Raw genomic sequence first — 144179 nt, 5'->3', positions numbered from 1 at the left:
ACCTAAGTCAACAATCTCATAATATTACTCAAGTTGGTCAAATAGTCAAACATAGGTCAAACTTAAGTTATCCATTTTTACTTGGAAAAAAAAATATTTACATATATGTATTTTTAGGTATTTTGAAGCTGATTCCGGGTCCCACCATATTCGATATAATACCTTAGGTCATGATCATTGGAAAGTATATCATCCCACCTTTCTATAGACAGTTTATTTGACAAAAACGGAGTTATGGTTTTAAAGTTGTGACCTCACGAAAACAGCCTCCCGAAACATAAAATGCTGATAAAATGATGTTCGTGTTCAAAATCAGCAACAATTGCCCATTTTCTCGCTTGTTTTAAACCTATTTAGACTCAACAAAATCATACATATAATATATATTTTTAAAGCTTGTCGTAAATACTTTCAATAAAAAATAATAGTTTTTATCCAAACTTAACTTATTTCAACTTACGAGTCCGCAAAGTAGACCCAAGAGTCATTTTTGACACTTTACCAAAACTAAAAGTCAGCCATAACATCCTGTTTCCATGCTTGTTTTAAACCAGTTTAGACTCGACAAAATCATAGATATAGTATATGGTTTTAAAGCTTGTCATAAAGACTTTCAATACCAATTAATAATTGTTATTCAAACTTAACTGATTTTAAATTACGAGTCCGCAAAGTAGCCCCAAGAGTCATTTTTGACATTTTACCAAAACTAATAATATTTTGTGTTGACGACTCTAAATTCCATCCGAAAGGCCTGGATGTTTCATTAACATACCACAAGTTTAAAATGACATTATTGATGTGTTTGTAACTTCGAATTCCTGAAATTATGGGTATGGGTCAAAATAGGCCATTATGACCCAAAAGGGTCATAAACACCCACTTTCACCAAAACATGCCAAAACTTATTTTTAAAATACTACAACCTTTATACTTACTTAAATTGATATATCGGACGTGTCCAAGTTACCCGTTACTCATTTTGATACTTTTTGGCTTAAATGGGTCAAGTGTCCAAACGGGCGGTTTAAATTACATGGTTTATACTTATACAAAATTATCACTTTAGAACACCTCACACTATATGAAATAGTTAATATAAGTGTATTAAGTTCGTATAAAAAGTCTCAAGTCTCTAGCACTGGTCATTATTTTTATAACCCGAAACATTTGCAAAAACACAAGTTTAAAATCGTATTTATAGCAGCAAATTCTGTGATTTTTAGAAAAATCATCGTAACTCCAAATCAGTCACCGCCAATTGGAGATGTGGCGTTTTTAAGTGGAGAATCTACCCAATTTTTCATATAGTCTCATTCGACCCAGAATGGCCCCAGAAACAGCAAACGTACTCGCTTGTCGAATCAGTTTTTAACAGCACTTTTAATAAAATGTACAAAACTTTGAACGAGTGTATAGGGTTCAAGAAAAATTGAAATGACCCGATTCTTGAGTCTAAATTCAATAGCTTTTCGATGTCTACAATCCTATCAGCTCAAGTTTTTAATTACACCTCGTTAATCATGTCAAAAATGTACTTTTTCAGCCTATCCCAAAAGGTATCTTATTTTAATCCTATCTTTTGACTCACAAATCAAATTCGCGCGATATCTAAATGAAAACTTAACAACTTTTCAAGCTCTTTTCAAATATCATCATGTCAAGAACAGATTGTAAACTCAATTTTTCCAGAATCACAATTTCAAATACGAATTTTTAAACTGAAATCAGTTAATCATAACTTTTGATCTAGAAATCGAATTCATGCAATATCTATATGAAAAATTAACTATTTTTCAAGAGCTATTCAATTATATAACTTTTATATACATATTATAACATATTCATATCAGTATCATACAATTAAAATTCGGGATTTACATAATATCCCTCAACCGAGCAATTTAACGACTAAAATCAAGTATACAAACAAGGACTTGAGCACTAGACACTATATCTACCCTAATATATAACAAAAACATGAAAAACCGAAAATTAGAGTTTTTAAAACTTACCCTAATCATGAAATTGTTGGTATGGATGTGTAGAGCTCTTCGAGAGGAATCCGAATATGTAAACAATTTTATGATCAAGCGATTTCTTGAAGGTGTTCTTGAGGATTGAAGATCGATGTTGGTGGGTGTTCTTTGAGAGAGAGAGGAAGGAGAAAGAAAATGTGTGTTTGATAAAATGAATTTGGAGAGGGTAATAATATAGATAGATTAGATAAGGTCATGGGTGTTTTACGGGTTAATCACGGGTATAGATATAACACGGTGTAATAATTAAATAAACTCGGGTATTAAATGTGTAGTCACGGGTATAGATATATCACGGGTGTAATAATTATATATATATATATATATATATATATATATATATATATATATATATATATATATATATATATATATATATATATATATATATATATATATATATATATATATATATTGTTCGAAACCTTTTAAATTCTTGACATCATACCTAGTTGGTGTGTTTCATAAAATACTTATTTATTATATTTTTAAATTAAATAATATATGTCTTTTACTGAAAATATGAGTCTTTAAACTAATTTTTATCGGGTTTAATTTAAGAATATCCTAAATAATTAAATAATTTTATAACTCAATTATTATAAAATATAATGTTTATAATAAGTACTCATACATTTCGTTGTCTTAAAATATATATATATATATATATATATATATATATATATATATATATATATATATATATATATATATATATATATATATCTGGTTCATTAACCGTAGTGTTTTATTTAACACCTATAAAACTTGTGTAATAATATTTTTTTTTAAAATAAATTTGGCGTGGAAAAACATTGAATTTAACAAATGGTAATTAAGTATTTAATGGAAAAAGTCGGGTTATTACACATAAGGAATCCAATCAGAATTGAGCTTTTTGAGAAACTTCATGTTAATCTCAGCATTCACCTTTATAATTTTGCACTTTTTCAACTCATTCATAACACCATTGAAACGTCTGTAGTTATCATTGAGTAATTCATCAGGTTCCTGCTTGAAATCTTCATAAAGTCCTAGGGCATTATTCAGCTTAGTGACATTGGTCATGTCATATCCTTCTTGTTGTCTCCTTATTTCATCCCATATGTCCTTAGCAGATGTATTGCTATCAACATTCTCAAATAGTTCATACGAAATAGCTTGCATGATGATATTCTTAGCTTCCATATCACCCTTAGCACGCTCACGTCTCTCACCAGTAAGTTCATAGACTGGAATTGGTAGACCGGTTTCTGGATGAAATTCAGCATTTGGTCCATCTCTTAAAGAGCCCAAATGTGTTTTGCCTTCTCACCCTTATAGTCTATGTACTGAGTGATACGATGCAGCCATTGGTAATACTTGCCATCAAACAAGACAGGAGGTCTAGTATCTGATCTGATAATCAAAGTATCTTGAGTAGACATTTTGATTAAAAAAACCGAGGTAGATTCGGTAAGAATTCGGTAAGTTACAAAAACCAAGATTCTGAGTCAAAAATCTAACAAAATGTCAGATTCGGTTTCGGTACTGTAGCAGATTCGGTATCTGGTTCAGTACTGTAGCAGATTCGGTATCTGACTCGGTATATCAGATTTTGTATCAGAAACTGATAAATGTAACAAGTATTTCACACAGATTCGGTAAGTACAGAACTTGAAGCCTTAGAACACTTAAACCCCAAAATATATCAAGTATATTTGAGATTCGGTTTTGGTATCTGGTTCGGTAACCAGATTCTGTAAACTTTGAACACAAATGAATCCAATCCAAGGGTTAACACTTTGAATTCGATTCGGTAAACTTGCTGCACAAGGAAACAAGTTAGTAACAGATAAAATATCAAGTATACCAAATGTGATTATACCGAATGTCAACTGTAGCAGCTGACAAACCGAGTCTAAGTGTGAAACTTAGAAAATCGAACGAATAACTGCTAGAACCACTTTAATTAGCTGCGTTTGATCAAATCGAAGGTGATTGAATCACAAACACTCCACAATCTACAACACTTTAAAAGAATTTCTAACTTGAAGCAGACTCGGTATGGTAGTTGAGATACCGAATGAGGATCAAATCACCAAAAATTGATGAATTGATGAAATTAAACCATCAAATTATTGCAAATCACCTCACGAACTTAACTGAATCCACAAACCTTCACTTGAACATAGAAATAAGCTTGAACTGATCAATATATAGAGTTTTAGCCACGAACTCTAAAAATATAGCTTGATTCTTCATAATGGTTGTTGTAAAGCTGTAATGATGATCGAAACTCTTTCCAATACACCTAATAAACCTTCGCTGAACTTATCACATGAATCTGAACGTCAGATTATCACTTTTGATGATATCGAATGTGATTCAGTCTAACTGAATTTGCTCAGATTCTGTATTCTTCAATCTCTGGATCGATATAGTGATGTAATATCACTCCCTGGACGCTCTGACAACAAATGATAGGTCAGATCATAGTGAGAATTGAAGATGTGATAGACTGAATGAGACTCGGTAAGGAGAAGAATAGATTCGGTATTAGAGAGTTTAGGTAAAATTTCATTCCACAACTTCTTAAACCCAGTTACAATACAATGGCTATCTAATTAGGACTACTAAGGTTCCTTCTATAGACCTCTTATAAGGAACCATATAATAAGCTTGTTTCACATTAACACTATACACATTTCGGGGTCCTAACACTAAGACTAAGACTAAGACCAAGACTATAAGAATAAGACTAAGAGATTAAGACAAAGACTAAGAGTAAGAGTAAGACTAAGACTATGACTAAGACTAAGACTAAGAGACTAAGATTAAGACTAAGACTAAGACTAAGATTAAGACTAAGAATAAGAGACTAAGAGACTAAGACTAGAAAACTAAGAGACTAGGACTAAAACTATGAATAAGACTAAGACTAAGACTAAGACCAAGACTAACAGACTAATACATGGAGATTAAGATTAAAACTATGACTAAGAACCTAAGACTAAGAGACTAAGACTAAAGCTAAGACTAAGAGTAAGATTAAGAATAAGAATAAGACCAAGACTATAAGACTAAGACTAAGAGACTAAGATTAAGATTAAGCTAAGAGACTTAGACTAATACTAAGAATAAACTAAGACTAAGAGACTATGACTAAGAGACTAGGACTAAGACTAGGACTTTATTAAACTAAGACTAAGAGACTAAGACTAACTACTTAGTTATGAAGGATTTTTTAAATTTGTAGATCATAGAGTTGTCGCTAATATGTACAAAAATATTATATATAGTAAGTAGTGAGTAATTATTAATTTCAAGGTGGTAGTTGTATTTAGTTATAAAATACATTTTTTAGTGTTATTGATAGTCAAGGCTCTGTTCCAGAGTTACTAAATTAAAAAGTTTTAATGTTCTCAAGTTTTGACGAGGAGATAATGGAAATGAATTGGAATGATTATTGTAGTGACCCGAACTTTTCCATGTTTATATATATTAATTGAGATTGATATTTACATGACTAAATGTTTCCAACGTATTAAGCAATCAAACTTGTTAAGACTTGATTAAATAAAATAAGTTTCATATAGGCAATTGATCACCCAAGTTGACCGGCGATTCACGAACGTTACAAAATTGTGAAAACTACATGTTGTGGTATATATAGACATATATATATGGTTGATATGAGATTATGATGAGTAAGTATCTCACTAATTATATTAACAATGTGTGATATACATAAGAAATGAGTTTACTAAGTTAAGAAACTCGAAATGATATATATAACGATTATCGTCATGATAACGTCTATTAAATACATATGTATCATATTAAGATATTGATACACTATATTTAACATGATAAAATGATATTTAAATATATCATTAAGTGTGTTAACAATGAACTACATATGTAAAAACAAGACTACTAACTCAAGAATTACGAAACGAGACTTATATGTAACGATTATCGTTGTAACGATATTTTAATGTATGTATCATATTAAGAGATATTCATACAACATAATATCATGATAATATAATAATTTAACATCTTATTTGATATAATAAACATTGGGTTAACAACATTAATTAAGATCGTTAACTTAAAGGTTTCAAAACAACACTTACATGTAATGACTAACGAAGACTTAACGACTCCATTAGAATGTATATACATGTTGTGTTTTGATATGTATTCTTACACTTTTGAAAGACTTCAAGACACATATCAAAGTACTTCTACTTAACAAAAATGCTTACAATTACATCCTCGTTCAGTTTCATCAACAATTCTACTCGTATGCACCCGTATTCGTACTCGTACAATACACAGCTTTTAGATGTATGTACTATTGGTATATACACTCCAATGATTAGATCTTAGCAGCCCATGTGAGTCACCTAACACATGTGGGAACCATCATTTGGTAACTAGCATGAAATATCTCATAAAATTACAAAAATATTAGTAATCATTCATGACTTATTTACATGAAAACAAAATTACATATCCTTTATATCTAATCCATATACCAATGACCAAAAACACCTACAAACACTTTCATTCTTCAATTTTCTTCATTTAATTGATCTCTCTCAAGTTCCATCTTCAAGTTCTAAGTGTTCTTCATAAATTCCATAAGTATAGTTTCATAAAAATCAAGAATACTTCCAAGTTTGCAAGTCTACTTCAAAGCTTTCTAATCCATTCCAAGTAATCATATAAGATAAAGGAACCTTTGTTATTTATAGTAGGTTATCTTTCTAATTCAAGTTAATATTCATATTCAAACTTTGATTCAATTTCTACAACTATAACAATCTTATTTCGAGTAAAAATCTTACTTGAACTATTTTCGTGTCATGATTCTGCTTCAAAAACTTTCTAGCCATCCAAGGATCCTTTGAAGCTAGATCTATTTTTCTCATTTCCAGTAGTTTTATCCAGAAAACTTGAGGTAGTAATGATGTTCATAACATCATTCAATTCATACATATAAAGCTATCTTATTCGAAGGTTTAAACTTGTAATCACTAGAACATAGTTTAGTTAATTTTAAACTTGTTCGCAAACAAAAGTTAATCCTTCTAACTTGACTTTTAAAATTAACTAAACACATGTTCTATATCTATATGATATGCTAACTTAATGATTTAAAACCTGGAAACATGATGAACACCATAAAATCGGATATACGCCGTCGTAGTGAAACCGGGGGCTGTTTTGGTTTGGATAATTAAAAACTATGATAAACTTTGATTTAAAAGTTGTTCTCCTAGAAAAATGATTTTTCATATGAACATGAAACTATATCCAAAAATCTTGGTTAAACTCAAAGTGAAAGTATGTTTTTCAAAATGGTCATCAAGATGTCATTCTTTCGACGGAAATGACTACCTCTTTATTAATTGACATGTAAATTAAATTTCTGACTATAAACCTATACTTTTTCTGTTTGGATTCTTAAATTATAGTTCAATATGAAACCATAGCAATTTAATTCACTCAAAACGGATTTAAAATGAAGAAGTTATGGGTAAAACAAGATTGGATATTTTTGATCTTTTTAGCTACGGGAAATGTTTAACAAATCTATACAAATCATATCCTAGCTAACTTATAGTGTATTATACATGTATTCTAATATATTATGTAATCTTGGGATACCATAGACACGTATGCAAATGTTTTAACATATCATATCGACCCATGTATATATATTATTTGGAACAACCATAGACACTCTATATGCAGTAATGTTGGAGTTAGCTATATAGGGTTGAGGTTGATTCCAAAAATATATATACTTTGAGTTGTGATCTAGCCTGAGACGTGTATACACTGGGTCGTAGATTGATTCAAGATAATATATATCGAATTATGTCTGTACATCTAACTGTGGACAGCTAGATGTAGGTTACTAACGAGGACAGCTGACTTAATACACTCAAATCTTAAAAACATAATAAAAATGGTTGTAATTATATTTTGATCATACTTTGATATATATATGTACAAATTTGTATAGGTTCGTGAATTGATCCGTGGCAAAGTCTTATTTCCGAGGAAGGAAATATCTGTGCAAGTGAGTTATAGTCCCACTTTTAAAATCTAATATTTTTGGGATGAGAATACATGCAGGTTTTATAAATGATTTACAAAATAGACACAAGTACGTGAAACTACATTCTATGGTTGAATTATCGAAATCGAATATGCCTCTTTTTATTAAGTCTGGTAATCTAAGAATTAGGGAGCAGACACCCTAATTGACGCGAATCCTAAAGATAGATCTATTGGGCCTAACAAACCCCATCCAAAGTACCGGATGCTTTAGTACTTCGAAATTTATATCATATCCGAAGGGTGTCCCGGAATGATGGGGATATTCTTATATATGCATCTTGTTAATGTCGGTTACCAGGTGTTCACCATATGAATGATTTTTATCTCTATGTATGGGATGTGTATTGAAATATGAAATCTTGTGGTCTATTGTTACGATTTGATATATATAGGTTAAACCTATAACTCACCAACATTTTTATTGACGTTTAAAGCATGTTTATTCTCAGGTGAATACTAAGAGCTTCCGCTGTTGCATACTAAAATAAGGACAAGATTTGGAGTCCATGTTTGTATGATATTGTGTAAAAACTGCATTCAAAAAACATATGTCGATGTAATATATTTCTATTGTAAACCATTATGTAATGGTCATGTGTAAACAGTATATTTTAGATTATCATTATTTGATAATCTACGTAATATTTTTAAAACCTTTATTGATAAAATAAAGGTTATTGTTGTTTTAAAAATGAATGCAGTCTTTGAAAAACATCTCATATAGAGGTCAAAACCTCGCAACGAAATCAATTAATATGGAACGTTTATAATCAATATGAACGGGATATTTCAGTTGGTATCCGAGCGTTGGTCTTAGAGAACCAGAAAATTTGCATTAGTGTGTCTTATCGAGTTTGTTAGGATGCATTAGTGAGTCTGGACTTCGACCGTGTTTTCTTTAAAAATGATTGCTTAACATTTTTGTTGGAAACTATATATTATTAACATGTAAATATTATGTGATATATTAATCTCTTAACATGTTTGATATTGTATGATAGATGTCTACCTCTAGCACAAATCCCATTGACTCACCTAATAATAACGAAGAGTCGAATATATATTGGCAAGATTCACAAGTTCCCGAAGAACCGGAAGAAGAGGAAACGTAACCGGAAGAAGAGGAACTGGAAGAAAAGGAACCAGAAGAAGAGGAACCGGAAGAAGAAGAAGAGGTTCCGGAGGGGGGAATAGTAGGAACCACAGAAAACCGGTCAAATAAAAGAAAATTTTCAACCAATGGACCAAATTTAATAATGGTCAATGGTGTTTCCGCTAAGGAAGCAAAATATTGGGAAAATTACCAATTTTCCGATGAATCGGATCCTGATGAGGATTCCGATGATGTTATAGAAATTACCCCGACCCAATTTAATGATGCAAAAGAAAATAATAAGGGAAAAGGCATTAAAATAGAGAAATCTGATTCCGACCCCGATGAACTTTATATGTACCGTCAACACCCGTATTTTCAATATCGTGACAATAACACGGGAACCTCTAAACCACCAGGTTTTTCTAAACCAATGTGGAAAACGATGACTCGTATTAAAGGAACATCATATATGCCTAGAAGATTAGAAAAAAGAACCAAGTCCAAAGAAGAAGAAACCAGTGATTCAGATTAGAGGGGTGTGGGCATGTTGTGTAATAAATGTATTGTAGTGTGCTTGTACTTTTATGTTCTATGTAAAAATTGCTTGTATTGTTTGTTATTACGAATCTAATCCTTGTCTATTTTACAGTATAAAAACAAAATGGACGTTAAGGGTAGACAACCGAATATTTTAGAAGACCTACCAGAGGATATGATTGAGGAAATCTTGTCTAGAGTCGGTCAGAATTCATCAGCACATTTAGTTATGGCGAAATTAACTTGTCAAACATTTGAAAGACTTTCCAGAAATTCCTTAGTTTATAAAAGGCTTTCCTTTGATAGGTGGGGTATATCACATTGGGGAGACCGTAAGTTACGACGTGTTTTCTTTAAAGCATTAAATGCGGGGAACCCAAATGCAATTTTACGCTACGGGTTAAGAACCTATTTTGACTCAACATATCCCAACATAGGATTTCGTGAATTAGAAAGAGCTTCTAACATGCAACATAAAGAAGAATGTTATGCTTACGGGTTAGTGATGTTCGCTTCTTACCAAAGTGAGAAAAAGAACATCGGATTGCAGCTTTTAAATAAAACTTTCCCACAAGTGAAGGATTTAGTAGTTGGGGTGAGAAATAAGGTTTTTAGATTATTACGGGGCTGTTGGACATTACGAAACCCTCGTCCTTTTGACGACATTACAACATGCTGCCTAGCCAATGGTCATAACGGTTATTTTCCACAAGACCAAGGATGGAAAGTCTTCTTAGTAAAACCAGAATGCATGACTTGTTTCTGGACTTATGAATTACGTGTCTTTATTTCCTTTACTGAACAACTTGCGTATTAACTAGATTTATCTTCAAAACTATCCTGTATCATAGTGTACTATATTTTATGTTATATATAATTTAGCGAAGTTGTAAGTTTAAAGAATATTTGTATGTGATATATTATTATAATCAGTTTTTCATATGGAATTGTAGTAGTTTAATTGTATATTAGCTACTAAGTATGAACTTAACGGGTAGGTAGTACCCGAATTTAAACTTATAAAACGCTAATATGAAGAAAAAGCTTTTATAAATGAGTTCATATTATGCTACGAGATACTATTGACTACTCTTAATATTCTGTATGATTAACATGTTTCATTTGACTATTTTGAAGGAAATGGCACCGACTACTCGACACACCTTGAATATGAGCGAAGAGGAATTTCGTGCCTTTCTTGCTTCAAACATAGCCGCAGTACAGGCCGCGCTACATGTAGTGACCCGAACTTTTCCATGTTTATATATATATTAAATGAAATTGTTATTTACATGATTAAGTGTTTCTAACATGTTAAGTAATCAAACTTGTTAAGACTTGATTAATTGAAATAGGTTTCATATAGACAATTGACCACCGAAGTTGACCGGTGATTCACGAACGTTAAAATGATGACATATATATATATATATATATGTATATATATATATATATATATATATATATATATATATATATATATATATATATGTATATATATATATATATATATGTATATATATATGTATATATATATATATGTATATATATATATATATAGTATACATGATATTATGATAAGTAAACATATCATTAAGTATATTAACAATGAACTACATATGTAAAAGCAAGACTACTAACTTAATGATTTTGAAACGAGACATATATGTAACGATTATCGTTGTAAAGAAATTTAATGTATATATATCATATAAAGAGATATTCATACATCATATTATCATGATAATATAATAATTTAAAATCTCATTTGATATTATAAACATTGGGTTAACAACATTTAACAAGATCGTTAACCTAAAGGTTTCAAAACAACACTTACAAGTAACGACTAACGATGACTTAACGACTCAGTTAAAATGTATATACATGTAGTCTTTTAATATGTATTCATACACTTTTGAAAGACTTCAAGACACTTATCAAAATACTTCTACTTAACAAAAATTCTTACAATTACATCCTCGTTCAGTTTCATCAACAATTCTACTCGTATGCACCCGTATTCGTACTCGTACAATACACAGCTTTTAGATGTATGTACTATTGGTATATACACTCCAATGATCAGCTTTTAGCAGCCCATGTGAGTCACCTAACACATGTGGAAACCATCATTTGGCAACTAGCATGAAATATCTCATAAAATTACAAAAATATGAGTAATCATTCATGACTTATTTACATGAAAACAAAATTACATATCCTTTATATCTAATCCATACACCAATGACCAAAAACACCTAAAAACACTTTCATTCTTCAATTTTCTTCATCTAATTGATCTCTCTCAAGTTCTATCTTCAAGTTCTAAGTGTTCTTCATAAATTCTACAAGTTCTAGTTTCATAAAATCAAGAATACTTCCAAGTTTGCTAGCTTACTTCCAATCTTGTAGGGTGATCATCCAACCTCAAGAAATATTTCTTATTTACAGTAAGATATCTTTCTAATAAAAGGTAATACTCATATTCAAACTTTGATTCAATTTCTATAACTATAACAATCTTATTTCGAGTGGAAATCTTACTTGAACTTGTTTTTCGTGTCATGATTCTGCTTCAAGAACTTTCAAGCCATCCAAGGATCCTTTGAAGCTAGATCTATTTTTCTCATTTCCAGTAGTTTATCCAGAAAACTTGAGGTAGTAATGATGTTCATAACATCATTCGATTCATACATATAAAGCTATCTTATTCGAAGGTTTAAACTTGTAATCACTAGAACATAGTTTAGTTAATTCTAAACTTGTTCGCAAACAAAAGTTAATCCTTCTAACTTGACTTTTAAAATCAACTAAACACATGCTCTATATCTATATGATATGCTAACTTACTAATTTAAAACCAGGAAACACGAAGAACACTGTAAAACCGGACATACACCGTCGTAGTAACACCGCGGGCTGTTTTGGGTTAGTTAATTAAAAACTATGATAAACTTTGATTTAAAAGTTTTTCTTCTGGGAAAATGATTTTTCTTATGAACATGAAACTATATCCAAAAATCATGGTTAAACTCAAAGTGGAAGTATATTTTCTAAAATGGTCATCTAGACGTCGTTCTTTCGACTGAAATGACTACCTTTACAAAAACAACTTGTAACTTATATTTCCGACTATAAACCTATACTTTTTCTGTTTAGATTCATAAAATAGAGTTCAATATGAAACCATAGCAATTTGATTCACTTAAAGCGGATTTAAAATGAAGAAGTTATGGGTAAAACAAGATTGGATAATTTTTCTTGTTGTAGCAACGTGAAAATTGGTAACAAATCTATATTAATCATATCCTAGCTAACTTATATTGTATTATACATGTATTTTAATATATTATGTAATCTTGGGATACCATAGACACATATGCAAATGTTTATACATATCATATCGACCCATGTGTATATATTATTTGGAACAACCATAGACATTCTATATGCAGTAATGAGGGAGTTAGCTATACAGGATTGAGGTTGATTCCAAAAATATATATACTTTGAGTTGTGATCTAGCCTGAGACGTGTATACACTGGGTCGTGGATTGATTCAAGATAATATACATCAATTTTTTTTTCTGTACATCTAACGTTGGACAACTAGTTGTAGGTTACTAACGAGGACAGCTGACTTAATAAACTTAAAACATCAAAATGTATTAAAAGTGTTGTAAATATATTTTGAATATACTTTGATATATATGTGCATATTTGTTATAGGTTCGTGAATCGACCAGTGGCCAAGTCTTACTTCCCGACGAAGTAAAAATCTTTGAAAGTGAGTTATAGTCCCACTTTTAAAATCTAATATTTTTGGGATGAGAATACATGCAGGTTTTATAAATGATTTACAAAATAGACACAAGTACGTGAAACTACATTCTATGGTTGAATTATCAAAATTGAATATGCCCCTTTTTATTAAGTCTGGTAATCTAAGAATTAGGGAACAGACACCCTAATTGACGCGAATCCTAAAGATAGATCTATTAGGCCTAACAAACCCCATCCAAAGTACCGAATGCTTTAGTACTTCGAAATTTATATCATATCCGAAGGGTGTCCCGGATTGATGGGGATATTCTTATATACGCATCTTGTTAATGTCGGTTACCAGGTGTTCACCATATGAATGATTTTTATCTCTATGTATGGGATGCGTATTGAAATATGAAATCTTGTGGTCTATTGTTACGATTATATATATATATATATATATATATATATATATATATATATATATATATATATATATATATATATATATATATATATATATATATATATATATATATATATATATATTATATATATATATATATATATATATATATATATATATATATATATATATATATATATATATATAGGTTAAACCTATAACTCACCAACATTTTTGTTGACGTTTAAAGCATGTTTATTCTCAGGTGAATACTAAGAGCTTCTGCTGTTGCATACTAAAATAAGGACAAGATTTGGAGTCCATTTTTATATGATATTGTGTAAAAACTGCATTCAAGAAACATATGTCGATGTAATATATTTCTATTGTAAACCATTATGTAATGGTCGTGTGTAAACAGTATATTTTAGATTATCAATATTTGATAATCTACGTAATGTTTTTGAAACCTTTATTGATAAAATAAAGGTTATGGTTGTTTTAAAAATGAATGCAGTCTTTGAAAAACTTCTCATATAGAGGTCAAAACCTCGCAACGAAATCAATTAATATGAAACGTTTATAATCAATATGAACGGGACATTTCAGTTGGTATCCGAGCGTTGGTCTTAGAGAACCAGAATTTTGCATTAGTGTGTCTTATTGAGTTTGTTAGGATGCATTAGTGAGTCTGGACTTCGACCGTGTTTACTTGAAAAATGATTGCTTAACAAATTTTGTTGGAAACTATATATTTTTAACATGTGAATATTATGTGATATATTAATCTCTTAACGTGTTTGATATTATGTGATAGATGTCTACCTCTAGAAGAAGTCCCATTGACTCACCTAATAATAATGAAGAGTCAAATGTAAATTGGAATGATTCGTGGACTGATTCACAAGTTCCCGAAGAGGAACCGGAAGAAGAGTCGGAACCGGAAGAAGAATCGGAACCGGAAGAAGAATCGGAACCGGAAAAAGAAATAGAACCAGTGGGGGGAAATAATAAAACGGTTAAGTAGAAGAAAATCCTCAACCAACCGACCAAAGTTAATTATGGTCAATGGTGTTTCCGCCAAGGAAGCAAAGTATTGGGAGGATTACCAATTCTCCGATGAATCGGATCCCGACAAGGATTCCGATGATGTTATAGAAATTACCCCAACACAATTTAATAAGGCAAAAGAGAACAATAAGGGAAAGGGCATAAAAATAGAGAAATTTGATTCCAAACCCGATGAACTTTATATGTATCGTCAACACCCGTATTTCTTAAGTTGTGACAATAACCCGGGAACCTCTAAACCACCAGGTTTTTCTAAACCAATGTGGAAAACGATGGCTCGTATTAGGGGAACATCATATATCCCTAGAAACTTGGCAAAACGAACTAAAACCGAAGAAGAAGAAACGAGCGAGTCGGAATAAGATAGTTGTATTCGTGTGGTGTAATATATGTAATATAGTGTGCTTATGCTTTATGATATATGTAAAAATTGCTTGTATTAATAAGTATTTTTTTTATGAATCTAACTCTTGTCTATTTTACAGTATAAAAATACAAAATGAATAGACAACCCAATATTTTAAGAGACCTACCCGGAGACATGATTGATGAAATCTTGTCTAGAGTCGGTCAGAATTTCTCGGCACAACTATTTAAGGCGAGATCAGTTTGTAAGACATTCGAAGAACGTTCCAAGAATGCCTTGGTTTATAAAAGGCTTTCGTTTGAAAGATGGGGGATATCACATTGGGAAATCCATAAGTTACGATGTGTTTACTTTGACGCATATATTGCGGGGAACCCAAATGATATTTTACGCAACGGGTTAAGAAATTATTTTGACTCAATATATCTGAATATAGGACTTTGTGATTTAGAAAAAGCAGCTAACATGCAACATAAAGAAGCATGTTATGCTTACGGGTTAGTAATGTTCGCTTCTCACCAAAGTGAGAACAAGAACATCGGGCTACAACTATTAAACAAAACGTTCCCACAAGTAACGGACTCAGTAGTTGGGGTGAGAAACAAGGTTTTTAGATTGTTACGGGACTGTTGGACATTACGTAACCGTCGTCCCTTTGACGGCGTTACAACACGCTGTCTTATCAACGGCCATAACGGTTATGTTCCACAAGACCAAGGATGGGAAGTAGTCCTAGTAAAACCAGAATGCATGACTTGTTTCTGGACGTATGAATTACGTGTCTTTATTGCCTTTGCTGAACGACTTGTGTACTAGCTAGAATTATCTTCACAACTATCTTGTATCAAAGTTATTGTGTGTTATATTTCATGTTATATGTAAAATAAGCGGTATTGTAAGTTTGTAAAATATTGTGAAAAAGTTTGAACGCGAAATATTATTATAATCAGTTTTTCATATAGAATTGTAGTAGTTGAATTGTATATTAGCTACTAAGTATGAACTTAACGGGTAGGTACTACCCGAATTTAAACTTATAAAACACTAATATGAAGAAAAAACATTTATAAATGAGTTCATATTATGCTACGAGATACTATTGACTACTCTTAATATTCTGTATGATTAACTTGTTTCATTTGACTATTTGAAGGAAATGGCACCGACTACTCGACAAACCATGAATATGAGCGAAGAGGAATTTCGTACCTTTCTTGCTGCAAACATAGCCGCAGTACAGGCTGCGCTACATACCAACAATAACTCCGAATCTAGCAATGCAGCTAACGGCGCAAGAAATCGTGTAGGATGCACCTACAAAGAATTCACTGCCTGCAAACCTTTGGAATTTTATGGAACCGAAGGACCGATCGGATTGAAACGGTGGACCGAGAAGGTCGAATCGGTGTGTGCCATAAGTAAGTGTACTGAAGAGGACAAAGTGAAGTATGCTATGCATACCTTCACAGGTACTGCGTTAACATGGTGGAATATCTATCTAGAGCAAGTGGGACAAGATGATGCTTACGCACTACCGTGGTCAGCATTCAAGCACTTGATGAATAAGAAGTACCGTCCCAGAACCGAGGTCAATAAGCTCAAGACAGAACTTAGAGGGTTATGAACCCAAGGATTTGATATTACCACGTACGAAAGACGATTCACAGAATTGTGCCTATTGTGTCCGAGAGCATTCGAAGATGAGAAAGAGAAGATCGACGCGTTTGTGAAAGGATTACCGGAAAGAAACCAATAAGATATAAGTTCACACGAGCCCACCTCCATACAACAGGCATGTAGAATGGCTCATAAACTAGTGAACTAGATTGAGGAAAGAATTAAAGAACAGGCGGCTGAAGAGGCCAATGTGAAGCAAGTCAAAAGAAAGTGGGAGGAAAACGGTGATAAGAATCACCAATACAACAACAACAGCAATTACAACAATAATCGCAACAACTATCCCAACAATCGCAACATCAATCGCAACTACAACAAACGGCCTAACAACAACAATAACAACAATAACAACAACAACAACAACAACAACAACAACAATAACTACAACAATCATCCCAACAACAATAACAACCGCAACAACAACAACAATCAGAAGCAGCTATGCCAAAGGTGTGAAAAGTATCACTCGGGGTTCTGCACCAAATTTTGCAGCAAGTGTAAAAGAAATGGTCATAGCGCGGCGATGTGTGAGGTCTACGGACTAGGGGTTAACAGAACGAAAGGAACAACTGGTGTCGAAACGAGTAATGGCGGAGCAAGTAGTGTCGGAGCAAGTTATGCCAATGTAGTTTGTTATAAATGTGGAAAACCGGGCCACATTATTAGAAATTTCCCGAACCAGGAGAACACGAATGGACAAGGCCGCGGAAGAGTTTTCAATATTAATGCGGCAGAGGCACAGGAAGACCCGGAGCTTGTTACGGGTATGTTCCTTATTGACAATAAATCTGCTTACGTTTTATTTGATTCGGGTGCGAATAGAAGCTATATGAGTATAGATTTTTGTGCTAAATTAAGTTGTCCATTGACGCTGTTAGATAGTAAATTTTTACTCGAATTAGCAAACGGTAAATTAATTTCAGCAGATTATATATGCCGGAATCGAGAAATTAAACTGGGTAGCGAAATATTTAAGATTGATTTGATACCAGTAGAGTTAGGGAGTTTTGATGTAATAGTTGGCATGGACTGGCTGAAGAAGGTGAAAGCAGAGATCGTATGTTATAAAAATGCAATTCGCATTGTACGAGAAGAAGGAGAACCCTTAATGGTGTACGGAGAAAAAGGGCAACACGAAGCTACATCTTATTAGTAATTTGAAGGTACAAAAACTAATAAGAAAAGGTTGCTATGCTGTTCTAGCACACGTCGAGAAAGTACAAACTGAATAAAAGAGCATCAATGATGTTCCCGTCGCAAAAGAATTTCCCGATGTATTTCCGAAAGAATTACCGGGACTACCTCCACATCGATCTGTTGAATTTCAAATAGATCTTGTACCAGGAGCTGCACCAATAGCTCGTGCTCCTTATAGACTCGCACCCAGCGAGATGAAAGAACTGCAAAGCCAGCTGCAAGAACTATTAGAACGTGGTTTCATTCGACCAAGCACATCACCATGGGGAGCTCCTGTTTTGTTTGTCAAGAAGAAGGATGGTACATTTAGGTTGTGTATTGACTACAGAGAGTTGAACAAACTTACCATCAAAAACCGTTATTCACTGCCGAGAATTGACGACTTATTTGATCAACTACAAGGCTCGTCGGTTTATTCGAAGATTGATTTACGTTCTGGATATCATCAAATGCGAGTAAAGGAGGATGATATTCCAAAAACTGCTTTTAGGACGCGTTATGGTCATTACGAGTTTATGGTTATGCCGTTTGGATTGACTAACGCACCAGCTGTGTTCATGGACCTTATGAACCGAGTGTGTGCGCCATATCTTGACAAATTTGTCATTGTTTTCATCGATGACATACTTATTTACTCAAAGAATGATCAAGAGCATGAAGAACATTTGAGAAAAGTGCTAGAAGTATTGAGGAAAGAAAAATTGTACGCTAAATTTTCAAAGTGTGCATTTTGGTTGGAAGAAGTTCAATTCCTCGGTCACATAGTGAACAAAGAAGGTATCCAGGTGGACTCGACAAAGATCAAAACCGTTGAAAAGTGAGAAACCCCAAAAACTCAGAAGCATATACGTCAATTTTTAGGATTGGGTGGTTACTACAGAAGATTCATCCAAGATTTCTCCAAAATAGCAAAACCCTTGACTGCATTAACGCATAAAGGGAAGAAATTTGAATGGAAGGATGAACAAGAGAAGGCGTTTCAATTATTGAAGAAAAATCTAACTACGGCACCTATATTGTCATTGCCTGAAGGGAATGATGATTTTGTGATTTATTGTGACGCATCAAAGCAAGGTCTCGGTTGTGTATTAATGCAACGAACGAAGGTGATTGCTTATGCGTCTAGACAATTGAAGATTCACGAGCAAAATTATACGACGCATGATTTGAAATAAGGCGCGGTTGTTTTTGCATTAAAGACTTGGAGGCACTACTTATATGGGGTCAAAAGTATTATATATACCGACCACAAAAGTCTTCAACATATATTTAATCAAAAACAACTGAATATGAGGCAGCGTAGGTGGATTGAATTGTTGAATGATTACGACTTTGAGATTCGTTACCACCCGGGGAAGGCAAATGTGGTAGCCGACGCCTTGAGCAGAAAGGACAGAGAACCCATTCGAATAAAATCTATGAATACAATGATTCACACTAACCTTACTACTCAAATAAAGGAGGCGCAACAAGGAGTTTTAAAAGAGGGAAATTTAAAGGATGAAATACCCAAAGGATCGGAGAAGCATCTTAATATTCAGGAAGACGGAACCCGGTATAGGGCTAAAAGAATTTGGGTACCAAAATTTGGAGATATGAGAGAAATGGTACTTAGAGAAGCTCATAAAACCAGATACTCAATACATCCTGGAACGGGGAAGATGTACAAGGATCTTAAGAAACATTTTTGGTGGCCAGGTATGAAAGCCGATATTGCTAAATATGTAGGAGAATGTTTGACGTGTTCTAAGGTCAAATCTGAACATCAGAAACCATCAGGTCTACTACAACAACCTAAAATCCCAGAATGGAAATGGGAAAACATTATCATGGATTTCATTACTAAATTGCCAAGGACTGCAAGTGGTTATGATACTATTTGGGTAATAGTTGATCGTCTCACCAAGTCAGCACACTTCCTGCCAATAAGAGAAGATGACAAGATGGAGAAGTTAGCACGACTGTATTTGAAGGAAGTCGTCTCCAGACATAAAATACCAATCTCTATTATCTCTGATAGGGATGACAGATTTATTTCAAGATTCTGGAAGACATTACAGCAAGCATTAGGAACTCGTCCAGACATGAGTACTGCCTATCATCCACAAACTGATGGGCAGAGTGAAAGGACGATACAAACGCTTGAAGACATGCTACGAGCATGTGTTATTGATTTCGGAAACAGTTGGGATCGACATCTACCATTAGCAGAATTTTCCTACAACAACAGCTATCATTCAAACATTGAGATGGCGCCGTTTGAAGCACTTTATGGTAGAAAGTGTAGGTCTCCGATTTATTGGAGTGAAGCGGGGGATAGACAGATTACGGGTCCATAGATAATACAAGAAACTACCGAGAAGATCATCCAAATTCAACAACGGTTGAAAACCGCCCAAAGTCGACAAAAGAGCTACGCCGACATTAAAAGAAAAGACATAGAATTTGAAATTGGAGAGATGGTTATGCTTAAGGTTTCACCTTGGAAAGGTGTTGTTCGATTTGGTAAACGAGGGAAATTAAATTCAAGGTATATTGGACCATTCAAGATTATTGATCGTGTCGGACCAGTAGCTTACCGACTTGAGTTACCTCAACAACTTTTGAATGTACATAACACTTTTCACGTCTCGAATTTGAAAAAATGTTTTGCTAAAGAAGATCTCACTATTCTGTTGGACAAAATCCAAATCAATGAAAAACTTCAATTCATTGAAGAACCCGTCGAAATAATGGATCGTGAGGTTAAGAGACTTAAACAAAACAAGATACCGATTGTTAAGGTTCGATGGAATGCTCGTAGAGGACCCGAGTTCACCTGGGAGCGTGAAGATCAGATGAAGAAGAAATACCCGTATTTATTTCCAAAAGATACGTCAACACCTCCAACTGCTTAAAATTTCGGGACGAAATTTATTTAACGGGTAGGTACTGTAGTGACCCGAACTTTTTCATGTTTATATATATATATATATATATATATATATATATATATATATATATATATATATATATATATATATATATATATTAAATGAAATTTTTATTTACATGATTAAGTGTTTCCAACATGTTAAGAAATCAAACTTGTTAAGACTTGATTAATTGAAATAGGTTTCATATAGACAATTGACCACCCAAGTTGACCGGTGATTCACGAACGTTAAAACTTGTAAAAACTATATGATGACATATATATGGATATATATATATATAGTTAACATTATATTATGATATGTAAACATATCATTAAGTATATTAACAATGAACTACATATGTAAAAGCAAGACTACTAACTTAATGATTTTGAAACGAGACATATATGTAACGATTATCGTTGTAACGAAATTTAATGTATATATATCATATAAAGAGATATTCATACATCATATTATCATGATAATATAATAATTTAAAATCTCATTTGATATTATAAACATTGGGTTAACAACATTTAACAAGATCGTTAACCTAAAGGTTTCAAAACTATACTTACATGTAACGACTAACGATGACTTAACAACTCAGTTAAAATGTATATACATGTCGTGTTTTAATATGTATTCATACACTTTTGAAAGACTTCAAGACACTTATCAAAATACTTCTACTTAACAAAAATGCTTACAATTACATCCTCGTTCAGTTTCATCAACAATTCTACTCGTATGCACCCGTATTCGTACTCGTACAATACACAGCTTTTAGATGTATGTACTATTGGTATATACACTCCAATGATCAGCTCTTAGCAGCCCATGTGAGTCACCTAACACATGCTGGAACCATCATTTGGCAACTAGCATGAAATATCTCATAAAATTATAAAAATATGAGTAATCATTCATGACTTATTTACATGAAAACAAAATTACATATCCTTTATATCTAATCCATACACCAACGACCAAAAACACCTACAAATACTTTCATTCTTCAATTTTCTTCATCTAATTGATCTCTCTCAAGTTCTATCTTCAAGTTCTAAGTGTTCTTCATAAATTCTACAAGTTTTAGTTTCATAAAATCAAGAATACTTCCAAGTTTGCTAGCTTACTTCCAATCTTGTAGGGTGATCATCCAACCTCAAGAAATCTTTCTTATTTACAGTAAGATATCTTTATAATACAAGGTAATACTCATATTCAAACTTTGATTCAATTTCTATAACTATAACAATCTTATTTCGAGTGGAAATCTTACTTGAACTTGTTTTTCGTGTCATGATTCTGCTTCAAGAACTTTCATGCCATCCAAGGATCCTTTGAAGCTAGATCCATTTTTCTCATTTCTAGTAGCTTTATCCAGAAAACTTGAGGTATTAATGATGTTCATAACATCATTCGATTCATAAATATAAAGCTATCTTATTCGAAGGTTTAAACTTGTAATCACTAGAACATAGTTTAGTTAATTCTAAACTTGTTCGCAAACAAAAGTTAATCCTTCTAACTTGACTTTTAAAATCAACTAAACACATGTTCTATATCTATATGATATGCTAACTTAATGATTTAAAAACCTGGAAACACGAAGAACACTGTAAAACCGGACATACGCCGTCGTAGTAACACCGCGGGTTGTTTTGGGTTAGTTAATTAAAAACTATGATAAACTTTGATTTAAAAGTTTTTCTTCTGTGAAAATGATTTTTCTTATGAACATGAAAATATATCCAAAAATCATGGTTAAACTCAAAGTGGAAGTATGTTTTCTAAAATGGTCATCTAGACGTCGTTCTTTCGACTGAAATGACTACCTTTACAAAAACGACTTGTAACTTATATTTCCGACTATAAACCTATACTTTTTCTGATTATATTCATAAAATAGAGTTCAATATCAAACCATAGCAATTTGATTCACTTAAAACGGATTTAAAACGAAGAAGTTATGGGTAAAACAAGATTGGATAATTTTTCTTGTTGTAGCAACGTGAAAATTGGTAACAAATCTATATTAATCATATCCTAGCTAACTTATATTGTATTATACATGTATTCGAATATATTATGTAATCTTGGGATACCATAGACACGTATGCAAATGTTTTGACATATCATATCGACCCATGTGTATATATTATTTGGAACAACCATAGACACTCTATATGCAGTAATGAGGGAGTTAGCTATACAGGGTTGAGGTTGATTCCAAAAATATATATACTTTGGGTTGTGATCTAGCCTGAGACGTGTATACAGTAGGTCGTGGATTGATTCAAGATAATATATATCAATTTTTTTTCTGTACATCTAACGTTGGACAACTAGTTGTAGGTTACTAACGAGGACAGCTGACTTAATAAACTTAAAACATCAAAATGTATTAAAAGTGTTGTAAATATATTTTGAATATACTTTGATATATATGTACATATTTGTTATAGGTTCATGAATCGACCGGTGGCCAAGTCTTACTTCCCGACGAAGTAAAAATCTGTGAAAGTGAGTTATAGTCCCACTTTTAAAATCTAATATTTTTGGGATGAGAATACATGCAGGTTTTATAAATGATTTACAAAATAGACACAAGTACGTGAAACTACATTCTATGGTTGAATTATTGAAATCGAATATGCCCCTTTTTATTAAGTCTGGTAATCTAAGAATTAGGGAACAGACACCCTAATTGACGCGAATCCTAAAGATAGATCTATTGGGCCTAACAAACCCCATCCAAAGTACCGGATGCTTTAGTACTTCGAAATTTATATCATATCCGAAGGGTGTCCTGGAATGATGGGGATATTCTTATATATGCATCTTGTTAATGTCGGTTACCAGGTGTTCACCATATGAATGATTTTTATCTCTATGTATGGGATGCGTATTGAAATATGAAATCTTGTGGTCTATTGTTACGAATTGATATATATATATATATATATATATATATATATATATATATATATATATATATATATATATATATATATAGGTTAAACCTATAACTCACCAATATTTTTGTTGACGTTTAAAGCATGTTTATTCTCTGGTGAATACTAACAGCTTCCGCTGTTGCATACTAAAATAAGGACAAGATTTGAAGTCCATGTTTGTATGATATTGTGTAAAAACTGCATTCAAGAAACATATATCGATGTAATATATTTCTATTGTAAACCATTATGTAATGGTCGTGTATAAACAGTATATTTTAGATTATCAATATTTGATAATCTACGTAATGCTTTTGAAACCTTTATTGATAAAATAAAGGTTATGGTTGTTTTAAAAATGAATGTAGTCTTTGAAAAACGTCTCATATAGAGGTCAAAACCTCGCAACGAAATCAATTAATATGAAACGTTTATAATCAATATGAACGGGATATTTCACTACATACCAACAATAACTCTGAATCTAGCAATACAGCTAACGGCGCAAGAAATCGTGTAGGATGCTCCTACAAGGAATTCACTCCCTACAAACCTTCATAATTTGATGGGACTGAAGGACCAATCGGATTGAAACGGTGGATCGATAAAGTTGAATTGGTGTTTGCCATAAGTAAGTGTGCTGAAGGAGACAAAGTGAAGTACGCTACGCATACCTTCACAGGTATTGCGTTAACATGGTGGAATACCTATCTAGAGCAAGTGGGACAAGATGCTGCTTACGCTCTACCGTGGTCAGCATTCAAGCACTTGATGAATGAGAAGTACCGTCCCAGAACCGAGGTCAGTGAGCTCAAGTCAGAACTTAGAGGGTTACGAACACAGGGATTTGATATTACTTCGTACGAAAGACGATTCACAGATTTGTACCTATTGTGTCCGAGAGCGTTCGAAGATGAGGAAGAGAAGATCGACGCATTTGTGAAAGGGTTACCGGAGAGAATCCAAGAAGATATAAGTTCACACGATCCTGCCTCCATACAAAAGGCATGTAGAATGGCTAACAAACTAGTGAACCAGATTGAGGGAAGAATTAAAGAACAGGCGGTCGAAGAGGCCAACGTGAAGCTAGTCAAAAGAAAGTGGGAGGAAAATGGTGATAAGAGTCACCAAAACAACAACAACTATCCCAGCAATCGCAACATCAATCGCAACTACAACAAACGGCACAACAACAACAACAACAATAACTACAACAATCATCCCAACAATAATAACAACCACAACAACAACAACAACAATCAGAAGCAGCTATGCCAAAGGTGTGAAAAGTATCACTCGGGGTTCTGCACCAAATTTTGCAACAAGTATAAAAGAAATGGTCATAGCGTGGCGAAGTGTGAGGTCTACAGACCAGGGGTTAACAGAACGAAAGGAACAAATGGTGTCGGAATGAGTACTGGCGGAGCAAGTAGTGTCGGAGCAAGTTATGCCAATGTAGTTTGTTATAAATGTGGAAAACCGGGCCACATTATTAGAAATTTCCCAAACCAGGAGAACACGAATGGACAAGGCCGCGGAAGAGTTTTCAATATTAATGCGGCAGAGGCACAGGAAGACCCGGAGCTTGTTACGGGTAGGTTTCTTATTGACAATAAATCTGGTTACGTTTTATTTGATTCGGGTGCGGATAGAAGCTATATAAGTAGAGATTTTTGTGCTAAATTAAGTTGTCCATTGACGCCATTGGATAGTAAATTTTTACTCGAATTAGCAAACGGTAAATTAATTTCAGCAGATTATATATGCCGGAATCGAGAAATTAAACTGGGTAGCGAAAGATTTAAGATTGATTTGATACCAGTAGAGTTAGGGAGTTTTGATGTAATAGTTGGCATGGACTAGCTGAAGGAGATGAAAGCAGAGATCGTATGTTACAAAAATGCAATTCGCATTGTACAAGAAGAAGGAGAACCCTTAATGGTGTACGAAGAAAAGGGCAACACGAAGCTACATCCTATTAGTAATTTAAGGCACAAAAACTAATAAGAAAAGGTTTCTATGCTGTTCTAGCACACATCGAGAAAGTACAAATGGAAGAAAAGAGCATCAATGATGTTCCCGTCGCAAAAGAATTTCCCGATGTATTTTCGAAAGAATTACCGGGACTACCTCCACATCAATCTGTTGAATTTCAAATAGATCTTGTATCAGGAGATGCACCAATAGCTCGTGCTCCTTACAGACTTGCACTCAGCGAGATGAAACAACTGCAAAGCCAACTGCAAGAACTATTAGAATGTGGTTTCATTCGACCAAGCACATCACCATGGGGAGCTCCTGTTTTGTTTGTCAAGAAGAAGGATGGTACATTTAGGTTGTGTATTGACTACAGAGAGTTGAATAAACTTACCATCAAAAACCGTTATCCACTGCCGAGAATTGACGACTTATTTGATCAACTACAAGGCTCGTCGGTTTATTCGAAAATTGATTTACGTTCTGGATATCATCAAATGCGAGTAAAGGAGGATGATATTCCAAAAACTGCTTTTAGGACGCGTTATGGTCATTACGAGTTTATGGTTATGTCGTTTGGATTGACTAACGCACCAGCCGTGTTCATGGACCTTATGAACCGAGTGTGTGGGCCATATCTTGACAAGTTTGTCATTGTTTTCATCGTTGACATACTTATTTACTCAAAGAATGATCAAGAGCACGAAGAACATTTGAGAAAAGTGCTAGAAGTATTGAGGAAATAAAAAATGTACACTAAGTTTTCAAAGTGTGCATTTTGGTTGGAAGAAGTTCAATTCCTCGGTCACATAGTGAACAAAGAAGGTATCCAGGTAGACCCGGCAAAGATCGAAACCGTTGAAAAGTGGGAAACCCCAAAAACTGCGAAGCATATACGTCAATTTTTAGGATTGGCTGGTTACTACAGAAGATTCATCCAAGATTTCTCCAAAATAGCAAAACCCTTGACTGCATTAACGCATAAAGGGAAGAAATTTGAATGGAAGGATGAACAAGAGAAGGCGTTTCAGTTATTGAAGAAAAAGCTAACTACGACACCTATATTGTCATTGCCTGAAGGGAATGATGATTTTGTGATTTATTGTGACGCATCAAAGCAAGGTCTCGGTTGTGTATTAATGCAACGAACGAAGGTGATTGCTTATGCGTCTAGACAATTGAAGATTCACGAGCAAAATTATACAACTCACGATTTGGAATTGGGTGCTATTGTTTTTGCATTAAAGACTTGGAGGCATTATTTATATGGGGTCAAAAGTATTATATATACCGACCACAAAAGTCTCCAACATATATTTAATCAGAAGCAACTGAATATGAGACAACGCAGGTGGATTAAACTGTTGAATGATTATGATTTTGAGATTCGATACCACCCGGGGAAGGCGAATGTGGTAGCCGACGCTTTGAGTAGAAAGGACAGAGAACCTATACGGGTAAAAGCTATGAATATAATTATTCGTACTAACCTTACTACTCAAATAAAGGAGGCGCAACAGGGGGTTGTAAAAGAAGGAAAGTTGAAGAATGAGATACCCAAAGGATCAGAGAAACATCTTAATATTCAGGAAGACGGAACCCAATATAGGGCTGATAGAATTTGGGTACCAATGTTTAGAGATGTGAGAGAAATGGTACTTAAAGAAGCACATAAAACCAGATATTCAATACATCCCGGAGCGGGGAAGATGTATAAAGATCTCAAGAAACACTTTTGGTGGCCGGGTATGAAAGCTGATATTGCTATATATGTAGGAGAATGTTTAACGTGTTCTAAGGTCAAAGCTGAACATCAGAAACCATCAGGTCTACTACAACAACCTGAAATCCCGGAATGGAAATGGGAAAACATTACCATGGAATTCATTACTAAATTGCCAAGGACTGCAAGTGGTTATGATACTATTTGGGTAATAGTTGATCGTCTCACCAAGTCAGCACAATTCCTGCCAATGAGAGAAGATGAAAAAATGGAGAAGTTGGCGCGATTGTATTTGAAGGAGGTTGTCTCCAGACATGGAATACCCGTCTCTATTATCTCTGATAGGGATGGTAGATTTGTTTCAAGGTTCTGGCAGACGTTGCAACAAGCATTGGGGACTCATCTAGACATGAGTACTGCTTATCATCCACAAACTTATGGGCAGAGCGAAAGGACGATACAAATGCTTGAAGACATGCTACGAGCATGTGTTATTGATTTCGGAAACAGTTGGGATCGACACCTACCGTTAGCAGAATTTTCCTACAACAACAGTTATCATTCTAGTATTGAGATGGCGCCGTTTGAGGCACTTTATGGTAGAAAGTGTAGGTCTCCGATTTGTTAGAATAAAGTGGGGGATAGACAGATTACGGGTCCGGAGATAATACAAGAAACTACCGAGAAAATCATCCAAATTCAACAACGATTGAAAACCGCCCAGAGTCGACAAAAGAGCTACGCTGACAGTAAAAGAAAAGATATAGAGTTTGAAATTGGAGAAATGGTCATGCTTAAGGTTTCACCTTGGAAAGGCGTTGTTCGATTTGGTAAACGGGGAAAACTAAATCCAAGGTACATTGGACCATTCAAGATTATAGATCGTGTCGGACCAGTAGCTTACCAACTGGAGCTACCTCAACAACTCGCGGCTGTACATAACACTTTCCACGTCTCGAATTTGAAGAAATGTTTTGCTAAAGAAGATCTCACTATTCCGTTGGACGAAATCCAAATCAATGAAAAACTTCAATTCATTGAAGAACCCGTCGAAATAATGGATCGTGGGGTTAAGAGACTTAAGCAAAACAAGATACCGATTGTTAAAGTTCGATGGAATGCTCGTAGAGGACCCGAGTTCACCTGGGAGCATGAAGATCAGATGAAGCATAAATACCCACATCTATTTCCAGAATATTCGTCAACACCTTCAACAGCTTAAAATTTCGGGACGAAATTTATTTAACGGGTAGGTACTGTAGTGACCCGAACTTTTCCATGTTTATATATATTAATTGAGATTGATATTTACATGACTAAATGTTTCCAACGTGTTAAGCAATCAAACTTGTTAAGACTTGATTAAATGAAATAAGTTTCATATAGGCAATTGATCACCCAAGTTGACCGGCGATTCACGAACGTTACAAAATTGTGAAAACTACATGTTGTGGTATATATAGACATATATATATGGTTGATATGAGATTATGATGAGTAAGTATCTCACTAAGTATATTAATAATGTGTGATATACATAAGAAATGAGTTTACTAAGTTAAGAAACTCGAAATGATATATATAACGATTATCGTTATGATAACGTCTACTAAATACATATGTATCATATTAAGATATTGATACACTATATTTAACATGATAAAATGATATTTAAATATATCATTAAGTGTGTTAACAGTGAACTACATATGTAAAAACAAGACTACTAACTCAAGAATTACGAAACGAGACTTATATGTAACGATATTTTAATGTATGTATTATATTAAGACATATTCATACATCATAATATCATGATAATATAATAATTTAACATCTCATTTGATATAATAAACATTGGGTTAACAACATTAATTGAGATCGTTAACTTAAAGGTTTCAAAACAACACTTACATGTAACGACTAACGAAGACTTAACGACTCCATTAGAATGTATATACATGTTGTGTTTTGATATGTATTCTTACACTTTTGAAAGACTTTAAGACACATATCAAAGTACTTCTACTTAACAAAAATGCTTACAATTACATCCTCGTTCAGTTTCATCAACAATTCTACTCGTATGCACCCGTATTCGTACTCGTACAATACACAGCTTTTAGATGTATGTACTATTGGTATATACACTCCAATGATAAGCTCTTAGCAGCCCATGTGAGTCACCTAACACATGTGGGAACCATCATTTGGCAACTAGCATGAAATATCACATAAAATTACAAAAATATTAGTAATCATTCATGACTTATTTACATGAAAACAAAATTACATATCCTTTATATCTAATCCATATACCAATGACCAAAAACACCTACAAACACTTTAATTCTTCAATTTTCTTCATCTAATTGATCTCTCTCAAGTTCCATCTTCAAGTTCTAAGTGTTCTTCATAAATTTCATAAGTATAGTTTCATAAAAATCAAGAATACTTCCAAGTTTGCAAGTCTACTTCCAAGCTTTCTAATCCATTCCAAGTAATCATCTAAGATCAAGGAACCTTTGTTATTTACAGTAGGTTATCTTTCTAATTCAAGGTAATATTCATATTCAAACTTTGATTCAATTTCTACAATTATAACAATCTTATTTCGAGTGAAAATCTTACTTGAACTGTTTTCGTGTCATGATTCTGCTTCAAAAACTTTCAAGCCATCCAAGGATCCTTTGAAGCTAGATCCATTTTTCTCATTTCCAGTAGTTTTATCCAGAAAACTTGAGGTAGTAATGATGTTCATAACATCATTCGATTCATACATATAAAGCTATCTTATTCGAAGGTTTAAACTTGTAATCACTAGAACATAGTTTAGTTAATTCTAAACTTGTTCGCAAACAAAAGTTAATCCTTCTAACTTGATTTTTAAAATCAACTAAACACATGTTCTATATCTATATGATATGCTAACTTAATGATTTAAAACCTGGAAACACGATGAACACCATAAAATCGGATATACGCCGTCGTAGTGAAACCGGAGGCTGTTTTGGTTTGGATAATTAAAAACTATGATAAACTTTGATTTAAAAGTTGTTCTTCTGAGAAAATGATTTTTCATATGAACATGAAACTATATCCAAAAATCTTGGTTAAACTCTAAGTGAAAGTATGTTTTTCAAAATGGTCATCAAGATGTCGTTCTTTCGACGGAAATGACTACCTCTTTAGTAATTGACATGTAACTTAAATTTCCGACTATAAACCTATACTTTTTCTGTTTGGATTCTTAAATTAGAGTTCAATATGAAACCATAGCAATTTGATTCACTCAAAACGGATTTAAAATGAAGAAGTTATGGGTAAAACAAGATTGGATATTTTTGATCTTTTTAGCTACGAGAAATGTTTAACAAATCTATACAAATCATATCCTAGCTAACTTATATTGTATTATACATGTATTCTAATATATTATGTAATCTTGGGATACCATAGACACGTATGCAAATGTTTTGACATATCATATCGACCCATGTATATATATTATTTGGAACAACCATAGACACTCTATATGCAGTAATGTTGGAGTTAGATATACAGGGTTGAGGTTGATTTCAAAAATATATACACTTTGAGTTGTGATCTAGCCTGAGACGTGTATACACTGGGTCGTGGATTGATTCAAGATAATATATATATCGATTTATTTCTGTACATCTAACTGTGGACAACTAGTTGTAGGTTACTAACGAGGACAGCTGACTTAATACACTCAAATCTTTAAAACATAATAAAAATGGTTGTAATTATATTTTGATCATACTTTGATATATATGTACATATTTGTATAGGTTCGTGAATGGATCCGTGGCCAAGTCTTATTTCCGAGGAAGGAAATATCTGTGAAAGTGAGTTATAGTCCCACTTTTAAAATCTAATATTTTTGGGATGAGAATACATGCAGGTTTTATAAATGATTTACAAAATAGACACAAGTACGTGAAACTACATTCTATGGTTGAATTATCGAAATCGAATATGCCCCTTTTTATTAAGTCTGGTAATCTAAGAATTAGGGAACAGACACCCTAATTGACGCGAATCCTAAAGATAGATCTATTGGGCCTAACAAACCCCATCCAAAGTACCGGATGCTTTAGAACTTCGAAATTTATATCATATCTGAAGGGTGTCCCGGAATGATGGGGATATTCTTATATATGCATCTTGTTAATGTCGGTTACCAGGTGTTCACCATATGAATGATTTTTATCTCTATGTATGGGATGTGTATTGAAATATGAAATCTTGTGGTCTATTGTTACGATTTGATATATATAGGTTAAACCTATAACTCACCAACATTTTTGTTGACGTTTATAGCATGTTTATTCTCAGGTGAATATTAAGAGCTTCCGCTGTTGCATACTAAAATAAGGACAAGATTTGGAGTCCATGTTTGTATGATATTATGTAAAAACTGCATTCAAGAAACATATGTCGATGTAATATATTTCTATTGTAAACCATTATGTAATGGTCGTGTGTAAACAGTATATTTTAGATTATCATTATTTGATAATCTACGTAATGTTTTTAAAAGCTTTATTGATAAAATAAAGGTTATTGTTGTTTTAAAAATGAAGGCAGTATTTGAAAAACGTCTCATATAGAGGTCAAAACCTCGCAACGAAATCAATTAATATGGAACGTTTATAATCAATATGAACGGGACATTTCAATTATCACTCCTATTATCGGTTTAATATTCAATAAAAAATACCGATAACTAGTGACGAAGCCACCTTATATATACCGGGGTCATTTGACCCCACTAAAATAGCTTGCAACATGTTGATTTAATTAGGTCTTATATTGTCAAGTAGTAATATTTACTACTATAAGTCAAATGACCCCATTATAGTAATTAAATTTGTATGGACTTTTTTGCTTCGTTGATCACTGTATTATACTCCATATTGTTAACAGCGTCTCTTGGAGTTTTATTTTTGCCTTTAGAATCCTTTCTTTTTAAAAAATTTGCAATCAGTATCCTTCCGTCTAAATTCCGTTAAAAAGGTCCGTTGACCCTAAACATGTACCTTGCATATGAGGGTAAATTCATCTTTTTAACCTTCTTCTTCATCTGAATCTAAAACATTGCTCTTGCTCAACATGTTATTCCTCAAAATTGCAAACCCTGATTTAAAAAAAAAAAAAAAAAAAGTCATAATCTTCCTTCTAGTACAAATTACATAACCTCGGTTAATTCAAAAACTCAAATATCATTACAAAAGATTCCTTTCATTCTTATGAAATCAAACTCACACCAAACACCATACAAGAAGAAGGGAAGCAAGCACACAATAGCGAGCTTCTATATACCAAACTCCACAGAAACAATTCTAATATTAATTACATACATCAATTGTTTTCTAAACCCCAAACTATAATGATATTAGATACACACTGCTAACCAACAGAAGTTTGTGGCTTTTCATTAAATATAATTTCAACAGACATAACGTTGGTATTTTCAGCACTGAAGAACTCCATAAGGTCTTTTGATCTTGCTTTATACGACAAATTTGCAACAAATAAGTTATGTACAGGATCTACGTTCTGTTGTGCACGAGCAGATGGTTTCTTTTCCTTCTTTGGCTTTTCCCAAGTGAGATTTAAAGACCTACCCATAAATTCCTAAATCTCACGAAAATATATATGTTTAAGTTTTATTTAACGAAAAGGGAAAGAAATTCAAATTGATCTCCAATTTCTGTTGAATTTCACAATTAAACTCAAGTACTACATTCAAATTTATCCATGAGATAGTGAAAAGATTTTATCTGTGTAATTGACTTTCATAGTCAAATATTCCTTCATTTCATTATATAGAGAATTAATTTTGATGTCACAAGAAAGTGATGAATCTGACTTTAGTAGTGACACACGTCAAGAACGATCATGAACTTCCATTTTTAAGCCAAAACCGGTAAGTTATTTATGTTTGTAAATCAATTTCGTGTGTAATAATGGCAAAAGCTTTCGGTGGTTTGGGGGGTTTTTGAAACTTTTGGTGGTTCTTCCGTTAATGTGCACGTCATAACACAAATCTATACTACTGCTTATATACAAGCATATGAGGTCACACACTTTAGCATTTAGACACCAATTATTATATATTGATGATATATAATTATAACCTATAGTTTAAAGAGTATAGTTTAATTAAATATGATTTAATTATATATATATATATATATATATATATATATATATGAGTTGTAATCACTTGCATCCATAAATTTGCTTGAAAACAAAGGGACCAATGAGAACGCGACATGTGGCGCGAAAATCACATGTGATTGAAAAAAAAAAAAATTCGAAAAATTTTTTTTAGAAATTTTTTTTTCAAATTTTTTTTTCCGAAAACTTTTTTTTCGAATTTTTTTTTTTCAAAAATCATATGTGATTATGCATGTCAATCACATGTGATTGTAAACCCAATCACATGTGATTATGCATGGCAAATCCAATCACATGTGATTGTACAATTCAATCACATGTGATTGTGCAGGTAAATCACATGTGATTGTAAAAAAAAAAAATTAAAAAAAAAATTTTTTTAAAAATTTCGAAAAAAAGTTAAAAAAAAAATTTCAAAAAAAAATTTTTGAATTTTTTTTCAATCACATGTGATTTTCGCGACACGTGTCGCGCTCTCATTGGTCCCTTGAATCTCAACTTAATTTATGGACTCAAATGAATATTCCTCATATATATATATATATATATATATATATATATATATATATATATATATATATATATATATATATATATATATATATATATATATCAATGAGCCGTTTGATCACTGAATATTGAATAGGCTTATTGTGAATGAGCTTATTTAATATTTCGATTAATAAAATTATCTATATAATTTATTTATACTTTTTGGAGTAGTTGAACAAACCACACATCATATATGTAGTCAACTAGAACACTCCAAAAACATAAAATAAAAAATAAAAATAAAAACATAAATAGATTCTTTCAATAATCCTCCCGTGATATATGTTTGAAAAACATGTCATCACAATTATTATAAAAGCAAACTCTATCATTGCCTTCTTTTCAAACAACTCACTTTGGATTTACAATTTCAAGTTGATCATGATTTCATATTCAGTAAGGAAGAGAACCAAGTTGTGTTTTTGGAGTTTTACAAACTATCGATTAAAAGGAATAAAACACAAGTTGTTTTAATTTCTTGATCATCAAAATAACAAAAGGGTTGTTGTCCTTTTTCTTTACGTTATTTGCGGCCGAAGAACAAAAGAAAACATCGTGTTTTCTTATTTGTTTTTAGCATTCTATTAATTAATCGAATTGTTTGATTAATTATTATTTTCGGGTTATATACAGACTAGCATCCGATTGGTGTTGTTCGAGGTGCTGTGTGGATCAACCATAGAGATATTCATACACTTTGAATATATGTTTCAACCTAGACGTGGATAGTTGATTCTATCGCTCTTGCATCGCTCGTTAAAGATATATCTAAACTCCTATTTGTGAATTTATTAGTTGACAATTATTAGTGGTGTAATTGGATCTTATTGGGAACCGTTAATCGTGTGAAAGTTTATAATTAAATAAATGATGTTTATTTTAATGATAATAAAAATAAAAGATGTTTATTTATATGTTTCGCTGCGTTTATAAAATTTAAAAGTACACACGGTTTTCCATCATCTTCTAATTTCATAATTTCATGGTGGTTTTTGAGACTGTTACTATTTTGAAGTAATCGTTACTACCATAATTTCATGGTTGTATTTATGTTAAGTTTTAATTTGAATTTGAATTTGTGGAAACTTGGTTGTTGAAGAAAGATAAAGAAGAACATGAAAGAAAAGTTAGGTTGCAGGTGCTCAAATACCCTCACATGTTTAGATACTTGTACTATGTGCATTAGAAAAAAATACCCTTTGATAGAAAAAGATAAGTCAAATAAAAAGAAAAGAAAAATACTAAAATATCCTCACATGTTTGGCACATGCTTCAAGTTAACGGAAGAAATTGACGGTGATGAGACGGAGGGATGCTGATTACAAATTTTTGAAAAACAAAGGATTCTAAAGGCAAAAGAAACTCGAGACACGCTATTAGCAATATATGGGATAATTCATGAACTAACGGAGCAAAAAATCATTTGCATGCTTAAAAAGTAACATTTAACCAATTTAGTTTACTTCTTTTCTAAAATCTAATATTCATTTTCATCCACAATTTCCTTCACATGATATCATATTATAATCCATAGTTAATAATAAGCAATAAAAAATTACTTTATTTGTGAGCTTTATTATTTTGTTAATGATGTTTAATGTTTAATGTTTATAGTTTTAAAACATGCGTAGATCAGTAGTAACACTTAAAATCCTATAACTTTTTTAGAAATCCACTAAACTCAATCCGTAATCGAATGCATATATAAAAAGCTCCACCGAATACTCCCATGTGGCAGGATCAAGTATAATCCCACTATATGAAGGGTCGTAAATCTTTACCAAGAGTGCGACTTGAACCCAGACCCATTTTGACAAAGGCTTTTTACATGGTGGACCACAGCATCTAAGACAACGTATCACTAAGCTATTAGCTCATTGGTATGTTTATATCAGTGATTGTAGGGAAAAAATTCATTGTTAGTCTGGGAGATCACTGACAAAAGTTCTGGCTTCGCCCATCAAAATATATTTATTAACTAAATCCCACTGTTACTGTTCTAATTTCATCTTATTTCATCCGGGTAATTTTTCTTCACAACTATGAACATGAGAGAGAGAATGTGAACATGAGAGAGAATGTGTGAGAGAGAAAAAAGAGAGAGAGGGAGAGAGACTTGAGAGGGTAGGAATGGCTAAGGCAAAGGATGGATACAACGGTGACTATCAGCATGATTCCAAGTGGTCAAGCAAAAATCATCTTACTTCATTCATGTTCTTCAATTTCCCGGAAGATTGGAAGGTGGATGATTTGTGAAAAGCATTCAAATCATATGGGGTGGTGCGTGACGTTTACATTGCAATTAAGAGACTTCGTGATGGTAACTGATTCGCCTTCATTAGGTTTGCAGAGGTGTGAGACGCAAACATGATGTTGAGATCGTTAGAAACCATCAAATTCAATGGAAGCTTAATCAAAGTTTTCATGGCAACTAAAAGAAACCCTAAAATACAAACTACCATGGGAAACAATATATCGCAGTTTGGGCCTCCTCCCAAACCATATTGGGATGGAACAAAGCGTAACCAGTTTCATGATGATAGAAGATTCAGTGAGGTGGTAGGTAATGTAACAGTCGACTTGAAAGAAAAACTAAAAAACAAGAGAGCCAAGGAAAACACCCCAAAAGAAGATGTAGAGCATGAAGAGGAAAAATTTGCTGTCATTGATGACAATAACTCAAACTGTGAAGTTCTACAAAGGGCTATTGTATGTGAAACTCTTACTTTGGACATTCTTCGCAACCTAGAGTTAATCCTTAAAGAAGAAGGCTTTCATGATACCCAAGTCCAATACCTTGGTGGTTTAAATGTCATGATGATATTCGATTCAATTAAGACGTCTGATGATGTGATTAGACAAACATCTCATCTATTGAAGAGATGGATTATCAAAGTTACAAGATGGGACGAGGCATCTTCGCCTTACGGTAGAATGACTTGGCTCAAGATATTAGGCATTCCACCTCACTGCTGGACAGAAAAAACTTTTATGTCCATATCAAAATGGATGGTGGGTGTTGTTTATGATCTTGAGAACTGCTCACTAAGTGGGAATCAAAGGTTGACTTACGAAAGGATTTACGTCAAGTTGTTTAATCCGGATGTGGTTAAAAATTGGCTAAAACTCAAACATAAGTTCAACAGCTACTTTGTCAATATAAGAGAACAGGAGAAAGAATATCTAGATGGGGATGTAGAAACTGATGAAAGTTCCAGGTGTAATACTAGTTCGAAAAATAGTTACTCATCCGATGATGGGTATTACTCCAATGATGATGATATTTTAAAGGATGAGGATAGTGGTTTTCTAAAGGATGAGGATGTTTACAGTGAACCAGAAGTTGGTACATTTTCAAAAGTAATCAGAAGTCTGGTGGTTGCAATGACATAAATTTCGGTAACGTTGTCGGATCCCTAAACCGGAAGCGTGAAGAAGAAGAAGAAGACCAACAATCGGGTTGTTTTGGGGTTGATATGGCCAAAATGGACGGTTTTATTTGTGCGGTGTCGTTAGGTCACAACACGTCAGAATTCAGCTACCAAAAGAGAGTAATGGTTTTATTATTTATATTTAGCTGGGGTTCCTAGCTATAACTCACCTACTTGTCTTCCTTTTAACGAGTAAGTGGTAAATATAACTCGGGTTTGTATTTTTGTATGTTTGCTCAGTAATGTGGGACAAAAGTGTCTATATAGTTAACCCTAATGACAAGAGGTGATAGATTAAGTTTAACTAAGTAGAATAGTAATTTAACTATAAAAGTAAAGATAGATAGGTATGAAGAATAGTATTCTGAAGGGGAATTATCGCAAGGGTTCAACTTCCTAAGATAAACACTAAACCTCAATCAACTGGGCTATGATCCTAACTGATTTGTCACTAAGAGTTTAGGCCTTGAAGATTCTGGCTAAGACGGATATCCCTACTCCCAACGTTAACCTAAAAGGTTTGAACGACCTTATGGAATGGATCCTAGGTACATGAACAAAGTGGTATACCCATAAAGGAAAGTCTCAGCTTTTCTTAATCCTAGTTGGTCTAACTAAAGCAATATCCTACCACTCGATCACTATACTATGCCTTAACATTAACAGATGTGCGATCTTAGATATTCTAAGGTACTGCTAACTGGGATAGAAGTCTCTCCTTTTGCGATCACTTATTCAACCCCGGATCATCTTACAATATCTCAAGAACTTTGCTTTTGACGCGAATCATGCTTCTGAGTAATCTAGTGTACAATGAACTCTCTATTGCTAACTCTAATCACAACCTAAATGGGCAGCTCTTCTATGACGAACAAGTGATTATTCATACGTAGGTACTATATCCCTATTGTGACGTTAAGCACACATAACTACCTACCTTGTATCCTAGGGTTGATCAGGTCCTAATACTAGGTTATAGCCACGTGAATAAGCGAAAAGGGTGATCCGTAAATTAAACTTCTAGACCGTCAAGGTTTCAGCATAACAATATGATAAGTTTCAGATAACATATTCAACACATGATAAACAATTGTCACAGATAGATAATCGTGCAAAGTGAAAGCAACTCAAGATAATAACTTTATTAAATTAAGGAAAGCGTTCACCGTTTACAGACGAGATCTGGACCATTACAAGTGCCGACATCTTCTAAACCACTCCTAGTACAATCTTCGGCATTCGCCTCCGGGTACTTAATTTCCCGCTCGGAGGTGAGAAGGCCTTGAAAGCTCTAGTGGGAGAAAGTGTATTGTAGTGAGAGAATGAAGAGAGGTGTGTGGAAAATGGATGACAAAGACCCTTTAAATAGACTAGAAATTTTCCAAAATACGGCTGGCAGGCCGTTTGGCAGGCTGTTTGGTGGCCCGTATTTGGCAGGCCGTTTGCCTGGCAGCCTGTTTGGCAGGCCGCTTGGTGAGCCGTATTTGGCAGGCCGTTTCCATACTGGCAGGCCGTATGGCAGGCCGTTTTTGGTCTGGTCAGCCTTGATTCATTGGATCGTAACTTGATTTCTTGTCTTTCACCGTTTTCGCTCTAGAATCTTTGTTTTAGCTCCGTTTCTCTTGATTCTTTTTGCATCATCTTCGTAATTACTTTACCTACAAATTTAACCGAAAAGCGATTATTTCGAAAAGCGATTATTTTGCTGACAAATTTCTGAACTTCATGCTTTTTGGGACTCAATATCGGGGGTAAAAACGTGACTTTTTAGCCGATATCAGGGGTTGACACTCTTTGGAGAAAATGAGGAGTTTGTGGCTGAAACAAGAAGCAGTCATTACGTCAGTCCACTTTCCCATAATGTTGCAGAAAAAGCATGTAACAAGAACACGGTGAGTGTGGATTACATCATCAAAATGTAATGATGAAAATCTGAATAAGAATGTGGAATATTGTGAAGCCCAAAGTGATTTGGGCCTATGAGTCTAGTTGTAAAAAAGACCAAAAACTATAAGAAAAATAAATATAACAATGGGCTTCACGGATCAAAGGATTCAGAACAACACAATGGACCTATCCAAAAAGAGAATGTTGGGCTAAACAAGTCCCTATGGAAGCTCAATTGCGTCAAAATCTCCAGAACGTGATAAGAGTAAAAATTCCAATGGACCATATGGATCAAATGGTCCTAACTCAAAAAATAATTGTGATGGATCTTATAGTTTCGGTCATACCTGTGAACATGTGAGGGCAAATAAGACTGAAGAAAAAGAAGAAGAAATAGAGCAAATCCCTCAACTCCTTAAAATGGAGTAGAAAAACAGTAGAAGTCTCCTTCTGCGATGGGTGCTACTGGCACGATATGGGGAATTGGAAGGCCTCTTCTAGAATTAGGCGTTTTACAGATATTGCGAGGCATGGAATAAACTTTGATGAGGGAATTAAATAAATATGTAAATCTTGTGGGTGGAGATCAAAACCAAGAAATTGCTCATCCAAGGCTAAGTCACATGGAGATGGTGTATCGACGGGCAATTCAGTGAACAACATTGAAGTGGGAGAATTTGGAGAACATATTGGATTGAGGTGGCCCGACCTCAATCCTCAGTAAGTCTTTGTTCTTGTTTACTCGTTTATCATATTTAATTATGAAGATTCTATAATTAAATGTAAGGGGTTTTGTGGTTGAGGGTAAGTTTGGGTAGGTTAAAGGAATTTGTATTAGTGAGAGACCAAGTGTAGCAGCCTTTCAAGAGACGAAGTGTATGAATTTAAGTGATCAGTGGCTACAATCTTTATGGGGTTAAAATGAGTTTGGTTTTGTGAAAATGGATGATGTATGTAACTCTGGGGGTCTATTACTTTTCTGGGATACTAGTAAATTTAGTGTAAGTGATGCAGCTGGAAATAATTATTTTCTAGCTATTAGAGGTAAGTGGTTTGGATCGGGGATGGAATCGATAATTATGAATGTCTGTGGGCCTCATAGTGACATGGGTAAAAAGGAATTGTGGAAATCGTTAGATGACATTGTTAATGGTGTTGATACGGCATGGCTTCTATGTGGTGATTTCAATGAGGTTAGAATTCAATCGGATAGACTTAATTGCGTTTTCAATAAAACTCGTGCCACAAGGTTCAACGAATTTATCATACGAAATAATTTAATTGAGATTCCAATTAATGGTAGGAGATTCACTCGTATTAGTGACGATGGCATGAAATTTAGCAAAACTCGATCGGTTTCTTGCCAATGACAAATTTATGAGTTTTTGAGAAGATCTTTTGATTATTGCTCTAGATAGAAGAGAATCAGATCATTGTCATATTTGCAAAAGTGTGCAGTGCTTAATTTGCCTTTTCAAACTTTTTAAATTTATCTAACCTTTTAATTCACTTTTAACACCCTAACGAGCAACAAGACCCGGTCAGATATAGTATTTTAGGTTATCGTCCCAAGAGAGCGTGGAAGCAGATAAGAGTTGTTGTTTTATTCTTTAGTCTAATTCTTATTAAAGAATTAGAAATATATATTATGTTTGTTGTTGTTTAAGTTTGAATGATTATCTCTTAGGAAAGAGATAATCGAAGGTACGTTCTTAATGAATTAAATAATAAAATATTAAGCAAGAAATAAAGATTTAAGGTAAACAATTATAAATAAAAGTAGTTACATGAACGAATAACTTGTACATGAAACATATTAGACAAGTTTCATGACTTGTATTAATATAAATCAAGATAATAATCACAGACCAACTATTATCCCTAAAATAGGCTAAGACAAGTTGTTGCATATCATTCAATAGGTAGGACTTAAAGCATATGCTAGACATATGATGTTCATGGCTAACATCTCAATTCTTAGTATTTAATTCAATTACATGATACATATCAATTTAATCTTATGATGAGGATTAATTAATATGCAAATAGATTGACAAATTATATAAACTATTAAACATCAAGTAGATCAACTCAAGTTACTAGCTGAAAGTTAATTTGTACTCGGTTCTCATGCAATCATTAATCAAACACATCCAAACAGAGGGTCTTCGACTAAGCCTAACAATATTAAACTCTATTGTATAAGTGTAATTCAAATTCAACAAGTTTATCACTACTAATGTTGTTTAACTTAATTGCATGCAATTCAATTTAACAAGTTTGATTGACTAGATCTAAACAAGTAGCATGAATCGAATAATAGATCATTGGATTAAGTGCTAATTAATCCTAAAATCTAACATTTAATCATTAAGCATGGCAAACAAGCATATTGAAACAAAGCAGATTCAAAACAGTTTAAACAATCATTACAGAAACTCAATCTATACAGATCTGGAAAACCAGAAACTGCATAGAATGAAGCACGAAGCCGGCGGCTTGGACTGAGGAAGCCAGCGGCTTCATCTGATTCCCAGACAAAGTTAATTTCCGTCCAAGTAACCGCTACGAACGTTTAGTTCATAGTGGTAGACGAACAAAAGCAATTAAACATAAATAAAGACATAAAATAAAAAGACAATAAAAAAAGACATAAAAAGACAATAAATAAAAGAAAGGATATAAAGAAATAATTAAATTAAAATGAGAAACACTTACAAAATAGAAAGAAAACGTTCGGGCAGAACCTCGACGCCAAAGCATAAAATATTAAACTAGTGTACACCTTAACTCCATAAACCTCATATGAGGAGGAGGATTCAATTCTCAAAAGAGAGAAAAGAATACAAAAGGGTACATGAAAATCTAAAGGGTGGAGGCATCCTTTTATAGGTGAAGGAGAGGCCTTGTACATTTATTTTCTACCAATGTGGGACAAGAAACAAGTAAAAAACATAAAATTCCCGTATTTGAATTTCAGCACCCATATATTGTCTTCTAGCTTCCGAACCGGGCCGAATTAAACAAAACTTATAAAACAAAAGTTGTAGAGCTATGTCATACGGACGTCTGGAAACCTGTAACGCCTTAATCAGAGATCGTATGTCATACGAACGTTGATAATGCTAAAAACGAACATATATTTCATAGCATTATTCCTCAAGAAAGACAAGCTTTTAGTTGCAATTGTTCTATTTACAAGTGATATTCGTTTAAATATTAAAAGGTAAAGACAAAAGACAGATTCGACGAATTGAAGACGCAAACGACCAAAAAGCTCAAAAGTACAAAATACAATCAAAGAGGTTCCAATTATTGATAAGAAACGTCTCGAAATTACAAGAGTACAAGATTCAAAACGCAAAGTACAAGATATTAAATTGTACGCAAGGACGTTCGAAAATCTGGAACCGGGACCAGAGTCAACTCTCAACGCTCGACGCAACGGACTAAAAATTACAAGTCAACTATGCACATGAATATAATATAATATATAAATAATTCTTAAAAATTATTTATATATTATATTAATATTTAAAATCGTTGGCAAACAAAGAGCCAAGGATGAATGAGCTGTAAAAACGAACTCCGCGACTTGCGAAGTTCGAAGGCCAAATGTACCGCGAGTCGCGGAGATTACCTGGACGAAAATTCCTATAATAGCAAACGAATTCTGATCATTTTCATAATCCATAATCTATCTCTCTCTCAATATATACGTAAATATATATATATATAATTTATATTTTAATTTTAATTTTAATTTTAAATCCTAATAATAAGGGTATGTTAGCAAATGTTGTAAGGGTGTAAGTCGAAATTCTGTCCGTGTAACACTACGCTATTTTTAATCATTGTAAGTTATGTTCAACCTTTTTAATTTAATGTCTCGTAGCTAAGTTATTACTATGCTTATTTAATCCGAAGTAATCATGATGTTGGGCTAATTACTAAAATTGGGTAATTGAGCTTTGTACCATAATTGGAGTTTGGACAAAAGAACGACACTTGTGGAAATTAGACTATGGGCTATTAATGGGCTTTATATTTGTTTAACTAAATGATAGTTTGTTAATGTTAATATAAAGATTTACAATTGGGCATCCCTATAAATTACCATATACACTCGATCGGACACGATGGGCGGGGTATTTATATGTACGAATAATCGTTCATTTTACCGGACACGGGAATGGATTAATAGCCACTAGAATAATTAAAACAGGGGTGAAATTATGTACAAGGACACTTGGTATAATTGATAACAAAATATTAAAACCTTGGGTTACACTCAGTCGACATCCTGGTGTAATTATTAAACAAAGTATTAAAATCTTGTTACAGTTTAAGTCCCCAATTAGTTGAAATATTTAACTTCGGGTATAAGAATAATTTAACGAGGACACTCGCACTTTATATTTATGACTGATGGACTGTTATGGACAAAAACCAGACGGACATATTAAATAATCCAGGACAAAGGACAATTAACCCATGGGCATAAAACTAAAATCAACACGTCAAACATCATGATTACGGAAGTTTAAATAAGCATAATTCTTTTATTTCATATTTAATTTCCTTTATTTTATATTTAATTGCACTTCTAATTATCGCATTTTATTTATTGTTATTGTATTTAATTGCAATTTAATTTTCGTACTTTTTAATTATCGCAAGTTTATTTTATCGCACTTTTATTTATCGCAATTTCATTATCGTTATTTATTTACGCTTTAATTTAAGTCTTGTATTTATTTTTAATATTTTACATTTGGTTTTAACTGCGACTAAAGTTTTAAAATCGACAAACCGGTCATTAAATGGTAAAAATCCCCCTTTATAATAATAATATTACTTATATATATTTGTATTTTTATAAAAGTAAACTAATATAGCGTTAAGCTTTGTTTAAAGATTTTCCCTGTGGAACGAACCGGACTTACTAAAAACTACACTACTGTACGATTAGGTACACTGCCTATAAGTGTTGTAGCAAGGTTTAAGTATATCCATTCTATAAATAAATAAATATCTTGTGTAAAATTGTATCGTATTTAATAGTATTTTCTGCTAAAAATTAATAGTATTTTATACCCCTTAGCTTTAACTATCAAGTATTTTTGGCGCCGCTGCCGGGGAAGCTTAAACGCCGAAAGCGCAACGCTAAATATATATAAAAAAAAGATTTTTATTTTTAGTTTACTTTTATTAAAATTCACTTTTGTAAAAATACGTTTTAAATATTCGAAAATATAAAAAGAAAAAAAACAAAAATTTATATATTTTTAAGATTTTGTTAAATATTTAAGTTTTATAAAGTTTCTTTATTTTTATTTTATAAAAATATAAGTTTTATTTAAGTATTTAGTTTTTATTTAAAACATAAAAACAAAAACCGAAAAAAAAAACGCGTCGAATTTTAAACTGTACCTGAGTTGAAATTTGGAACCCCGCGACTCGCGGAGTTTGCTGCTTTGAATACCGCAACTCGCAGAGTTCTCTCTGACGCGCCTGACAGAACCCTAATTAGCATTTATTACGGAGCAATTATTATTATTAATTTTTAATTAAAACCCTAATTAGGTTTATAGTTTTTAATTAGTTTTTAGTTTTTATTATTATTTTGTATATTTAGTTTATTTAGTTAATTAAATTGTAAAATTAATAGTTTTATAAAATAATTAATATAAAAAAAATATTTTTATAAAAATTGTAATTTTTACAACTTTTTGTATATTTTTATATTTTGTCCCTTTTTAATTGTTTTAGCGTAACTTTTGTATTTTTCGCTCGTATTTAGTTTTAATTCATAGTTTTTGCCATAGTTATTTTTACTTCTAGATTTTTAGGTTTTGCCATAGAATTCCTTAATTGCTTTTTCTTTAGACTAAGATTTAGGTGCTTTAGAATTTTGCGACGCCTTTTTAAGTTTTAGTTTCTTTTTAAGTTATTTCCATTTGGGATTTAGTTTTTCCTGTAAGCTTTAATATTTTTAGAAACCTTTTACCTATGTATCAATTATCATTCCAATTAGTAATCTCAATTTGCGATTACAATTTTAAGTTAGTGGTAGTAATAAGGTTGGGTTAGGCAAGTGTTTTAAAGTTTTATAAGTCACTCTTTTTTATTTCTTATTTTTCGACGCCTTTTATTTTTCAACCATTTTTCTTTTTCGACCTTTTTTGAAGAACTCTTTTTCTTTCTTATTTCTCGCTATTCTAGTTTTTAGGACATAGATTTTTATTCTACTTCTTATCTAAATTTCTTAAAATTACGAAAATTTATTTTAAGTGGTTAAATTGATAGACATCAAAATTTTCTGGTTCGTAGTAGTAGTTGGATTTGTACGTGGACCGGGTTATTGGAGCCAAACAGTCCTCAATTATATTGAGACCAAACGAATCCTGCCCCTCTGCTGCATCTTTTGGCTATTCGAAACGTGGGCAAAATCAGAAAAGTCTATTAATTGGATAACTTATTATAATTTTTCTTTCCTTTTAAAAACTAATAGGATATTCAGTGAATGCACCGAGCAAGACGTTCATCACCTTTTGTACATTCACCACCTGTAACTAGATCAAGACATCTAACTAATATTGTCGCCGTTGATAATCCATTTTTTGAACCCGACCTCACAATTGAGAATCCGGAGAATATTCAGGGACGATTCATAGATCCTGAACCACTAAACTTTCCTCCGGAACCACCAATCATTCAAACAGAGATTGTTGAGGAACGAACCATTAAATCAGAATCCTCTAGTGATTCTGATTCAACAAATTCAATTATGGAAGTAACAGAACCATTAAGTATGGAAGACCGAATGAGAGCTAAACGCACTGGCCAAGGTCACGCAATTACTCATCCAGACATTAATGCGCCAGATTATGAAATCAAAGGACAAATTCTACACATGGTGACTAATCAATGCCAATTTAGTGGTACGCCGAAGGAAGATCCAAATGAACATCTACGTACCTTTAACAGGATCTGCACACTATTTAAAATCCGAGAAGTAGAGGATGAACAGATATATCTCATGTTATTTCCCTGGACTTTAAAGGGAGAAGCCAAAGATTGGTTGGAATCGTTACCTGAAGGGGCGATTGATACATGGGACGTTTTAGTTGAAAAATTTCTTAAACAATTCTTTCCTGCATCTAAAGCCGTAAGACTTCAAGGAGAAATTGTTACATTCACACAGAAGCCGAATGAAACTCTATATGAGGCATGGACAAGATTTGGAAAGTTATTAAGAGGATGTCCGCAACATGGTTTAGACACCTGTCAAATAGTACAAATATTCTACCAAGGATGCGACATCACTACAAGGAAAGATATAGATATAGCAGCTGGTGGTTCTATTATGAAGAAAACCGAAACTGATGCTTACAAAATTATTGATAACACTGCTTCCCACTCACATGAGTGGCACCAAGAAAAAGATATCGTTAGATCATCTAAAGCAGCTAGAGCCGATTCTAGCCATGACTTAGATTCCATTTCCGCAAAGATAGATGCTGTTGAGAGACGAATGGAAAAGATGACTAAAGATATTCACTCAATACGAATTAGTTGTGAGCAGTGTGGAGGACCACATTTGACAAAAGATTGTCTCAGTATTGAATTAACAATGGAACAAAGAGAGAATATTTCATACATAAACCAAAGGCCTGGAAATAATTATCAGAATAATTATCAACCGCCAAGACCTATTTACAATCAAAATCAGAACTATAACCGAAATATTCCATACAACAACCAACAAGGTCCTAGCAATCAACAAGTATCCAATAATAATTACAATCAGAGAAGTCCTAATTTTCAAAACAAACCACCACAACAAACCGATGATAAAAAGCCGAATTTAGAAGATATGATGACGAAGCTAGTTGAAACTCAAACGCAGTTTTTCACATCTCAGAAACAAACTAATGAACAAAATGCTCAAGCATTTAGAAATCAACAAGCTTCTATTCAAAATCTGGAACAAGAAGTAAGTAACCTAGCAAGGTTAATAGGTGAAAGAAAACCGGGAAGTTTACCTAGTGATACAAATGCTAATCCCCGAAATGAAACAGCTAAAGTTATTACCACAAGAAGTGGTACAACACTTAAACCACCTGAAATACCTGTAACTTCTGATGAAACTATTCCTACTGCACAAGAACCACAACCTGATCAAGATAAGGAAAAAGAACTGGTAGTTGAAAAGGTTAATGAAGATAACACAGTTAAGGCTAAACCTTATGTTAAACCATACCAACCACCACTTCCTTACCCGAGTAAAATGAAGAAAGAGAAACTTGAAGCCGAGCAATCCAAATTCTTGGATATGTTTAAACAGATAAATGTAAATCTTCCTTTCATTGATGTGATTTCAGGAATGCCTAGATATGCTAAATTCTTGAAAGATCTAATCACAAATAGAAAGAAAATGGAAGAACTCTCGGCTGTTACCATGAATGCTAATTGTTCAGCAGTGCTGTTGAATAAGATACCAGAAAAACTATCTGATCCAGGAAGTTTCACAATTCCATGTTTTCTGGGTAGTCTTAGTTCAATAGAAGCATTGGCAGACTTAGGTGCTAGTATAAATCTAATGCCATATTCACTATACACTAAACTAGACCTTGGAGAATTAAAACCAACCAGAATAAGCATACAACTAGCCGATAGATCAATAAAATATCCTAGAGGGATAATGGAGAACATGCTAGTTAAAGTTGGTACTTTAGTATTTCCAGTAGATTTTGTTGTTCTGGACATGGAAGAAGATTCTCAAGTTCCTCTCATAATAGGAAGACCATTCTTAAACACAGCTAAAGCAATGATAGACGTGTTCGGTAAGAAATTGACCCTAAGTATAGAGGATGAGAGTGTTACCTTTTCAGTTAATAGAGCAATGCAACAACCACAATCTCCAGATGATACATGTTATTATATTCAAACTATAGATGCACATGCAGAATTATTAGAAGAATTTCCAGAATTACAAGGAACAGGAGAATGTTCTTTAGGAGAAGGTAATGAACCAATTGATGAAGTTGAAATGTTAGCTACACTTATAGCTAATGGATATGAACCAACAACAGAAGAAATTCAAATGCTAAAAGAAGAAGACAGATATCGATATAAATCATCGATAGAAGAACCACCGAAATTAGAGTTAAAGCCACTTCCAAACCATTTGGAATACGCTTATTTACATGGTGAATCTGAATTACCTGTAATAATATCGTCTTCTCTTACTGAAAATGAGAAGTCACAACTCATTTCTGTGTTGAAAGCTCATAAACCAGCCATTGCATGAAAGATTCATGATATTAAAGGAATAAGTCCTTCGTATTGCACACATAAAATCCTTATGGAAGAAGGTCATAAAACGTATGTGCAACGCCAATGAAGACTAAATCCTAATATGCAAGATGTAGTTAAGAAAGAGATTATTAAACTGCTAGATGCAGGTTTAATTTATCCAATTTCTGATAGTCCATGGGTAAGCCCAGTTCAATGCGTACCTAAGAAGGGTGGCATGACTGTCATTACAAATGAGAAAAATGAGCTTATTCCTACTAGTACTGTAACAGGATGGCGTGTATGTATTGATTATAGAAAATTAAATGACGCCACCAGAAAAGATCACTTTCCCTTACCTTTCATTGATCAAATGTTGGAAAGATTAGTCGGAAATAGTTACTATTGTTTTCTAGATGGATTTTCCGGATATTTTCAAATTCCAATAGCACCCGAAGATCAAGAGAAAACCACATTCACGTGCCCTTATGGTACTTTTGCTTACAAACGCATGCCATTTGGACTTTGCAATGCCCCTGCAACCTTTCAAAGGTGTATAATGGTGATTTTTCATGACATGATAGAAGAATGCATGGAAGTTTTCATGGATGACTTTTCAGTCTTCGGTGATACATTTGAAACATGTCTAGCTAATCTTGAACGAATGCTTATTAGATGCGAACAATCAAATCTAGTACTTAATTGGGAGAAATGCCATTTCATGGTTAAAGAGGGCATCGTTCTTGGACATAAAATTTCAAAAGAAGGAATTGAAGTGGATAGAGCTAAAGTAGATGTAATTACTAAACTTCCACATCCCACCAATGTTAGAGGAGTTAGGAGTTTTCTAGGGCATGCCGGTTTTTACAGACGTTTCATAAAAGATTTTTCTAAAATTGCCACTCCTATGAATAAACTCCTAGAAAAGGATGCTCCGTTCATCTTTTCAGATGAGTATATCAAATCTTTTAATATTCTTAAAGAGAAACTCACTAATGCGCCGATCATGATAACACCAAATTGGAATCTACCATTTGAACTAATGTGCGATGCAAGTGATTTTGCAATGGGAGCCGTTTTAGGACAAAGGATTGAAAAACGATTTCAACCTATATATTATGCTAGTAAGACGTTACAAGGAGCACAAACGAACTATACAACTACTGAAAAAGAACTCCTTGCTATTGTCTTTGCTTTTGACAAATTTCGATCATATCTCGTTCTAGCAAAAACGGTGGTTTATACTGACCATTCTGCTCTTAGATACCTATTTTCAAAACAAGATGCAAAACCAAGATTAATCCGTTGGATCTTACTCTTACAAGAGTTTGATATTGAAATCCGAGATAAAAGAGGAGCAGAAAATCTCGCCGCTGATCATCTTTCTCGTCTTGAAAATCCCGAATTAGAAGTTCTAAATGAATCGGCCATACAAGACAACTTTCCTGATGAATATCTATTGAAGATAGATTATAAAGAAATTTCATGGTTTGCAGACTATGCAAACTACTTAGTTTGTGGATTCCTTGAAAAAGGATTATCGTACCAAAAACGAAAGAAATTCTTCAGTGATATAAAACACTATTTTTGGGAAGATCCACATCTGTTTAAAAGTTGTCCCGATGGAATAATACGCCGATATGTATTTGGAGATGAAGCTAGTAAAATTTTAAACCATTGTCACACAGGACCAACAGGAGGGCATTATGGGCCTCAACTAACAGCAAGAAAAGTTTATGATGTTGGATTCTATTGGCCTATACAAAGACGCACACCTTCTTTGCAAATCCTGTGATGCTTGTCAAAGGGCCGAAAAAATAAGTCAACGTGATGAAATGCCACAAAATGTCATCCAAGTATGTGAAGTATTTGACATTTGGGGTATTGACTTTATGGGTCCATTTCCAAAATCTCATAATAATCTATATATACTCGTAGCCATTGATTATGTATGTAAATGGGCGGAAGCACAAGCTCTCCCAACTAACGATGCACGAGTTGTAGTCAACTTTTTAAAACGTCTTTTTGCAAGGTTTGGAACACCGAAAGCTTTAATAAGTGATCGGGGTACTCATTTATGTAATAATCAACTTGAGAAAGTTCTTAAAAGATATGGAGTAACTCATAAAATCTCCACCGCATATCATCCACAAACAAGTGGACAAGTTGAAAATACCAACCGAGCTTTAAAACGTATTCTAGAGAAAACCGTAGGATCAAATCCGAAGGAATGGTCCATTAAATTGGAGGATGCACTCTGGGCTTTTAGAACAGCCTACAAAACTCCAATTGGAACCACACCTTTTAGACTTGTTTATGGAAAAGCATGTCATCTTCCAGTAGAAATTGAACACAAAGCATTTTGAGCTTTGAAGACACGTAATCTTGATTTACATGAAGCCGGACGTCTACGATTAAGTCAACTAAACGAATTAGAAGAATTAAGACATGAAGCATACGAAAATTCATTAATCTATAAAGAAAGAACGAAGAAATGGCATGATAAAAGAATCATAAGTTTAAAAGAATTTAAAGAAGGAGACAGAGTTCTTCTTTTCAATTCACGATTCAAGCTATTTTCTGGAAAATTGAAATCAAGATGGTCTGGACCATTCATAGTCAAAAGAGTTTTCCCTTACGGAACGATAGAATTAATAAATTCAAATGGAATTGAATTTAAAGTTAATGGTCACAGAGTTAAACATTACATACATGGTCCGATGGAAGAAGACAATGAAGTTAATCACAATTTCGATACCACAGCTAACTAAGTATAGGGGGTTTATGTATTTCTGTTAGAGTTAGATTGTCTGTTTTTGTGTAGTTCTCGAAAATGGAACCCGAATGGTCTTTCCCTAGCAGACCCTAAAGAACTAGTCTTCTCCCCCCATTCTGAATTTTTATTTTTTTTTAGGAAATGAAGACTGCCTGTGAACTAAACCATGGTCTAATGCTACACGCTTTGATCACTAAATGTAATAATGACACACTTCCGAGTGAAATAGTATCAGTAATCAGAGAAAGATTGGACGGAGTTAGAAAAGAATCCAGATGCGAAGATAATAAGTTACAATTTGGTAAAGGAAAATCAAAATCCGCAGCAAAAAGAAGAGCACGACACCTAGAAAGATGTCACAAATGCGGAAAATGGTCACATGGAGGTAAATGTTCAAATAATCAAACCTATTCAAACACCGAATTTGTTACTTTATGCAGAGACGGACCGTTCATATGTTTAGAAGAAAAAACACTGAATGCTCGAGGTTACGCCTATGTAGCCATGGAAAATCAATTAAACCGACTATCTTATGAATGGGATAGATCATATAACTAAGAAATCTATTTCACATGTATGTTTGTACAGTTTTTATTTTTTATTTTTATTTTTAACCTTTTGATAATAAACGCTAATTTGTTCGCTATAAAGTATTAAATTGGTATTAAATAAAATTAGGTTTGGCGACCGAAATTATTGATATCATTCAAAAATTTATTACATCAATGCGAAATTTAACGTTTATTCTTAAGGTATAAATATCTTTAATCAATCAACCCAAAATATTTCAAAAATTCGTCATGAGTTAAATTAGGTCATGGAACCGAAATTACTTTACCGAAAAGAGGGGCGCATATTTTTGATAATATTTGATTGATTAAAGTGGGATAAAAAGCCAAAAAGATTTTTAATTTTATTTTTACCATATTTTTAAAATTAATATATAAATCTTAAATTAATATTGTAAACTTTGTAAAAACAATATATTTAAAATTGTAAATATTTGAAAAATATAATATAAATTTGGTGTGAATTTTTAATTTTTAAAATATGAATTTTATTTTTATGCATTTAAATTGTAAGTTTGGTGTAATTTTTTAATATTAATTTTGAATTTTATATTTAAGTTGTGTGAATTTAAAAACAAAAATTTACTTTATCTCATTAAGTTAAAAATATGATTTTTAAAATTCGTCGTAAGTTGAAGACTAGGTCGTTGAACCGAAATTGCTTTACCCGAGGGAGGGACGAAAACTTTTATTATCATTATTTTTAATCTTATTGAATTAAAGTATGCCAAAAACATTAAAAAAAAAAAAAAAAAAACCAAAAATATTAGCTTTTAAAACAATCGCTACAAAAAGACAAATTTTAAAATTTTGTCGAGGGACGGACTAGGACATCGATCCGAAACGACCTCGTCCTAAATAACAAGGGAAACAAAATTTTAAAATTAATTACTTAATTGTTTTAATTAGTATAAGATGTTAAAAAAAAAAAAAACAAAAACAAACTCCGCGACTCGCGGAGTTTGAAGGTTCTAACACCGCGACTCGCGGAGGGACCAAAACTCAGAAAAAAAATAAAAACGCAAAAACTGATCAGTTGAACATCCCCACACCACAAATACTGCGAAACACAGCCGAAAAAACCCAAAAAAACACTCCCAAAATCACAATTTTTAACCGTTAATCATCAAATCTTTTACTAAAATCATGTTAAGAAGGATGCTATCAAGGAATTACTCAAGAAAAACGGTAAATTTCTACAACTAAACACCATTTAATCCAAAAATTAGTGTTCTTGAGCAATTTTATACCCAATTCGATTTTGATGCTTTTTAGTGTAATTATGCTTAAATTGTTTATGTATTATGCTTGTATAACCTAGATTGATGCTATTTAACATGATTAGAAGCCTTAAACTTCAAATTTTGAGTAATCTAGGGTTTGTGTTCTTGAGCAAATTTGGGGCTTTTTGATATAAACAGGTTATGGCCGATTTTTGTCATGAATTGTTGCTAAATTAAGTAGTGTAACATGTTTAGGTAGTTAAATGATCCAAACTTTGAGCCTAAACATGATTTTGAGAATTAAAGTGGACTTTTTCATGTCTAAAATTCATGAACTTGATTTTTGAGAGATAATGCCATTTGAAACTTGTTTAATTGCTAGTAATGATTATTTTGACATGTTATTTGAGTTGAATGCTTATGAACTTGGCGAACATTTTCGTATATGCTTATTTGAAAAAGTGTAGATTTGATGAAAATATGAAAATGAGCTTAAGTTTGATATAAATTGATCATGTCATTGTAATTATTTTGATTGATGATTTTGCTGACACTAATGCATATTTGGATGCACAAAAATTGTGTTTGATGTGTTTTGCAGACTGAAAGGGGTGAATCTTCATCCCAAGCTCGCAATGCTCCTGCTGAGAATGCGGAACAACAGGAGGTGGATAACTACTACAAACAAGATATACCTCATCCAGTCATGACATTTTCTGATATGCACTTGGAAGATTTGCACCTGAACCTGAGATTTGACAGACTTTGGATAGATTATCCAAAATACCAAAGGGGTTTGCATACTTTTCATTCTAAAGTTGTTGAGGTACCTAGGGTCATAGAATGGGGACCATTAGAAGCTGTAGAATTGGCCGGGCCAATTAGGGAATTACTTACACAGAGGTATGGTAATTCTACTTTTAACGACTGGGTACGTTTATTCACCATGCGTAGACCTGTATATAAAGTATGGTGTGAAGAATTGTTGTGTAGTATAGAATTAAATGATCGGGTAGCTAGTTTAACCGATCGATCTTTTATTAGATTTTTGTTAGGAGGTTCGATGCGCCACATGTCTTTACTAGACATGGCTCAGGCTTTACGTATATATACGCCTGAGGAGTTAGCATCTGCCGATTGTAGAGGGTTGATACTAAATGGTAGAAAGATAGATGAAAATTTTGATACACATAGTGTATGGAGTAAAATGACAAGCCATCACCGATTCAAAGGGGGAAATTACTCTTATTTGGATATAGATAGAGCTGAATTAAGAGTAATTCATAGGTTTTTAGCTAATTCGATTACACAAAGAGGTAAGAACAAGGAAAAGGTAAATGAACAGGATTTGTTTTACCATATGTGTATTCGAGACCCACAAAGCGCTGTAAGTATACCTTATTGTGTGGGTTATTATTTATCAGCTATGGTTAGGGGGATGAGACCGCATAGCATAATAGGAGGTGGTATATTTATTACTTTGATTGCTGAATATCTCGGTGTGGATATAAGTCGGGGGGATTATTAGTCGAAGAACCAGAACCCCGCGATACAATAGGTTTAAATGTATACCATGGTGCGAAAGTTTTGAAGAGGCGAAATAACTCCGCAGTACAATACCATGGTAGACATCCACAGGTTGAGAGAAACCAACAGCAATGTAATGTAGGAGGGGAAATGAAATGCAAGAAATGCAAAGGTTTATAGCTTCACAGGAGTACGAAAATGCTAGACATAGAGCATTTGAAGATTGGCAAGTTCATCAAAACCAAATCATAGCTTATTACCAACATATAGGTAGAAACTATATTCCTACTCCATCGCCCATATTCCCTCCCTGGTCTATAGAGATTCAACCACCGTATCCTACGTATAACCCAGCCGAAACATTTTATAGCACCTATGGTTATGCATGGAACCCCTATTGGTATCAGTATCATCCCTAGTCTACTTAGTTTTATTTATTTTGTAATTTGTAATGTTGATACGTTTAATACTTATGTTAATATTGTAATAGTTGTTATAATTTTCTAACTTTTATTCTTAGATTTTAATAATTTTTGAATGTGGGGTAATATACCAAACTTCAAAAATATGTATATATGTTTGCAGTTTATCTTATGTACACAACAGGGTAAAACAACGCATTTTCAAAGACTGACATTAAGTTCAGCAAAAGCAACTAATTTTGACGACAAGATGCAAAATATATGTGAAATAACAACAAGACGGAATGAACAAATGATGTGCACCATTTATCATTCAGCAAACAAACGCCAATATATTTGGAAACTTTGGTAAAATTTAATCATTTTCACACAAATCACCCGCAATAATTTAAATTGTTACTGATTTCTTGCAAATGAGGGCATTGCAAGATCTTAAGTGTGGGAAGGGGTTAAATTCTTTCGGATTTTTAAAAATTTTTATCATAAACACTTGGTTACCATTAAAAATACTAGTAAAGCAGTAGTTGTATTAGAATCTAGTGCTCTCTGATAATAAAGAACAGTCCTAGTCTTATATACTGACTACCCAATTCTAGTAAAAATTTTCAAAATTTTCAATTAAATGAACTCAAAATCATGTTTATACATATTTATGAACGATAAAACTAGGTTTTAACACCGAAATTATTGTTACCTCGAAAAGGACATAAATTGAGAAACAAACCAAAATGTTAAAATTCATTTAAAATGGAATAGAGGACAATAAAAAGGAAAATAAAAGCCAAGTGTGGGAAAATTCTCCAAGTTATTCAAAACATATGTCACATATTTTTGTACAAATAACTGAAAATACTTTTGCTTTGGACTAAACTAAAATTTTTTTACCTGATTTACTGTAAGAAAGATGGATCTACACGATGAATCAATTCCATCATTAAAAGGAAGTAAAGTCTTCTGAAAAAGACACGCGCTTCTTGATTTAGGTCAAGAAGTTGTCGTCCAGACCAGCTGTAGGTTGACGAAAAATCTAGAAAAGTCATCACTAAAATTAGCAGGAAATCCACGGACCTCAGCATTAAACAGGGTCGCCAAGTGGTCAGATTTATCCTAACCATGAGAAGGATTTATCTCGTACAATGGGGGGCACCGTGCAAATTAGCTGGATAAGACTAATGAATCAGATCTCCAGAAAGGATAATCTCCTTAAAGATTAAAAATCAGCTTTTAAGCCTGATATTACTCAATCCTAGAGATTGACCTTAAAGATTGAGAATTCAAACTCATGGAATTCAATGATATCTAAACTCGAGCTTGAACGAGAAAATATTTTGATAAAATTACAAACTGATTTGTTTTCTAAAAACCCATTTTCAATGCGTTCATTACCATTGAACGTAAAATCCTAGGAATTCACCTGGAATTCATTAGGTCACCTGAACCAAATCGGGTGTCAACCGTAAGAACGGTGGTTGCATAGCATGGTCAAGGACAGGACCTTGTGCCAGACCGAAAAATTATAAGGGTGAGCTTTACTATTGCTCCTACCAAGGATAGTAATTGCGTCCGACACGTTATAGACCATAATTAAAAGCATGTCAGGGGACATTGCCTTAACAGTTGCTTGTTCAACGCTTTCCTTTACAACCGGACGGTAGTTTACCGAAAGGTAATATACGGGACAAGTAAACTGGACGTGTTGCTTTCCAAATACAAGGTCAGCAAGTGGGTGACACAAAATCATAAGTTTTGAGCTAAAATTTTCAAATCTGAAACCCACCAAACCCACAAAAATATTTTGCAAACACCGGTGAAGGGTTATTCCGGAAAACTTATCTAGGGTAAAAGCTAGATTTAATTTTCAAAAGATTAAATGTTTTCATAAAGATCCAATTTCCTTAATGGATCTAAATTTTTATAGTCATGTGGGACTGTAAACCATATCGTTACTACCATTGTTTATACCGCCGTATAGAAATCACTGATGTACAAACTGTGAAGAATAAAGAAGTGATTCTAGTATTTCAAGACTATATTGCTTGAGGACAAGCAACGCTCAAGTGTGGGAATATTTGATAATTCTAAAAACGAACATATATTTCATAGCATTATTCCTCAAGAAAGACAAGCTTTTAGTTGCAATTGTTCTATTTATAAGTGATATTCGTTTAAATATTAAAAGGTAAAGACAAAAGACAGATTCGACGAATTGAAGACGCAAACGACCAAAAAGCTCAAAAGTACAAAATACAATCAAAGAGGTTCCAATTATTGATAAGAAACGTCTCGAAATTACAAGAGTACAAGATTCAAAACGCAAAGTACAAGATATTAAATTGTACGCAAGGACGTTCGAAAATCCGGAACCGGGACCAGAGTCAACTCTCAACGCTCGACGCAACGGACTAAAAATTACAAGTCAACTATGCACATGAATATAATATAATATATAAATAATTCTTAAAAATTATATATATATTATATTAATATTTAAAATCGTCGGCAAACAAAGAGCCAAGGATGAATGAGCTGTAAAAACGAACTCCGCGACTTGCGGAGTTCGAAGGCCAAAGGTACCGCGAGTCGCGGAGATTACCTGGACGAAAATTCCTATAAAAGCAAACGAATTCTGATCATTTTCATAATCCATAATCTATCTCTCTCTCAATATATACGTAAATATATATATATATATATATATAATTTATATTTTAATTTTAATTTTAATTTTAAATCCTAATAATAAGGGTATGTTAGCAAATGTTGTAAGGGTGTAAGTCGAAATTCTGTCCGTGTAACGCTACGCTATTTTTAATCATTGTAAGTTATGTTCAACCTTTTTAATTTAATGTCTCGTAGCTAAGTTATTATTATGCTTATTTAATCCGAAGTAATCATGATGTTGGGCTAATTACTAAAATTTGGTAATTGGACTTTGTACCATAATTGGGGTTTGAACAAAAGAACGACACTTGTGGAAATTAGACTATGGGCTATTAATGGGCTTTATATTTGTTTAACTAAATGATAGTTTGTTAATGTTAATATAAAGATTTACAATTGGGCGTCCCTATAAATTACCATATACACTCGATCGGACACGATGGGCGGGGTATTTATATGTACGAATAATCGTTCATTTTACCGGACACGGGAATGGATTAATAGCCACTAGAATAATTAAAACAGGGGGAAATTATGTACAAGGACACTTGGTATAATTGATAACAAAATATTAAAACCTTGGGTTACACTCAGTCGACATCCTGGTGTAATTATTAAACAAAGTATTAAAATCTTGTTACAGTTTAAGTCCCCAATTAATTAGAATATTTAACTTCGGGTATAAGAATAATTTAACGAGGACACTCGCACTTTATATTTATGACTGATGGACTATTATGGACAAAAACCAGACGGATATATTAAATAATCCAGGACAAAGGACAATTAACCCATGGGCATAAAACTAAAATCAACACGTCAAACATCATGATTACGGAAGTTTAAATAAGCATAATTCTTTTATTTCATATTTAATTTCCTTTATTTTATATTTAATTGCACTTCTAATTATCGCATTTTATTTATTGTTATTGTATTTAATTGCAATTTAATTTTCGTACTTTTTAATTAGCGCAAGTTTATTTTATCGCACTTTTATTTATCGCAATTTCATTATCGTTATTTACTTTACGCTTTAATTTAAGTCTTGTATTTATTTTTAATATTTTACATTTGGTTTTAACTGCGACTAAAGTTTTAAAATCGACAAACCGGTCATTAAATGGTAAAAATCCCCCTTTATAATAATAATATTACTTATATATATATATATATATATATATATATATATATATATATATATATATATATATATATATATATATATATATATATATATATATATATATTTTTGTATTTTTATAAAAGTAAACTAATATAGCGTTAAGCTTTGTTTAAAGATTTTCCCTGTGGAACGAACCGGACTTACTAAAAACTACACTACTGTACGATTAGGTACACTGCCTATAAGTGTTGTAGCAAGGTTTAAGTATATCCATTCTATAAATAAATATATATCTTGTGTAAAATTGTATCGTATTTAATAGTATTTTCTGCTAAAAATTAATAGTATTTTATACCCCTTAGCTTTAACTATCAAACATCCGCGGCTTTATACAAATTACTTGGTCGCCAAGTTGCTTCCAAAAATGGCTCCATAGTCGGCGGCTTAGGATGGGATAGTCGGCGGCTTAAGTTGATATAGCCGGCGGCTTCATTTCATCAGCCGGCGGCTTCTGTTGCTTTTACTTGTTCTCAAAGTTCTTCGATTTTTGGCTCTCTTATAGAATATTCTTGACTTTTGTACTTTAGCCGGCGGCTTCCTTGTATCCAGCAGGCGGCTTCGATCAACTTTTCTGCTTTTACCCGTTTTTTGATCTTGTTTAATACATAACTCAAACAAAACATTAGAAATATCTTTTTCCCCATTTTTACCCATTTTGGTATGTTTAAGTATTCAATTTGTCTTTAAAATACCAAGATAACTCCTTAAAATGTGTCTAAAAATATGTATAATTTTGGAGTTATCATGTCCACTAATTCTTAGAGACAAAATCGTTGACTTTGGACCGAAACCTATTAAAGTTTTCGGCGAATGGTTTAAGAAAGAAGGTGTTGATAAGGTGGTGCAAGAAGCGTGGGATAAATCAATTCGTGGATTTAGAAAAGATTGTATATTCAGAGATAGACTTAAGTGTGTGAAAAATGAATTAAGAATATGGAGAAAAGGTGAATTTGGTACGTTAGATGATGAAATTAAAAAAACTCAAAGAATCTGCATCAGAATTTGAATTAAAGGCTGAGAATGGGAACTTGAGTTACTTGGAAAGATTATGTTGGTTGGAGACTCGAAAAAATTGGATTGTAAAGGAGAGATCGAAAGCAACCATGTTGAAACAAAAGGCTCGTATTCGTGGGATTTTGGAAGGTGATGAAAACACGAAATATTTTCATTCCTCTATTCGTAGAAAGTATAACAAGCGTAATATTCGCGAATTAACTATAAATGGAGCTTGGATCGAAGAACCAACCATAGTTATAGACGCTATTATGAAACACTTCATGGGAATTTTTTCAAAAAAATGCAATAACATGCCACAACGGTTCGGCCAGGCGAAAGGGCCTGATTTGTCGAAACTGTGTGTTATCGAAGCCAGTGACTTAGAAGGCCCATTCTGTGAAGCTGAAATTTGGAATGCAATTCAAGAATGTGGAATTTCAAAGGCTTCAGGGCCCGACGGGTTCAAATTTGGTTTCTTTAAAAAATGTTGGTACATCATCAAGAACGACCTCATGGCGGCTATTCATACATTTTGGGACAAGGGTGAAATTTCGAGTGGTTGTAACGCATCTTTTATCACTCTTGTTCCGAAAATATTGGATCTCATGATATTGAATGACTACTGACCAATTAGTATAATCGGTAGTTATTATAAAATCATTGCGAAATTACTTTCTAATCGTCTTAGGAAAGTAATTCTCAATCTTATTGGATTTGAACAAAGTGTGTTTATAAAAGGTCGAAACATATTGGATGGTGCGTTAATTGCTAATGAGACACTTGAGTTTTTAAAACATTAAGAACTTAAAAGTCTTATATTTAAAGTTGATTTTGAGAAGACGTTTGATAGTCTAAATTGGGAATTTCTTATGGAAATCATGGAAATTATGGGGTTTGGAATTAAATGGAGAAAATTGATACATTCATGTCTCATATTGGCCTCTATCTCAGTACTTGTAAATGGATCACCAACGAAGGAGTTTAGTTTAGAGCGGGGGTGAGGCAAGGGGACCCACTTCTCTCTTTCTCTTCATCCTTGTCGCTGAGGGATTGAATGTGTTAACCAAGATGGCGGTTAGAAATAACATGTTTTCGGGGTGGAAATTGGTAATGACCGTATTCAAATTTCGCACCTCCAATATGCAGACAACACGATTTTTTCGGTACTTGGAGTGAAAGCAATATAAGGAACCTTATGAAGCTCCTTAAATGTTTTGAATTAACGTCGGGTCTTAAAGTTAATTATCATAAAAGTAGCTTGTTCGGGATGGGTGTAGAAAAGTTGGAAATTGAGAATATGGCAAGCTTATTTAAATGTAATGTGGGTTCGTTTCCTTTCATTTACATTGGACTTCCAGTAAGCGGTAAGATGAAAAAATATGATACATGGGAACCGGTTATAAGTAAATTTGAGAAACGTCTTTCGGATTGGAGGGCAAGATCGATGTCATTTGGTGGACGCTTGACACTTGTTAAATCGGTGCTTAATAGTCTTCCGTTGTATTACTTCTCGCTCTTCCGTGCCCCGCCATATGTGTTAAAAAAAACTTGAGTGTGTGAGACGTTCTTTCTTTTGAGGCAGGTCGGGTAACAAATCAAAAATTGTGTGGGTTAAATGGGAAGAAACTATTCTACCTTATAGGGAGGGTGGGTTAAACTTGGGTTCATTTAAAAACAAAAAATTGGCTTTAGTTGGCAAGTGGTGGTGGAGGTTTAAAATCGAAACCGACTCCTTGTGGGTTAAAGTCATCTCGAGTATTTATGGTCCGACGGCTGGTCTCATTCACCCGTAACTTACATAAATCTTTGTGGTGTAGTATTATTTACACAGGGAAGTATATTGATTCACTTGGAGTTTCCTTCACAAGATCCTTTGTCAAAGTCATTGGAGAAGGAGCTGCTACTTCGTTTTAGGGAGATTTTATGGGTGGGGAACGTGGAACTCAAAAACAGATTCAGGCGGCTTGCTCGTCTTGATGTGGATACAAATGCAACGGTCAAATACAGAATCATATGGGATGGGGTCAAATGCGTTGGAAGGTGGTGTTGGTTACGAGCACCCATGGGTCGAGCTAAAGGCGAATTAGATGAAGTAATGGAGATATTAAAAACAGTTTCTATTCAACCTGATATGCCAGATTCGTAGAGATGGGTGGGGTGCAATAAAGGTAAATTCACTAAATCACTTGCGGTTTTGATCAACTTGAAGACAATGAATACAAGTCCGAACATACATGATACACTTCAAAATATATATGTTCAAAATGCCGATGTGTTTGTTTGGAGAGTAATGAAGAAGTGGTTGCCGGTACTAGTGGAACTGGATAAACGAGGGATTGATCTCCACTCGGTGTGGTGTCCGATTTGTGACGACGACATTGAGTCGGTTGATCACTCTCTTGGTACTTTCAAAGAGGTGAACGAGGTGTGGCGTAAAGTGTTCGATTGGTGGGGTATGAGTGGAGTTTCATTCGTCAATATTGTCGAGCTTCTTAAGGGTAACGTGGTACAATCCAATTCGGAAGTGGGAAAAAATATTTGGCAAGCGACGACATGGACATGTGCATATATAATTTGGAAAAATCGTAATCCAAAGGTGTTTAAAAACAAGTGATAGAACGTCTCGGTTGCTTTAAGTGAGATTCAAGTTAAGAGTTTCGAATCGCGGAGAGGTATAAAGATAAAACCATCGATTGACATTGTTGGCTTCACAACCCGCATAGCCTATTCTCGTGAAAATTTAGTCTAGAAAATGTCTTGATGCCGCTACCTTGGCATCATCACTGTTTTGTTTCATATCTAAACGTTTGTGTGTAGCAAAGATGTCGTGTATGTATGTTCTCATGAGCTACTGATAACTTGTGTTTTTTCATATATTAACATATGATGCCTTTCAAAAAAAAAAAAAATTTCTTCACATTTACTCCCTTTCGTAACCTCTATAAAAACACTTCTCAAATCTATATATATTCATATAAAGTTATAAAATATGATGTTATCATGTCACTAATTACCTTTAAAAATTTTGATAATGATGAGGTCATTATTTTATATTAATTTAATTAAAAAAATAATACAATATCTTTTATAAAAGGAAATACTAATTTCTCCTAAATAACTAATAAACTTTCATCAGTTATAATTTATTCTTCTGCCCATTTTATTGCTCAACAACCATGTTTTTCTTCTTTACAATTAATTTACTTCTACCTACATTCAAGCCTTGCAAATACGATTACTCGATTCAACCCGGTTTGTTGTTAAATGGTCATTCGACTAACTTTTACATTCATTGTGGTGACATATTTACGGTCATTCGACTAGTATCAACCAAAATTTGTAATAGGTCGTCTTCAATCTCCAATCACGAATTGCACGCATCGTAAACTCTACACTTTTATAATAGTTTTATACGCAATATATTTTACTCCGTATTTATTATATCTTCAACGTCTGTGATCTGATCTCTATTTTACTTCGGCACAACAATCACTTGTTTTTAAATTTTTAATCAATTTCATCCACAATCGCGCTCATGTTTGACCAATTGACCTACGGTACATGATTCGATCGTGTTTCAACTTTATTAACTTGTAATTCATGGTCTGTTGGTTACATTTGCGCCAGATTGTTATTTCTAAGGCTTTTTTGTTGGTTAATGTCTGGTAGATTCATACGTTTTGCTTCAGTTTCACGTTACTGATTGTATAATGTGAATTATGCAGGTAAACGTAGACGCTAATTATCTACAGGATTCTGCGAATCGAGTTACGAAATTGTAAGTTTTCGTGATTTTTGTTTATATTTCACGTAATACTTTTGGATTTCTTATAGCTCTAGTGATATTAGTATTTTGAATATATATTTATGATAAATAAATTGACTGATTCAATAGATTGTTAAATAAGGATTTAGGTGTATGCTATTGCTAGCAGATTAATTAAATTATGAAAATAGGCTCTGTTATTTTCATGTCGAAAGATATATGCGTCTGATTGATTGAACTATTTACAGCCTTAGGTTGCTTTAGTGACTGTTGTAACTTCCCCTATGAGCCTGGCTGTTTCAACATTTCAACAATCAGAGTTTGCATCAGTTGAGCCCCCAATGGATGCTATGTATGATCCATCTGACAATTCAAATTTGGAGGTTGATGAGAATGGAATAGATTTACTATCAGTGTACTGGAACCAGGATTATAGTTGTTTTGCTGCTGGTACAAACCATGGTTTTCGTATATACAATTGTGATCCTTTTCAAGAAACCTTTAGGCGTGATCTCAAAAGTGGAGGATTTGGCATAATTGAGATGCTTTTCAAAAGCAACATTATAGCACTTGTTGGTGGCAAAGATAATACACAGTATCCTCCAAATAAAGTAATAATCTGGGATGATCATCAAAGCCGGTGCATTGGTGAATTTTCATTTAGGTCTGATGTTAGGGCGGTAAAATTAAGACGTGACCGTATTGTTGTTGTTCTTGAACACAAGATATATGTTTATAATTTTGTTGAACTGAGGCTTTTACATCAGATTGAGACCCTTTCAAATCCTAGAGGACTTTGTTGTTTATCTCACCAGGTGAATACTTCTGTATTGGCGTGCCCAGGTCTACGACGAGGACAGGTCAGGGTTGAACATTTTGGACTAAATATGACCAAGTTGATAAATGCTCATGATTCTCGGATAGCATGTTTGACCATGACAATGGACGGGCTTCTTCTCGCTACTGCCAGCACTAAGGGCACGTTGATAAGGATTTTTAACACAATGGATGGAACTCAGTTACAAGAGGTATTCTGCGTTTTGTTCCTTTAACCCATTATTAATTATTCTAAATTACAGATGAAGGTAAAAATAAAAAAAGAGGCAAAATGCTGAACTCTTTCATGTCATTAAGTAACTATATGTCTGTGTAGGTGCGCAGAGGAGTGGATAGGGCTGATATATATGGTATATCCCTATCTCCAAATGTACAATGGCTGGCTGTGTCAAGCGACAAAGGTACCGTACATATATTTAGTCTGAGAGTGCGTGTGGTCAGTGAGGATCGATTGGCTCAGTCTACGGTTAGCCATTTTCCAGCACTATTGCACCAGAGTTCTTCATCTTCTCTTGATGCCCTCATTCCACCAAGTGCTGCTGGTGCCAATCCTGGATCTTCACTATCTTTCATGAAAGGTAATATTGAAAAAATCTTAATTTTGTATATCTTTATAATATTGAGAATGTAAATATAAATTCTCTCTCTTTTTTGGATTTGAAGTATGTTTTTGGGCTGAAAAGTGCTCCATTTAAAACAGGGAATTCAAAACTATGACTTTGTAGTATGTACCATCTTTGTATCAAGAAAAAATAAAAACCAAGAACCCTCAATATTTGTTTACACTGATGATCTTTTTTCAGATGCTCATGTTTTTGTGATATATGTGTGTAGGGGTTTTGCCAAGATATTTTAGCTCAGAATGGTCATTTGCTCGGTTTCACTTGCCAGAATGCACCAATTACATGTCAGCATTTGGATCACAGAACACAATCATTATTGTTGGCATGGATGGAAGGTATGTCACTAGTTGAATCAAGTTCCACATTATTTTGTAGATGCATCTGTCCATGAGGTGGCAATATCGACCCATTTGTTTGTACACGGGTAAAACTGTATAATCAAAGAAATTTATTTGAAGAAACGGAGTCGAGTGAGCTGATAGCTTTTGAAAGTGTACTGATAATGCACACCACATGCTAAACTGCCATATAAAAAAAAACATCATTATTGTAGTGATATATTATTTCTATATATGTTTACAAAATGTTCTGATACTGATGAGTTGTGATATAATCAGTTTCTACAGGTGCATATTTGATCCTGTGAATGGAGGGGAGATGGTGCAGCATGAGTATGTACGTTTTCTGAAAACCAAACTGAAGCCTAGAAACAACGTTCTTCCTTAAAAATCTGGACTCGGTTAACATGTGAATATTGCTCACTTGCCTTGTAAATAAGTATTTCAGGTTCCAACCTGTTATCTGACGGAATTAGTTTGCGGTATATCTTTAAAAAAATAGTATCACTGATAACTATTAAAAGCCAAAGGCAGTGGGTCAAACATTTTTTTTTTTCTTATGTGATGGAATTGGGTTATTGCTATGCAGCCGGCAGCAAGTTATTATTTGTGAATTGTGAATAATCGCGTAACTGTGCTAACATACAAGAAAACAATCATTTTGCTGCATATTTTGATTCATGATAATCTTTTTGTATCATATATAAGTCACATGTACATGATACATGTTATGAGCTCTTTTTTATGGCCGAGGATGTCGAACTTGTGAGTATACACATATTGTAATTTAAAAAAGAAAAGAAAGATTACTTTTAGATCATTTATCGTCTCGATGATGTCTTATATCCTTATTGATTAGGGTTGTTAAAGAATGGAGTCGAATCGAGTATCTTGAAATCAGAGCTCGAGTCGTTTAATACTCTTTCGACTTGAGTTTGACTTGAATTCTATCATGATTTCAAAAAAGTGTTCGAGTTCAAACTCGAAAATCTATTTATTGTCAGAGTTGTGGTTCAATGCTCATTTAAATTTGAACTAATCTTGGCACAAAGCTAGTTTTTAAGCTTTAATATGTTTGTTAAAAGCTTTTGCTCAATTTGTTCATTTATTAGAAGGAATTTCAAATTTGTTTTAAAATTATCTGAAATCAAAATGTTTTACTATTTGGGTATTAAAAGTCAAGTCTCCTCCCGGGATTGGTTAAAGGATCGGGTTCCTGTAATGCGATTCGGGTTTCCTCCCGAACGCTTGTGTGTGCAAATGATGAGTGTCGTTAAAATAAATGATACACTGATTTAAAGCTTGCCGTTCAAAAAAAAAAAAAGTCAAGTCTCAATCAACGCTTATAAAATAAAATTTCAAATTATTTTTAAAATTATTTGAAATCAATATCAATATGTTACTGTTTGGGTATTAAAAGTCAAGTCTCAATAAACGCATTGTTAAATCTTATACCATGTAAGTTTTTTCATACAATCAATGTGGTCGTTTATTATTCCAGCACGTTGTTAATATAATGATTTGTATTACTCGTGAGTCGTGTGACTTGGCCAAGCGATTAGTTTGGTAATCAGCATTCTGAATTCATTTAATAGAAACAAAAGAAGTTAAAAGGCATATCTGCAAATTGTGTCCAAAGCTGTTAACGTGGAGTAGTAATTACAATCCAAGTACAAGCCAGTTTCGTATGATGATCATCTCAAAGGACATTCACATTATGTGGCTACTTTGAGGCTAGGATAAACAGTAACAAAAACAACATATAATTTAATACAATCAGTCTCTCAATGTAACTACAAATACAATACTTTTGTTTAGGCTAGAATTTGTAGTAATGTTGCAGTGATTGGCATTGTCTTTACACTTCGATAACTAATTCAAATCGTTAGACAGCCTAAAAGTTGCAGTTATAGGATCATCAAAGGTAATCATTACCTTCCCAATTACTTTTCGGTCTCTGATATCCAGAAATGCAAGATTGGCCTGCCAACAACGTTTACCATATGAACGTCACAGTAACCAAACTCTAATAATCCGTAATCACTCTGTTATATTAGATCAGCTTGCATTACTTTGATGTTAACTTGTATATAGATTCGCCGTGATTATTGAAATTTGTTGGTGATATCAATTTCGATGTCCGAGAATCCACAATTCTCTTTAACGACATTTGAGACAATAACTAGTGTCAAAAATTTCCGTATATGGTTTACTTATGTTGAATGTGACGATTGTTACTTAACCTCGAGATTTAAATCTTCATACTTCTTGGATTTGGTATGAAAGAAAAATTAGAATTGTAAGTACGCATCTTTAGTGAATTTTAGGATCGCAACTTCATGTGCAGTCCGTGCCAGTAGTGATATCCTAATTCGGCTACCTCACCCACTCATCGAGGCACAACATTAGAAAGGTAAACTATTGCCAGTAAACTTGTATTGCGCAAACATACAATGCACAAAAATTTTTGATTTATTACAAGTAGTGTAGATATATTGTGTTGTATTTGTATTTAAAAAGTGTTGCATGTTAACATGTGTTTATCTAAATGCATGCTACACTTACAAAATGTGTTGCATATTCTTACAAAAATATCGCCCTAACTAAGGAGATATTGACTATGACAACATTTAATAAATTGTTGTATTGTCCATAAAACAACACTTTTATAAGGCCTAAACTAACACTTCATCAATGTTGCATTAGGTTCATTCTGCAGTATTTGTTAAAATATAAGTATAGTCCAACCCAATTGTTCTAACAGTATTTTTTTTTCTTTTCTTTTTTTAAGCGAGGAAACCCTCCTATGAACGAGCACATTGACTACCCCATAGAAGGTAAAACCTCGGGTAATCAAGTCCCCCCGAGCGCGAGACCTAGTACCGGGTGAATTGCGCATTGTGTGCACCCTCTAGTCACACTCCCTTTTTGAACAATTTGGCATAGCCAAGAATTGAACTCGGGTGGTGTGCTTTATTGGGCAACTCGGTAGCCACTCAGGCAAGCCTGAATGGTTAGTATTGTCCACAATGATTTGAAAGGGGGAAAATGCACAAGACCCGCCTAGAAAATTTAGGCAATCTAGGTTGTTAGACTGTGTTTGGTTCGTATAATTCTATAAAATTATTCTGTGAACAAAATGCAGCGTAAAACATAGACGCTTGTTGTCAGGCGAAACATAATGCTAACAAGGACATGCGTCAATTTAAGTAAGTAACCTAAAAAAAGAACTCTTCATACCTCTTTGAGTTTGTATGTACGATAAATGTTGATTGTAAATAAGCCTTTTAATAACCAGGATAACAGCTTCTTAAGAGATTCTCCCCGTGTATCTTGTGTTATATCATTACAATTCCTCCGGTAGACACCATGAATAGTCCAATTCTGAACACACACAAAATAAAAATTATATGGCTTGTTAGTCTAGTAGGTTAATATACAAATGATGATTAATTAAATTGACAACAATTTCTATACAAAATCATAAATAAATTTTACTCTCTTCATCCCAAAATCATAAGAAAAGTACAAAGAGATTCCACTGTTAAGCAATCAAATTCATTTTAACCTGTTTAAACTATTTTTGTTGGTTTAAATTGAAAGTGAACATTTATTAAGGTACATAACACAGCCAGTCAATTTGGGAACGAAGGAGTAACACTTTGCACACAAATAGCCTCGAAAATCTTAAGGACGGCCAAAGATACTAAATAATGTGGTAAACATGTACAATATATGCTGCAGTAATTGTAAATTGTATATTAAGATCCTCCTAAAAGTTGTGATTTCATATTGAGATATATATATATATATATATATATATATATATATATATATATATATATATATATATATATATATATATATATATATATATATATAATAATAATAATAATAATAATAATAATAATAATACTAATTGTGAAGATTTTTTGTTCATTTAACGCGTTATTGATCGTCGTTTTACGGGTAAACGACATCGTTTATTTTTAGTTTTTTAAATTTACAAATATAATTTCTTTAGTTACTTTTTATTTAATAAATTGTACCGATTTTCGATTTGTATTGTAATTCTAAACTACCAAAAAATGTTTAATGTATATGGCGGAAACATGCATTTCTGCAAACGATTTCCTGCATCAATGCGCGAGTCATTCTATCACTGAACAATATTTAAGTTATCGAGCTAAATTGTTAGAAAATAGGGTTGTAATTGATAATCCCGGATTGATTCTTGAATCGTGAAACACTTTTCTAATTAAGTATTTCGACCCTACTTGCCTCGGGTTACACGAAATCTTAATTGGGATAAGACAAGAACGCAATTTGTCTCTAGGCAAGAAGAGATCAAATTATAGTATTAGTGAGAATGTAATTTTTCTTGTTTGTATAATGAAAGCAAAGTCCCATATATATAGAAAATGGAAAGGTGCAATGAAAAGGACACAATCTTTCAATGAAAGTGTGCAACTCTTCATTGACACCTTTTAGAAAATAACATCACTTTTCATGAAATGATGTAATCATTCATGGTTATCTTTTTATCAAATGATGTAATTTTCAAGACCTTATCGAATTAACCCGAACGAGCGTGCACTTCGCACTCTCCAAACTCGTCATTGAGCTTAATGCGATAAGCATTTGCTTTCTAGTAAATCTCAATTAACTAAAATGATTGTTGATAACACTAAAATCACCAACAATTCCCCCCCATTTTAGTGTAATCCTTAATTTACTAAAACTTGAACAAACAAAACAAACCAATGCATAAATGAAAATGTTTCAGAAATTAAATTTTCATCTTAGTATATTACATCATCCAGAATTCGAGAATCGGGGTGTTTCAGAAATTAAACCCTTCAACCCATATGAAAACGAGAGAGTAATACACACATCAGTTTCTTACATTCGTCTAATACTAACTTGACACTATTATAAGCCATGTGTCCCAATTCTTCAGTGAACATATCGGCAGCGAAAGTCCAAAGCTCCTTGAAGCGGTAAAACTTCATGTTCACATAGGTAGTTCTTTTACATCTTGCACCCGCATTTGCAATTTTTCAAAAGAACTATTAAGAAGTTAAACTTCAACCTATCTCAACTTACGGGTCTAAACACATACTTTAGGATCAGAAATTTTTTGTGTTTCAATCTTCAGAAAGTAAGCTTTCCACATTGAAATTCAGCTTCTAGCGTTTTACTAGAAGGGAATTGGGTGTCTCACTTTGGAAGATTTCGGTGGACTTCAATCCCACTCTAATAGCCGACTTGTGCACTAAGTCTTAGGCTAACCATTTTGTCAAGTGATTCGCAAAATTTTGTTGTAACCCAACAAATCCATAGATATCACTTCATTCGTGATCAACTCACGAAACATAGTATTTCTAAGGCATAAGTATCTAGATTTTCCCTTGTACATTTGACTATATGCCTTAGCCAACGAATATCCCATAATTAGGAATCTAAATAGACATTACTCTCATCCCTTTCGACTTCAATCAATTTTCTTAAATAGTAAACCTTTTATCAAAAGATTTAATGTATTCTTATCCTATCATAAGAACCGCGCGCGTACTCAAGGTTATTGATTGATCAGTCATTGCACATGTCCATTTTCCACAACTCACCAATGTAAACTTATAATTGGTACACCCTTGATAATGTATTTCCATTATCCTTATGCACACAATCATTACCATTACAATGGATAGTGAGATTATAGTTATAAACAATCTTAGTCAAACCTCTTCTAAGACCAAGAAGAAATGACGACAAGTTTATAGTGTCAATAATCTCAACATCATTCTTTTGATCCAAGATACCTCATCTATACCAAGTGTTAAAAACCAACAACTTGTAGACTAATAATCCTCTTGATCAATAGTAAACTCAATACAATTTCAATATGTCCTAGGATCACCATTGTGAACTAAACTATAATCCATGGTTGACTTCTACAAGTATTAAAATACTTAAGCCCCATTACAATGAATTTCACTAGACCATGTTTAATCTTTTTAACATCATGCTAAATTGGTTACTTGATGTAGTCACATACATCCTACCACCAATTTTCAAAGCATATCGGTATTTAGAAACAATTAAGCAACATCTATTCCTCCTTTCCATATTAAACTATATTTGTTTTTATTAATTTGTACCATCTTGATTCATCAAGTGATTTGTGGACAATAACCACCAATGAGTTGTTAGTTAATAGTGTAAAACCAACAATTGAATAATACATCACATAATCCATGCTCTTTCACAGATGGCATACATGCAACAATGTAATTTTTTCAACAAACAATCAGCATAGCCACTTTACCATACACATACAATGCATGCGTATGCCTATTCTTTATCTATATGATACTGTACAACTTAACCATCGTGTATTATCCAAATTAGATTATTAACACCAAGAACAAATAAACTTCTTATTATTTCTAAAGAAATTATGTTTTCAACCAAACATAAAACAGACTAGTGTTTACCCCCCGTGGATTCTTTTCCCATTCAAGGACAAAGGCCATCATGTACATATTTGATTTTAATATTACGATCGGTCGACACACACAATGAATTTGATTAACCAAACTTATGAAGTAGAGAATCCCCTCTAATTTTATTTAATGACTTCATTGCAATAACTGCAAACATTTGACGGTTAACAGTTATTTTAGTTTTAGTAATTGCAACCTTAAATTACCAACATGCATCGTGAACAACAAGGGATCCTTTTAATTGGATTATTTACATCCATGTATTATGATCATAATTATCCATCATAATTATCCATTCATATGAGTAATTCGATGATTATACGTTATCACGATTGTCCATAACAGTTTAATTAGATCATAACTTATGATCATAATTATCCAATCGACACCCAAAGGAATTGATTAATCAATTCATGTACACATACAATTATGATCATAATTCTTCAATCTTTATATCCCTTGTCATTCTTTGATCACCGCCAATACCAAAATTTAGTTGTAGTTGCAACACAATATTACAACTAAAATATTACAGTTACATTTGTGTTATAGTTGCAACACAAAATTCCAAAGGCTATATAATCAAACAAGGGATTTCTTTCATGCAAGTCTCACGTGCATCCATTTTATTTGGTTGATCAAATATTAAAAACATATATTATCATGTACTACGTGCCGATCTGTCAAGCAATCTTGCAATTCATATATACACATATATGTATCACGTATCTGTTAGGATATACTTCGTATCAAAATATATGTATCATTATTTATAATATACTTCGTATCAAAATATAATATAGAATAGGAATAAGAAGTACGTATCTGTTAGGATGAGATCAAGAATATCCTCCCTTCCCCTTAATCTTCTTTTATCCAAATCCTTAATAATAAATACCATCATGTTGTTTCATTGACACGAAGACTCCATATCAAATCCCATATTGTTTCAGCGATTCAAATACGTATTATCACGAAATACTTAATTAGTTTGTTAGAAAATAGGGTTGTAATTGATAATCCCGGATTGATTCTTGAATTGTGAAACACTTTTCTAATTAAGTATTTCGACCCTACTTGCCTCGGGTTACACGAAATCTTAATTGGGATAAGACAAGAACGCAATTTGTCTCTAGGCAAGAAGAGATCAAATTATAGTATTAGTGAGAATGTAATTTTTCTTGTTTGTATAATGAAAGCAAAGTCCCATATATATAGAAAATGGAAAGGTGCAATGAAAGGACACAATCTTTCAATGAAAGTGTGCAACTCTTCATTGACACCTTTTAGAAAATAACATCACTTTTCATGAAATGATGTAATCATTCATGGTTATCTTTTTATCAAATGATGTAATTTTCAAGACCTTATCGAATTAACCCGAACGAGCGTGCACTTCGCACTTTTCAAACTCGTCATTGAGCTTAATGCGATAAGCATTTGCTTTCTAGTAAATTCCAATTAACTAAAATGATTGTTGATAACACTAAAATCACCAACAGAAATTATATCACGCAGCAACGCACGGGCTATTTCTCCACTAATTATATTGTAAATGTACCTTAACAAGAGCAACATTAGCAGGAATAACAGGGAAATCACCACTAGCAAACCCTACAATCAAAATTTGTGCTCCCCAGTTCAACAGCTTCATGCTTTCTTTGGTAAGCTTGCCTCCAACAGGATCATACAGAACATCAGCCCCTTTAAGGTTTCTTGTTTTCAGAAACGCCTTCACGCTTTCGATAATGTCTTCTTTACTTAAATCAACAACGTGATCGACACCTTCTGACTTTAAGTACTCCACTTTCTCAGTTCCTCTAAGATTTTAAATGTGTACATTAATTCGCAAATGGCCAAAATAATAGGCAACAGCCGATATATCCTGAGTTTTAATGTTTGTGATGCCCATGGCCCACAGTCCCCCATTGAAAATTTTTAAGTGTGTTACAAACAATTTAACAGTTAAATAGTCAAATATGCCGACCCGACCCAACCCGGTTCTGACCCCGACTCATTCAACCCAATTTGTAAGTTGACCTGGTCGGCCAGATGGAGAACTCGAATTTCGGAGAGATCTCGTTTGGACATTTTTGGGTAGATCTCGTTATCTCGGGAATTTCTCGGGAGATCTCGGACGTTGACTTTTCAGTTTTTTAATATAAAATATAAATATATCTATAAATATTTGTATATTTATATATACTTTTACGAGATTTTACAAAAAAAATCCAAAAAATGAGTGAGAAAACCCGAGAAATTACTTGATTTTATGAGAAAATCCAAGAAATGGCCGAGAAAATCCGATAAATTGTGGCTTTAATCAAGTTTAACCCCGTTGACTGAGAAATCTCGAGAGATGGACATCTCGTCTTGGCTGCCTTACAAAAACGAGATCTCGGGGAAATCTCGGGGAGAAATAAAGAGATTTATAACACTGCCCATTTCCCTTCAACCGTGACTCAACCCGACCCGTTTACCAGGTATAATTTAACCCATAACATCACAAGAGTTTAAAGACTTTCATTTCATTAATTTTCATAGGATTTTTATTTTTGTTATCTTCATTAATTCTAACCTTTTTTTTTCTGAAAAATTAGGGGCCTATTTGTAGAAAAGCACACACCTAGCTACAGCAATAACAGTGGCACCACAAATCTTTCCAATTTGAACAGCTGCAAGACCAACACCTCCAGCTGCACCAAGAACTAGTAACACCTGCAGTTTTTAGGATAAAATCGAGCGCAGTTCAAGCTTTTAAATTAAGGGCTTAGAGTGAATTTTAGAATGAGGTCTTTTCAGTTGTTAAGGTGCATGTTTAATTTCTAATTACATATCAAATTACAATACCGCTCCCAAACGTAATTTTTTGTCTTCCATCTGTTTTACGTCATGCAAGAAACTTTTGAAATCCCACTATATCGTTTATGATTGGATAAACTTTACAAGTCGGCGTATCCTCACAATTTTGAACATTCTTTTCCGAATAATACTTGTCTTTAATCATGATGTACGGAGTAGTATTTTGTGTTGGCAAATAAAAGTAATTGTGATTGTGATAACATGAACGGTAAATGATTTTTTTTTTTTTTTAATAAAAAAATATGTATTTTATAATGATACCTGACGAGGTGTTATATTGGCTTTATGAACCAATGCATGATGAGATGTTCCATAAGAAACTGGAATTGCAGCAGCAGCTACCAGATCACATTCATCAGGAACTCGATGCCTTAAGCAGAAATGAGAAAAAAAAAAAAAAAAAAAAAAAAAGTCAATGCAAATTTTGTAGGATAATAAAATAATATTGATTGTTATTACATAAATTGGAAAATTGGATTTGGGCCATAGAAATTATCTAATAAAATTTAGTCGCAAGTAGTATCAAATATAACAGAACTTGATATGCATGGATTCTTGATATGCATGGATTACTACTTACAAATCACACTCTTCAACAACAACAAAGTGAGCGAAAGAACCAACAAGAGTATAAGAACAAACTGGATCACCAATTTTGAAGTTTGTTACGTTGGGACCCACAGATTCAACTACACCAGAGTAATCAGAGCCGATAATGAAAGGCAAATCGTATTTTTCTTGGTATTTACCCTCAGCTTGAAGATACGTGGCAAAATCGACACTAGTGGCTTTTATTTGTACTCTGACTGAAGTGGGAGACTTGAGTGAGGGAATAGGGTGAGATGTTAAGAAACTAAAAGTGGCGTTTTTTGATGAATCTGGTGGCGTTGTTGGATCTCCAAACTTCCTGCATACCAAAGCGTCCATCTCGGTTTAATTATTTTTAACTTCGAAAAGAGAGCAACGGAACCTTCGAATAAAACTTGGATAGATTAGTGTGTTTTAGAAAGCTGCCTATATATAGATGGAAAAATTATTACTTAGTTCATGCGTTAGTTAAGTTAACTAGACATGAAAAGTTGGTGAATTTTAACATTATGTTGATTACGATAGTAAAGTGATAAGGTTTTTATTGTTCGGTTACTCGTGAGAACGAATATTTTTAACTGATGTACACAACCTAATCAGATTGTTAGCAAAAAAAACACCAAGTTTTATCCCCCTATAAGAGTAACCCCGATAATGGAGGGGTTTCTCAACATCGTTGCCTTCTACATATTGTCATAGTGGCGGGGCGTGTGAACTGGTCAACATTACACGTTATCAATGTTTTGGAACAACATTTGATCTCGATTGTGCCAATTAAGGATTCATTAGTTGAAACCACATGTGGGAAACAGATACGACAAGCTAAATTTTGTAAACGTGAATGCCTTGACAAAAGTATCGACCAAACATCCGACCTAACCTGTTCACAAATAGTGTTCTTGCTAGTAACTTTCACTTCACGGTTGAAGGCGTGAAACTGCTTTCCTTCGTTTTGTCGTATTCTAAACATAAAATAACAAACAACAGAAAATACCATATCATATCAACAAAAAGTTATTACATACATAAAAACCTAACCAACCAAAATTTTGAACTAACAGACAACTATTATATAAATTTTGAACACCATTTACGCATCACATGATACAGAAATATTGCAAATATTTATAATAAAGATGGTCTCGAGTTCTTACAGAACAATGAAAACCACATTTCATTGCATGAAAAAACAAACCAAAACAGACAAAACTCATTCATTAACCATAAATTTAAATACAGAACACCGTCAATATTATTACCAACAACCTCGTTTGTGAGTGTTATGATGCTAAGACAGTGGATATTATTCTATTGATGCGTTATTTTCTTAAGAATTTGTAGACGTTTTGGCACTTACTGATTCCATCATCATACTTTAGTCATTGATACAGAGTACTGGTCTAGAGCTTCGATGAAATTGTTGTTTTAGGATCATCAAAAGTAATCATCACCTTCCCAATTACTTTTCGGTCCCTAATATCCAGAAATGCAAGATTGGCCTGCCAACAACATTAACCATGTGAGCATCACAATACTTTTCATTTTATGTGGTTTCCGTATATTTCAATGTGTCACTAACTAAATTAAACATAAGTTTCTATTTTCAAATTTACAAACTAATGATAGACTTGTATACTTGATTTAGATCCATGAGGTTCTGTTATTATATAGTAGTATGATTAATGCGATCACAACTTAGAAATGATGTTTATTTAGATCCAATTATACGCTCTTACTTTTAAAACAATAACACGGCTCATTACTTAACTTAAAAAAACAAACTTTTAATACCTGTTGGACTTTGTATGAATGAGAAGCGTAGATGGTAATTAAACCTCTTGCCAACCAAGATAACAGCTCCTTTAAAGAGTCTTCAAGTATACTTGGATTATTCACTTTATAACTCCCCCAGTACAGTCCATGTATTGTCCAATTCTACAAAAAAAAAAAAAAAAAAAAAATTAAATAAATAAATAAACATCAGTTATTTCAAGCTGATTTCACCATTTTGCAGGCCATACTAAAATATAAAAATCATACTATAAAGACAGTAACTATAGAAAACATCTTATTTCTGGTCTTCATAGCCATTAGTCTAAGATCATCCCAATTATCACCTCTTTAAAGCTTTTTCTCCAAAGCTTTTCTTAAAATGCTTTTTAAAAAAAAATGCTTTTAAAAAATCTTTTTCTTCATAAAAAAAAAAAAAAAAAAAAAGCTTTTCAACAAATATAATAGTACAAAATAATAGCTAAAATGCAATTGTTTTACCTTTACCAAAGCAATATTAGCTGGAATAACAGGGACCTCGCCACTCGCAAACCCTATAACTAAAATTTGTGCCCCCCAATTCAACAACTTCATGCTTTCTTTCGTAAGCTTGCCTCCAACAGGATCATACAAAACATCAACCCCTTTGAGCTTTCTTGTTTTCAAGAACGCCCTCACATTTTCTATAACACCTCCTTTGCTCAAGTCAACAACATGGTCAACACCCATTTGCTTTAAGAAATCTACTTTCTCAGTTCCTCTAATATATTAAAAAACAGAGTCAATGCACAATTCGTTTCAAACTAACGAGCAATATAGAATTCACGTATACGAATCACGCACCTAGCAACTGCGATGACAACGGCACCGCAAACTTTTCCGATTTGAACAGCTGCAAGACCTACACCTCCAGCTGCACCAAGAACTAGTAGCACCTGCAGTTAATAGTCTAATAATGAAATCATAACAGCCAATACTAATTATTATATTAAACCAACAAGATCAATTAATAAAGGTAAATTAATCTTTTTTTAATAAATAAACACAGTTAGTGAAGTAATAGTAATACCTGACCAGACTTGAGATTAGCCCTATGAAGCAACGCCACATGAGAAGTTCCATACGCAACTGGCAGTGCACCAGCAGCCACCAGATCACACCCTTCTGGTACTCCATACCTTCAATTCAACACCAAACTCAAAATTAGGGCAAATTATAATTCTAATTCTAATCAAACTTTAAATTAGAGAAGTAAATTAAAATTATGTACAATTCCTTCTCCTCGGCAACAATAAACTGAGCAAAAGAACCGACGTTAGCAACCGAACAAACACGATCACCGACTTTGAATTTAGTGACGTTTGGACCGATGGATTCAACTATCCCGGAGTAATCGGAACCTGGAATAAATGGTAAATCGAATTTCTCTTGATATTTACCAAGAACTTGAAGGTAATTGGCGTAATTTAAGCTGGTGGATTTGATTTGAACTCTGATTGAAGTTGGTGAATTGAGTTTGGGGATTGGGTGAGTTGTTGAGATAGTAAGGGCGGTAGTTTGGGTTGAATCCGGTCGTGTTGTTGGATCACCGAGGTTTCTGCAAACCAAAGCTTCCATTTTTGGAAAGATTAAGAAAAAAATAAAAAGGAGCACTTATAATCAATTTATTACTTCTGGGAGTATGTTTATCTCATTTTATAGCCGCCGGCTGTCCGAGAAAATAATAATAAAAGTTAAACAATTACACAATAAATTTTTTACGATAAGAGTAATGTGAGCTTTGCTCGAAAAAGAATCCATACCTCAATTTGTCACGAAAAAAGATTATGATTTCTAAAAATGTAAAATTAATGTAATATTGTCGAATTCAGTAACGGCCGTTAATCAAATTTCGTTAAATAATCACTTTTGTTTGACATGCAAGGGATAAAATTACACTTTTGTCCCTAAACCTTGTGTTCAATCATGTACTTTGCACATGATAGTAAAATAGTCATTTTAATACGGTATAATTTTTTATTTATTAATATATCAATTAATTCATTAATTTTTTTAATTTTATTTTTTATTGTTGTTTTTCATTATTTTAATATATATTTTTTTCAAGGACCAACCGTGTAACGAATTTTGAGGACTTAACGAAATTCGACTGACGATCGTTCATAAGTTGGACAATATTACTTCAATTTTACACTCTTTGAAATCACAGTCCTTTTCTGTGACAAATTGAAGTACTATGTATTATACAATCCCTTTTGGGCATCATCAAAACTCATATTACCTTTATTGCCAAATTGTGTAACTTATGTTATATTTTCGAACCATTTGTACTTTTATAAAAGTAAAAATATCCTCGTTATTCCTCGGTCCAATAAATGTCTCTATTAAGATTTTTATATTAATTATTTTTTTAGAACATATTCTATATATCAATTGAATACATGTCATTACTGTTACTGTTCATCACATTATTTAAATTCATAAATCACGCGTTTTTTAGTATATTAATAAGTGTGATTCTAATTATATAATAAGTGCACTAATGGTCGATTGGTTTAGGGCAAATCATGGTAAGTTGAAGGTCGTGGGTTTGAGATCCGGGCACCCCTTTCATCTTTCAAATTAAGGAAAAAAAAGTCTTTTTAAATACATAAATACGTGTGATTTTAATATAAGAACTGCACTATGGCTGAGTGGTTTGGGATGAATCATTGTTAACCGAAGTTCATGAGTTCGACCCACAATAGGTATTTTCTTTTTAAAATTTCGTTGCTGTAACGCTCGGCTAACCTAAAACGTGTTACATTACATTGAATTGATATAAGATCGCTTAGCAATCTATGTTAAAGTAATACTCTCTTAACTATACATCACATCCATTTATTTATCATCATTCTTAAATTATATCCAAAACTCTTATCAAAAATTTATATTCTTTTATTTCTTCATTTAAAAAGTTACTACAATAATTTTGCACCATTAATAATGTTCATTCAGATATTGTCGTTAAGAACCAAAATCACCAATAACTTTAAAATCATATAGAATTTGAACCATTCAACTCTATTATATCAAACGGATCTATTATACTTGCAAAAGTCTATGTATCTATAAGACTATATCTATCTATCTATCTTCTATCTATTATATGATATAAAAACTAATAATGTGATTCTACTTGTGTATCAGTCATGCTAATCTCCTGTATTCTTTGTATTAAACTATTAATTCTACCTTCGAACTGTTGTGGATCTTCGAACTGTTGTGGATGAATTGCGAATACGAATATCGAAGCAGATCAAATATAGCGTCTAATTAGATTAAATATGTTAACTTCATAAACATATGAGTTTTTCTTCTAAACTTTTACTCCAAAACCAAATGCATTAAAACAGAAAATCAATACATTCCCCCACCCATTTACTTTTTAACATTAACTTCAATATTATACACCAATTCCTCTTCTTTCAACTTTTCTTCCTCTTTCAACTTAGGCACAGTTAGTTTCAACTCTCCTAAATTCTTCCTCATCTCAGCCTTAATATCATTGATTTTGTAAGTATTATCCGGTAAATCAATCCAACAATTATACTTTTCGAAATCATGTACCTCCTTAAAATCCTCATCCCCTTCTGCTTCAATGAACACAGTGTTATCTTCAACTGAAATCTTGACATCCTCCTCTTTCACTCCAGACATGTTTACGAATATGTTGAGGCATTCAGGTTTTTCGACAGAACTAGTTGGCTCAATCACTCTCGTCGTGTAAGGCGCCTTTAGTAGACGATTTAGCCTCCTAGTTGCTAATTCATCATACACTTCTGCTATCAAAATAATCAAACACTTTCATTACGGTTATTATAACATAAAGTTGTTTTTCTTAAAAGACATAATTACTGATATAAGTCAAGTGCTTTCAGCCAAATTAATGAAATAGTCCCTAGGGTTTTTTTTAACAAGATAGTCTTCATTGTTTTCAAAATGTTGTTGACAAAGTCCTTATGTTATTTCACCAAATTGCAGAAAGGACTGTCTCAAAAACAAAAAGACTATCTCAGCAACATTTTGAAAACCACCAAGGACTATCTCGGTAAAAACGTTATGTCTTCTTAAAAACTTTGTTAAATTCCAATTCTTTTAATGAATTCGATTCTCATACAACATTCCCCAAACCAAACGAGCCCTAATTTACCTTTCCGTATGATTTACCAAATTTGTGACACATGAAAATCATCTAACAGTAAATTAGTATATACAAATAAATTAAATGTACTTCAACATTTAAAGAAAAGAATCACATTGTGAAAAAGGTATATTATTTAAATGATAATAAGAATGATGATGACAAGTACCATTAAAAGAGTCTGCAGCAGGACCACGATGATCGCCATGGCCAGAGTTGGTGTTAAAGAAACGAGAAGCTGCATACGCAGGACGAAATTGGGGGACGGGTCTGGTTAACAAATTAGAATTAAGAAGCTTCTGAGCAACTGATCTGGTGTGGAACTTTAAAGCAAGATGCTTCAACAAAGCCATTATTCATCTAATCTAATTAAACGTGTAATTAGAGATAGTTATGACTGGTGATTCTGGTAACCAAACTTTCCGAATTATTAGTTTCTTGGAAGGAAAGATAAAAAAGGAAAAAGAAAATTGTAGGTGTTTTCTTGGTTAACACGACAATGATAACGTCATATTGTGTAGATGGGCCTTAGCAAAAAGAAATACGTAATTAATGAATGGGCCTTATAATCAATGTTTACTAGTGAATGGGCCTGATAAATGGGTATTGACATTGGACAACAGGTGATGTTTCTCCGTTTGTTATTCTTTTTATTTTTTTTCTTGAAAAAATTACGTCGTTGGTACCTGTAGTTTGTTGAGATTATCAAGACAATACCTAAACTATTTTTTTTGCATGGTTGGTACCTAAGTTTAATTTGAATTACGTTGTTGGTACCTCAGAGTAACTACCATCATCTATTAAAAGTTAACCCCTCATAGGTACAACGCATGCGAGGGTAATTTCGTCCGTTTCAATTTTTTATTCCAAACAATAAACTCCTTGGTTAATAAAAAAAAAAAAAGCAAAAATTCGGTGTCAAATGATACAGGTATAAACTGACCTCCTGTTTCAGCTTGTACAGGTAATGAACTCGACAATCGATCAACAGTATTTGCGGCAGAAACAGATGCTGGTGCATGGTCACCAACAGAAGCACCCATTTATGAAGGCGTACGATTGGAGAAGCTCCGGCGATTCATCGTCGTCGTCACCGGCGGCAGAATCAGACGACTTTGGCGGATGTAGCACGTGCATATTTATTTAAATTTATTTAAGTAATGTATAGATTTCTATCTCTTGTTTATATTGTTGGTTTGTTTCTCTCTCTTAAAAGGGAAGAAAAGGAGGTCAATGGGGATGGCTTACTGGTGGAAGATGTTCGACTCCATAAATGGAATAAATAATTGAAACGGACAAAATTACCCTCACATGTGAGGGGTTAATGTTTAATAGATGATTTTAGTTACTCTGAGGTACCAACAACGTAATTCAAGTTAAATCTACGTACCAACCATGCAAACAAAATAGTTTAGGTGTTGTCATGATAATCTCAACAAACCACGGGTACCAACGACGTAATTTTTTCTTTTTTACTTTTTATTTACTTTTTTGAAGGTCTCGCCTTTGTTCTTTGATCACCAATCTTCTAGACAACTATGATCTGGGTTGAACTATAAAACAAACATATAGACGAATTAAATTTTCAATGTTCATGATATTCACTAGAAGTATTTTACAGATGTATACAACTTAATTAGTAATTAGATTATCGTGCGACTATTTCTAACTTTTTCCTGACCACCGTTGTTTTCGGTGGGGCTACTTCTTCTTTCGAAATGAGAAGAACCCACGATACGATGTTCATTGTACTGAGACCTTAGGCTATCTTGGTTCAACCTAACAACTTTTTAATCTTTGTTTAAATATGAATTAGGTTATTAACACAATATGTTATGCATATCAACTTACAAGACAATTGCTACACATCAAGCATGTCATCTTTATATCCTTGATCAAAATAACAACTTGGTACAAGCATAACTCATCAATAAAGAGGATCCCTTGATATTGTAAAACCAGTGGGAAGATCAAACCCTGAAACGAAATCGTCTCCAAAGATTGCTGCACCAGCCGCCAATGCTCCAGCACCTAACCCCATTGCAAAACCAGGTCCAGCCCTTGCTTCTGGTCTTGTTCCAGGCATGTTGATGTAATTCGGTCGAAAGTTGTCTATTGAAGATGTCGGCATATAGCCAACATTATAAGGTAGTGGTGCTTGTTGATGGTAACTTGGTCCTACCACAGGTGGTGGTGGTTGGTGGTGGTAACTTGGTCCTACCATAGGTGGTGGTTGATAGTTGGATCCTCCTGTTAACGAAAAATTCGATGTAATTGCAGCTCGAGGTTGGTTGTAGCTTGGCCCTGGTGACAACGGGTTTGGATAATTTGTTTGCAGACGGTTTTCTGAATGACCAATTTGTGATGGCAAGTTCACACCAGGGTCGCGAATCCTTAGCTTGATCCCAACGTCATCATCTGTTCATATTGAAAAATTTACTAGTTAAATATCCAAACAGGTTACTAGTCACAACACCATTTTTCATAAAAATTAACAAAGATAAGCTTCTCACAAAAGCATAACAATATCCAAAAACAATTATTGTCATAGGTCAAGAACTAGTGTTGTCGGTTTTTAAGCTAACTATTGTTTATTTTTTTTTTGGGTAAAGGGTAAAATTTACCCGGTGAAATATATTAAACTCAAATCAAAGGATTACACAGTTAAGCTCAAAAAACACTAAGGGTAGAGCCCAAAGTCAGAAAACCAGACCAAATGGTCACAACCAAGCCACATGAGCACGCAGGCTCACACTAAAACAACTAGACGCCTACCCTTACGGGACTTTCCATGCATCCTTCATTAACTTCACTTGCCTTGAATTCTTCCATTTAAGAGCCATAATTTTCAGCCGAACCATAGAAAAGATAGCAGCGACGACCTTACTATACGATCTAGCATCCTTTTTGAATAACCTTTTATTTCGCTCTTGCCAAATCATATACACAGCCGCACCAAACAAGAGCTTTGAAACGATACTACAAACAGTTCTTCTTGCTGCGCAGCTTCTGATCGAATCAACAAAGTCAGTCCAATCATTTCCTGCAACATTAACCCTCACGCTACTCTTAACATATTTCCAAACCTGCGCTGCAAATGGACATCGAAAAAAAAGATGCAGGTGCGAATCGGGTTCAGCGTGACAAAAAGGGCAAAGAAGAACAACACTTGCCCCAATCTCCCATGGTTTTAATTTGTCTTGAGTCTTTAAGTTTTCACCAAAAAGGAGCCAAACCAAGAAAGAATGTCTAGGGATGCATTGTGGAAACCATACAATTGGGAACCAGTTAACCGGATCAGATCTAGTACGAATGGTGTTCCACACTATGCCTACCGAGAAATGTACCAAGTTACCTGCATAATCTCTCCATCGAATTGAATCTGGATCATTAGACAAGACAGGCGTATTAATATTGCGCAACCCAGGGTATTTAGAATACCATTCATTTGGCCAATTCCAGCCATCTTGCGAAACAATATCACAAATTTTCGCTTCTCTAGAATATCCTGCATTCAAGATATCTCTGTTAGAAATAAAGTTAGCAAGTGGCCCATAGTCACTACAAGCATCATGCCACGCTGAGACAGTAACACCATCTCCAACATTATAAACAAAACGATCACGTATATAATCTCTAATACTCAGAATCTTGCGCCAACTAACACTTGCCCCAGCAACAACCGGAGCATCCCAAAAGCTTCTACCCTTAAGGCGGTATGTGTGCACCCATTGAACCCACAACGATTGTTTGTTTGTCAGCACACGCCAAATATGAGAAGCCATTAAAGCAACGTTCCACTCCTTCAATCTTTTAATACCAAGGCCACCTTCTTGTTTTGGAAGACAAACACGAGACCATTTAACCTTAGCCTTTCCCCGCTTCATTTCCCCTTGGCACCATATAAAACCCCTTAAAAGACCTTCAATTTCCTTGATAATAGCAATCGGGACAATGAACGCAGATTGCCAATAAAGTTGCATAGTCGTGAGAACAGAAGTAATCAATTGCACTCTCCCTGCATACGAAAGAAATTTGTTCTTCCAATCTGCGATACGATCTCTCACTCGATCCACAAGAATTTTGCAATCCCTATGAAATAAGCTTGACGACACAAGAGGGACGCCTAAGTATTTAACAGGAAGCGTGCCTTCATCAAAAGGCAAAATCTCCAAAATCGCAGCCTTAACCACGTTAGAAACATTAGCAAAAAAAGCCGTACTCTTTGCTAAACTAGGCACTAGACCCGAACAACGTTTAAATTCATCCAAAGCTTCCGCAATAACAGTTACCGATCCTGGGTTAGCATAAGAAAAAATAAACAGGTCATCTGCAAAACATAGATTAATAATGTTGAGCTTGTCACAGTTAGGATGAAAACGAAAATCTTCTAACTCAGTAGCGCGCCGATTAAGCATCAATGTCAAAGCTTCCATGACTAAAGTGAATAACAAGGGAGACAAAGGGTCTCCTTGTCTAAGCCCCCTTTTACCACGAAAATAGCCATGAAGCTCGCCATTAATACAAATAGAGAATGATGTTGACTTTACGCAAACCATAATCCAATCGACCATCACCTTCGGAAAACCAAAACGGACTAAAATATTCTCCAAAAAATTCCAATCTACCGTGTCGTAAGCTTTCTGAATATCGATCTTGAACGCACATCGTGGAGGCCCGTAGCTAAGATGATAATTTTTCATCAGATCTTGCGTAAGAAGAATATTATCAGATATACGTCTTCCCGGGATAAAAGCCGATTGATTAGAACTCACGATATCATCCAAACAACCCTTAATACGATTTGTGATGATCTTGCTAATAAATTTGTATAAAACGTTGCAACACGAAATCGGGCGATAATCCGTAACTCTGTTCGGAGTGGTCACTTTTGGAAGTAAAGAAATAATAGTGTGATTTAATTCCTTGAGTAATTTTCCATTATGTAAAAAACCACGAACTGCCGAAGTTATATCATCACCAATAATATCCCACGCCGCTCTAAAAAACTCAGCCGTAAAACCATCCGGTCCCGGCGACTTATTAAGGGCACATTCAAAAACCACATCCTTAACTTCTTGCATCGACACCTCTCGAACCATAAATTCAGCTTTAACAGTCGGGATAGTTTTGACAAACAACTCCTCAGGCCGATTAATAGTATCCACTGGAGAAGCAGAACCAATAAACGTTTCATAATGCTTAACAAATAAGTCTGGAACCTCGTTACCTTCTCTAATCAGCCCCGCATCATCCATGATTGCTTGAATACGGTTTCTGTGTCTACGGCCCTTGACCACATTGTGAAAATAACGAGTATTAAAATCTCCTTCACGTAACCAATCAACTTTCGCTTTTTGCTTCAAGAATAGCTCCTCCTCTAAACAAGCCTCATTATATTCTTTTAAAATACAACTTTCCTCCTCGCGAATAGAGGCGGAATCTGGCCACTTGTCTATTGTTTATGGAACAGCCTTTGAAACCCGACCTAAATACTATGTTTGGTAAGGAGCTCTTTGGAGCTTCTAGATTTTATGAAAAAGTTTTTATCTCAAAAAATTCTTTGTTTGGTTAAAACACAGCTTAAAGTTTTTAGACGAAGAAAAAAGCTAGAAGCTCCTAAACTAGCGTTTAAGAAAAAGTTCTTAGCTTTTTGTCGGTTTACTCCCTTTTAAGTTTTAACAGTTAAGTTACTTTGACAAACACCTAAATACATTTAAAAAGCTAGTTTTGACAAACATACTCATGTAAATCGAAAGTATAAATAAGTACAAATACCTTAAGCCCGTGTGTCCATATGATCTAAAGCAAGAGTTAATAAATAAAAGATCTGATGTTATAATTCATATAGTTACCTTCATATGTACTATCCTCGTTTGTCTCTTGTGAAACTCGAAAGGAGACATCTACAAATCCTTGTGGTTTATTCGAATTCTTCTTTCTCAACTGAAAACTACCAACTTCTTCAACAGGCCGCAGAGTTTCGGAATTGTTCTTATGCTTATCAAGAAATTCTTTTAGCCCAACACTTGCAGTCCCCTGAAGTTTCTCTTTTAAAAAAACAGGATCTCTGCTATAAACTTCAACATTGAGGGCCAAATCATCAAACTTTGATTCTGAGTTATCAATCAAAGCAGAAAACTTGGTTTTCCATGTAGGATTTGCATTCCCAGAAGCATCAATATTTGTGCAATACTTGTTGTTGGGATCAATCCACCCAACAGCAAACCATTGGAGCTTCCATAATGATGAAGTTCTGGTGAGTCCTCTAGCAGATATCAAGCATATTTCAACCCAAATTTTGCCCATTTTTGGAGTATTTGATATTGATCAAGAAAAAGGGTATGTGAAGTTTGATTGTTTAGCATAGAATATGGATTAAAGTAAGGCACTTTCCATCATTTCAGAAGGGTGCTTTACTTTATTGTCAAGAAAGTCTTGGAATTGGTCTTCTTAGTGCTTAAAGAATCAACCTTTTTGTTGGTATCAAGTAAAGCATTATAAATGCATTTACACAAGACAAGAATATAAAATAGTCAAAAAGCTTAGAGCAGTATAATAAAGGCGTTGATGACCTTTTAGCATAAAATGGGCGTTTTATCAAATAAAAAATATGGGCTTAGTCATTAGAACGTCTCGAATGGTTCTATTTCAAACTATCAAATAATGAACTCTGAATGACACAACTATGCTTACAGTGACAAAGAAACGGAAACATATTAAGAAATTACAAATTTGTATGATGTATATTTTCTTAAAAGAGTTATACAATGCAGAGACGAATATAGCACAAATAAAGCATTTACGCTATAACCACTTATATTTATCTTTCTCTAATGAGGACAGAGGTTAATAAAATCACCCTCGTATCGTTCTAAGTGAAACAAGATTCTTATGTCATATTGACATTCTTTTATATATATATAACTAAAAATATTGTAAAGATTAATTTACTCAATAATACATCAGTAGATAGGATTCCTTTTTTTTTTTTAATAATTAATCAATATTAGGATATTCTAAGTGGTGGAACCATTAGTAATTTCCTACCAGCCCTTTTAACTGTATGATTACCCGTTCTGGTATACATCATTGTTGTTGATCTAAGTATGTCATCTCCAAATCCACATGCCTTGAAGAAATCCCTGAGGACAAAACAGACAATTCACACTCTAGTTAGCAACTTAGCATACATGTTGTATTTTGTGTTTCTAGGTCAAACAACTTTATCTTTTCGTGTTTTTAGACCACTCATATTTGAAAATGATTTTGTAGGTCATCCAAGTTCGTGTGTTGTTCCATTCGTACCAAATCTAACTAAAATCTCATGAGAAAATTGTAAAAAAATAACACAGATATCTAAGCTTTTCTTAATTAACATTATTTAAATAACGATTAGTTGTTACCAAACACATAAGTATTTGCATTTTTAATATAATATTTTTTTGAAAGAATTTTTAGTCGAATTTGGTATAAATGGAACATGTGAACTTGAAAGACCTACAAAATCATTTTCAAATATGGGTGGCCTACAAAATCATTTTCAAATATAGGTGACCTACGAACACAAACCAATAAACTTTGTTGGCCTCCATATATATAAACCCAACTTTAAAAATATAATTACTATTTACCCATCCCATAAACATTACTTCAAAAACTATGGTAGTAGTAACTTACATTTCTTGATCAGAACAAAGAGCTGCTATGTCATATATGCCTTTATTTGTAAGCAATCTGCAACAAAGATGAGCCTTTCATAAGCTATGCTCACAAAGCTTGTATACAGAAGCGGCATGTTCAACCCGTTTGCACAATGGTTATAACTTATAAAAGATATTGAATATCCGGAAAACATTGTTTCAGTGCAACCCAATCCATTTTGAGTTGTTGACCCACATCAAAATGACTCTTATTGACCTGAAGGGGTGTTACCCAACATGACATGTCCATTTTTCCACCTCTAATGTATAGATGGATCAAATAACAGCAAATGCTGCAAACTGCTTTGATCAGATTATAGTTATAGAATCAAATATTATATGCGAACCGTATAATCCTTTGAAGAATCAATCGCCCAATTCCTCTACCTTGTAACGAAGGAATAACCTACAAAATCATCAATACAAATACATACACTAATTAATATAAATGTAACATCAAAATATTTAAACTATCAACATTTATAAACCAATATCTGCAGGATCACATAAACTCAACTTAAAAACAAGTATTTCAGTCTAATGAAGCTAACATTGAATAACCAAACTACCAGCACTATATGTAAAGATTTAATAAGAATAAATGATTAACATTTACGTATAAGGATTCATTGAAAAAATTTAATTACCATGACGTCATAAATAGAAGCAGTTAATCCATGATCAGAAACAGCTCTACCAAATCCAACTAACTGTCCACTTAACGGTGTTAACGGAATCATTCTCCGGTACCAATCACCACCACTACCTCTATCCAAATTCTCACTTAACGCCGTTACAACTTCCGGTCTAGTGAAAACGGAAACAACAACGGAGCTGTTCGATACAGCGACGCGAAGTTTATCAACGTCGACCGGCTCCACACGTCCGTCCGACAACAAATTGGGGAAACGGTGGCACGAATGATTACAGGAACTGTAGAGATCTCGTAAATGAACCGGATTTATATCAGATATACTCGTTGATATGAAAATTGGTGGCGTGGGTGGCCGGCGGTTGCGGTGGTGGAGTGATGGTTTGTGGTTGTTGAATATTTTGGCCGGCGGTAGGGTATGAAATCTTGTGACCGCCATGACCATATCTCTAAATATGTCAGTCAATTACGTACTCGTAGTATTTTTATTCTTTTAATATTTATTTTTTAGTGAAATATATAAATAATACTCGTAAGAAGTGGTCTCATTGGATCGGAAAAATGTAGTTAAGACACGTTTGCTAATCAAAGATAAGAAGTAGGGTCAGTAGGGGAAACTACGAATATTGAATTTCTTTTAATATAAAAAATATTGAATTTCTGGTGTGTTTGCACTCTATCTGTTTGATGAAATGCCAAGCATGGATCTTTGACGATTATTAATCACACTTGTCTGTCAGATTGAAAATTATGTGGTTGTGAGTTTACAGTTAATTATGCTTTTGGTCAGTATCGTAATTGGTTCCAAAAAATGAGGCATTTGGCAAGCATTTCAACTCAATCGTTGTCTGAGTCGAAGAAGAACATGATTTATCAGATGGACAAAGTTTTGATAAAAGATTGATTAGTAGTTTGATTACCTTTCATGTATCAGTCATTAGCGTTGCATTAGATATGTTATGATTTGCTTACTATGTTGAAACACGATGAGCTAATAAGTTGTAGAGTATTTGACGAATTCTGGTAATAGGAATAGAAATAGGAAATTAATAAGTTTATGAGATGTTTATAAAAACAATCCTAAACAGCCCTAAAGGTTTTTTGGCATTATTTATATGATCATGGTAAAAATTTTAATCCGTTGTAAAAAATTTAGTATAAGGTGTAAATTGGTAATTTATTCAGCATAAGCAAATTGCCATGGGTAGCTATCCCTTCCCTTTAAACAATTCAAGGCAATATCTTTTTAGAATATTTGAAGTCAATTGGATCCCCAGCTTGATGATTCTAGGACCAAGTGGGAAATCGATTAGGACAAATGGGCACGAACTTTTTTCGTTATATGGTGCTCAAGGTTTTGGGTTTAGAGAGTTAAAGATCACTAAGATAGGAAAAATCTTTAATAAAAGAGAAGGATGCTTTGCCACAAAAAGTAATGGAATATAAGCTTGAACACATTCTTAAACTAGACATGGCAAAAACATATGTGTCTGATTTCTGCAAGAAACAATAGACGTTTTGGGTATCTTCTTGCATAGAGTACACGTAATAGTCGATATAAACTACCATTTGTGGAATTTCTGAATGAGGATGTTGACACCATGCCCATGGTGTACAACCATTCTATAAGTACCGGGAATAGGTGAAGTTAGAAGTGATTAGTGACACGACTACTTTCAACTGCGCCATAGCAAAGATGCGTCTTAAGCAAGACCAAGCACTTACTCCAAATGGAACATATGCTTATGCAATTTTGCACGCTTTGGTTACACCATAAGTGAACCTCCAAATTTGGATGTGAATCAACATCAAGTGATTAGTAATCGATATACATTCCTAGTCTTAAGGAATATAGTTGTATCTTTATGTTAGTCTTGTATATCACTACTTTGTAGCTAGTTTGTTATCTCCTGTACACTATATAAACTATTGAATACAATGTACAAGATACACTTTTTATAATTCATTATATGGTATCAGCCTAAACCCTAACTCTCTCTCAATCTTTAGCCGTCATCTACCTCGCCTCTTTTCATCATGGCCGGTGCATCTTCTTCAACCGATGCCTCTGATTCTCCTCTTCCCCTCGCCACCATTCTTCACATGCTTTCCATCAAGCTTTCCTCCACTAATTACCTATTATGGCACAAACAAATGGTTCCTTTGCTTGCCTATCAAAAGCTTACCGGTTACGTCGATGGTACTCTTCCTCAACCTCCGGCCACCATTACTAATGGCACGGTTACTTCTCCCAATCCTGAATACACCTCTTGGGTTGCTGGAGATCAGCGTGCACTCATACTCATTCAATCATCCCTAACTGAAGAAACTATGGCCGAAACTCTCGGTCATTCAACCTCTCATGCTGTCTGGAAAGCGCTTGAAACCGCCTACCGTCATGATTCAATGGAACGCACACATACTCTCCGTGATTCTCTTCGTACTCTCAAGAAAGGTACTGCCACCGTTCCTGAATATTCCAGGAAATTTAAAAACATCTGTGATCAGTTACAGGCTATTGGTCATCGCTTGGAAGAAGATGATAAATATCATTGGTTTCTATGCGGTCTTGGACCCTCCTTTGAAACTTTTTCAACGTCTCAGCGATTGAAGAGTGATCGACCTTCGTTTCGTGATTTGGTTTCTCAAGCAGAAAGCCACGAAATTTTTCTTCAATCAATCACGGAATCAAATACCACTCCGGTTGCTTTCAATACTACTTCTTCGGTTAACTCTGCTCCTTCTTCTAACCGTGGACGTGGTAATTATACTCGAGGTTCTTCTAATCGTGGTCGTGGCCGTGGTTCTTATACTCGTCGACCACCGCATTGTCAATTGTGCCGCAAGAATGGCCATTATGCAAATTCATGCCCTGACTTCTCCACTGTTGCTCGCTCCTCTAATACAATTGATGCAAATTTTGTTGATGCTTTTCAATCACAGTGTAATACGTCTCCCGATTGGTTTGTTGATACCGGCGCTTCCGCTCACATGACGCCTACTGCCACTCAACTTGATGCTTCTACCTCTCACCCGGGTAACGATGTTGTTTATTTTGCAAATGGAGAACAGTCTCCTGTTTCTCACATTGGCAAATTAAAACTATCACCTCACATCTCTCTTCTTGATGTTTTAGTTGTACCTAAACTCAAGAAAAATTTACTATCTGTTAGCAAATTAACTCATGATAATCAAGTTGACGTTTTATTCTCTAATCCTATGTTTATCATTCAGGATCGACTTTCCAAGAAAACTCTCGCAACAGGAAGACGTAAGAATGGCTTGTATGTCTTAGAGCGAAGTCAACATGCTTTTTTGGCCAAGCTCTCCTCAAAACGCACACAAGCTTCTTTTGATTTATGGCACAATAGATTAGGGCATGTGTCACATGATGTTATTTCCATTTTGAATAAACATGGTTGTTTGTCTTTTACATCCGTTTTACCGAATCCTAAGTTGTGTTCTTCTTGTCAATTAGCTAAAAGCAAACGATTACCTTTTGATATTAATTTGAAACGTTCTTCACATCCTTTGGATTTGATTCATTGTGATTTATGGGGTCCTTCTCCCCTTATGTCTATAGATGGCTATCGCTATTATGTTATTTTTGTTGACGATTATTCCAGGTTTACGTGGTTTTATCCTCTAAAGGCAAAGTCTGAATTTTCTAGCATTTTTGCTACCTTCATGGCACTCGTGCAAACACAATTTGAACGCAAAATTAAAGTTTTTCAGTCCGATGGTGGAACTGAATTCACGAACAGCGCTGTTCGAGATATGCTAGTCAAAAATGGTACGCATCATCGGTTTTCTTGCCCGTATACGCCACAACAAAACGGGCGAGCTGAACGAAAGCATCGCCATGTAACTGAAACGGGATTGGCACTCTTGTTTAATGCTCAAGTTCCGGCAACTTATTGGTCTCATGCCTTTGGATCTGCGGTTCATATTATAAATCGTCTTCCATCCAAGCTATTGAACTACAAATCTCCATATGAGCTACTTTATTTCACTAAACCCAACTATGCAAACTTTCGGGTTTTTGGGTGCTGTGTTTTTCCTTATCTCAGGGACTATTCGACAAATAAATTGGCACCTCGTAGTGCCCCTTGTGTTTTCATCGGTTATAGCACTCAGTACAAAGGATACCGCTGTCTTGATTTGTCCACACGACGTATTTACATCACTCGCCATGCCCAATTTGATGAGACATCCTATCCATTCAAGGGCCAAACTTCAAATGCCATGCCCTTGCTTTCCACTTACTGTGATAAAATTTCACCTCCGGTTCTATCCCCTCCGCAAACATCACCTACCAAGCCATCACCGGTTGTCTCATCTCCTTGTGATTTATGTAACGATACACCACCAGTTCATCATGATCCTCCTATCCCTCAGCCTGCTTCACCACCGCCTGTTACCAATACGTCTACCATCTTGCCGACTCATCCTATGACCACTCGTTCTAAAAGTGGTATTTTCAAACCAAGATATGTTGCGGATCTCACTTATCTTAAATCATCTCCTTTGCATCATGCTCTCTTTACTGCTACCGAACCCAAAGGTTTTAAAACTGCCGCAAAGGACCCGAAATGGTTTAGTGCTATGTGCGATGAAATGAAAGCTTTGAATTCCAACTCCACTTGGACCTTAGTTCCACGGCCTGCAAAATCGAATATTGTGGGTTCCAAGTGGGTCTTCAGAACGAAATTTCTTGCCGATGGTTCTATTGATAAGTATAAAGCTCGCTTAGTCGCTCAAGGTTTTACACAAGTGCCGGGCATTGATTATTCAACCACCTTCAGTCCCGTGGTTAAAGCTTCAACGGTTCGGGTTATTCTCTCATTAGCCATTTTAAATAAATGGTCCTTGCACCAACTTGACGTTAAAAATGCCTTTTTAAATGGCGACTTATCGGAAGTCGTTTATATGGAACAACCGCCTGGGTTTCTTGACTCTCGGTTCCCCAATCATGTATGTCGTTTGAACAAGGCTCTTTATGGCTTGAAACAAGCCCCTCGAGCTTGGTTTCAACGTTTAAGCTCCTTTCTTTGTAGCCTTGGTTTTATTTGTAGTCGGGCCGACACATCATTGTTTGTCTTCAAACAGGACTCTAATTTACTTTACCTCCTCGTTTATGTCGATGACATAATACTCACCGGCAACAATACGGCTATGGTTCAACAGTTTATTACTAGATTAAATAGAGAGTTCCTTATTACGGATCTTGGGAAACTTAACTATTTCCTTGGTCTCGAAGTTTCTTATCACAACTCCGGTCTGTTTTTGGGGCAATCAAAATATGCCCATGATATCCTAACTCGGGCACGTCTTCTGGATATTAAACCAACTGCTACGCCTTTATCCACCTCCACTTATCTCACTAGTAATGGGACGCCTTTCTCTAATCCAACTTTGTATAGATCATTAGTCGGAGCTCTTCAGTACTTAACTATCACGCGTCCCGACATTTCTTACGCGGTGAATCAAGTAAGCCAATTTCTTCATGCTCCTACAAACGATCACTTTCAGGCCGTAAAAAGGATTCTTCGATATGTTAAAGGGACAATCTCATACGGTTTATCTTTTCTACATGCTCCATCTGCAAATATTTTGGGCTATTCAGATGCAGATTGGGCACGATGTATTGAGACCCGTCGTTCAACTTATGGATACTCTATCTTCTTAGGTGGAAACCTTGTTTCTTGGAGTGCCAAGAAACAACCTACTGTGGCACGATCAAGTTGTGAATCGGAATATCGGGCCTTGGCAAATACCGCTGCTGAAATTGTGTGGCTTACGCATCTTCTTCGAGAGCTTCATGTTTTACCATCCGGTCGTCCGACTCTCTTATGTGACAACCGAAGTGCGCTCTTCCTAAGCCAAAATCCGATATCTCATAAGCGTGCAAAGCATATTGATATAGATTTTCACTTCGTACGCGAATTGGTTCTTTCGGGTAAATTGCACACCAAATATGTTTCCACCCATCTTCAACTAGCTGACATTTTCACCAAGAGTCTTCCTCGACCATTGTTTGAAGATTTTCGATCCAAGCTCCGTGTTGGACCTCCTCCCACTTCGCTTGTGGGGGGGTAATCGATATACATTCCTAGTCTTAAGGAATATAGTTGTATCTTTATGTTAGTCTTGTATATCACTACTTTGTAGCTAGTTTGTTATCTCCTGTACACTATATAAACTATTGAATACAATGTACAAGATACACTTTTTATAATTCATTATAATTAGTGATGATAAGCTTCAGACATTTCATTGCGGATGTAAGTTTGCCATTTTAGATACAATGCAAACAGCATCAAGTGCCATGATGCAACCCTACTTGTAAATTTATGTCCTACAAACTAAATGTTGGAAGCTTCGACGAGCCCAACACACCCACTATAGAGGACCTAGGTTATACTTACTCACTACACCAACACTTTGACGTTGGTTAGCCTTTAATTTTATAAATCTTTAGTGCACAATAATACTTAGGCGACAGTGTCGACCATATATCACTCAGGCGGTATAACCGACCATATATCACTTAGGCGGCAGAGCCGATCATATAATAAAAATAACACAAGTGCACTAAGAACTTAAACACCAACTAAGGCTTAACCGGGAAATTTAACAAAGAACACTTTTATTAATACAAAATACAATTACAATATTACTTACTTATAAGTTTTCTTTTCTCTAACTCACACTCTTCTTACTTCCTCACAACTCTCACACTACACAAATGAACCCATCACCTATATTTATACTACTCCATGGAAGTTTCTAGAAACTAGATATTTTCATGGATATATATAAATATCTAGATATTTTTATACATATAAATATCTAGATATTTCTTACACATATAAATATCTAGATTTTTCTTTACATTTTAATATTTAGATATTTTTCTATACATATTAATATCTAGATATTTTACCCATATACATTTACTAATTCCATATTATTCTAAATTTGCATTGTATTTTAACAGTAAATATTCACATCAACAGTGTCTCTTGACGTTATCTTTCACAAACAGCTTCACATATCAACTAATCGATCTCTTGCTATCAACTCTTCATATCTATTGAAACTTGAATCCGATTTGACCCGAAATCAGCCCGCCCACTAATTTCTTTGAGAGTTAATAAGGTGTACCACTAATTTTGCCATTCCAATAAAATTATGTTACAGTTTATATATCACGGATTACTAAATAATCATTACATTAGTTGTTAATGATATTTAACCATCCATCGTAAAGACTTTCATTAGTGGTTAATTAGAATTAACCATCCATTAATTTAATGATTAATGGAGACCCTTTAGTAGCTTAGTGATTACTATATGAATCGTATATGATGGAGATAAGATGCACATGCAAAGTGAGTACAAGATGTAATACATGCTAAGACTCTTATACACGTTGCTCGTGGTAGAAAATAGATAGAGAGAGATATACAAGATATTGTTCTTGTCTGGTTCATGTACGTTTGAGGCAAACAAGACAAGAGAATCTTAGGCGGTAAACTATGTAAAATTTTCTTTTGTGATTGTTTTACCCAACCGACGATATAAACAAACGATCTACCGCTCCAGCTTCCGCCATAGGTATTTGGGAATGTTCTAAATCTAGGGATGCATCCACGGAGAATGGGTATAGATTCTTATTATCAACGACTCGCTCGCCAAAAATATTATCCGCCAGGGCCCGTTGACCTGTCAACATTTAAATTATTTCGCTTGTGCCTATGACCCACGTATACCCATGACTCGCGAGCGAACACGCAAGTTTAAAACATATACATATTAGCTAATCAGTTTCCATAGATACCCATGAATCATGGATAAACCCGTGAATAATTATGAATTTACATTGAAACTATAAACATATTAATGTGAATTTAAATATATCTATGTGGGTTAAGGAGTATACACGCTGGTTTCACATATGGGTATCTCGGATTCACGTGTCGGATTTTACCCCTCGTGAGTATTATATATCCATCTCCGCCTGCGACCCGTCAACGGTTACAAAATTTTACCCTACACATACACATGGGTAAACGTTTTTGAATTTATCTGCCCATCACAGGTACGGATACCTGCCGGTCGCAGATTGTTTTTCTGCCCATTGCTATCCCCGTATGAATCCTCTATTTTCCTTCAACATCGTTATTTTAAGGATTTTATTAATTTACTCATAACAAGAGATGAGGACATGACAACATGGGCAAATAAAAACAATTATAAAATGGTTTAGTGATTGGCGTGTTCATATCCTCGCAAGAAGGTTTTAGGTTCAAACTTAATTAGCAACACATTTTGTGGTGCATCCTCAGTCGGTTATGTAGTGACCCGAACTTTTCCATGTTTTTATATATTAAATGAAATTGTTATTTACATGATTAAGTGTTTCCAACATGTTAAGCAATCAAACTTGTTAAGACTTGATTAATTGAAATAGGTTTTATATAGACAATTGACCACCCAAGTTGACCGGTGATTCACGAACGTTAAAACTTGTAAAAACTATATGATGACATATATACGGATATATATATATAGTTAACATGATTTTATGATAAGTAAGTATCTCATTAGGTATTTTAACAATGAGTTATATACATAAAAATTAGACTATTGAATTATGAAACTCGAAAACGATATATATAACGATTATCGTTATATCAACGTCTTACTAAATACATATGGATCATTTTAAGATATTGTTACATTATATAATAATGATAAATGATAAGTAAACATATCATTAAGTATATTAACAATGAACTACATATGTAAAAACAAGACTACTAACTTAATGATTTCGAAACGAGACATATATGTAACGATTATCGTTGTAACAACATTTAACTGTATATATATCATACTAAGATATATTAATATATCATAATATCATGATAATGTAATAATTTAACATCTCTTTAGATATAATAAACAATGGGTTAACAACATTTAACAAGATCGTTAACCTAAAGGTTTCAAAACAACATTTACATGTAACGACTAACGATGACTTAACGACTCAGTTAAAATGTATATACATGTAGTGTTTTAATATGTATTCATACACTTTTGAAAGACTTCAAGACACTTATCAAAATACTTCTACTTAACAAAAATGCTTACAATTACATCCTCGTTCAGTTTCATCAACAATTCTACTCGTATGCACCCGTATTCGTACTCGTACAATACACAGCTTTTAGATGTATGTACTATTGGTATATGCACTCCAATGATCAGCTCTTAGCAGCCCATGTGAGTCACCTAACACATGTGGGAACCATCATTTGGCAACTAGCATGAAATATCTCATAAAATTACAAAATATTAGTAATCATTCATGACTTATTTACATGAAAACAAAATTACACATCCTTTATATCTAATCCATATACCAACGACCAAAAACACCTAAAAACACTTTCATTCTTCAATTTTCTTCATCTAATTGATCTCTCTCGAGTTCTATCTTCAAGTTCTAAGTGTTCTTCATAAATTCTATAAGTTCTAGTTTCATAAAATCAAGAATACTTCTAAGTTTGCTAGCTTACTTCCAATCTTGTAAAGTGATCATCCAACCTCAAGAAATCTTTCTTATTTACAGTAAGATGTCTTTCTAATACAAGGTAATACTCATATTCAAACTTTGATTCAATTTCTATAACTATAACAATCTTATTTCGAGTGGAAATCTTACGTGAACTTGTTTTCGTGTCATGATTCTGCTTCAAGAACTTTCAAGCCATCCAAGGATCCTTTGAAGCTAGATCTATTTTTCTCATTTCCAGTAGGTTTATCCACAAAACCTAAGGTAGTAATGATGTTCATGACATCATTCGATTCATATATATATAACTACCTTATTCGAAGGTTTAAACTTGAAATCACTAGAACATAGTTTAGTTAATTCTAAACTTGTTCGCAAACAAAAGTTAATCCTTCTAACTTGACTTTTAAAATAAACTAAACATATGTTCTATATCTATATGATATGCTAACTTAATGATTTAAAACCTGGAAAGATGAAAAACACCGTAAAACCGGACATACGCCGTCGTAGTAACACCGCGGGCTGTTTTGGATTTGATAATTAAAAACTATGATAAGCTTTGATTTAAAAGTTGTTATTCTGGGAAAATGATTTTTCTTATGAACATGAAAATATATCCAAAAATCATAGTTAAACTCAAAGTGGAAGTATGTTTTTCAAAATGGTCATCAAGACGTCGTTCTTTCGACTGAAATGACTACCTCTTACAAAAACGACTTGTAACTTATATTTCCGACTACAAACCTATACCTTTTCTGTTTAGATTCATAAAATATAGTTCAATATGAAACCATGGCAATTTGATTCACTCAAAACGGATTTAAAACGAAGAAGTTATGGGTAAAACAAGATTGGATATTTTTTTATTGTTGTAGCTACGGAAAATATTGTAACGATTCTATACAAATCATATCCTAGATAACTTATATTGTATTATACATGTATTCTAATATATTATGTAATCTTGGGATACCATAGACACGTATGCAAATGTTTTGACATATCATATCGACCCATGTATACATATTATTTAGAACAACCATAGACACTCTATATGCAGTAATGTTGGAGTTAGCTATACAGGGTTGAGGTTGATTCCAAAAATATATATACTTTGAGTTGTGATCTAGCCTGAGATGTGTATACACTGGGTCGTGGATTGATTCAAGATAATATATATCAATTTATTTCTGTACATCTGACTTTGGACAACTAGTTGTAGGTTACTAACAAGGACAGCTGACTTAATAAACTTAAAACATCAAAATGTATTAAAAGTGTTGTAAATATATTTTGAACATACTTTGATATATATGTACATATTTGTTATAGGTTCGTGAATCGACCAGTGGCCAAGTCTTACTTTCCGACGAAGTAAAAATCTGTGAAAGTGAGTTATAGTCCCACTTTTAAAATCTAATATTTTTGAGATGAGAATACATGCAGCTTTATAAATGTTTTACAAAATAGACACAAGTACATGAAACTACTTTCTATGGTTGAATGATCGAAGCCGAATATGCCCATTTTTGCTTGGTAGCCTAAGAATTAGGGAACATCACTAATTTTGAGAATTAGTGCACGCCTAATTAACGTGAATCCTAAAGATAGATCTATTGGGCCTAACAAACCCCATCCAAAGTACCAGATGCTTTAGTACTTCGAGTTTTATATCATGTCCGATGGATGTCCCGGAATGATGGGGATATTCTTATATGCATCTTGTTAATGTCGGTTACCAGGTGTTCACCATATGAATGATTTTTTATCTCTATGTATGGGATGTGTATTGAAATATGAAATCTTGTGGTCTATTATTACGATTTGATAAATATATAGGTTAAACCTATAACTCACCAACATTTTTTGTTGACGTTTAAAGCATGCTTATTCTCAGGTGATTATTAAGAGCTTCTGTTGTTGCATGCTAATATATGGACAAGATTTGGAGTCAGCATGCTTGTATTATATTGTTTAAAACTGCATTCGAAATTTACTTTGTTGTAACATATTAAAATTGTAAACCAATATGTATTGGTAGTGTGTAAGTGTGATATTTTTAGATTATCATTTCTGATTATCTAGGTGGTGTCCTTTTAACCTTGTCGATAAAATAAATGTTATGGTTTGTTTTAAAAACGAATGCAGTCTTTGAAAAACGTCTCATATAGAGGTCAAAACCTCGCAATGAAATCAATTAATATGGAACGTTTATAATCAATATGAACGTGACATTTCAGTTGGTATCCGAGTGTTGGTCTTAGAGAACCAGAAATTTGCATTAGTGTGTCTTATCGAGTTTGTTAGGATACATTAGTGAGTCTGGACTTCGACCGTGTTTTCTTTAAAAACGATTGCTTAACACTTTTGTTGGAAACTATATGTAATTATTATGTGATATATTAACCTCTTAATATGTTTGATATTGTGTGATAGATGTCTACCACTAGTACAAATCCCATCGACTCACCTGATAATAATGAAGAGTCGAATATACTTTGGGAAGATTCACAAATTCCCGAAGAGGAATCAGAAGAGGAGGAACCGAAAGAGGAGGAACCGGAAGAAGAGGAACCGGAAGAGGAGGAACCGGAAGAAGAAGAGGTTTCGAAGGAAGAAATATTGATACCTACAGTAAATCGATTAAATAAAAGAAAATCCTCAACCAACGGACCAACGTTAAAAATGGTCAATGGTGTTTCCGCCAAGGAAGCAAAATATTGGGAAGATTACCAATTTTCCGATGAATCGGATCCCGATGAGGATTCCGATGATATTATAGAAATTACCTCGACCCAATTTAATAAAGCAAAAGAAAATAATAAGGGAAAAGGTATAAAAATAGAGAAACCTGATTCCAACCCCGATGAACTTTATATGTATCGGCAACGTCCGTATTTCCTAAATTGTAACAATAACCCGGGAACCTCTAAACCACCAGGTTTTTCTAAACCATTGTGGAAAACGACAGCTCGTATTAGAGGAACACCATATATCCCTAGAAAATTAGAAAAACGAACCAAGTCCGAAGAAGAAGAAACCAGTGATTCAGATTAGAGGGTTGTAATCATGTTATGTATTATGTGTATTGTAGTGTGCTTGTCCTTTTATGTTCTATGTAAAAATTGCTTGTATTGTTTGTTAATTATCTTTCACGAATCTAATCCTTGTCTATTTTACAGTATAAAAATAAAATGGACGTTAAGGATAGACAACCGAATATTTTAGAAGACCTACCAGAGGATATGATTGAGGAAATCTTGTCTAGAGTCGGTCAGAATTCATCAGCACATTTAGTTATGGCGAAATTAACTTGTCAAACATTTGAAAGACTTTCTAGAAATGCCTTAGTTTATAAAAGGCTTTCCTTTGATAGGTGGGGTATATCACATTGGGGAGACCGTAAGTTACGCCGTGTTTTCTTTAAAGCGTTAAATGCGGGGAACCCAAATGCAATTTTACGCTACGAATTAAGAACCTATTTTGACTCAACATATCCCAACATAGAATTTCGTGAGTTAGAAAGAGCTTCTAACATGCAACATAAAGAAGCATGTTATGCTTACGGGTTAATAATGTTCGCTTCTCATCAAATTGAGAAAAAGAACATTGGGTTGCAACTTTTAAATAAAACATTCCCACAAGTGACGGACTCGGTAGTTGAGATGAGAAACAAGGTTTTTAGATTGTTACGGGGCTGTTGGGCATTACGAAACCCTCGTCCTTTTGACAACATTACAACATGCTGCCTAGCAAATGGTCATAATGGTTAATTTCCACCAAAGTAAGGATGGGAAGTCATCTTAGTAAAACCAGAATGCATGACTTGTTTCTGGACTTATGAATTACGTGTCTTTATTTCTTTTGTTAAACAACTTGCGTATTAACTAGAATTGCCTTTATAGCTGCCAAGTAGCAATGTTATTATGTGTTATATTTCATCCTATATGTATAATAGTGGTATTGTAAGTTGTAATATTTTTGTATAAAGTTTGAACGCGAAATTTTATTGTAATAAGTTTTTCATATAGAAGCATAGTAGTTGAGTTGTATAGTAACTAGTAAGTATGAATTTAACGGGTAGGTACTACCCGAATTAAAACTATAAAATGCTAATATGAAGAAAAAGCTTTTATAAATAAGTTCATATAATGCTACGAAATACTATTAACTACTCTTAAATTCTATATGATTAACTCAATTCTTTTGGCTATTTTTGAAGGAAATGGCACCGGCAACTCGTCAGAACTTGAACATGAGTGAGGAAGACTTCCGTGTTTTCCTTGCAGCAAACATAGCCGCAGTACAGGCTGCGATGCAAAATAACAATAACTCTGGATCTAGCAGTGGAACTAATTCCACAAGAAATCCTGTAGGATGCTCCTACAAAGAATTCACTGCCTGCAAACCTTTGGAATTTGATGGAACCGAAGGACCAATTGGATTGAAACGGTGGACCGATAAGGTCGAATCGATGTTTGCCATAAGTAAGTGTATTGAAGAGGACAAAGTTAAGTACGCTACACATACCTTCATAGGTACGACGTTAACATGGTGGAATACCTATCTAGAGTAGGTAGGACAAGATGCTGCTTACGCACTACCATGGTCAGCATTCAAGCAATTGATGAACGAGCAGTATCGTCCCATAAACGAGGTCAATAAGCTCAAGGTAGAGCTTAGAGGATTACGAACGCAAGGTTTTGATATCACCACATACTAACGACGATTCACAGAATTGTGCCTATTATGTCCCAGAACGTTCGAAGACGAAGAAGAGAAGATCGACGCATTTGTAAAAGGGTTACCGGAAAGAATTCAAGAAGATGTGAGTTCACACGAGCCCGCCTCCATACAAAAGGCAAGTCAAATGGCTCACAAATTAGTGAACCAAATCGAAGGAAGGCTTAAGGAACAGACGACCGAAGAGGCTAACATGAAACAAGTCAAGAGAAAGTGGGAGGAAAACAATGACAAGAGTCACCAATACAACAACAACAATCACAACCACAATCGCAATAACTATCCCAATAACCGTAACATCAATCGCAACAACAACTTCAACAAACATCCCAACAACAATTACAATAATCCTCCCAATAACAATAACAACCGCAACAACAACAAAAATCAGAAATAGCAATGCCAAAGGTGTGAAGAGAATCACCCGGGGTTCTGCACAACATTTTGCAACAGGTGTAAAAGAAATGGTCATAGCGCGACAAAGTGTGAGGTCTACGGACTAATGTATAACAGAACTAAAGGAACAAATAATGCTGGAACGAGTAATGTCAGAACAAGTAGTGTCGGAGCAAGTACTACCAACGTAGTCTGTTATAAATGTGGAAAACCGGGCCAAATTATTAAAAACTGCCCAAATCAGGGGAATACTAATGGGCAGGGCCACGAAAGAGTTTTCAATATTAATACAGCAGAAGCGTAGGAAGACCCGGAGCTTGTTACGGGTACGTTTCTCATTGACAATAAATCTGCTTATGTTTTATTTGATTCGGGTGCTGATATAAGCTATATGAGTAGAGATTTTTGTGCTAAACTAAGTTGCTCACCGACGCCCTTGGATAATAAATTTTTACTCGAATTAGCAAATGGTAAATTAATCACAGCAGATAATATATGTCGAAATCGAGAAATTAAACTGGTTAGCGAAACATTTAAGATTGACTTGATACCAGTAGAGTTAGGGAGTTTTGATGTGATAATCGGTATGGACTAGTTGAAAGAAGTGAAAGCAGAGATCGTTTGTTACAAAAATGCAATTCGCATTATACGAGAAAAAGGAAAACCCTTAATGGTGTACGGAGAAAAGAGCAACGCAAAGTTAAACCTTATTAGTAACCTGAAGGAACAAAAACTAATAAGAAAAGGTTGCTATGCTGTGCTAGCACACGTCGAGAAAGTCAATTCCGAAGAAAAGAACATCAATGATGTTCCCGTCGCAAAAGAATTTCTCGATGTATTTCCGAAAGAATTGTGACGACCCGGGAATTTTCGACCAAATTTAAACTTAATCTTTATATGTTCCGACACGATAAGCAAAGTCTGTGATGTTGAATCTCGAAAACTTTGAAACTAGGTTCATATATTCAATTGACCTTCGACTGTTCTCGACGATTCACGAACAACTAGTTGTAAATAAATACATGTACATTATATATATATATATATATATATATATATATATATATATATATATATATATATATATATATATATATGTATAGATATAATAATTTGAAATACTATATGAGATAATATATGATTTAATTGTTGAAAATAAATATGTAAAATATTATGCAATGTAATGAAAGCTATTATTATAAATGAATAGATATATATGTAAATATTTCTTGTAAATATATATAATTATATTAAAAAATATATAATATATTTATTTTAGTAGTTAAAACTTGCTATTTAAAACTGTTTGCATATAGAAAGAGGATATATTAAAAATAACTGATTTCGAGCCTAATTAGTAAACGTCAGTAACACACGGTTGACGTTTCGTTAGTTTTAATATAGATCTAATACATGTTCATGAATGATTAAGATAAAAGTTGGACTGTAAATTGATTACGAAGATTTTAGATTTATTATAAATATTTTTACATTTTTAAGATTAAATATTAGTACTCCGTACACATAAATTGGAACAGAAAAATAAACAATTATCAAACCTTTTTGATCAGATTTCAAACAGGTAATGAGTGAATTAATTAATTATATTTAAACTAAAAATTTGAGATTTTTAGGAACACTTTTATACGTTAACTGTTTAGCAATGGACACGATATTGCGTTCCCGTGACAACTGTCGGCACATAAAGTTGCTGTGTACTCTGTATTATTGCCAATTCATATCCCATCCATCACATGGTATGATTATATTATATATTAATTATTATTATATTATTATTATAGTTATTTTATTATTATTAAAATTACATCACAGTTATATATAAAGATGTGAGATGTGTATAACACCATCACCATCTTTTATTGTTTTGAACCAAGAACCCAAAACCAATCTCTTTCAATCAACGACCACTCAACACCCATTCAATCACGATGGCTACCACCTTCACATCGAGCCACCACCACCATGCCCGATCACCATCTCCGTTGAACCGCCATCACCCTTGACATCCTCACCATACTCTCGGTTTGGTTGAAACCGAGAAACACCATCACACATCACCTACCCCTTCAAGCTTCCATTGTTTGTCTAAACACCACCACCATCCTCCCTAAACCCATCACCTAACCATCGTGGGTCATAACCACCATCAATTAAACGGACATCATCACCAACCACTTTCCTCACCGTTTAAACCACAACCTCCATCTCACTCTCTCTCTCTCTCTCTAACTCACTATATCTCTCTCTCACCTCCATTTTTTTTATTTCGTGAACATCGATCACCACCACCATAACCTGCAAGCTGCTTAATCTACTTCCTTGCTGTTTATATCGAGAACACCCATAACCACATCATCATATTTAAGTTACACCTAATACTACTGTGGTTAGGTTTCTAAGCTCAACAACCACCGGTATCACCACCATCCTTCAATTCTTTGGCCACCATTTGACCACTATCTCTGCTGTTCTCCAGCCCCGAATCCACCATCAAATAACCATTGTAAGTCGGCTGTTTTACAACCCAAAATTACCACTCAAAAACCATCATAACCACCACTGTTTTAGTGATCTTTACCTTCTGTTGACTATTCGTATATTTAGGTTTCAACCACTGTAATCCACCACCAAATCACCACAACTGCTACACTCATTAACTGTTGCTACTACTATTATTTTTCTGTTTCTGTTACGGGTTGAACATATCGCCATCGTTGATGATGAGGTCGATGTTGATCGTGATTTTATGTAATAGAAAAATAAAGATGTGGTATGATGATATATCACGATGAAGGTGTTTATGAATAAGATGATGCTGTGATGGCGAACGATATGATAATGATAATTTCGATGTTAAAAATATTGATGATAATGGTGATGCTAGGCAGTGAGAAAATGATAAATAATTAGTATATGTTAAATAAATTAAATGTTCAGAGTATAACAAGAAGTAACATGATGGTTCGATGGTTTAAGTAGGTGTTTAGTAGGCGAGTGATCCTGTGTTCGAAACTTGGCTACGTCGTATTTTATTTTTTTCAACAAATAGCAGCTGTAAAGATTGGGCCATAGCCACGCTTGGGCTGTTTAAATGAAGGCCAGCCCAAAAAGTCGATTAATGGAGAGAAATTTCTGATGGGCTGAAGTAAACAAATTATATAAATTAAGCTGTGATTAAAGATAGAAAAGTAAGAATGGATGGATGGTCTAGGGTGTTTGCATCATTCGAAGGTTCGCGAGTTCGAGCCTGGGCAGTGGCGTACTCTTTTTTTTAGAAAGCTTATTATTGAGGTAGTTATCTTATATTTGTTATTATTATATTGTTATTATTATTGTTGTTGTTATGATTAATTGATGTTTTCCCTAAATACTAATAACATGATTATTATTATCATTAGTATTAGGATTACTATTTTTTTTTTATAAATATTATTATCATTATTACTATTATGATTAGGATTACAAAGCGATGTTATACAAGCTTTAATTATTGGTTTAGAAATTTAACGTGAAGATTTTGATTATGATTAACATAAGTATTGTTATTAATATTATCACAAGTAATGAAATTGCTATAGTAATTATTATTATTAAGTATTATGAAATGATATCAAAATTATTAATTTATTTACCATTATTATTAAATTATCAATCTTATTAAAACTACTAATGTTATCATTATATTTAATATTAGTATTGTCATTATATTACTTCAAATATTATCTTAGTATTATTAAAATACCGTCTTAACAAACAAATGATTTACATGTATATATAAATATATAAATATAATTAATATATACAACATAACAAACTTAATATCTTATTTAGTTAAAATATATATAATAAATACATAGCACATATAAATTAACATAAAAACGATATAACTAAGAAAGTTATATATATTTATTCGATTACGATTATGTGTATTAATATATACACACAAATGTTATAGGTTCGTGAATCCGAGGCCAACCCTATACTTGTTCAATGTCGTTCTATGTATTTTTACTACAAAATACATTAGGTGAGTTTCATTAATCCATTTTTAAATGCTTTTGCAATATATATATTTTTGGGACTGAGAATACATGCGCTGTTTTTATAACTGTTTTACGAAATAGACACAAGTAATCGAAACTACATTCTATGGTTGGATTATTAAACCGAATATGCCCCTTTTTATTAAGTCTGGTAATCTAAGAATTAGGGAACAGACACTCGAATTGACGCGAACTCTAAAGATAGATATATCGGGCCCAACAAGCCCCATCCAAAGTACCGGATGCTTTAGTACTTCGAAATTTATATCATGTCCGAAGGAGGATCCCGGAATGATGGGGGATATTCTTATATGCATATTGTGATTGTCGGTTACCAGGTGTTCAATCCATATGAATGATATTTTTGTCTCTATGCATGGGACGTTTATTTATGAGAATTGGAAATATGAAATCTTGTGGTCTATTAAAATTATGAAATGATTATTTATGATAAACTAATGAACTCACCAACCTTTGGGTTGACACTTGAAGCATGTTTATTCTCAGGTATGAAAGAAATCTTCCGCTGTGCATTTGCTCATTTTAAGGACATTACTTGGAGTCGATCATCGCTCTGGAATCAAATGTTGATGACTTCATCCAGATGGATTAGGACGGGGCGTTTCAGTTGGTATCAGAGCGGTGGTCTTAGTGAACCGGGTCTGCATTAGTGTGTCTAACTGATAAGTTGTTAGGATGCATTAGTGAGTCTGGACTTTGACCGTGTCTGCATGTCAAAAGTTTTGCTTATCATTTTGTGTCGAAAATTTCCTGCTTATCATTCTTAGAGAATCACTTGCTTAACATCCTTAGTCTAGACACATCTTATTGCATTAATTGCATGATTAGTGTATAGACAAAAATTTATATCTTAGCATATCTGCTAATTCATATCTTAGCGTACCTGTTATTGTTACCGATGCCTGACAGCTTCCGTAGATTCCTCCGTAACTTATGGGATTTTAGTATTATATATGCATATGTAAATTATGTACTACAGGGTACTAATCTATATCCTATAATCTATTTCTTATCGAAAATCTTTCATCTGATCGTACGGGATGAATCCCTAAACTAGTTCGAGTCCCTCAGATTCCGATAGCTATTCCGATAGTTATTCCGACAGCTATTCCGACATAGATGTTCACCTAAGCTCCGAAAACAGTGTCATCGGCATGAATCAACCAATCAGCCATTATCAATTCATCCGATGGGTTCGTAGTCGACTTAATTAATGGAAACGCGCAGAAGGCAATCCCTTCCACCAACCGAATTCACCTCTTGACAATGAACCTGAAGCGTTTACCGGCGAACCTGTTCGAGACACCATTTTCAGTCTCATTTCCGTGGTAACTTGACAAGATTATATTCTATCCACAATTCTGAACATTATTCATCCGCTCGTTCCGACCGACAATCATCCTGGAGTAATAAGTCAACAAACTTCGCGCTCGAATAATCAATTCGGAGGATATGGTGCAAAATGTACCAGCTTCAGCAACATCACCGGCACCAACAGTACAATCAATAACAGCACCAGTACCATCAACAATCCATGCTTCAATATCATCATCTGTACTTTGAGTATGATCTTCGTTCGACATGTCGAATATGTAATCTCTAAAATTTTAAAGATTATTTATTCTAGTTCCAACCGAAAAGCAAATGAGTTTAATATTATATTAACTCATTAAATCCACGAATACATCTGAAGAAAATATATATGTATATATGTTTTCATAAAGATTGTAATTAAAAATTCTCTTGTACAAACTGTTAATGGTGAAAATATTTTAACGGGTAGGTAATACCCGAGGACTATTTAAATTTCACATTAATAAGTTACATTGTACGTTCTTCAAATATGTTTCAATAAGTCATATACTATCCTATTTACATCCACCGATATACAAATCAGTTCACCACAGAATAACCATATTCATCTAATTACATATTTGGATTTTGACCTATCAGAATCCATCAAGTGGCATAACGAAGAAATAATGGACACAATAAAAATTGATTAGAAACAGATTAATTAACAATATGAAATTCTATTAAGAATCCACGCTAACAAAATCCTAGCTAACTGTTCCTAGCTAACTGTTAATTCTGTATTACATTTTATTTATCGCAATTTAATTATCGCAATTTATTTTATCGCAATTTATATTCTCGCAATTTTATTTATTGTCATTTAATTTCTGTTATTTATTTTACGCACTTTAAATATCGGGACACGTATACAAAGTTTTGACATATCATATCGACACATCTATATATATTATTTGGAATCACCATAGACACTCTATATGCAGTAATGATCGAGTTCTCTATACAGGATTGAGGTTGATTCTATAATAATATATATACTTTGAGTTGTGATCGAGTCTGAGACGTATACGGGTCACGATACGTATTAATTAATTCGAATATTACATATTAAACTATATATGAATTATTGGACTGTTAACTGTGGACTATCAACATTGGACAATTAAAATGAATTAAAATATTGATTATAATATATGAAACTAAACAATTCTTCAAGTTTGCCACTTGATTTCGTCTTAAACATCATTCGTATCTTCACGATTACATTCTGCGTTCAAACCTTTCATGATTCTTGAAAACACCTCAATCGAGAGGATGAACTAACCGCACTTCATCTACGGAAGGAAAGATTTATGCATATAGTTATGCACCTGAGAAACTCTCGACAACTGAGTAAAAGTTTAACAAGTAGCCGCGTCAGATCTTTTGGCATTTATTAGCAAAAAATAACTTTGCGATCCCTTTTCAAGGTAGCCAATTTTGTCACAGCTCCAGCAAGTCAACTTCGACTTTTCATTCGAAGTAGCCTTACTATAATCCCGATAAATACGATTACCCTTTTGAGACCGGAGAATTCTTTTATATTCCACCATATTACCAGCAGACATACCAGCAACCTCGTTACTTCTTGGCTTAAATCTCTCTGATAAATCATTATATTTATTCATTGAAACCCTATCATATACTCATTCGCATCTTGTAACGAGAACTGCCATACCAATTACCGGGAATCAGCAATCAGTACTTTGAAAACTCACAGCATATCTACATCAACAATTATATATATAATAATTATCTCCTAGAATTACGACCTTCAATTCAAAAAAAATTTGAAAAGGTACCCAGTTTACGAATCGATACTCTGTATGTTGAAAAAGCTGAATGAAGCAGCAGAAACTGTAGGCAATCGTAAACGACCTTAGTCGTCAGAAATTTGATGATAAAGAATAGTATATTGGAAAAGCTCAGAAACGTTAGAACTGGAAAACGGATTGAGCTAACCATAAAGGAAACCAAGGAGAAATACAAGTAACATACCCTAAATTCATAGAACCCAGATAAATCTAGATCCGTTGAAATCTTTAGAGAATATCTTGCTCCGAAGTCATGTTAAAATCTTGCGGAAAATCTTTCTCCATCAACCATCGAACTTAGAAATTCCAAAATATCATCATCAATATCTTCGATATTTCTGAGGATATTTTCATAAATACTCTCGTCCGAAATTATATACCTCTTCGTGCTTCCTGTGTAACATTATATTGGAAACATTCAATAGAAAATTTAGTACCGAAAAGCGGATCATGCGAAACTATGAAGGAAGCCGTGGACAAATCACAAGGAATAAGTTTGACTTCAAAGAATCCAAATGATTCTATTTCTGATGAAATCTTTAGCGAATACCTTGCTTCCGAATCTAAACCCTTACGGATAAATCTCCTTCATCATCCATCGATATTAGAAATTCCAAGATATCATCGTATATCCATTTATAAATATCCTCCATATTTCTGAAGATATCTTCATAACTATTCTTATCTGAAATCATTTATCTTTTTGTGCTATCAGTGTTACATCATATAGAAACTGTTAGTTTCTATATTCTGTAAACTTTCGAACTTAAAATATGAATGTTTTTGAAGTAATGTTGGGAACTGATGCATGAGTTAGTATAATATAATGACACTTGATCAACGTGATTATATTACATTAAGTCATGCTGAGTTTCTATTGAAATTTGATGATTCACAGACCATAACTTCATCAGGTGCCATGTTACATAACTTCTTCATTCTACTTCACCTCCGAACATATCAAGAAAATATATTCTTGATAGTTCTATTCTCAGTGATTCTGGTAATTTGACAAATCAAACCGTGCCATTACTATTTCCTTCTTAGAACATTAACAATATTCATTCCGAAGATTATATCTATGAATTCTGAACCATTACCAGCGGTGTTTAATTGCAAGAAGAAGAAACGAAGGGACAAAGCTTCAAAATATAAGAGAAAATATAAAGCTCGATAACAACACGGAGGTTACAAACCGTGAATATAAATACGAATAACAATATAAAGACATGATATAATTAAGAATAGTAGTACCCCAAGGTAATAGTAGGATTAAACAGATTCTTCTGATGGAAGATTGAAAAGAAGGATGACAGAAATGATAATTAAGAAAACATCAAAGATTAGAACGGGATTAAGCATTTCACAATCTTTTGGATGTATGAACTAAGAAAGAAAGTATAGGAATGATGAGAATAATGAAACGGAAGAGTTTGATTTATAATGGAAATATCAGACAGAGTAATCGAGGCAAATCACGGTATTTAATTATAGAGATCGTAATTTCCCGAAGAATCAAATCTTTTCGATTTCGAAGATTTTCTTCAAATCCCTTGAATTCCGGAATTCAACCAAAACAACGTCAAAAGTTAAGACACATCCTGTTTTCTAAATTCAATCGTGACTACGTCAAAAGTTAAGATGCATCTTACTTTCAAAATTCAACCCTGACTCTGTCAAAAGTTACGACGAATCTTTACTTATCCTAATTCAATCTTTTGTGATAATTTCACTCGTACGCTTCGAATAGTTGAGTTGTTTTTATTCAAATCACCTGATGGTGATAAAACTTTAATTATTGACTCATATTCGTCATGAAAACATTTTTATTGTTAGCCATGACGACCACACTCAAATTTCGGGACGAAATTTCTTTAACGGGTAGGTACTGTGACGACCCGGGAATTTTCGACCAAATTTAAACTTAATCTTTATATGTTCCGACACGATAAGCAAAGTCTGTGATGTTGAATCTCGAAAACTTTGAAACTAGGTTCATATATTCAATTGACCTTCGACTGTTCTCGACGATTCACGAACAACTAGTTGTAAATAAATACATGTACATTTATATATATATATATATATATATATATATATATATATATATATATATATATATATATATATATATATATATATATATATATATATATGTATAGATATAATAATTTGAAATACTATATGAGATAATATATGATTTAATTGTTGAAAATAAATATGTAAAATATTATGCAATGTAATGAAAGCTATTATTATAAATGTATAGATATATATGTAAATATTTCTTGTAAATATATATAATTATATTAAAAAATATATAATATATTTATTTTAGTAGTTAAAACTTGCTATTTAAAACTGTTTGCATATAGAAAGAGGATATATTAAAAATAACTGATTTCGAGCCTAATTAGTAAACGTCAGTAACACACGGTTGACGTTTCGTTAGTTTTAATATAGATCTAATACATGTTCATGAATGATTAAGATAAAAGTTGGACTGTAAATTGATTACGAAGATTTTAGATTTATTATAAATATTTTTACATTTTTAAGATTAAATATTAGTACTCCGTACACATAAATTGGAACAAAAAAATAAACAATTATCAAACCTTTTTGATCAGATTTCAAACAGGTAATGAGTGAAATAATTAATTATATTTAAACTAAAAATTTGAGATTTTTAGGAACACTTTTATACGTTAACTGTTTAGCAATGGACACGATATTGCGTTCCCGTGACAACTGTTGGCACATAAAGTTGCTGTGTACTCTGTATTATTGCCAATTCATATCCCATCCATCACATGGTATGATTATATTATATATTAATTATTATTATATTATTATTATAGTTATTTTATTATTATTAAAATTACATCACAGTTATATATAAAGATGTGAGATGTGTATAACACCATCACCATCTTTTATTGTTTTGAACCAAGAACCCAAAACCAATCTCTTTCAATCAACGACCACTCAACACTCATTCAATCACGATGGCTACCACCTTCACATCGAGCCACCACCACCATGCCCGATCACCATCTCCGTTGAACCACCATCACCCTTGACATCCTCACCATACTCTCGGTTTGGTTGAAACCGAGAAACACCATCACACATCACCTACCCCTTCAAGCTTCCATTGTTTGTCTAAACACCACCACCATCCTCCCTAAACCCATCACCTAACCATCGTGGGTCATAACCACCATCAATTAAATTGACATCATCACCAACCACTTTCCTCACCATTTAAACCACAACCTCCATCTCACACTCTCTCTCTAACTCACTATATCTCTCTCTCACCTCCATTTTTTTTTATTTCGTGAACATCGATCACCACCACCATAACCTGCAAGCTGCTTAATCTACTTCCTTGCTGTTTATATCGAGAACACCCATAACCACATCATCATATTTAAGTTACACCTAATACTACTGTGGTTAGGTTTCTAAGCTCAACAACCACCGGTATCACCACCATCCTTCAATTCTTCAGCCACCATTTGACCACCATCTCTGCTGTTCTCCAGCCCCGAATCCACCGTCAAATAACCATTGTAAGTCGGCTGTTTTACAACCCAAAATTACCACTCAAAAACCATCATAACCACCACTGTTTTAGTGATCTTTACCTTCTGTTGACTACTCGTATATTTAGGTTTCAACCACTGTAATCCACCACCAAATCACCACAACTGCTACACTCATTAACTGTTGCTACTACTATTATTTTTCTGTTTCTGTTACGGGTTGAACATATCGCCATCGTTGATGATGAGGTCGATGTTGATCGTGATTTTATGTAATAGAAAAATAAAGATGTGGTATGATGATATATCACGATGAAGGTGTTTATGAATAAGATGATGCTGTGATGGCGAACGATATGATAATGATAATTTCGATGTTAAAAATATTGATGATAATGGTGATGCTAGGCAGTGAGAAAATGATAAATAATTAGTATATGTTAAATAAATTAAACGTTCAGAGTATAACAAGAAGTAACATGATGGTTCGATGGTTTAAGTGGGTGTTTAGTAGGCGAGTGATCCTGTGTTCGAAACTTGGCTACGTCATATTTTTTTTTTTTTCAACAAATAGCAGCTGTAAAGATTGGGCCATAGCCACGCTTGGGCTGTTTAAATGAAGGCCAGCCCAAAAAGTCGATTAATGGAGAGAAATTTCTGATGGGCTGAAGTAAACAAATTATATAAATTAAGCTGTGATTAAAGATAGAAAAGTAAGAATGGATGGTTGGTCTTGGGTGTTTGCATCATTCGAAGGTTCGCGAGTTCGAGCCTGGGCAGTGGCGTACTCTTTTTTTTAGAAAGCTTATTATTGAGGTAGTTATCTTATATTTGTTATTATTATATTGTTATTATTATTGTTGTTGTTATGATTAATTGATGTTTTCCCTAAATACTAATAACATGATTATTATTATCATTAGTATTAGGATTACTATTTTTTTTTTATAAATATTATTATCATTATTACTATTATGATTAGGATTACAAAGCGATGTTATACAAGCTTTAATTATTGGTTTAGAAATTTAACGTGAAGATTTTGATTATGATTAACATAAGTATTGTTATTAATATTATCACAAGTAATGAAATTGCTATAGTAATTATTATTATTAAGTATTATGAAATGATATCAAAATTATTAATTTATTTACCATTATTATTAAATTATCAATCTTATTAAAACTACTAATGTTATCATTATATTTAATATTAGTATTGTCATTATATTACTTCAAATATTATCTTAGTATTATTAAAATACCGTCTTAACAAACAAATGATTTACATATATATATAAATATATAAATATAATTAATATATATAACATAACAAACTTAATATCTTATTTAGTTAAAATATATATAATAAATACATAGCACATATAAATTAACATAAAAACGATATAACTAAGAAAGTTATATATATTTATTCGATTACGATTATGTGTATTAATATATATACACAAATGTTATAGGTTCGTGAATCCGAGGCCAACCCTATACTTGTTCAATGTCGTTCTATGTATTTTTACTACAAAATACATTAGGTGAGTTTCATTAATCCCTTTTTAAATGCTTTTGCAATATATATATTTTCGGGACTGAGAATACATGCGCTATTTTTATAACTGTTTTACGAAATAGACACAAGTAATCGAAACTACATTCTATGGTTGGATTATTAAACCGAATATGCCTCTTTTTATTAAGTCTGGTAATCTAAGAATTAGGGAACAGACACCCGAATTGACGCGAACTCTAAAGATAGATCTATCGGGCCCAACAAGCCCCATCCAAAGTACCGGATGCTTTAGTACTTTGAAATTTATATCATGTCCGAAGGAGGATCCCGGAATGATGGGGGATATTCTTATATGCATATTGTGAATGTCGGTTACCAGGTGTTCAATCCATATGAATGATATTTTTGTCTCTATGCATGGGACGTTTATTTATGAGAATTGGAAATATGAAATCTTGTGGTCTATTAAAATTATGAAATGATTATTTATGATAAACTAATGAACTCACCAACCTTTTGGTTGACACTTGAAGCATGTTTATTCTCAGGTATGAAAGAAATCTTCCGCTGTGCATTTGCTCATTTTAAGGACATTACTTGGAGTCGATCATCGCTCTGGAATCAAATGTTGATGACTTCGTCCAGATGGATTAGGACGGGGCGTTTCAAGAATTACCGGGACTACCTCCACACCGATCCGTTAAATTTCAAATAGACCTTGTACCGGGAGCTGCACCAATAGCTCGTGCTCCATACAGAGTCGCACCTAGCGAAATGAAGGAACTTCAGAGCCAATTACAAGAACTTTTAGAGTGTGGTTTCATTCGACCAAGCACATCACCGTGGGGAGCTCCTGTTTTATTTGTCAAGAAGAAGGATGATACATTTAGGTTATGTATCGACAACCGAGAGTTGAACAAACTTACCATCAAGAACCACTACCTACTACCAAGAATCGACGACTTATTTGCTCAACTACAAGGCTCGTTGGTTTATTCGAAGATTGATTTACGTTCTGGGTATCATCAAATGCGGGTGAAGGAGGATGATATTCCAAAGACTGCTTTTAGAACGCGTTACAGTCATTACAAGTTTATGGTTATGCTGTTTGGGTTGACTAACGCACCAGCTGTGTTCATGGACCTCATGAACTGAGTGTGTGGACCATACCTTGACAAGTTTGTCATTGTTTTCATCGATGATATACTTATTTACTCGAAGAATGATCAAGAGCACGAAGAACATTTGAGAAAAGTACTGGAGTTGCTGAGGAAAGAAAAACTGTACGCTAAGTTTTCAAAGTGTGCATTTTGGTTGGAAGAAGTTCAATTCCTCGGTTACATAGTGAACAAAGAAGGTATTCAGGTGGATCCAGCAAAGATTGAAACTGTTGAAAAGTGGGAAACCCTGAAAACTCTGAAGCATATACGCCAATTCTTAGGACTAGCTGGTTACTACAGAAGGTTCATCCAAGATTTTTCCAGAATAGCAAAACCCTTGACTGCATTAACGCATAAAGGAAGGAAATTTGAATGGAAGGATGAACAAGAAAAGGCGTTTCAATTATTAAAGAAAAAGTTAACTACAGCACCTATATTATCATTACCTGAAGGGAATGATGATTTTGTGATATATTGTGACGCCTCAAAGCAAGGTCTCGGTTGTGTATTAATGCAACGAACGAAGGTAATTACTTATGTGTCTAGACAATTGAAGATTCACGAGCAGAATTATACGACGCATGATTTGGAATTAGGCGCGGTTGTTTTTGTATTAAAGACTTGGAGGCACTACTTATATGGGGTCAAAAGTATTATATATACCGACTACAAAAGTCTTCAACACATATTTAACCAGAAACAACTGAACATGAGACAGCGTAGGTGGATTGAATTATTGAATGATTACGACTTTGAGATTCGTTACCACCTGGGGAAGGCAAATGTGGTAGCCGACGCCTTGAGCAGAAAGGACAGAGAACCCATTCGAGTAAAAGCTATGAATATAAAGATTCACAATAACCTTACTACTCAAATAAAAGAGGCACAACAAGGAGTTTTAAAAGAGGAAAATTTAAAGGATGAAATACCCAAAGGATCGGAGAAGCATCTTGATATTCGAGAAGACGGAACCCGGTATAGGGCTGAAAGAATTTGGGTACCAAAATTTGGAGAGATGAGAGAAATGGTACTTAGAGAAGCTCATAAAACTAGATACTCATTACACCCTGGAACGGGGAAGATGTACAAGGATCTCAAGAAACATTTTTGGTGGCCGGGTATGAAAGCCGATGTTGCTAAATACGTAGGAGAATGTTTGACGTGTTCTAAGGTCAAAGCGGAGCATCAGAAACCATCAGGTCTACTTCAACAACCCGAAATCCCGAAATGGAAATGGGAAAACATAACCATGGATTTCATCACTAAATTGCCAAGGACTGCCAGTGGTTTTGATACTATTTGGGTAATAGTTGATCATCTCACCAAATCAGCACACTTCCTGCCAATAAGAGAAGATGACAAGATGGAGAATTAACACAATTTTATTTGAAGGAAGTCGTCTCCAAACATGGAATACCAATCTATATTATCTCTGATAGGGATGACAGATTTATTTCAAGATTCTGGCAGACATTACAGCAAGCATTAGGAACTCGTCTAGACATGAGTACTGCCTATCATCCATAAACTGATGGGCAGAGAGAAAAGATGATACAAACGCTTGAAGACAAGCTACGAGCATGTGTTATTGATTTCGGAAACAGTTGGGATCGACATCTACCGTTAGCAGAATTTTCCTACAACAACAGCTACCATTCAAGCATTGAGATGGCGCCGTTTGAAGCACTTTATGGTAGAAAGTGCAGGTCTCCGATTTGTTGGAGTGAAGTGGGGATAGACAGATTACGGGTCCGGAGATAATACAAGAAACTACCGAGAAGATCATCCAAATTCAACAACGGTTGAAAACCGCCCAAAGTCGACAAAAGAGCTACGCCGACATTAAAAGAAAAGATATAGAATTTGAAATTGGAGAGATGGTCATGCTTAAGGTTGCACCTTGGAAAGGCGTTGTTCGATTTGGTAAACGAGGGAAATTAAATCCAAGGTATATAGGACCATTCAAGATTATTGATCGTGTCGGACCAGTAGCTTACCGACTTAAATTACCACAACAACTCGTGGCTGTACATAACACTTTCCACGTCTCAAATTTGAAGAAATGTTTTGCTAAAGAAGATCTCACTATTCTGTTAGACGAAATCCAAATCAATGAAAAACTTCAATTCGTCGAAGAACCCGTCGAAATAATGGATCGTAAGGTTAAAAGACTTAAGCAAAACAAAATACCAATTGTTAAGGTTCGATGGAATGCTCATAGAGGACCCGATTTCACCTGGGAACGAGAAGATCAGATGAAGAAGAAATACCCGCACTTATTTCCAGAAGATACGATAACACCTCCAACTGCTTAAAATTTCGGGACGAAATTTATTTAACGGGTAGGTACTGTAGTGACCCGAACTTTTCCATGTTTTTATATATTAAATGAAATTTTTATTTACATGATTAAGTGTTTCCAACATGTTAAGCAATCAAACTTGTTAAGACTTGATTAATTGAAATAGGTTTTATATAGACAATTGACCACCCAAGTTGACCGGTGATTCACGAACGTTAAAACTTGTAAAAACTATATGATGACATATATACGGATATATATATAGTTAACATGATTTTATGATAAGTAAGTATCTCATTAGGTATTTTAACAATGAGTTATATACATAAAAATGAGACTATTGAATTATGAAACTCGAAAACGATATATATAACGATTATCGTTATATCAACGTCTTACTAAATACATATGGATCATTTTAAGATATTGTTACATTATATAATCATGATAAATGATAAGTAAACATATCATTAAGTATATTAACAATGAAATACATATGTAAAAACAAGACTACTAACTTAATGATTTCTAAACGAGACATATATGTAACGATTATCGTTGTAACAACATTTAACTGTATATATATCATACTAAGATATATTAATATATCATAATATCATGATAATGTAATAATTTAACATCTCTTTAGATATAATAAACAATGGATTAACAACATTTAACAAGATCGTTAACCTAAAGGTTTCAAAACAACATTTACATGTAACGACTAACGATGACTTAACGACTCAGTTAAAATGTATATACATGTAGTGTTTTAATATGTATTCATACACTTTTGAAAGACTTCAAGACACTTATCAAAATACTTCTACTTAACAAAAATGCTTACAATTACATCCTCGTTCAGTTTCATCAACAATTCTACTCGTATGCACCCGTATTCGTACTCGTACAATACACGGCTTTTAGATGTATGTACTATTGGTATATACACTCCAATGATCAGCTCTTAGCAGACCATGTGAGTTACCTAACACATGTGGGAACCATCATTTAGCAACTAGCATGAAATATCTCATAAAATTACAAAAATATTAGTAATCATTCATGACTTATTTACATGAAAACAAAATTACACATCCTTTATATCTAATCCATATACCAACAACCAAAAACACCTACAAACACTTTCATTCTTCAATTTTCTTCATCTAATTGATCTCTCTCAAGTTCTATCTTCAAGTTCTAAGTGTTCTTCATAAATTCTATAAGTTCTAGTTTCATAAAATCAAGAATACTTCCAAGTTTGCTAGTTTACTTCCAATCTTGTAAAGTGATCATCTGTGATGATCGCTCCAAATCCATATGAACGAACACGTCATTCATCGATTTCATTGTGAGGTATTTGACCTCTATATGATACGTTTTGTAAACATTACATTCTTTTAAAAAGGCACACCATAAATGAATATTTAAATCAAAGGTTTTTGACATCTGATGATTTCTACATATAGACAATCACCATAAATAATAGTTTACAACAGTACTTCCATTGAAAATGCAGTCAAAATAAGATACATGGTGATGATTTGGTGAATGCAACGTTTTCTTGAAAAATATGCCATGTAAGACTCCATGTACATAGCTTGTCTAACATATAAGCAAACAGCGGAAGATTTCTGGGGAACCTGAGAATAAACATGCTAACAAGTGTCAACACAAAGGTTGGTGAGTTCATAGTTTTAATATTGTGCATAATCTGTACATAAAGGTGGATCACAAGATTTCAGTTGTTTCATCCCGAAACGTTTAACAAAATATTCTACAAAATTGAGCACCCTGGTAACTAAACTTAACGTATATATATTTTATACCCTTTGTATAATCATCTTAATAATACACGCAAACCAACGTGTACGCTTCTCAAATAGCATACGTCCGTTAAAAGGCTAGTGCTCTAGCTCGGACGGGGATATCAAGCCCTATGGATCCATATACTACTACTCGCGCCCACCAGTTCTTATAACTGGCAGTTACTAGTTACCAAAGCTAAGGGATTTTCGGTTCAAAATCGGTGTAGAATTTAGTATGTACTTGTATCCATTGCGTTTAAAATAAAGTGCATGTATTCTCAGCCCAAAAATATATTGCAAAAGCAATTAAAAAGGGATCAATTAAACTCACCTTAGCAGCACATAAGTCTGTTCACCGAAATGTGATCGAAACTCGGAATACCAAATAACCGTAGATCTCAACCTAGAGAGTATATGTCGGTCAATAAATGTCTATCAAGCTAGGTCTGGTCATAGTGTATCATAATCCTAATGCTCGAGATCGACATACAAAAGTTATCCAAAGTCGTTTCAAAAAGTCAATTTTGACAATAGTTCACAAAACGTGATGTACCTTATATAAGAATTCATTTACTCGGTTGGTAATATTCAAAAATCTATTTTATCAATCTCGTAAACAAGTTGTTTAAATATTAATTACAGATTCAAAAGCAATTCCAATTAACGTCAATCATAATTCAGTTGATCATATCTTTTAATCCGTTCATCGAAACTATTCGATATCTAAATGAAAAGTTATATTTTTCGTTAGCTTTCCAAAAACATGCATATCATATATCTTTTTCCAGTAATATATGTATTTAATTCGTGATTCATTATAAATTGTTTAACGGCGAAATTTAGCATACAAGCATGCATAAATATATATACTCGAGCACTAGACATGGATACACAATTAATATATAAAAGATAAGATACTGTAGCAAATAGTGATTTTTGAAAACACTGTAGCTTTTCGGGTACTGTAGTAATTTGAAAATACTGTAGCAAATTAGTGTTTACTGGTTCATCTTAAACGTTTTAGTTAACTTATCTAAATATTAACCGAATCAAAAATCAAATGTTACTATCGTTTACTAAATAACTTGAAATCATATATATTCAAATAGATATATAAACCAATAAGTTTAATGTACGGTATCATGCAATTAAAACTTTGTTACGTTTTCAAGTTATAGTATAAATATGTATCTATTTACATATAATGGTTCGCGAATCGTTGAGAACAACCGAAGGGTACTTGAATAGTTCAAAAATTTTGAGATTCGATTTTACAGACTTTGCTTATCGTGTCGGAAACGTTAAATCATTTAAAGATAAAGTTTAAATTTGGTCAAAAATTTCCGGGTTGTCACAATACCTACCCGTTAAAGAAATTTCATCCCGAAATTTGAGTGAGGTCGTCATGGCTAACAATAAAAATGTTTTCATGACGAATATGAGTTGGTAAATAGAATTTTATCACCATTGAATAATACGGATAAAACAATCCGATTACTCGAAGCGTATGAGAGAAGTTATCGTAATAGAGTGAAATGGAGAATAGAGATTCGTCTTATCTCTTGATGTAGTAACGATTGATTTCCAGAATTTAAGGAATAAAAAATCTTCATAATTTAAATAAGATTTGATTCTTCGAAATTTAAGGAAATTAGGATTACCTTTGATTAAATGCGTAATATGCCTCGATTGCTATGTCTGATATTTTGCTATAAATTGACCTCTTCCGTTTCATTTATTTTCACCACTCCTATAATCTTCTTTCTTATTTCATACTTACAAAAGATTTGTGAAAATGCTTCATCCAGTTCTGATTCTTGATATTTTCTTGGCTATCATATCATTCATTCGTCTTTTTCATCTGCCACCAGAGGAGGTTATTTTCTTCTACTATTACCTTGGGGTTATATTGTTTTTCATTCTCCCGTGTCTTTATATTGCTATACGCATTGATATACACGGTTTGTAATTTCGGGGTTGTTTTCGGGCTTTATATTTTCCATTATATTTCGGAGCTTCATGCTTTCGTTTTCTCTTCCCGACTTTAAGTCAAGCGAATAATGGTCCAAAATTCGTAGGTATGAATTTCAGAATGAACATAATTAATGTTCTAAGAAAGAAATGGTAATGGCACAATCTGACTTGTCAAATTACCAGAATACCTCGAAAAAGACCGAATCATCAAGAAAAATATTTTCTTGATATGTTTAGAGGTTAAATAGAATGAAAGAGTTATGTAACATGGTTCATGATGAGGGTATGATATGTGAACCTTTATCACGTTCCATTAGAAACTCAACATGACTTACTGTAATATAATCACGTTGATCAAGTGTCATTATCTTATACTAACTCATGCTTCAATTCCCAACACTACTTCAAAAACATCCATTTTTCGAAATTTTCAGAAATTAGAAACTAAAATAGTTTCTTTTATGATGTAACACAGATAGCGTGAAGAGATAAATAATTTCGGATGATAATAGTTATGAAGATATCTTCAGAAATATCGAAGATATTTATAATGAAAGATATGATAATATCTTAGAATTTCTAATATCGAAGGATGATGAAGAAGATTTATTCGTAGCGGATTTTGAGTCAGGAGCAAGGTATTCGTTAATGACTTCAGCAGATACTGAATCATTTGTATTCTTTGAAGGTAGGTTTAGTCTTTGTGATTTGTCCACATCCTCCTTCATGGTCTACTCAATCCGTTTTCAGTTCCAAACCTTCTCTTTTTATCAACTTTACCACCATACTATTCTTTATCATCAAACTTTTGATTGTTAAGGTCGTTTACAGTTTTTGCTGCTTCATCGGCATTTTTCCAAAATTCGGAGAACTAGTTTTGCAGTTTGGGTGTTTTTCAGAAACTTCACCTTCGAAGTAAATAAGTCTAGGAGATAGACATTATATGTATATATATAACTGTTGGCGTAGAATTTCTGCGAATTTCGAAATACTGATTGCTAATTTCCGGTAGTTGGTATGACAATTACCGTTACAAGATGTGGATGAGTACATGATAGGGTTTCAATGAACAATTATAATGGTTTTTCGGAGAGACTTTAAGTCACAGATTAATGAATTTGCTGGTACATTTACCGTTAATGTGGTGGAACATGAAAGGTTCCCCAGTAACAAAAACGTATATACCAAAGTTACAAGTCTGAAAGGTCGTCGTTGACTGGTTGAACGGTTGATAATACTGGATACTTTTGAAAAGGAATTGCAAGGTTATTTTCGGTAAAAACAATGCTAATGGATCTTGCACAGATTTAAAGTCAAAGTATAACTTTGAAAGATGTAGAGATCTAAGAATGATGTCACCGGTTCAGAGTTATGACTTGGATTCTGATCCGTCAATATCAGAATATGTAATTGAATTTGTATGAAAATGATTGTATATCGTTGTGAGCATTGTTAATAATTTTTGAATCAAAGTTGAAGAATGTACAGTATAATATATTAATTGTGAACTTATATATTTCCCGGAAATTACCTACCCGTTAAAGATTTCACAAGTAATATTTTGTACAAAAGAATTTTCATTACAGTCTTTATGAAAATATATGTATGTATATTTCTTCAGATGTAATACGAATTTAATGAGTTAATATCATATTAAGCTCATTTGATTTTCGGCTTGACTTAGAAATGATTAATCTCTAAAACATTAAAGATTACATAATCTTTGCGGAATTTTTCACTAATGAAATCAACACTTCATTATTTATTCTTATTGATATTCATCGGTGAAGGATGTTGGTGCCCGTGGAATTTTTGTGAACCTTACAAGGCACAGATGATGTTTTCTGGAAAGTTTCGAGTACATCAAAAATGAAAATGTAAATTCAATTATGTAATTGAATAATACACTTGGTTTATTATGAAATGGAATTCATTAAGTTGAAACAGAGATTGTAGTTAATAATGGTTAAGTTCTTAAGGAAGGATGTACATCATTGCATATTAGTAATATGAAATAACCGAGTAGTACCTACCAGTTAAGATTCACACGTAATAGCTTAGTACGAAAAGATTTATTTTGATTTCAAAATTCATATATATTAAATATACATAAAATTTCTTCAGGGGAAATGAGTTAATACTTCATCGGTTATTGTTGCTGGTATTTCTTGATAACTACGATGCGTATGACGTTGATGTTCAAGGTACATATTGTGATGTTGAGGCTTGCGGTGCGGATGTTGTTGGTGGTGGTAATGGTACTATTGGTGTTATTGTCGGTGGTACTGTTGATGCCGGTGATGCTGCTGGTGCTTGTAACCTTTGCACCATATTCTCCAAAGCCACTACCCGAGCACAAAGCTCGTTGACTTCTTCCACTACACCGGGATGATTGGCGGTTCGGACGAGCAGATGAATAAGATCCAGAATTTGAGATAGTATATTATCGTGACGAGATACTCTGGAAATGAGAGAGAAAATGGTGTCTCGAACAGGTTCGCCGGTAAGTGTTTCAGGTTCTTCGCCAAGAGGGCAATGTGGTGGATGGAAGAGATCACCTTCTTCTTGTCTCCAATGATTAAGTAGACTACGAACCCATCCCCAATTCATCCAGAATAGATGATGGCTAATTGGTTAATCCATTCCGGTTACACTTTCTTCAGAGTTCAGGTGAATATCCATATCGGAATAGCTGTCGGAATTTAAGGAATTTGAACTAGATACGGGATCCATCTTGTATAATTAGATAGATGATTTTTGATATGAAATAGATTATAGAATTTAGATTGGTACTCTTCAATACATAATTTACATATGTAAATATAATACCAAAATCCCGTAAATTACGGAGAAATTTTCGGAAGATGGCAGTCAAAGTTTACTGTAATAGATATGCCAAGATATGAATTTTGTCTATACACTATTCATACAATCAATGCAGTAAAACGTATTTAGACTAGGAATAATAAGCAGGTAATTTCCAACAAGAAATGATAAGCAAAACTTTTGACATGCAGACACGGTCGAAGTCCAGACTTACTAATGCATCCTAACAACTATCAGTTAGACACACTCATGCAAGACTTGGTTCACTAGGACCAACGCTCTGATACCAATTGTGACGATCGCTCCAAATCCATATGGACGAACACGTCATTCATCGATTTCATTGCGAGGTATTTGGCCTCTATATGATACGTTTTGTAAACATTGCATTCTTTTAAAAAGGCACACCATAAATGAATATTTAAATCAAAGGTTTTCGACATCTGATGATTTCTACATATAGACAATCACCATAAATAATAGTTTACAACAGTACTTCCGTTGACAATGCAGTCAAAATAAGATACATGGTGATGATTTGGTGAATGCAACGTTTCCTTGAAAAATATGCCATGTAAGACTCCATGCACATAGCTTGTCTAACATATAAGCAAACAGCGGAAGACTTCTAGGGAACCTGAGAATAAACATGCTAACAAGTGTCAATACAAAGGTTGGTGAGTTCATAGTTTTAATATTGTGCATAATCTGTACATAAAGGTGGATCACAAGATTTCAGTTGTTGTATCCCGAAACGTTTATCAAAATATTCTACAAAATTGAGCACCCTGGTAACTAAACTTAACGTATATATATTTTATACCATTTGTATAATCATCTTAATAATACACGCAAACCAACGTGTACGCTTCTCAAATAGCATACGTCCGTTAAAAGGCTAGTGCTCTAGCTCAGACGTGGATATCAAGCCCTATGGATCCATGTACTACTATTCGCGCCCACCAGTTCTTATAACTGGCAGTTACTGGTTACCAAAGCTAAGGAATTTTCGGTTCAAACTCGGTGTAGAATTTAGTATGTACTTGTATCCATCTATATCTATATCTATATCTATATCTATATCTATCTATATCTATATTCTATATTATATATAATAACAAAGTCAAATTTTGCTAATCAAATTTTAAAAAATTTAAATGGAGTAAAAAGAACCATTGGATTAAAGATCAACTTTTAATAACAACTATTAGATTGCTTGATCACTCAACATTTGTCACTCTCCTCAATTTCAATCGTTGAGTTACACATATACCCTCCAAATTCACGTACCTAATGAAAATACGGGGTCGCTGGTTACTCTTCCCATTATCACAAAATCAGAAAAACCTATTGATACAGACACCTTCATCAGAAAAACTACGTGATTTCAATCGAAACCTTCATTAGAAAATACCGTAGTTTTCTTATAATATATAAGAAAGCTTCCTTTATGGAATTAGGGATCGCACATGTTGAATCGATCGATTTAATTATTTTCCGATTCAACATCCATCGAATCAATTATTTTCTGATGATCACGAAGCATTGATCGATTAAATTATTTTCTGAAATCTTATGAATCACAAAATATGTGAATTAGGGTTCGCACATGGATAATTCTTTCATACTTCAGGATTCATCGTAAGTATTCAAACCCATTACTGAACAAGATGTTGTAAGTATTCAAACCCTAGAAAAAACTAATCTCAGTGTGACCATTGTAGGTGCTTCAGGTGATCTTGCCAAGACAAACATATTTCCTGCACTTTTTGCTGGAATTTTTATGAAGATTGTTTGCCTCAGGTTCTTATTTAACTTTATCATCTTATTGTTTTATTTTGTATTATGTATTGTTAATGGGAAAGTTGATGTTAGTAAGCTTGTAAATCCAAAACTGAAGTGGGTTCATTCTTCAGGAATCATTGTGAATTAGGGTTTAAACTGAAATTAAGGTTCGCATATCCAGACATGGCGTAAGAATCCTATCACCTTCTGCGGTTTAATGTCCAGTGATTCCATCGGGTTAATGAAAAAAATTCCATTTCTGATATGCGTTTCAATCTATCTATGTTGTCGATTGTAAGTACCAATTATCATATGGAATTGAGTTGTGCCTCATATTTGAAAAATTAGAATGGATTAGTTACATCTTCACTTCTATTCATGAATATTCATTATTCATATGGTATCTGTTTTGTTCATATGTTTCAGGTTCCAGCTCCTATCGATAAGCTTATTGTCGATAGTCAATTTTACGGTTCAAGTTCAAGCCCAATATGCCAATAAGAATGCTTGAAAGATAGGAACTTCAAACGGTTAGTCAAATAAAAATATCTTCACAAAGTTACTAGCTCACCATACTCTGTAGAGAGATTGGGAATGTGATGCCTTGTAGGTGTAAGTGACAACATATAATATATATATATATATATATATATATATATATATATATATATATATATATATATATATATATATATATATATATATATATATATATATATATATATATATATATATATATATATATATATAGTATATGTCTTACTGTTATTCATGAGTATTCATATTCATTGTTTGAAGAAACGTTGTATTATAACGGAATTGAAATAACCTATACTATTAACTCCTTAAGAAATAAGTAGTTTAGGATTGTTGTTCATGAATCATTTAGCTTAGGATTCTTGAAGTTGAGATGTTTGTTCAATACTAACTTAGTTTAGGATTTTTGTAAGAAACAAGCATTTTGTTATAAATAGATTTTGTGGTGTAGGATATTATCCTCAAATTTTACCAAGGTTCTTCATAAAGGGATATGCAACATGTAGTTTTTCATGAACAGTCACAGGTGCTTTTTTTGGTTTTATATATTAAGATTAAGACTTTAGTGTTCTGTATTTTTAATTTTTTTTTTACGTGCAGGAAATTTTAAAACAAAATGAAGCTGAATTATGAATTCAGAAGGTCGAGAACGTACTTTTTAAGGCGGTCAAGCCTTTGTCTTAAGCTCTGTTTCCGTCTCAGCATGTGGCAAATATGATTGCTAATCTTGAGTAGGGAATTAAAAGTATTTATAGAAAGGAGGGTCTAAATACAAGTGATGAAAATTCAGCTCTTTTAAGTACATTCAGGTAAGTTTCAAAGAAGAAATATTAAAGTAAAAATGTAGCGTTAGAATCCATTTAAAGTAAGTAGACTAAAAAATTTTAATGCCTAAATATCAACTTACTTTATATCATACACAGACTCATACGTTGCCATTTAAGTATATTCCTGTTGACCTAAGTTTATGATCATTTCAAGTGTTGATTTTTTAATGATGAAAATATTTTTTTGTGGTATCTTTTGTGGTATCATCCGGTTTGATAGGTTTGAATTTGTAGAAGGAAACGTTGAAAGGAAAACACACTTTACAACAAGAGTTCTTTCATTAGTTTTGATGGATATAAACCTGTATGTAAGTGATCTTCTAATTAACAATGTTTTTGAAATTTTTGTTGATTTTAATATGTTGTATTACTTTCTAATTTGACATGTACTTCAGTTTTTCTTTTCGACTTTATATTGTATATCCAATTTGCAAAATAGGCACTTATTGTAAATTTTAGGGCACGAGCTAGAGTGAGGTGACGGTTAGACGTGTGCCTGAGGTAGTAGCCAATATAGTAATCCCAGTTACAACAGGTATTTTTTGGCATTTCAGTATGTTGTATTTAGGTGTCATTTTGACCTGTTAACCAAGTTGCCTATTTTGTCGCCATTATAAATGAGTTTATATATTTTTTACTACTTGCTCCATTTTAGTTATTTTGATGACGTGTAACTATGTAGTATCTGCTATGCGTGCTATATTCAAAATATAAGGTTGGTGATACTAGATCTTTGGTTGAGATATAACGTCTCTTCACTTATTGTTTTTGTTTATGTTTATGTTGCAGACCGGGTGAACCTCATTTTGGATAGGAGGGCGGTTTAGTATTTTATTAAATATATGGCTTAGAATGAGAAAAATTATAAACATCTATGTTTTTGTATATATTTAATAGAAAGATTGACATGTATATTGAGGTTATGAAAATATTGAAACCACATATGTATAAGTTGTATAAGTTTTTTATCTCGATTATCAAGTTCATTCATAATATAATATAGACTTATTATCAATGTTTGTATGCGTAATCCCGCGAAATTGCGGGTTATAAGCTAGTTGCGTTTAAAATAAAGTGCATGTATTCTCAGCCCAAAAATATATTGCAAAAGCAATTAAAAGGGGATCAATGAAACTCACCTTAGCAGCACATAAGGTTGTTCACCGAAATGTGATCGAAACTCAGAGTACCAAATAACCGTAGATCTCAACCTAGAGAGCATATGTTGGTCAATAAATGTCTATCAAGCTAGATCTGGTCATAGTGTATCATAATCCTAATGCTAGAGATCGACATACAAAAGTTATCCAAAATCGTTTCAAAAAGTCAATTTTGACAATAGTTCACAAAACGTGATGTACCTTATATAAGGATTCATTTACTCGGTTGGTAATATTCAAAAATCTATTTTATCAATCTCGTAAACAAGTTGTTTAAATATTAATTGCAAATTCAAAAGCAATTCCAATTAACGTCAATCATAATTCAGTTGATCATATCTTTTAATCCGTTCATCGAAACTATTCGATATCTAAATGAAAAGTTATATTTTTCGTTAGCTTTCCAAAAACATGCATATCATATATCTTTTTCCAGTAATATATGTATTTAATTCGTGATTCATTATAAATTGTTTAACGGCGAAATTTAGCATACAAGCATGCATAAATATATATACTCGAGCACTAGACATGGATACACAATTAATATATAAAAGATAAGATATGAATGCTCACGTATCAATATTGAGATTCAATATTGCAGAAAAGTACGTAGACGCAACAGAGATGATAAACACTAGGTTTGACTTGCGAACAATACCCATGAATATTGCCCATAACCTCCATAGCTATAACTCATAATTTCCTTAGCTCTATCCCGTTTGAAAACTCATTTTGAAATTGTTTGGCATTAACCTCGTCGTAATATTTTATGTAAAATACTAATAATAACGGTAATGATATCTGATAATACTAATATTAATAATACTAAGATTAATATTATTAATCTTAATAATAATAATAATAATAATAATAATAATAATAATAATAATAATAATATAATATATAAATAATAATAATAATAATAATAATAATAATAATAATAATAATAATAATAATAATAATAATAATAATACAGAGATATATAGAAAAGGAAATGAAAAACTGAAACGAACTCGTGGGAATTTATAGATGTGAGCCACCATTACCGTCCATGCGATCGCATGGTTTCATGGGCATACGGCCATGCGATCGCATGGCCAACTGTCACCAGCCTGGTTCGATTGTTTTTATCTTTGTCGACATAATATTATATTTATATATAATATATATAATTTTATATAATTAATTATATATTATATTAAATTCACGTGCATAGTTGACTTGTAATTTTTGTTCCGATTAATCGTACGTCGTCACTCGACTTATGTCCCGGTTTCGGTTTTTTAAGTGTCCCTTCGTACGCTGAGAAAACTTGTAATTTACATTTTGGGACACGTACCTTTGTCAAAATAAAGCCTTAAATTATTCCTAAATTATATCACTCAAAGTGTATCTTAAACTTTCGAGTGTTTTGATTATTTACTTCTATAAATCATCGTCTCGTAGTATATACATATATATACATTTTCATTTTGAAATAGTGTTTTACTGTAGCAAATAGTGATTTTCAAAAACACTGTAGCTTTTCGGGTACTGTAGTAATTTGAAAATACTGTAGCAAATTAGTGTTTTACTAGTTCATCTTAAACGTTTTAGTTAACTTATCTAAATATCAATCGAATCAAAAATCAAATGTTACTATCGTTTATTAAATAACTTGAAATCATATATATTCAAATAGATATATAAACCAATAAGTTTAATGTACGGTATCATGCAATTAAAACTTTGTTACGTTTTCAAGTTATAGTATATATATGTATCTATTTACATATAATGGTTCGCGAATCGTTGAGAACAACCGAAGGGTATTTGAATAGTTCAAAAATTTTGAGATTCGATTTTACAGACTTTGCTTATCGTGTCGGAAACGTTAAATCATTTAAAGATAAAGTTTAAATTTGGTCAAAAATTTCCGGGTTGTCACATCATCCAACCTCAAGAAATCTTTCTTATTTACAGTAAGATATCTTTCTAATACAAGGTAATACTTATATTCAATCTTTGATTCAATTTCTATAACTATAACAATCTTATTTCGAGTGAAAATCTTACTTGAACTTGTTTTCGTGTCATGATTCTGCTTCAAGAACTTTCAAGCCATCCAAGGATCCTTTGAAGCTAGATCTATTTTTCTCATTTCCAGTAGGTTTATCCACAAAACCTAAGGTAGTAATGATGTTCATGACATCATTCGATTCATATATATAAAACTACCTTATTCGAAGGTTTAAACTTGAAATCACTAGAACATAGTTTAGTTAATTCTAAACTTGTTCGCAAACAAAAGTTAATCCTTCTAACTTGACTTTTAAAATCAACTAAACACATGTTCTATATCTATATGATATTCTAACTTAATGATTTAAAACCTGGAAAGACGAAAAACACCGTAAAACTGGACATACGCCGTCGTAGTAACACTGCGGTCTGTTTTGGGTTTGATAATTAAAAACTATGATAAACTTTGATTTAAAAGTTGTTCTTCTGGGAAAATGATTTTTCTTATGAACATGAAACTATATCCAAAAATCATGGTTAAACTCAAAGTGGAAGTATGTTTTTCAAAATGGTCATCAAGACGTCGTTCTTTCGACTGAAATGACCACCTCTTACAAAAATGACTTGTAACTTATATTTTCGACTACAAACCTATACTTTTTCTGTTTAGATTCATAAAATAGAGTTCAATATGAAACCATGGCAATTTGATTCACTCAAAACGGATTTAAAACGAAGAAGTTATGGGTAAAACAAGATTGGATATTTTTTTATTGTTGTAGCTACGGGAAATATTGTAACGATTCTATACAAATCATATCCTAGCTAACTTATATTGTATTATACATGTATTCTAATATATTATGTAATCTTGGGATACCATAGACAAGTATGCAAATGTTTTGACATATCATATCGACCCATGTATATATATTATTTGGAACAACCATAGATACTCTATATGCAGTAATGTTGGAGTTAGCTATATAGGGTTGAGGTTGATTCCAAAAATATATATACTTTGAGTTGTGATCTAGCCTGAGACGTGTATACACTGGGTCTTGGATTGATTCAAGATAATATATATATCAATTTATTTCTATACATCTAACTTTGGACAACTAGTTGTAGGTTACTAACAAGAACAGCTGACTTAATAAACTTAAAACATCAAAATGTATTAAAAGTGTTGTAAATATATTTTGAACATACTTTGATATATATGTACATATTTGTTATAGGTTCGTGAATCGACCAGTGGCCAAGTCTTACTCCCCGACGAAGTAAAAATCTGTGAAAGTGAGTTATAGTCCCACTTTTAAAATCTAATATTTTGGGATGAGAATACATGCAGCTTTATAAATGTTTTATAAAATAGACACAAGTACATGAAACTACTTTCTATGGTTGAATGATCGAAGCCGAATACGCCCCTTTTTGCTTGGTAGCCTAAGAATTAGGGAACATCACTAATTTTGAGAATTAGTGCACGCCTAATTGACGCGAATCCTAAAGATAGATCTATTGGGCCTAACAAACCCCATCCAAAGTACCGGAGCTTTAGTACTTCGAGTTTTATATCATGTCCGATGGATGTCCCGGAATGATGGGGATATTCTTATATGCATCTTGTTAATGTCGGTTACCAGGTGTTCACCATATGAATGATTTTTTTATCTCTATGTATGGGATGTGTATTGAAATATGAAATCTTGTGGTCTATTATTACGATTTGATAAATATATAGGTTAAACATATAACTCACCAACATTTTTTGTTGACGTTTAAAGCATGTTTATTCTCAGGTGATTATTAAGAGCTTCCGCCGTTGCATGCTAATATATGGACAAGATTTGGAGTCAGCATGCTTGTATTATATTGTTTAAAACTGCATTCGAAATTTACTTTGTTGTAACATATTAAAATTGTAAACCAATATGTATTGGTAGTGTGTAAGTGTGATATTTTTAGATTATCATTTCTGATAATCTAGGTGGTGTCCTTTTAACCTTGTCGATAAAATAAATGTTATGATTTGTTTTAAAAACGAATGCAGTCTTTGAAAAACGTCTCATATAGAGGTCAAAACCTCGCAACGAAATCAATTAATATGGAACGCTTATAATCAATATGAACGGGACATTTCAGGTTAAGCCATCAAATAAAAATAGAGTGCAATGCGGTGTATATAAAACACCTTTGTATCAACCAGCCAGAACCATGTAAATCAAGTAGTATAGTAATTCACACAGTTCTTGCAAAGACCAAGGATATTGAGTAGAAATTACCGAGCAAAGGGTTTATCTTTTCTAGATTGTAGCAAATGGATATCTTTAGATCACAATTCTGTTTAGACTAAGATTACATATCAAAAGGATTCTCAAATTGCGTTCTGTCTATTTACAATTTAGTCAAAAAATATCCCTACTCCCCATATAACTTAGAACAAGAAAATTTCATCTTTTTACCTATCAAGGGCAAATAGGAATTTCTTAAACGTAAACGTTAGAAAAATGTAAGATAAAATAGGTATATGTATTACTCCGTATATAAGTAGTAGTAGTAGTAGTAAAAGAAAGATGTTTGATCTATTGCAGTTTTAGCTGTATTTCTTTTATGTCACTCATTTGACTTTAAGATAACATAACCAAACTACTATTATAAAACTTGAGAAAGATTACATTGCTTTTAAACGATTGTGTTTCCCTTTTAATCTATAAGCTTAACATCCATCCAATAGTTAGACCCAAACCTTAAATTACACCACAACTGAATTGGTATTGGTGTGGTGAATGATTATTGGCTTGCGAGGTAAGCAAAATAAAAGTGAGTGTGGATTACCTTTACTTTGTTAATAAAAAAAGTTGTGGCTGTTACATTTGTTTGGTGATGCAACTAACATGAATTTACAAAGTGTCTACATAAATATGGTGGTGACAAAGGGTGGTGGTCCTCCACCAACCATCGGCCGACACACTACGCAATCACTAGCCAATAATAACATCTAATGCAAAACTTTTGGGATCCACTTTTTTCAACTGGTGGTTCTAAAAATATCCGTCTAAACAAACATAATATCATTTCCTATCCTAGTTTCTGTTAACGGAGTTTCTCTCATCTACATCAATATCACATTAGCACCAAGTACTAACATTCATTTATGATGGCGTAGGGTTTATTAATTAGAGCTTAAGATTGACTTAGTCCACAAGTCATCTAAACCCTAATTCCCATCTATAAATATGGGGCAAAACCTACATCAAGTTCACACGCCCCTCCACCGCAACGCATTCGGCATCCATCGAATACCGCTCTCCGCATCTCACGCTAAATGCCTCTTTACGGCGACTACACGATCTCTCACGATCTAGGGTTTTTACCTACAGATCTTGTAGGGTTTTTCTCCCTCTTGTCGTCGTTAGGTTCCGACTATCGACCGGCGGGCAATTCGTTAGCCACCCTCCAGAGATCATCATCTCGGGTACAGGTTATCACGGTAACCGGACCGGAGGTTAACGACGATGACGCCTAAAAAAACCCATCTCATATTGTTGTTTGTGGATGTATTTTCCCTTGAAAAATATATGCATGATCAATTTAACTAAACACTTTGTGTTTTACACTTTTCCTTTAAACTTTAACCCATTTTAAATTAATTTTTAATACATTAAATAAATAAAAATAATACATTACCAAATGAAAATAAAGTTGGCAGTGGACTTGGCGTCGCCGTCCCTATTCACGCAAGTCGCTGACGGTCTGTCACTCACTATAACTAACGAGGATAGGAAGTTGTCTAACGTTACTTTTTAAGTTGTAGCTTTACACTCTGTTTTACTTTGATAAAAAATGTAAGTAACTTAAAATTTTGTTAAACTTTTTGTGATATTTAATTTTTTCAAAGGCAAACGCAGAAACCTAACACGATTTTTTACACGAATATATATATAATGTTCGTCATAAAACTTAAACCCATGACTTCAAGATTAAAGGGACACTTCGATATCGCTAGATAATGTCCCTTTGGTGATCTTTAAGTTTTTTTAGAGAGAGAGAGAATAAAGATTTCCACTTTCCTTTCATGTTTTTCCTCTTAAATTGAGATGATTTGATTCACTTATTTTAATTCTTTTTCCGTTCGCTTTTTAAATAATGGTAAGGAACATAGTGATAAAATTACCTGTGACTCTTTCATGATATGTGCTATTGCTACGAAATGTTAGTTATATGTTTTTTAAATACGATCACTTCAGTATACAAAGATTACTTTTAGAGACGTGAGACGAGGTCGAGACGGGCGGGTTCTAAAAATGTCAAAACGTTCGAGACGGGGTCGAGACGGGGGTTGAGACCGAAGTTGACCAAAGTTGACTTTTAAATATATAAGTATATAAATGTATATATGTATATACACATTTTAAAGCCAAAAACTTTAATTGACTAATTTGTACCCATAATTTCTATCGCCGTTAATTTAATACAAAAATTTTAAACTAAAATACGACAAATTTGACTGATTTTACCGACTTTCTGGCTTTTTCGAATTTTGACAGACTTTGACCCGATTTTTATCAACTTTTACGCGATTTTTTCAACTTTGACCCGAATTTTGACTGTTGACTGTCATATTAGACAGTTAACTTCGAGACGGGACAAGGTGGTCAGTGGTCACCAAACCGTCACAACGAGCGTCACAACAATTTGAGACGGGGTGTTTTGCAACAGTGATCGTAAACCTAAGATCAGTCATAATGTCATTCAAATTTTTAGATAACTTTGCTCTTTGTATGTTCAAAAATTTCGAAGCATATAATAAAATGGTTTTAATTGATAATTAATGTCATTGAATGTTATTCAACGACAATTATGCAATGCACATAAATCAGTCTCAATCGACACCCCTCGTTTAATTAAGTTGTTCATTTTCCCCCCCTAAAATAACATTTAATAGAATTAACAATTATTATTAAAATGAAGGAACCTTCAACAAATAGATGAAACTAGTAAAGACGTCCACTAGATGCGGCGAAAATGTTCAATTATTTTAGCAAAACGATACGTGGATAAAAAAATATTTTTAAGAAAAATGTACAATAAATTACATAGCCATTATTCGAATTTGCGTAACCATTATTCAAAATTTCATAACCATTATCGAAATTGCATAGTCATTAATTGAAATTATATAACCATTATTTGAAAATTGCATAGCCATTATTCGAAATTGCATAGTCATCAATCATGTCCCCGGATAGATCTTCTAAAATTTTGGTTTATCCTTAACATCCATTTTTTTTATACTGTAAAAATAGACGAGAGTTAGATTCGTAAAAGATAATTATCAAATAATACAAGCAATTTTCACATACAACAAGAAAAATACAAGCACACTTATTTTACATATTTTACACCTCATGATTACAACTCTTTATTCCGACTCACTAGTTTCTTCTTCTTCGGACCTGTTTCGTTTTGCTAATTTTCTAGGGATATATGATGTTCCTCTAATACGAGCCGTTGTCTTCACAAATGGTTTAGAAAAACCTGGTGGCTTAGAGGTTCCCGGGTTATTGTTACAACTTAAGAAATACGGGTGTTGACGATACATATAAAGTTCATCGGGGTTGGAATCAGGTTTCTCTATTTTGATGCCCTTTCCCTTATTATTTTCTTTTGCTTTTTCAAATTGGGTCGAGGTAATTTCTATAACATCATCGGAATCCGATTCATCGAAAAATTGGTAATCTTCCCAATATTTTGCTTCCTCGGCGGAAACACCATTGACTATTATTAACTTTGATCCATTGGTTGAGGATTTTCTTTTATTTATCTGTTTTTCTGTGGTTCCTAATATTTTCTTCTCTGGAACCTCTTCTTCCGGTTCCTCTTCGGGAATTTGTGAATCTTCCCAAAATATATTCGACTCTTCATTATTATTAGGTGAGTCGATGGGATTTGTACTAGAGGTAGACATCTATCACACAATATCAAACACGTTAAGAGATTAATATATCACATAATATTTACATGTTAATAATATATAGTTTCCAACAAAAAGTGTTAAGCAATCATTTTTAAAGAAAACACGGTCGAAGTCCAGACTCACTAATGCATCCTAACAAACTCGGTTAGACACACACTAATGCAATTTATGGTTCTCTAAGACCAACGCTCGGATACCAACTGAAATGTCTCGTTCATATAGATTATAAACGTTCCATATTAATTGATTTCGTCGCGAGGTTTTGACCTCTATATGAGACGTTTTTCAAAAACTGCATTCATTTTTAAAACAACCATAACTTCTATTTTATCGATAAAGGTTTAAAAAAAACATTACGTAGATTATCAAATAATGATAATCTAAAATATACCGTTTACACACGACCATTACATAATGGTTTACAATAAAAATATATTACATCGAAATAAGTTTCTTGAATGCAGTTTTTACACAATATCATACAAGCATGGACTCCAAATCCTGTCCTTATTTTAGTATGCAACAGCTGAAGCTCTTAATAATCATCTGAGAATAAACATGCTTAAAACGTCAACAAAAATGTTGGTGAGTTATAGGTTTAACCTATATATTATCAAATCATAATAATAGACCACAAGATTTCATTTTTATAACACATCTCATATCAGGCATTTCGCAAACTGCATAGAGATAAAAATCATTCATATGGTGAACACCTGGTAACCGACATTAACAAGAAGCATATAGAATATCCCCATCATTCCGGGACACCCATCGGACATGATAAACTCGAAGTACTAAAGCATTCCAAATTCCAGAATGGGGGTTGTTAGTTCCCGTAGATCTACCTTTAGGATTCGCGTCAATTAGGGGCCAGTTCCCTAATTCTTAGGCTACCAAGCTAAAAGGGGCATATTCGGTTTAATAATTCAACCATAGAATGTAGTTTCGATTACTTGTGTCTATTTCGTAAAATATTTATAAAACTGCATGTATTCTCATCTCAAAAATATCAGATTTTAAAAGTGGGACTATAACTCACTTTCACAGATTTTTACTTCGTCGGGAAGTAAGACTTGGCCACTGGTCGATTCACGAACCTATAACAAATATGTACATATATATCAAAGTATGTTCAAAATATATTTACAACATTGTAATTACGTTTTAATGATTTGAGTTTGTTAAGTCAGCAGTCCTCGTTAGTAACCTACAAGTAGTTGTCCACAGTTAGATGTACGGAAATAAAGCAATATATATTATCTCGAATCAATTCACGACCCAGTGTCTACAAGTCTCAGACTCGATCACAACTCAAAGTATATATATTATTTTGGAATCAACCTCAACCCTGTATAGCTAACTCAAACATTACTACATATAGAGTGTCTATGGTTGTTCTGAAATATATATATAGATGGGTCGATATGATATATCAAAACATTGTATACGTATCTATGGTATCCCAAGATTTCATAATGTGTATAATACAATATAAATTAGTTAGGATATATTTAGTCTAGATTTGTTACAAAATTTTCGTAGCTAAAACTAGCAAATTTATCTAATTTTGTTTTACCCGTCATTTCTTCGTTTCAAATCCGTTTTGAGTGATTCAAGTTGCTATAGTTTCATATTGAACTTAAGTTTATGAATCTAAATAGAAAAAGTATAAGTTTATAGTCGGAAATACAGGTTACAAGTCTTTTTTTAAAGAGGTAGTCATTTTCGTCAAAAGAACAACATCTTGATGACCATTTTGAAAAACATACTTCCACTTTGAGTTTAACCATGATTTTTGGATATAGTTTCATGTTCATAAGAAAAATCATTTTCCCAGAAGAACAACTTTTAAATCAAATTTTATCATAGTTTTTAATTATCAAACCCAAAACGGCCCGCGGTGTTACTACAACAGCGTATGTCCGGTTTTACGGTATTTTTCGTGTTTTCAGGTTTTAAATCATTAAGTTAGCATATCATATAGATATAGAACATGTATTTAGTTGATTTTAAAATTCAAGTTAGAAGGATTAACTTTATTTGCGAACAAGTTTAGAATTAACTAAACTATTTTCTAGTGATTACAAGTTTAAATCTTCGAATAAGATAGTTATATATATATATATATATATATATATATATATATATATATATATATATGAATCGAATGATGTTATGAACATCATTACTACCTCAAGTTTAGTAGGTAAACCTACCGGAAGTAACAAAAATTGATCTAGTTTCAAAGGATTCTTGGATGGCTTGAAAGTTCTTGAAGTAGAATCATGACACGAAAACAAGTTCAAGTAAGATTTCCACTCGAAATAAGATAGTTATAGTTATAGAAATTGAATCAAAGTTTGAATATGAGTAATACCTTGTATTAGAAAGATATCTTACTGTAAATAAGAAAAATTTCTTGAGCTTAGATGATTACTTGGATTGGATTAGAAAGCTTGTAAGTAATCTTGCAAACTTGATAGTATTCTTGATTTTATGAAACTAGAACTTATAGAATTTATGAAGAACACTTAGAACTTGAAGATAGAACTTGAGAGAGATCAATTAGATGAAGAAAATTGAAGAATGAAAGTGTTTGTAGGTGTTTTTGGTCGCTGGTATATGGATTAGATATAAAGAATGTGTAAGTTTGTTTTCATGTAAATAATTCATGAATGATTTATAATATTTTTTGTAATTTTGTGAAATATTTCATGCTAATTGCCAAATGATAGTTCCCACATGTTTAATGACTCACATGGGCTACTAAGGAGCTGATGATTGAGTGTATATACCAATAGTATATACATCTTAGAAGCTGTGTATTGTATGAGTACGAATACGGGTGCATACGAGTAGAATTGTTGATGAAAATGAATGAGGATGTAATTGTAAGCATTTTTGTTAAGTAGAAGTACTTTGATATATGTCATGAAGTCTTCCAAAAGTGTATTAATACATCTTAATACACTATATGTATATACATTTAACCGAGTCATTAAGTCATCGTTAGTCGTTATATGTAAGTGTTGTTTCGGAACCTTTAAGTTAACGATCTTGTTAAATGTAATTGATCCATTGTTATTACACTTAAATGAGATGTTAAATTGTTATGTTAACATGTTAACATGGTGTATTAATATATCTTAATATAATATATATGTGTAAAATACTATTACAACGATAATCGTTACATATATGTATTGTTTCGAAATCCTTAAGTTAGTAGTCTTATCTTACTCGTGTAGTTCATTGTTAAGATGCTTAATGATATATGTAATTATCATTTCATGATGTTAAACATAGTGTATTAATATCTTAATATGATACATATGTATTTAGTAAGACGTTGTTATAACAATAATCATTATATTTATCATTTCGAGTTTTCTTAATTCAGTAGTCTCATTTTATGTATATAACTCATTGTTAATATACCTAGTGAGATACTTTTTTTTATCATAATATCATGTTAACTATATATATATATCCATATATATATATATATATATATATATATATATATATATATATATATATATATATATATATATATATATATATATATATATATATATATATATATATATATATATATATATATATATATATATATATATATATCATCATATAATTTTTACAAGTTTTATCGTTCGTGAATCGCCGGTCAACTTGGGTGGTCAATTGTCTACATGAAACTCATTTCAAATAATCAAGTCTTAACAAGTTTGATTGCTTAACATGTTGGAAACATTTAATCATGCAAATATAGTTTTCATTAATATATAATCATGGAAAAGTTTGGGTCACTACAGTGTTTGCCCGTTCGGATATGTAAACTATGTATTAAATGTTTTAAAAGTTTATTGAACTTATTATTTGTGTTAAAGATGTTTTCGGAAACATAATTGGTACCTAAATATTAATGTATTAAAGAAAAAAATTTACGGGCCGGTTTAAATACGGGTTGGGTTGTTTCAAGAAGCGTTTGTTCGTGTCGTCGGGCCGGACTAAGTTTGTCAAATTAAATAGATACAGGGCTGGAGAAGAATGTCTCATTGGATTCAAACGCATCACTCTAATGTTTGTTAGGTTACAAGATGGAAGTCACAAGGGGTTGATCTTTATGCAAATATTGGTATTCTACAATTTTCTATATATATACAGATAAAAACAATTAACATATCCTATTTATTTTCATTAATCTAGGTGTTATGTCTAAAATAAAGATCAAGTTATCCTACTATTGATGATGTGCTTGTGTAAAAAAAATACTTAAGGAATTCACCAACAACAATATTTGTGACACTTTCTGTATC

The 144179-nt window shown here is 33.3% G+C and overlaps 7 protein-coding genes and 1 long non-coding RNA gene across 10 annotated transcripts; 2 read left to right on the top strand and 6 right to left on the bottom strand.

The window, feature by feature from the left end:
* Positions 1 to 2903: 2903 nt before the first annotated feature.
* On the bottom strand, positions 2904 to 3466 carry LOC139840827 (uncharacterized). Its single transcript, XM_071831071.1, has 2 exons — positions 3355 to 3466; positions 2904 to 3292 (listed from the first exon to the last, which is right to left on the bottom strand). The coding sequence occupies exons 1-2, from the start codon at positions 3464 to 3466 to the stop codon at positions 2904 to 2906; spliced, it is 501 nt and encodes a 166-aa protein (XP_071687172.1).
* A 60545-nt stretch (positions 3467 to 64011) lies between these two features.
* LOC139839948 (autophagy-related protein 18d-like) lies at positions 64012 to 66911 on the top strand. 2 transcript variants are annotated; one of them, XM_071830163.1, is made up of 6 exons: positions 64012 to 64156; positions 64325 to 64377; positions 64614 to 65393; positions 65519 to 65780; positions 66037 to 66160; positions 66443 to 66911. In XM_071830163.1, the coding sequence occupies exons 3-6, from the start codon at positions 64650 to 64652 to the stop codon at positions 66549 to 66551; spliced, it is 1239 nt and encodes a 412-aa protein (XP_071686264.1). In that variant the 5' UTR covers positions 64012 to 64156; positions 64325 to 64377; positions 64614 to 64649; the 3' UTR covers positions 66552 to 66911. The 2 variants fall into 2 exon arrangements, with proteins under 2 accessions (XP_071686264.1, XP_071686265.1); XM_071830164.1 differs by having other exon boundaries at positions 64012 to 64202.
* A 1124-nt stretch (positions 66912 to 68035) lies between these two features.
* Positions 68036 to 76458, bottom strand: LOC139840826 (uncharacterized). Its single transcript, XM_071831070.1, has 6 exons — positions 76112 to 76458; positions 75793 to 75901; positions 75296 to 75387; positions 74231 to 74489; positions 69404 to 69547; positions 68036 to 68146 (listed from the first exon to the last, which is right to left on the bottom strand). Exons 1-6 carry the CDS (start codon positions 76456 to 76458, stop codon positions 68036 to 68038), a joined length of 1062 nt encoding a protein of 353 aa, XP_071687171.1.
* A 769-nt stretch (positions 76459 to 77227) lies between these two features.
* On the bottom strand, positions 77228 to 79548 carry LOC139839947 (uncharacterized). The gene is made up of 6 exons (XM_071830162.1): positions 79160 to 79548; positions 78959 to 79067; positions 78733 to 78824; positions 78391 to 78649; positions 77911 to 78054; positions 77228 to 77618 (listed from the first exon to the last, which is right to left on the bottom strand). Exons 1-6 carry the CDS (start codon positions 79504 to 79506, stop codon positions 77520 to 77522), a joined length of 1050 nt encoding a protein of 349 aa, XP_071686263.1. The 5' UTR covers positions 79507 to 79548; the 3' UTR covers positions 77228 to 77519.
* A 1761-nt stretch (positions 79549 to 81309) lies between these two features.
* On the bottom strand, positions 81310 to 82425 carry LOC139840825 (small heat shock protein, chloroplastic-like). The gene is made up of 2 exons (XM_071831069.1): positions 82242 to 82425; positions 81310 to 81713 (listed from the first exon to the last, which is right to left on the bottom strand). The coding sequence occupies exons 1-2, from the start codon at positions 82423 to 82425 to the stop codon at positions 81310 to 81312; spliced, it is 588 nt and encodes a 195-aa protein (XP_071687170.1).
* A 1383-nt stretch (positions 82426 to 83808) lies between these two features.
* Positions 83809 to 88740, bottom strand: LOC139839945 (uncharacterized). Its single transcript, XM_071830160.1, has 2 exons — positions 87928 to 88740; positions 83809 to 84490 (listed from the first exon to the last, which is right to left on the bottom strand). Exons 1-2 carry the CDS (start codon positions 88379 to 88381, stop codon positions 84000 to 84002), a joined length of 945 nt encoding a protein of 314 aa, XP_071686261.1. The 5' UTR covers positions 88382 to 88740; the 3' UTR covers positions 83809 to 83999.
* A 197-nt stretch (positions 88741 to 88937) lies between these two features.
* LOC139839946 (GCN5-related N-acetyltransferase 3, chloroplastic) lies at positions 88938 to 90907 on the bottom strand. The gene is made up of 4 exons (XM_071830161.1): positions 90423 to 90907; positions 90123 to 90181; positions 89753 to 89809; positions 88938 to 89217 (listed from the first exon to the last, which is right to left on the bottom strand). The coding sequence occupies exons 1-4, from the start codon at positions 90870 to 90872 to the stop codon at positions 89082 to 89084; spliced, it is 702 nt and encodes a 233-aa protein (XP_071686262.1). The 5' UTR covers positions 90873 to 90907; the 3' UTR covers positions 88938 to 89081.
* Positions 90908 to 129751: 38844 nt separating this feature from the next.
* LOC139843717 (uncharacterized) lies at positions 129752 to 131646 on the top strand. 2 transcript variants are annotated; one of them, XR_011757691.1, is made up of 5 exons: positions 129752 to 129876; positions 130335 to 130409; positions 130484 to 130692; positions 130931 to 131245; positions 131500 to 131646. It is a non-coding gene; the product is annotated as an uncharacterized lncRNA (long non-coding RNA). The 2 variants fall into 2 exon arrangements; XR_011757690.1 differs by having other exon boundaries at positions 130931 to 131646.
* Positions 131647 to 144179: the final 12533 nt, after the last annotated feature.

This window comes from Rutidosis leptorrhynchoides, chromosome 4 (genome assembly GCF_046630445.1).
Source record: "Rutidosis leptorrhynchoides isolate AG116_Rl617_1_P2 chromosome 4, CSIRO_AGI_Rlap_v1, whole genome shotgun sequence".
Classification (NCBI taxonomy): Eukaryota; Viridiplantae; Streptophyta; class Magnoliopsida; order Asterales; family Asteraceae; genus Rutidosis; species Rutidosis leptorrhynchoides.
The sequence above is the reverse complement of the archived record's forward strand: the minus strand, read 5'-3'. Positions and strand labels throughout refer to the sequence as shown.

Coding starts and splice junctions, on each gene's coding strand:
- LOC139840827 (XM_071831071.1), bottom strand. CDS start 3,466: ATGTCTACTCAAGATACTTTGATTATCAGATCAGATACTAGACCTCCT. Junction 3,293..3,354: donor TCAGTACATAGACTATAAGG/GTGAGAAGGCAA, acceptor AATTTCATCCAG/AAACCGGTCTACCAATTCCA.
- LOC139839948 (XM_071830163.1), top strand. CDS start 64,650: ATGAGCCTGGCTGTTTCAACATTTCAACAATCAGAGTTTGCATCAGTT. Junction 65,394..65,518: donor ATGGAACTCAGTTACAAGAG/GTATTCTGCGTT, acceptor ATGTCTGTGTAG/GTGCGCAGAGGAGTGGATAG. Junction 66,161..66,442: donor ATTGTTGGCATGGATGGAAG/GTATGTCACTAG, acceptor TGATATAATCAG/TTTCTACAGGTGCATATTTG.
- LOC139840826 (XM_071831070.1), bottom strand. CDS start 76,458: ATGGACGCTTTGGTATGCAGGAAGTTTGGAGATCCAACAACGCCACCA. Junction 74,490..75,295: donor ACTGTTATTGCTGTAGCTAG/GTGTGTGCTTTT, acceptor TTAAAATCTTAG/AGGAACTGAGAAAGTGGAGT. Junction 69,548..74,230: donor CTAATGTTGCTCTTGTTAAG/GTACATTTACAA, acceptor GTGTGTGTTCAG/AATTGGACTATTCATGGTGT.
- LOC139839947 (XM_071830162.1), bottom strand. CDS start 79,506: ATGGAAGCTTTGGTTTGCAGAAACCTCGGTGATCCAACAACACGACCG. Junction 78,650..78,732: donor GTTGTCATCGCAGTTGCTAG/GTGCGTGATTCG, acceptor TTAATATATTAG/AGGAACTGAGAAAGTAGATT. Junction 77,619..77,910: donor ATTCATACAAAGTCCAACAG/GTATTAAAAGTT, acceptor TGTTGTTGGCAG/GCCAATCTTGCATTTCTGGA.
- LOC139840825 (XM_071831069.1), bottom strand. CDS start 82,425: ATGGCTTTGTTGAAGCATCTTGCTTTAAAGTTCCACACCAGATCAGTT. Junction 81,714..82,241: donor TGCTGCAGACTCTTTTAATG/GTACTTGTCATC, acceptor TTATTTTGATAG/CAGAAGTGTATGATGAATTA.
- LOC139839945 (XM_071830160.1), bottom strand. CDS start 88,381: ATGGGCAAAATTTGGGTTGAAATATGCTTGATATCTGCTAGAGGACTC. Junction 84,491..87,927: donor CGAGGATAGTACATATGAAG/GTAACTATATGA, acceptor CAATATGAACAG/ATGATGACGTTGGGATCAAG.
- LOC139839946 (XM_071830161.1), bottom strand. CDS start 90,872: ATGGTCATGGCGGTCACAAGATTTCATACCCTACCGCCGGCCAAAATA. Junction 90,182..90,422: donor CTTCTATTTATGACGTCATG/GTAATTAAATTT, acceptor ATGATTTTGTAG/GTTATTCCTTCGTTACAAGG. Junction 89,218..89,752: donor CTTTGTTCTGATCAAGAAAT/GTAAGTTACTAC, acceptor TTTTGTCCTCAG/GGATTTCTTCAAGGCATGTG.